Source organism: Ursus americanus, chromosome 7, assembly GCF_024610735.1.
Source record: "Ursus americanus isolate L20-20 chromosome 7, mUrsAme1.1.p, whole genome shotgun sequence".
Taxonomy (NCBI): domain Eukaryota; kingdom Metazoa; phylum Chordata; class Mammalia; order Carnivora; family Ursidae; genus Ursus; species Ursus americanus.
This window is the reverse complement of record NC_142133.1, coordinates 4114288-4258466: the sequence shown is the minus strand read 5'-3', so window position 1 is coordinate 4258466 and position 144179 is coordinate 4114288. Positions and strand designations below refer to the sequence as shown.

Genomic DNA, 144179 nt, shown 5'->3' with positions numbered 1-144179 from the left:
GGTAAGGAGAAGAGGAAGGATGTTGAGAGGTTTAAAACAATAGCAAGAAGGTTGAAGAATCAGCCTAAAGAGAAGCAGAACCAAGAACCAAGCTCACTTCCAAGGGCAGTCTGGCTAGGATGCTGTCCAGGCTCATATCTTAATGATCTCAGAGACCTTGTGACACAAATGCAGGTTCAGAGTCTGGGGTGAGAATGTGCAATTGGTCAAGTGTAGGCCATATGTCCATGCTCCAGGTTACAGGCAGCCAGTGATAGAAGAAGCTTCTGGTGTTTCATCTTCTGTCTGGAGGGAGACAGGAGGGAGGGCTCTGTCTTCCATAAAGACTTGTAAGGTAGCATTCTTTCAAGAATGGAAGAGTCTTTGAATCAGGGTAGCACTCCCCTCACACACGAAAAAAAGTGAAATATTTGCTACAGCCCATCCTTTTGACTATTCAACAGCCATATATACTTTTCTTCTGTCCTTGCACTTTTGAAGTAAGTTGTCCCACTTAAAATAATACAGCCATTCCTTATGTAACTAAAATATGACATTTCCCAGTGGGATAAAATCTAAATTATCATCATTTATTTCAACCACCTCCAAGTTTCTTGGGTTATAGACAGTCTTCTATGTCCACCGCAATGCCCTCTGAATATTCTACAACTTAAGGTCTTAGTTTCAACATTAATATCACCAGAACACCTTATTTACAATGTGGGGGGGAAAGGATAGGAAAGGAGAAGGAGATCATTTAAAAAAATATGAACATAAGCATGACCCAGAAGGGAAGGAAAGATAAGATGAGACCACATCCTCCACAACCTATTCCATGTTCCTTCTGTCTTCAGCCAGGACCTCAGCTATTGTTCACTCGTTGGGATAAATCAACTCTTCATCACCAAGGATCCTCCACCCTTGGTGAACTGGTCTGCATGCAGCTGGAGCATAAGGCATGGTACCATGAGGACCTGGGGGATCATCTGGGTTCCATTCATCCCCCTTCTTCTTCTCATTGTGTAACAGTATCCCCATATTTCCCCCAGCCAACACTACAACTTCTCCTCCCCTGCTGTCTTTCCTGTTTCTGCCAAATGGCATGAGATACACAAATGGCCAAGAACTTAGAGACCTTGCTGTATCTCCTGCCAGAAGCATTCCTTTCTTCGTAAGCTTCTGAACAAGAGGAGCATGACATTGCAGTGGCCAGAAACACAAATATTTCACTGGGACTTTAAGGGAGAGAAAGCCTTACCTCTACCTTCCTAGGGTCTCCAGCTGGGCTTGAAAAGTAAATTGGCATAAGGTAGATTAACAGGAGAAAAGCACACAGATTTTCACACGTCCATGGGAGCCGCCATAGGAAAATGAAGCCCCAAAGGGGTGCTGGGCCTAAGTGTCTCTATACTGTATTGAACAAAGAGAAGCATCTGTGGAAAAGTAACAAAATATATGGGGAGCCTAAAGGAAGATAAGGGGTATTTTAACAAAATCTGTTTGAATAGATTTCTCTGGGCCTCAACTCCCCATCTGGTGATGAGAATGTTTCTTTACTCCTGGCATAGGGAGAACATCGTTCACGTGGGAGCCCATCTCCTGTTTTCAGGAAGAAAATGGATCAGAGCGTTCTTACACCTGCTGTTTTTCAAGTGTCTTTAGCTTAAAATAATCCTTACGCCAAAGTGCCATTTTTGAGTGACCTATTCTGCCACCCTTCAGACATTAGGTCTAATCGTGAGATGTGCCATCCATATTCTTACCTGAAATCTGTGTATTTTGGCCAATGGTGAGAAAGCAGCACATACTGAAAGCTGGTTTAGTACATATATTATACCCACAGGACAGCATCGCAGACTTGCAAAGTGTTTTCTCCCACCTAGGGTCAAAACAAGTCTTTAATATGTATTTTACCAATCTATATAATGTCTATATCTGGATGATAATACGCCTGATAAAACCAGTGAGTTACACAAACATCAATGCATTGTCTTACTGTCTTTTATTTGTAAAATTAATTTATTTGTCAGAAACAATATGAGATGAATCGACATGACAATATATAAGATATTTATAAAGCCCAGGGATGGTGATGCTAAAAGAATCATGAAAGCAAACTGAAACACAAAATTAGTAGTAATACCAATGCAGAAAAATGGCTGTGTTCCATGATGGAAGGTGTTCTGAGTAGTCAGTTTGCCACTGGGAAACTGGCTGTTCCCCAAGGTGTGATAAATATTAGACTCTCAGTTTGGTTAATAATGCCAACTACTTGGGTACTTTGCATGGTGAAACTGTCTTTGAGTCTGTGCATAACCTTCCTTCCTGACACTTGGTTCACTTGCTCGGGTCACATTGAACAAGCAATGGGGTGACTGGAGGATACAGACCAACAGCCATTGAGTAAGACATCTCATCCAGGTGGTGAGCAGCCACATAGTGTATGTGTATTCTGACACTCTTGAACTCTTCTGTAAAGACAATCCACATTCTCTTTTCCAAACTTTTCGTCCCAGTTCTACTGTGCTTCTCCTAAATCCCTGGCTATTTGGCCAATAGACTAATCAATGATGAACCAGTCCATCCTTATCTCTGGCCACTTCTCATTCAGGAAGTATGCAGCCTAAAGGTCTCTTCACTGAGGGGATGCCCCTCCTCCACTGCTGTTGAGCGCCACCATTGAATGGTGCTGCAGCTCTTGGTTAGTGCCATGATTCCATGCAGACCCATCTATTTCCTCCTAGTCAGTTGTCCATCAGGAATTCCCCCTTGGGGATGAAAGTCAAGGTTAAAGAACAGGTAACAAGATGGTAGGACCAGGCCCTCTGGAAGTGGGGCCTCCAGGTTTGCTACATGACGAGGTGTACAACTTACATAAGGTGCATCAGATATTCTGAGGTAATCATAGAAAGCTCAGGCCACATAGCTCCCTAGTGTGTCAGTCAGGAATGTCTCAGAATGCAAATAACAGAGTCCAACAAAAGGTGACCTCAGCCCACAGGACTTTGTTTCTCTGTGGAGAAAGAAGTTCAAGGGGAGGTGGACCCTGGCTTAGTTTGGTGACTCTGTGAATTAAGACCAGTGCCTCTGCAGTTCTTTTGGCTTTTTCCTTTTGGTTTCAGAATGGTTCCTTCATCCAGAATGAAGTGTAGAATGTCTTCACTCAGACACCCACATTCTAGGCAGGAAGAAGCAGAGAAGGAGGAGTGCCAGTTAAGCCTTCCCTTGTATCGGGGGAGGAAAATCTTCACCAGATGCCTTCCGGAGATTTCTGCTTTGGTCTCAGCAGTGAGAGCTGTGACAGAGAGCTGTGACAGAGGCCCACACCCCATCTCCAGTGGTAAAAGTGGCTGGGAATTTGACAATGTAGCTTTTCAGTCTTGGTGATGGCATGGATATGGCAGCAAGAGTTTGAGCATGGGAATTGGCTTGGCAGGCAAGGGTTTAGCGCACTTGGTGATGGCAATCAGGCATTCCATTTCCACAGGGCCTCATAACAAACCGAGAGCTGTTCTTCAGAAGGAAAGTAATTACTGGTGCGGAGGACTCAGAGCCTCTCGTTCTCTACTGGGACTCGCCTCGGGCTTCCGGCAGCCGCCCAATCAGCTGCAGAGACCGTGCCCTCATCTTGGCTCTGCCAGTTTGCAGACGTTGATTGACCCAGCTGCTTGCACTGCAGCTGATCACTTGAAAACTTGTCTTTTCCTCTGGGCACCTCTCAAAAATGGAAGTAATTTGGGAGAACAGTAAATGAGTCAGAGCAGGCCACTCAAAAATTATGGAATATGTTGCTTTCAAAGTTCAAATGTGCCTGTTTTGTGGTGGTGGGGAGGCTAGGTTTGACAGCTCTTGCCCTTCACATGGGAGGCGTATCCCAGCATGCCCAGAACACGAGATGCTAGCGCTTGACCTGGGAAATGCTGTGTCTGTGGCATTTGTCTCCCACCCTTTGGCATAGCTGTTTCCCCAGGTCACTGAGAGCATCTGCTGCTTCCCATTGGCAGGTGCACAATGTGGTTTCATTACCATAACAGGTTCAATGGATCCAGGAGCCAATATACTAATATGGGAATCATTCCAGGTACTAAGGATAACTACTTCAAGGATACATATTCTCCTGAGGAAGTAGGAGAAGAATCATACAAGGGGCTGAGGGACTCATTCTGACAGCTGCCGAGGGAACTCAGATCTACCCCGTTTATTCATCTTCTCCATCATGCCCCACTCTGACCAGCAGATGACAGTGATGCTCCAGGTTCCTGAGAATTAGTGATTTTTTTTCACTTTACTGAGACATATTTTACACATCATATAATTCACCCATTTCAAGTATACTACTCATTGATTTTTAGTAAATGTATCAAGTTGTGCAACCGTCACCGTAAATCAGTTTTAGAACATTTCCATCACCCCTGTAAGGTCTGTCTGGCACACAGGTAAGAGAGATCTTACCAGAGTGACGAAAATATCATCAAATGGAAACTTTGGAAACATTTTAAAATAATTGCATTATATTCCATCTTATTGATGAATGACCATCACTTATTTACCCACATTTAGATTGTTAACATCTTGTGATAACATGCACAATGATATAATGAACATCAAGATCTGCAGATATGTGTGTGCATTTCTTAATATATACACCTAGGATAAATTTCTGAATGTGGAATTCATGGATATTGGTGTTTTTAAGTCATGAGTATCTCCGAATTATAAAAACTATAGAAGCTTGAATAAAGGATAAACACAGTGGAAGGGCTTTTTCTAACTCTGTGGTTGGCAAAAATGTCACGAGAACAATTATTTTTGGAGACGGCCAACACCTACTGTGATAAAGAAGGGGCAGTCTATCGTATAGACCCTAAAGTATACCCCCGGCAGTTCTGGGAGCCTCCCTCTGTGCTGGCTCCTCTGCTGCCAGGAAATCAATTCCTTAGAAACTCCCTGTTAAAATTTAACATCTGACTCTTCCTAAAATGTTAAAGCAAAAAGCCACATAAATGATCTAAGGTCTGGACAAGAATGGGCAGCTGCGTTTCTTTTCCTTACTTTTTGTGTGTATCGGGTATTCTATTTTTAGAAGGCCAGGCTGTAGGGACTCTAACCAGGGTTACTTTGAGAGCAGCCTGGACACACCTGGGCCGACAGAGGCTCTCTGAGATGAGGGTGACACTCGTCCCTCGTTGGAGCCCTCACATTAGCAAAGCTGAGAAAACACACTTCCGTTTCTCACTGGGAGCCAAGGAAACACTTGAAATTCAGACCCTGCAATTCTCTGGGTGTTTCCTAACTACTAATTTGTCATCCTTACTTCACAACATTTTCCCACCACCACCCTCAGGTAGATAGCTTTGATAAGTCTTCAAGGTAAAAGAACCAAACCCAAGCAAAAGAAATTTTAAATGACATTTATTATTTCAATAGGTACTTTTCCTATGCTTTATTATATTCCAGCAAATTCAGAACAAGACAATAAATGGTTTTGCCCTCATGCAATAAATTGCGGTGTTGAATGATCCCATTCAACTTTCACTGTTTGAGTATAAGTGCCTTGGTTTACCTTCTCCTGATATAAGAGGGGAAAGAAGAATCCTTGCTTTTCTAGGCTTTCGGAGGAGTCACATGGGTTTTCTGGGTCATAATAGGTCTGATGTGGTTTTACCCAGGCTACTTCTGATTCCACAGCACCACACCTGATATCACCATATTCTGTAAGCTGACCTCCTTGGACTTCACTGAGGTCCTAGGTTCTAAGGCTCCACTGGCGTCCTATTGCTTGTTAATCAGGGATCAACACAAAAAGCAAATTGAAGGTTAGAATAAATCCTATGGTATCAGAAGGCATCAGACTGAACTCATATAGTTTTTGATGTATATGCTGAGAGATTAAAAAATAAATAAGATGCTAAATTAAATTATTTTATTTTATGTTATTATTAAAAAGAAAGATGTGTGTATATACCTGAATTAATATGTATGCATATATTTCTTAGCTCTGACTGCTAAGAGGGCCTAGAACAATGACACCCCAAAAGCAACAAGCACACGTAATGCCCAGATCTTTGTTTCTAAATGCCATTCTCTAATCAAATAAGACAGGACCCTTGGAGAAGTGGTTGATTCTAAGGCTAGGACAGGGACAATAGAAGAAGAGACTGGAGCTCAGTGCCAGAAAGTAAGGAATTGTTAAAAAGAAAGAAAGAGAGAGACAAAGAGAGGAAGGAAGGAAGGAAGGAAGGAAGGAAGGAAGGAAGGAAGGAAGGAAGGAAGGAGAAGATATGTTAAGAGGACAGAGGAGCTCATCTCCTAGTGGGTAAAACTGGAAAAATTTGACAACAAAATAAAAATAAAAATGATATCATTGAATTCTCATCCAATGAATAAAATAAATACCCATGAGTCCACATTGCAGAAATTACTGAATAATTAGAGAAGAAAGACAAGTCTTCATTATAGAACAACTACAGTTAATACATGTCATAAGAATGAGGGAAAGCGATCATTACCATTAGAACATCACAATAATAAATGCTATAAGCAAGAACCACTGATGGATGCTAAAGGCAATGGTTTTAGAAAGGTTTACACTACTTAGAATTCCTATGGTTACAAAATCCTAGATCAGTTTACAAGAAGGACAGGGTAACACAAGAGCAAGAAGGATAGCTGAGCCTCTAGACCACATGGATGCAGGGACTCAAATGCTATTGTGAGTCCCTTGTCTCTGCTTTTCTCTAGTTCATTCTGCAGATTGGCTATGAAAGGTAGAAACATGAACTCATACATATTTACATAATATATATGCTTTTATGATATGTATCTTTTATAATAGAAAATAAATGATTTATTGATATTACATTGCACCAAAATAATGGCATCTCTGTTTGCAGACTTTATGACCACCCTATATAAGCAGACTGGGTAAATATGACTTACCTGGGTCACATGATTAAGGCAGGGGATGAGTTAGAGCTAATAGGGAAAAGATCTAATGTTTCCTACTTTTATGTATTACAGGCCAGTGACTCCAGCTAGACTGACTTTTTTCTTAGGTCCCTTTCCTTGATTCCTAGGGGAAAATGCCAATTGGCCAGCTTGGCTCAGATGTTTGCTGCCACCTGGACTGGCCAACTTTGGCCACGAGGTCACTGCAGCTCCTGTAACTGTCACCTATTTACGCAGAAGAGCTAGCTTGACAATCTAGTAGCTGCCTACCAGAGCCTGCAGAGAGGACCCTCTCTCATCTAGGACCAGCTATGGGGCAGGTACGGTTACTGTTCTAAGCATTGTACTTGTCTATGTCACTCACAGTCAGGATGATAGCTCCACACCATCTCACTCCAGTTTGCACTCTTAACTGCTAACTTTATGTCCATCTTTTAAAGAACTGTTTGTTTTCTGATTATAATGTTATAGATGTTTATTCTGAATAAACTGAAAATATAGACAACATGAAGAATAAAATAAAACACCTGTAACATTGTCATGCAGAGAAAAAATACTGTTAATCTATTAGAATATTTCCTTATGGTGTTTTCTATGTGTGTATGTGTTTGCAGTTGAATCCATATTATATATGAACCTTGTACCTTGTTTCTTTTGTTTTGTTTTAGATTTGTATTATAAGAACTTTCTTATATCATTAAATAATCTTTAGAAATGTCTTTTTCCAAAGCCTCCTGTATAATGTTCAGTTTTACAGCTTACACTTATTATTGAGTAGATATTTTGTTCCCTCCAATTTTCTATAAATGATTCCATCATAAATATATTTGTGTAAATATTTTCATGTGTCTCCAGTTATTTCATAAGTCAATAAATTTATGTCATGAATTTCTATAAAATTTTAATTTTATGAAATCTGTTCCATGGATTCCTATGTCAAAGGAAGATCTGTAATTTTAAGGGCTTTGAAATTTGTTGCCTGGTTGTCTTCCTGAACAAGTTCTCGACTTATGTTCACACTACACAGAGAGTTTGAGGGGGAGACCTTGGCCCTCTTGTGGAAGATCAAACTTTCTAAACAGAGGACAGATACCCAGTCTTAGGGGAATTAGAATCTTGGAGAAAACTGAAGTTTTGGAGGTATGATCTGAGAATAGGTGCATGCCTTAACATTTTAAATGAAAGCCATGGCTGATTGAAAGAAGAAGAAGGAAGGCAGAATCAGTTAATATTTCTGTGAGGGTAAAAAGTGGATCAGTTGAGGTAGAACTCCTTCAGGAAAAATAGATTTGGGTAGCAGAGAAGGTGTTCAGACATGGAAGATGCAGTTTCTTACTTGGAGTTACTTGGATAAAGATTTAATCTTAGAAGAAAAGATAACAGGGGCGCCTGGGTGGCTCAGTCGTTAAGCGTCTGCCTTCGGCTCAGGGCGTGATCCTGGCGTTCTGGGATCGAGCCCCACATCAGGCTCCTCCGCTGTAAGCCTGTTTCTTCCTCTCCCACTCCCCCTGCTTGTGTTCCCTCTCTCGCTGGCTGTCTCTATCTCTGTCAAATAAATAAATAAAATCTTAAAAAAAAAAAGAAGAAAAGATAACAGGTTTATACTACACACACACGCACATGCACACACACATGCACACACACACACACGAACTAAGAAAACAAATACCAAAGTGATCAATTTTAAGAAAGCAAATGAGAGGCAAAATCCATTAGTGGCACTAATATGAAAAATGGGATATAAAGTAAGGGATATGCTTTTGTTCCATCCACATGGAAAGAAAAGGATTGATTAACTTCAATAGGACAGAACATGTCTGGAAATGGAGACCTAGAGAGAACAAATTGTGTTTGAAACAAGGAGGCAGAGGTGATGCTGAGCCCTGGGTAAGATCAGGCAGCTGCCTCCAGAGTGTATATTGCTAACAGGAGAGGGTGTGGGGACAAACACAGGGAATGTCCCTTAGGAGAGGAGGCCATGCAAGGCTATTTAAAGCATGACGTCAGAGCAGAACTTAGGGATTTTCGTTGAAGTGTAGGCAGAGAACGCAGGGGAGAAAGAACATTAACAAATATCAGACATGAAAGAGCAAATGATAATAACATGAAAAGAATTTAGGGGATAAGTGAAGAAATGAAAGATGTTGCATTCAGTTCCTATGGCTGCTCTAACCTGGTGGCTTAACATAACACAAATCTACAATCTTATATTTCTGGAGTCAAAAGTCCAAAATGGGTCTCCTTGGACTGAAATAGAGATGTCAGTAGGCATATGTTCCTTTGGATGCTCTGGGGAAGGATCATTTCCTTTAATTTTCTGGCTTCTAGAAGCATCCATGCTTGGCTCTGTCTCTGTTCTGTCCTCACATCTCCTCTGCCTCTGACTCTCCTGCCTCCCTCTTACAAGAACCCTTATGATTATATTGGGCTCACCCAGATAATCCAGAATAATCTCCCCATCTCATAACCCTTAAATTAATAATGTCTGCAAAATCCCCTTTGCCATGCAAAGTGACATAATCGCAGGTTCCAGGTATGAGGATGTGGACATCTTTGGGGGACCATCAGTCTGCCTACCATAGACACCAAACATATCTGAGGTTCTTGGACTCCAGCAGTTGGAAATGATTTTACAGGCTATCCTGGCCAGGCTTCCCTTTGGAAGCTTGGAGCCTTCCTCTTTGTCTACAGGTAGAACAAATGATGAAGGATCCATAAATGAAGTGAAAACATGGAGGCCTTAGTTTAAAAAAAAAATTTAAAAATAGAGAAATGAAAATAACAAGAAGTATGGGAATTTAGAAAGAATTTACTTAAGATGAACAGGAAGCAAAGAAAGTGACAGTTTCTTTCCTACATAAAATGTAGCTGGTACCATTTAGAATAAAAATCCCGTGGTTCACATATACAATGGGATATTACTCAGGCCTCAGAAAGGATGACTACCTACCATTTGCATCGACATGGATGGAACTGGAGAGGATTATGCTAAGTGAAATAAGTCAAGCAGAGAAAGACAATTATCGTATGGTTTCACTCACATGTGGAACATAAGGAATAGCACAGAGGACCATAGCGGGAGGGAGGGAAAATTGAATGGGAAGAAATCAGAGAGGGAGACAAACGATGAGAGACTCTGGAAAAACTGAAGGTTACAGAAGGGAGGAGGTTGGGGTTTGGTGTAGCCAGGTGAGGGCACGTGCTGTGATGAGCACTGGGCGTTATACGCAACTAATGAATCGTTGTTCACTACATCAAAAACTAATGATGTTGGCTAACTGAACATAAATAAAAGAATAAAAATCCAGTGCCTGATGGAGGATTTTGTAACAAAGCACTGAGTGAGAAGATATGTGTTCTCTGACTGGTGGCAGCAATGTGTGAGAGAATTTTCAGTGTCATTCTGGAGAAAGAGAAGTGATTACAGGTCTTTCATCCATTTGACAAGTCTTTATTTCTTGGGCTAATGGAAAGGATCACATGTGGATATCAAATATAAAACCACGGGCTCTTGAACACAAGCCCTGCATGGGGAGTGGGTAGGCAGAGTCCTGTTGCTTGTGTCGAACTGAGGATGGCAAAGCCCTCAGTTTCGCCCGGGTTGTCACCAAAGAATCGGAGGGGATTGGATGCAGGAAGCACACCCTCCTTGACCTGAGGGCACCACAGGGGGGCTGCTGGAGGAGCAACAGCTGTGTACAGGTTGTCTTCACTTGCAAAAACCATCATAGGACTGTGGTGAAAGCATTATATGACAGACACATCTGGGTTTTTAAGGTAAAGTAGGGGCCCCTGGATGGCTCAGTCAGTTAAGCGTCTGCCTTCAGCTCGGGTCGTGATCTCGGGGTCCTGGGACCCAGCCCTGTGTCGGGCTCCCTGCTCAGTGGGGATGCTGCTTATTCCTCTCCCTCTGCTTCTCCCTCCTGCTCACGCTTTTTCTTTCTGTCTCTTCTCTCTCAAAAACAAATAAATAAATAAAAATAAGATAAAATAAGCATAATCACATGATTATAAAATAGGACTGACTATGGCCTAAGATTTGGAGAAAATCATGTAAGGCAAAGAACCTAAGAAAATAGGAAAAAAAATTGAGGACAAGTGAATTTATCCCCTGCTTTTTCCCAGGTTTGTTATTGAAAAAAGTGAGAGGAAATGAATTGGCCCTTACGGAAAGGAAAATAATAATTAAATTGATATCATGGAGCTAAGATCTGTCCTTATAGTATACTTAATATAATTCAAAGACCAAGTCTGTCAATGAGGGAAAACTAGAGTCCCCACCAAAAAGAAGGGAGAGGAGGCAGATGAGATAAATAATGGGAAACTTTTTAAATAACTGAAAGAATTTTAAAACTAGAAATAAAATGTCCCTTTATTTTGAGAAGATTCCTTTCTTATTATCTGTGCAAAGTAATAAATATTCCCCTTTGGAAATAAAAAACCATATTCTCAAAATTGTGTGTACTTTTATTGGTGAAATTCAAAAGAGTAATCCCCCTCAAAAGATGCATTTTTACTAAATCTTCAGTGTCAAGATGGCATGTACATCTTTTAGCTGAACCAGGAAATAAGTAAGTGCTGAACGTAACACTCACTGCTCACTGATGAGAAAAGAGGCTGGAGGACTGCCATTTTAATTGAAGAAAATGAAATCTTATTTTGCACTAAATCCTGGAAGACCTTAGCTCTGGCACCAGTAATATCAGACCCAAGGTCGGCTTCCTGGTGGTGTAAAATCTTAATGTCATGCAGGAGAAGACAGATTTTATTTATGAAGAACTCGGAGCGCTCAATTCTTTGGAAGTAAAACTTTAGGATGTGGGGAAATCACTGGTACGAGAGTTAGCAACTCTGCAACTCTGTTCTAAATTGAGCCCTTTGTTGGATTAGAAGTGAAGCATTTTGACATCCATACTCCTCTTAGAGCATCTTTGTCAAGGACTCAGTGGGAATGCTCTGGTAGGTTTGGTGGTGTTATACAAACCTGGACTTCCTTGTGAGCTTTTGCTTGTTTGTACTTGAAATTGACTGGTGGGAGTTACCACTGTGAAAAGACATGTCTACAGGTGCAGGAGAGAGCGGTAGGGAGGGAGGTCAATGACTCTGTGTGCACGCATGCATCATTATTAAATAATGGGCGAGAAGTATGGATGGTCAAACGGCCACCTCACTGGCGTATTCTTCTGAAAAAGTCTAAGAATGTGTCAAACGGCCTTGATGAACTGTCTTAGATGTAATTCTTGACTTCCATCTAATTTACAAATAGGAAAGATAATGTTATTGCAGTGGTCACAACTATCTCTTTGTGAAGGGAGAAGTTTCCAATAAACTGGTTATGATTTGTGTAATAATGGAATCCCTTCTTCGACCTCAGGTCCCTTATTTCATTTGCTATGGTTACTGAACTCCACAGCTCATCCCCCAGGCCCTGCTCCCAACCAAGATGACATCTTGGGAGAAGTGTGGACTCTGGCATCAAAGAAATGCAGTCACTCCTCAGACTTGCCACTGGCCAGCCACACAACCTTGTTGAAGGCACTGAACTGCTTGCTTCCTTCTCTGGAAACTGAGGAGGTAACAGCTGACCATTGGCACTTACATGAGAGTCAAATGAGCATATGGCAGATAAGGGGGAACCAAGAAAGGCAGCTTCCCCATTCTATGCAAGGGGTAGCATCACATGTCCTTTTGGCTGGGGCAGGTACGGCCTACACTAGGATTCCTGTGGTGCTGGGAAGGTGCCCACGGTGTTAGGCAGAGGATTGAAGCTTGAAATGATTTCTTCATTCCATCCTAGCCCTCAGTGCTTCCATCATTTTATATTTTATTTTATTTTATTTTATTTTATTTTATTTTATTTTATATTTTATTTTATTTTATTTTATTTTATTTTATTTTATTTTATTTATTTTATTTTATTTTTCATTTTGCCACCTCCCCTGGCATATCCTGCCCAATTTTCTAAAAACTTTGAATGCCACAGTGGCATATATAACTACCTAAGAGACAGGTTGACCTGAAGTCCTGCAGGAATTCAAATTAATTTGTTCAAAACTGAACTCCAAACCTGAACACCAGCGAGAATATTTCACAATCCTTTTTTTTTCTTTTTCTTAAGTTTGTTATAAACTAGTGAAATTTTCCCAGGAACTGGCTCTGGTCTCACACCTTCCCCCATCACTCCAATCTTCTGGTTTTTAGGTTTTGAGACTACCCTGTGCCTTTCTTAAAAATCTTTTTATTAATATCATATTAACACATGGGACTGAACACATCTCACTTGCTATCAGAGTCAAGTTCCTTGTAAAGGCCTTCCTGTTGAAAACGGCCCTTTGTTATGCGAGTTACCCCCTTTTTTTGTGCGGAGGTGGAGTCCTTGGTCAGGGGCAGGGCTGTGATCTCTCTGAGCAGGGAAAGGAATTGATGGGAATCTACTATGTGATTTTTCAAGCCAGTTTTCTGAAAATCAAAGGTTTTCTTATTGTCACATGCAATTAATATCAAGGTTAAAGTTCACCGACTGGTATTTGAAGCATTGCTCATTGTCCCAGCAATTCACAGTTTGAAGAGTGTTTATCAGCTTCGAGACTGACATTACGAAGCTGTTGCCATCGTTTGAGGACCCAGCGGGTCTTATAATCACAAGGCAGTAAACACACACATCACCCCGACTGATCCTCAGAACTCTTTGAGGAAAACCTTCTAAAACACCGGCAGCAGAACTTGTCTGAGCAGTTAATTATATATCGAGGGACTTGGGTTAAAAGTTTGATTGCGAAGAATTGCAAAATGTTATGCTCGGCACCATTCGCTCTATCTTGACTCAACTGTGGAACACAATTATAAATGAATTAGACATGACAGTTTTAGCCTTCTGTTAACTCCACGGTTGTAAAAGACCAGACGCAAGAAATTCGCAATAGGAGGAGAGACATGTAGATTTTAATTTTAAAATAGAATTTGCTACTCTATTTTGCTTGGCTATAGCCAAACTAGAAGAAGTCCATCCCTTTGGTAGGTTGTAGATAGCTTTTCTCTAGAGAGAGCCAGAATATTCTCTCCTTCACTGCCTAGAAAAACTTTAATAAACCAAGATCTGGCATGAAATCTCCCCCGTGAGAATTCTCATTCTGGTACAGACTGATGGGCATATGAGCCCTGACACACACCAGATCCCCTTTGTAGATCAATAATCCTCAAATCCAGTGTAAACAAATAATGAGGTGTCCCCATTCGTGGTGCATCTTCCTTAACTGTGTTAGGTCCCTTAACCTCGTGGTTCTTCAAATATACTGATCTGCGCATCAATTTGCAAATAGGATAAGCAGCTTTTGATTTTGGAGTCTAAGGTCAAGAACACTTAATAGTTAAATTTTTCTCAATTTATCCCCTCAAATCAATGGAACATGTAACTCTTTTTTTGTTCTTTCTTTCTTTCTTCCTGTGTGGAACTCGCATAGGATAGTAAGAACTAACACTTATTGACTGTTTTCCAAGCACCCGGTACCATTCCAGGAGTCCTGCATCTGTTCACTCAGATACCTGTAACAGCCCTATGGGTTAGGCACACGGAAATCCAAAAGGCATGGGACGTTTTAAAAAACCTATTTCTTGAAAAACAGCTCCCATATGAAAATTGTCAGAAGCCACTAGATATGTACCTTGCACTATATATCACCTCCCTCCCAGCCTTCAGACAAGTAACCAAAATATGGCTGCCATTTTAACCATGAACTGTGCTGTGTCCCATAAGTTCACACAGAATCAGAGCAGACAGTCTCAGGCTTTAATATCCTTCCAACTCACCTTGTGATGCTGTTAAAATGCAGATAATGAATCAGTGGGTCTGAGGTGGGGCCTGGGAATTTGCAGGTAAGGCTGGCGCTGCTCTTCTTCCGAACACGCATTAACCACCAGGGAACCAGACAAGGGGCTCGAGGTGAGTCCTGCCACACAAGGGGCGCCTACTGAGCATTTGCAGGATTACAGGACTAACTGACTAACCTTGAGGACAGGCTAGGGTGGCACGAGGTAAGGGCCAGACAGGTGCAGGATGCAAAACTGAAGAAGGTCCTCATTCCAGGTGCCGACCTACATTTGCATGATGCCATGGGTGAGTGCCTCCCTCAGCTTTCCCCTGGCACCTCGCTTCACCTCCTTCCCTCTTGCCCCTGCTCGGATTTGCTTGTCAGATAAGCCTCACCCAAATGAGAGATCGTACCTTGTACCAAGCTTTACCAGTAATTTCTGGGCTACAGACAATCCAGCATCTCAGATGAAGCAGAGAGAAATCTGGAACATCCCACGTAGCTCCCCGGGGCTTTCTTCCCTTGTCAGACCCACACTGTCTGGTGTAGAATAATAGATGGGCTCCACGTGAAGTTCTGTGGAGATCCACACAGCACGGAGGGTTTCAATGCAAAAACATCCCATGTTATGCCCCAGAGAGTTGAGTTTATGTGACATTCTCTCCAGGAAGCCTGGCTTCATAGATTCTGGGTTTATTTACTGAAAGTTATTCATTAGTCAGGACACCCCACTAATGGGATTCACTAAAGAAAGTCCCTTCCTCCTAGCAGAAACCATTAGGGTTTTTACCCATTTGTTTAGCTGACAAGAAGCTTAGGCCAGGGCATCTCTCAGCAAAGTGAGTGAATGGATCCCAGGCCAGCAGCTTCAACTCCTTCCTCCCTCCCAGTTGCTGAGGAACAATTTTTGGAAATGTTCAATTTTTTTTGGCTCCCTCCGTAATATTATGATTGGCAGTTTACAGAAAGTTTTGCATAACTCACATAACTCATATAAGCAGAGGAGCCAAGATTAGTTGTATGCAGTCCGACTGCAGAACTTGAGTGTTTAACCACACAGTGGACATCACGGTTGGCACTATGGAGCCCTCCTTCCTTGCCTACGAGGCTGGCCTGCATGGATGGCATCACTGGGTTTCCTGACCCTCTACCCCTGTTGATTTGGGCCATTAGGCATCAGCCATAGGAGATGGGATAGGAGACAGAGGAGGTTGGGGCATTTATTCTGACTGGTGTCACCTCTGGCTGGTCTGTGACCCTGGACCCATGCCACAGCTTCTCTCTGGTGGCCCCTGCTATGAGCCATCCTCTCTTTTCTTGCCCCTTCAGTCCCAGAGATTCCGCTGGGTGCTGTTCTATTCCTTGTGATCCTCAATACCGTGCCACGTCTTTACAAATAATCGTTTTATCAAACTTCTTCAATGACACAATTTGAGTGTGGCATCTGTTTCCCGCCAGGACCTGATTGGCTCAAAGGTGGCATACCTGTGGACCCTGAGTGCTCGTTTGTGTGTGTTTTTCATGTACTTCATCCAAACCAAAGCAAATGGCTGAGGGTGAGGCTAAGGTAACGCCAGCCTGTCTCAAAGTCCCCAAAGTGGTATGCTAAACTTCCATGTGTTAAAATTTCTCCCCCTACTTTTTTTTTTCCCCAGAAAGGTCATCCATGCCCTGTATAGCCCATGCACCTCATTGCCTGGGATGTGATAAACAGTGACATGCAGGGTATTTCGATCCTTTCCTCCCTCTCAGCTCTCCTGGAACATAGATTAAAACTGTCATCTTCAATTAGCAAAGAAGCCAGTTACCACAGAAAGAGTGACTTTCTCAAGGTCACTATCAGTTGATGACCAGGACAGCAGTCAAGCTCTGATGCCCTGCATTCCCCATCGCTTTCTGAGACTTCTGCAGTGACTGTGGCGTGGGTCCACTCTGTGACTGCTATGATTAGCATCTGGGATGAGCTGTATGGACAAAGAAAGCAATAACTACACTTCCATTTCCATCACTCTTTATTGAGGAGTTGAAACAGATCAAAGGAGACCTAACTATGCTTATTGGATGTGCCAATGTTGAAAGTCAGTGGGAGCACGAGCAGCCCGCTGAGATATTTCAGGCAGCTCCTCCTGTCTCCCCTGCCCCAGCTTCTCTACTCCCTCCATAATTTTAGAATTTCCATAAACTTAAAATTTCTACTTAAAATTCATAAGTGCCAGTTTTTTTACTTGTAAATTGCTTTGGTTACTAATTGGATCCTAACCTGCATCCATTAGCTTTTGCTAAAAGCTGTTTATCTCTACTCCTTGGGATGGCTTGCTGTTTGTTTTTATTTTTGCAGAGGGGATACAGGACAGAAGTCCCACCGGCTGATCCTTGGGAGATTCAGGCTCACACCTTGCCCCCCACATATGCCTTGGCTGCTACAGTTGAATTGCCACCACGTAGTGACACAGGTCTTCCCTCAGGTCTTCCCATGTGCAGCTTTCTCCTGTCTTGGACTGTTGGTAAATGTTGTTGGGGGTTTGAGAGTGAACTGAGTTGTACTGAAGAGTTTTCACTATAGATTATGGCATCGAGGTCCCAGACTATGAGGGCAATCGATATTGTCTGTGTTTACCATCCAGAGATATTAAGACACTTAGCCAAGTGTTATGAGATTTTTGGCAGCCGTTGTAACTGAAATGCTGCAGCACATTTTCTAATCTCTATCCAGGGAGAAGGGCTGACACACAGCACGTTAATCTATGGACGTCAACCTTCTCTTGGCCTAGGGATTATGGTCTCCTCCTTGAGCAGACTGCTCAGAAGAGTTGTAAACAAGAAACATATTTGTCTGATTTAAACATTTTTTGACATTTTATTATGAAAAAGTGGAAATATACAGCAAAGTTGGAAGAATTTTAGAGTAAACACCCATGTTATGGGCTGAATATGTCTCCATAAAATTCATATGATGAACTTCTAACCCTCAGTAACCACACCATGAGGCTGTATTTGGAGAGAGGTCTTTAAAGAGATAATTAAGTTAAAATGAGGTCATGAGCATGGGCCCTAAACCAGTCTGACTGGTGTCCTTATAAGAAGAGGAAGTTTGGACACGGGCAGGCCTAGAATGAAGACACAGGAGAAGACAGACATATATAAGCTAAGGAGACAGGTCTGGAACTGATCCTTCTTTCCCAGCCCTCAGCAGCAGTGAAACCTGCTGGCATCTTCATCTTGGACTTTGAGTCTCCAGAACTGTGAAAGAACAAATTTCTGTTCTTTTGAAGGCACTTAGTTTATGGTACTTCATATGGCAGCTGTAGGAAATTTCTTCGAGTCATATGCCCATCACCTGGGTTCTGCCATTACCATGTTCCTATTCTTGCTTTATTATGCACCTTCTTAGATGTCCATTGCTCTATCATCATCATTTCAGCCTGATTTAAATTTTATCTCTTATTTGTTTGTAATCCCATGGCCCAAAAGGAATGCTTTCCACTTGAGGAACAATTAGCCCTTCGATAATTGAGCGATGTTTATGGTGGCATGATCAAAAGTATACATGGGCTTTTATAATTGTATTCAGAAAAATAGAACACTTCACGTGTATTTGGCTTCTTGGGTATAAAACAAGTCTTGGAACACTGACCTGAGAATCATCTCTGGTCACCATCTCCATCCTGAGGGTTTCACAATCTAAACTTCTGGTCACTGAAATCATGTAAGGTGGAGCCCCTGATGGGACTTCAGACAAAGTGTAACACTGTAGTGTGTTGCTGATACATATTTCTCCCCAAACATGGATAGGTGAGCTCACCCTGGAACATGAGCTTAGAATGACCAAGTCAATTTTAGATTCCCCTCTGGGTCCAAAGAGGATCTTTCTCAAACTTCAAAGCCAAACGGCTTGCTACAGGCCCTGTTCTCCCCCAGGTAAGATATCTAGTGGGGGAGATTGCTTTCATTTCTCTCTTTTGAAAGAGACTCAGTTTGACAGTCTTGTGATCTTTTTTCTTCAATCTGCACTTTTTTCTTTTCTTCAATCTGCACTTGACATTTAATATGGCACGATGTTGATAGCAATGATAATCACGCATTTCTGCTGCATGGGTAATTGCATGCCTGAGGAAGAAACAGTGAATGTATGAATAAAGAGGATTACATTTCTTTTTCTTCTCGGATAAAGTAGGTGGGTCTCAATTCTAATGATGTGCCTCATGGATCGCTCCTGAAACATTCCTGTGGTGCCCGTACCTCCATCACTTATGTGGGCCTTTCACACCTGTCCAATGTTGCTTTACCTGGAGTTTGACCTCAGCACTTGGTTGCAAGCTCTCATAGGACAGAGGTAGTACAGCACTTTCTAGCTTCTTCCTGCCCACCCAACACCTCTCCCTGTGCTCATAGTAGGTCGTCAATATATGCACTTTGAATGAAGAGCTGAATGGAGGCATTTCTGTCTCCCTTTGTTGTGAACCGATGGCTGATGCTTCCTTTACCCCCTGACAGACCATCTTTCAGAAGGTACACGCTCTGGAGTGTCTGTAAGGGACAGACACAGAGTCCATAGGGAAAGACAGAGTCCGCCGGGCAGGTGGCTGCAGGAGGCTGAGGGCTCCCTCTGTGACCCAAGGCCTTTGCTTTTGAGCTATTGTTGGTTTTCCCTTTCATCACTCTACCCCTTTCACTGTGTCCATCCTTCAATGCTTGCCATTCACACGTAAGGTTCTGCCCGAATACCCAATTCACAGCTCTCCATGGGGCGATGGACAACCAGCTGTCTCTGATAATATAGATAATAGATATGATATAAATATACGTTAACATATATTTTTGATCTTCAGCATTCTTTTAATATTTTGGATTTAAGTGTAGAACAATGTGATTGTTGGTATTGTAACAGAGATGTCCCACTTCATTGGCTTAGGGTACACATTAGATCACATTACTTTTACTCATCAAACTTAACCCCTGAGAGCCCCCACCATGCTAAACCCAAGAGAGCTTTTCTCTTCCTGATCCCCTGGGTGTTAAATGAAACGCAGAGGTCAGCTCTGGTGTTGAGTGTCTTCTAGGGAAAAGTGGAAAATGCACCAAAGCAGAATCTTGGCGAAACACCAAGAGCTTGACTGAAATGCAGGTGGTGTGAGTGAGACCCGAGACTTGGCACATCTGACGGGCTCCCAGGGGCAGCCGTGTGCTGCTCTGCAGACCACACTCAGAGTACAAGCCTAGAAGTTCCTTTATCCTGTGCTAGAGGAGACTTTGCAGGTTCCTGGTGTACTTGGACGTCAGATTTCTTACACCAAGTCATCTCAGTCCATCAGAGGCATGATGACAATATTGAACTTCGAATGTTGGCCCCCCACCAGGAAGCTGTGAACTGAGCTATGAAGGGAATCCTTCCTAAAACCAAAAGGAAGCCTGGTTACTTTTGTTCCCTGGACCATAGCTGTTAACTTATTCTGCAAGTACATGTCACAGGAAACACATGTGCACTTTCTCTCTCTCTCTCTCTCTCTAAAAGCCAGAGGCAGGATTCTTCTAGATTTGTGCTTTATAATTTGATAGCCACTGTCATGTGCCGATGAGCACTTGAAATGTGGCTACTTAGAATTGAGATGAACTGTAACTATAAAATCCATGCTGGTTTAAAGACTTACTAAGATGGTAAAAATAATTTTTAAAACATTGTAGATTATCTTGTTCATAATTTTTATATTGTTTACAATTTGGAAATTTCCTATACTTTGGGTTAAATAAAACATATTATGAAAATTTATTTTCCATGTCTCTATTTTTTTATTTAAAACCACCTTATTGAGGTATGATTGACATATGAAAAGCTGCACATATTTAATGTATACAACTTGTTGAATTTGTAGGTAAGTATACACCAGTGAAACCACTGCCACAATCAATGTCATAAACATACCCTTCACCTCCACAGGTTTACTCCCATCATATTTATTTAACGGTAATAACATTTAGCATAAGAACTACCTTCTTAGCAATTTTTTTTAAGTAGGCTCCAGACCCAGCGTGGAGCCCAACATGGGGCTTGGACTCACAACCCTGAGATTAAGACCTGAGCTGAGATCAAGAACAGTTGGACGCTTGACTGATTAAGCTACCGAGGTGTCCCAGCAATTTTTTGAGTATACAGTAGTCGCCCCTTATTTGGGAAGAATACATTCTAAGACCCCCTGTGGGTGCCTGAAACCATGGATAGTACCAAACCTTATACGTAGTATGTTTTTTCCTAGACACACATACCTATGATAAAGTTTAATTTTTAAATTAGGCACAGTAAGAGATTCACAACAATAACAATAAAATGGAACAATTATAATAACACACTGTAATAAAAGATATGGTCTCTTTCACATAAAATACCGTATTGTGCTGTACTCCCCCTTCTTCTTGTGATGATGGGAGATGATAAGATGCCCTCATGCTGAGATGAAGTGAGGTGAATGATGTTGTGACGCAGACTTAGGCCACTATTGACCTTCTGACAATAAGCCAGAAAGAGGTTCATCTGCTTCTGGATCCCGCTACTTGCAGATAACGTGGAAAGTCAGACAGCAGATAAAGGGGAACTAGTGTAAATACAGGCACTGTACTGAGCAGTGGATTCTAGGACTTGTTCATCCCTCATAACTGTAACTTGGTAGCCTTTGACAGTACCTCCCCATTTCCCCTTCCCTCAGCCCCTGGCATCTGCCTTTTTTACTCTGCTTCAACTCATATTCCTTTCCTCATATAAGTGGGATTATGGAGTATTGATTCTTCCATGTCTGCTTTTCTCACTCAGCACAATGTCCTCCAAGTTCATCCATGTTGTCCCTAACAGCAGAATTTCTCGTTATGTTTTTAATGTGGCTAAGGGAAAATTTAAAATTACAGATGTGGCTCACATTCTGGACTGAGCACTGGACAGAGATACTCTGGGGAAAGCAGTTTCTTGTTAGGCGAATTATTTTGATGACCCTTGGCGGTGAGGAGATAGGTGCCAGGGTTAGGTGAGCAAATAGCAGGGCTGGGAGCAGGAGTCTGATATGGCAGAAAGAGCAGAGGAATTTTTTAAGAGCAGGAATTCATAATATTCAATAGTGCTGTTCGCACGTTAGTGATGCAAACCTTCTCTGTCCCTCCTGACTTTGCTCAGAGGGCTTTCAAGGAAAGTCAAGGGCAAGGAGCTAGTTCCAGCTCTCTGTGGGTGTGAAGTGAAGGTACAAAGTCACAGGTTATGAAGTAGAGATGGGAATGCATCAGAAGCAGGAAGTCCAAGTCAGAGACCACTAAGGACCATGTGAGTCTCCAGAAAAATGCAGAATCCCTGGAGACACAACTGGACTCGGAGAAGTTGTGGAATGGGCTTGTGGGTCTTGCCAGCAGTGCAGTCTTAACAAAGGGGGCCCAGTGAGATGCCATTCCCTGGAGAGTGGAGGCTCTACTAGTGGACACAACACGATTTTGACACTTTTATGAAAATTTGCAAATATTTGGCAAAGTTGAAATAATTTTACAAATGAACACCCACTACCTAGATTCTACCATTAACATTTCACTGTACTTAAAAAAATTGCATATCCATTTGACTATCTAATCCTCCATTTATCCGTCAATCCATCTTATTTTTGATGCATTTCAAAGTAAACTTCTCTTATATGTATACTTCCTTCTAAATGCTTTAGCATGCATATTGAAGCAGATCAGGATATGTCACCCCAAAATATGCCACTTTAGAATAAGGATTATTTTGAGCCGAAGGCAATTGAGAATCAAAAAATGTATGAAGAGTTTTCTTCTCTCCCCTTTTCTGCCTGAAAGCAGGGCACAAATTTCCCTTTCCTAGGGTGGCTCTCCCACCCATACCAGGGAGAAAAGAGCAACGTTTATCGCCAGAGATGAGAAGTCAGCACTAAGATGAGTCTGCATAAACAGACTTTACCAAAATATCCCTTAACTTCCATTAGTTTTTCCCAAATATTTCCTAATTACTTTCTTATAATCTATCATCCCTCAAACCTAAACTCTCTTTTTAAAAAAGGTATATAAGCCCCTGAGTCTAACTGCTTCTTTGAGTTTCATGTATTTTCTCATGTGTAAAATGTTAATAAAATGTGTATTCCCCCCCCCCCCCCGTTAATCTGTCTTTTGTCAGTTTAATTTGCTGGCCTCAATCTGAGAACCTGAGGGTAGAGGAAAAGTATTTCTTGTCTCACAAATATCATTAGCCAGAGTTCAATTTAAGGTGAAATTTACATACAATGAATGCCTAGTTTTGACAAAAATATACACCTGTATAACACATATCCCTATCAATATATGGAAAATTGCATCCCCCAGCATGTCCCACATGCCCTTTCCTTGTCAATCCTCACCCCCATCCTCTAGAAGCAACTACGTTTCAGATTTTTTTTTTAAGATTTTATTTATTTATTTGACAGAGAGACAGCCAGCGAGAGGGGGAACACACGCAGGGGGGAGTGGGAGAGGAAGAAGCAGGCTCACAGCAGAGGAGCCTGATGTGGGGCTCGATCCCAGAACACCGGGATCACGCCCTGAGCCAAAGGCAGACGCTTAACCTCTGTGCCACCCAGGCGCCCCGTTTCAGATTTTTTCTGACCATAAATTAGTTTTGTCCTTTCCAGAACTTGATGTAACTAGAATCACACAGTGCATACTATTTTGATAAGATTACTTTTACCCAGCAAAAATTTTTAAGATTCATCCATGTTTTCACAAATCACAGCATTCTAAGGCGACTTCTGTCACTAAAACAAGCCCAAACGGTTTTATTTCTACCATACTAAGCATGAACTATGGAATTTAACATAAAGATATGGATACCACCATAGTCCTTTGTACCCAACAGTATGTTCCTGACATTGATAATAGTACTTACACCCCCAGATATGCCACTTTGTCATAATACTTACTTTAAGCTGAAGGAAATTAAGAAAAAGCAGTTATAAGGATGGTCTTCTGACTTCTTCCTTTCTACCTAAAAGCAGGGCATACATTTTCCCTGAGAAAGGTGCCCTCCCCAAACCAGGTAAAGGAGAACATCCTTATCACTGGGGACAAGGAGTCAACACGGTGGTGAATCTGTACAAAAACCCTTCTAAAAGTATGGTACTTCTCATTAGTTTCCCTGTACATTTCCTAGTCATTTTCCAACAACTTGCCACCCCTACATCAAACCCCTTTTCCCTTTGTCCTGGCATGTCTGCACAGTTATCATTCTTTGTGAAAAAGGCACACGAACCCTCAAGCCCACCTGCTTCTTTGGATTTCATTCCTTATTTATGGTGGCTTCCATGTTCACGCAAAGCATGTCAGATGTGATCTGTATGCTTTTCTCCTGTTTACCTGTCTGTTGCCACAGTGATTCTCAGGCTAGCCTCAGACTGACCCCAAGAGAAGAGAGGAAAACTCTTTTGCCCTCTACAGTTCTAAGAAATATCTGTGGCCTCCATAATTTCACTTCAAAAGGTATATAAAGCACAAGAATATCCAAACATCATGTGTTCCTTTTGAGGACATTTTATAAATTCCTCAATCATAAGCAGACTGTAAGATTTCTTTATGTATTTTATTGTTATCCTATCTTTACATCATCTCAGAAGTTTGATATACTCTATGCTGAGTAGAACTTTATCAAAAGCTGCCCCTCCATCTAATATTCTAAAACTGGACCTATACTTTGCCCAAACTCTCCCAAGCTATATGAATGGTGTAGACCCATTATCCTCTCTCAACTTCCATCTTTCAGAAAGGATGCATTCCAGCCCTCCATTCCCTTGATTGTTTGATTGCCCCTCTAGAGATTTGCCAGAGTTTTATTATGCCTTTACTCAATATGGCAATCAGTTAATAGATATTTATCATGGGCCTCCTATGATTAACATGCTACGGAAATGGTGAATAAGACAAATATAGTCCCTTAGGGTACCTGGGTGGCTCATTTGGTTAAGCATCTGTCTTTGGCTTAGGTCATGATTTCTAGGTCCTGGGATGGAGCCTTGCGTCGAGCTTCCTACTCAGTGGGGAGTCAGCTCCTCCCTCTCCCTCTGGCTCTGTGCTTGCTCTCTTTTTCTCAAATAAATAAATAAGTAAATATCTTTAAAAAAAAGACAAATATGGTCCCTGCCTACTTAAATCTTGATTGATTGATTGATTGATTGATTGATTTTTAAGTGGGCAAGGTGGTATGAAAGAATAGTTCAGAGGTTATGAAAATGTAAAGCAAGGGCTGTAACTTAGTCTTCCCGAGAAGAGGCATCACACAGGGATGAGGATGATCAAAGTTAGGTAGGCAATGCAAGCATCCATCAAGCTTCAGGATGTTGTCTCCCACAGTTGCAGAACTGGGAAGTGAGCACTTGGCTCACACTTGACCACACCGCATGAAGCAGTCTGCTGAGTTTTGGGCTGCCATGATTCTTTGCCATTTCTGGTATGGTGGTCAAGGATCCTAATTCTCAATATTGCTCCTGGAACATATTAGGCATGGATTTATTAAATGACTTTCAATGCTCTGATAGTTGTAAAAATAAAAAAAAAATGCTACTTTCCGCATCCACGAGGCTCTAATCTGTGAATAAATATGGATGAGCAGTAACGTATGCATATATTGAAAATATGCCTTCTTAGAAATCTATTACTTTTTTCTCATTCTAGAAGTCTCATCAAAGACAATGGGATGCAGTAGATTTTAAGGATATGCATTTTATCAAAGGTATCAAAGTCTTTACTAAATTTCAATCCCTTACTTGAAGAAAGAATGTTGTAAAAAAAAAATCTTGTGAATTGGCTCTTGGAAAGTTTTAAATGATTTCCTTCTTTCTTTTTCTCCTTTGTCCTTACATCAAGTAGCCAAGTGTTATTCCTATAAGCTATAAATTCTAACAGGAAGCAAATCACATACACTTATTAACTTTCCTGGATTCTCAACATGGCTTGCTAATCCCTTAAAAACAGTTCCCTCTTGATCTGAAGGTAATGGCAGTAATAAAAATACACATTATAGCATCATTTGGAATTGTTTGTTTTGTCTTCAGTCCCTCCTGAGGTTCCTCCACTGGATTAAGTAATAATGATAACACTGAAAAACATACATTATGGAGGTGGGAGACAAAAGATTCCTAGGCAAGACATAGATGATGTTCAGTTGGGATTTAAAGTTAGATGGGGAGCCAATGAGCCAGAAAACAGACCGGGGAGACTGCTTGTCAATCAGTCTGCTGCAGTGGCAGGAGTGAGCGTCCACAGAATAGGGGTCTTAACTGGGTGGATGTCTGTGCCAGATAAGTGAGTGACAGAGCAAGACAGGATTGAACAATTTCCACTCTGGGACGTGGGTGTTGCCCTGCTTGGCACTGTCTCCTTTTGAGGGGAGTGATTGCACTTATTTAAGGAAAAAACACTGTAGATAGAGTTAATAAATGCCTAGCAGAGCTCTGCAAAATTTAAGTACAAACTGTGGTGTGGTTTTCTTTGCTGAACTACCATATATTGAAATCCAGGAAAGAAACCACCCAGATGATGTAGCACCAGTGTCCTAAGTCAACTGAAATGCATGTTGCCTGCTGAATTATGAGAGATTTCCAGCATTCTGTACTCAATAAACAAACTTTGACTGAATGCTTATCTTTTGTCAGGTTTGGGACAATTTTTTGTCCAAGTTGTTAAACAGAAGGGAGGCAAGAAAGCAAGCAGGAAGACCAGGTAGAAGGTTCATAAGTATTCCTCAGAAGAGAGGATGATAGAATCTTACAAAGGGAGAACAACACCTACTTATGGATTGGCTATGGGGTGTGAGAAAAAGAGGAGTCAAGGAAGACTTTGTTGTTTTTATGCTGTGCAGTAGAAGAAAGGAGATTGTATTTGTCAAGATGGGGGATCTGTGGAAGGTATTGGGGAAAAGATGGAGAGCTCATGTTGAGCATATTAACTTTGAAAACTCCACTAGACGTCCAAGTAGAGATGTCAAGAAAGCATTTGGATATACAAGTCTAGAATCCAAGTGCTGAAGGATTGCTTTGGGGGTTATTGGTGTTTAGAGAGTATTTCAAGCTGTGAGACTGGGTATGTTACCCAAAAACGTTATTCAGCTTAGTATTTGAAACGCCTGTTAAGTTGGTCCCATTAAAGTGAAAAGACATATTAACTTAGAAAATCATTACCCAAGGAATAATAAAGATAGAATTTATAATTGGGCTCCTGAAAGAGGTGGACAGATTCATAGAAGACTGGAGCTGGGAAATATCTAACCCCAAAGACACATAGCGATCATCTCATTTATGCCTGTACCTCAAAGTATCACGGAGTACCCAAAACATGGTCAATGCCCATCAATATCTGACGAGTGAATGGATGGATGGATGGATGGATGCAGACTTGGTGGAGAGGCAGTCAGGCTTCCCAGAGACAGGGCTGGGCTGCCTGGGTCTTCCTCACACTTCTTTACTGGCTTTTTTCTTAGCTTTTTACAAGAATGTCTTAGGATGTGAACTTATTTTTTTATTCATGGTGTTAAATTAACCCTCCTGTCTCCTTTTCTCTTCTAATGCTTGGATCACCAGGCTGAGAAAGATAAGGGCTGAGTAAGCCAGAGAACCCCTAGAACAGCACCGGGGAAGCAGCACTGCAGGGTCCTATTTCTGTATTTGCCTCTTCTTCTGCAGCCGTAGTTCTAGGCGAGGAATAGCAATGAGCTGAGGCACGCTGCTAATTTGCCAGATCCACACAACCTCTAGGGAGAAAAGCAAAAAAGCATTCCTATTAACTTCAGCATTGGGATAATTTGAATCTCCTTCTAAGATGTCTTGTCTCTTTTTTGGTTAATTACTGTGGCAAACCTTATTTTCTCTTTAAATTAAGCCTTGGAATGCCCTTAATTCAACTGGGCTGCTACTAAAGTGCAGTCTTCATGGGGATGAACTGGGAGTCTTTCATCTGAGAAAAAATAAACCTTCTTGGGGGCTGTAGCTTTGCCACTACTCTCAGAGAGGATGGCTTCGTGTCGGCCAGCCCGCACCTGTGGAGGGCCAGTCCCCCACCCCTTTCTGGCCCTGCTTCCAATTGAAAGGTGAGGATGCTTCTATGTACAGTCATCACTCACTTCTGTTCCTCCCGAAAACCATCATCTTTCCGGTGCAATGTGAAGTGAACACTGTTCAGGACACTTGGCGTAGCCCGACTGCAGAAAAAGGGTGGGGTGCTTATGCAATTTAGCAGCCAACAGGCTGCTAGTGGTGGTGCGGGAGTAGACAAGGCTGCAGGATCCATCAGTAAACTCAGAATCACAGCAGGTTGGTCCTTACATGCTCTCTAACTGCACATTTTATTTGTTTTGTTCTTCAACTGGACTGTCAGCTTCTAGAGGTCAGGGACCCCTTCACGACACTCATTCTAGGGCTGCTAAAGTGGAGCAAGGCAGCTGACTGCTGAGCAGGCCCTGGCCAGGCATCCCACCCTCCGGGCCCCTTTGCATTGCCACGTGTATGGACTGTACTTCCCATGGGAACTCCTACTGCTCTGCAATCCCCACCCTTCTGGAGAACGTGCTCCCTGAGAGCACGACGTACAGCTTTCTGTCTACCAGCCTGCCTCTTCTCCTAACTGCTTCTTCTCCTAACTGCTCTGCAGAATGTTGTGTGTACCGTGTCCTCTTATTTGTCCTGGATTCACTGGAGGGGGTGAGGAAAAGAGAGATGGTGTCCACTGAACAAATTTTTGTTTACACGTATATATATTTCTCCTATAAGATCTCCAAAGAGGAGTAACTTTGTGTTTCTCTTATCAGCTTTATCTATTCTTTATCAGCTAGAATAATAGCTGGTACACACTGCATGCTTAATACTTTTTTTCTTGTATGAACACATCACACAAAAATGCACTTGAAATTTTTTGGTCTGTTCAATGCTAATGATTCTTTTCTTTCTCTTTTCTGGTATGTTCCCTCTCCATGGTGAGATGATGAAAACCAGCGTTCTATTCAAGAATTTTTTTTTTAAAGAGTGTGGGAAGAGTAAAAGGATCAATAATGAATTCAAGAGCAGTGGCCTTAATTGGGGCACATTTCATAAACAACAGTAAATAATACTTGACCAATACTTTAAATATTTTACTACCTTTTGTTATAAATTGTGGCATTTCTTAATAGGTATGCATGTATGCAGTTGGTGCTCTTATGAATGCAAAGCTTGGCCTTATAATTACATATTACTGAGCCATCATGATTAATGAAATGCGTGGAAAGTACATCAAGAACAATGCTACTTCATAATAGAGAATAAAGCTGCTTAACTTTCTCTATAGAACTTCTGATGAATGATGTGAATAGCATTTTACCAAGAAACTAAACTGAGATTCTAGTTTGAGTCTTATTTTAAAATTCAATACACCATAATAAGCCCTCACTGTAGACCTTTTGTGTGCTTGGCACTGGAGATACAGTCAATAACACCGTGAATAAAACCCTCAGGAAGCTTAGACGTTACACTTTCCAACATTATTTACAGATCGCGTTTACATAAAAGAAAAGAGATAACTGTTTAAACATAGATCTTTTGAAACACAACCAGGGCAGAAGTATTGCTATGCAAATAATCAATTTTAATTTCTTTCTGATATGCAGCTTTGTGGGAGCCAGGAGATAATTTTCCAGGTGCAAGGATCTTTTCAATGTCCTTCACCATCACGGAGAAAGAAAATCAACATTTATTGAGCAACTACTAGCTCACAAATGTTAGTGATAGGATCACAGGGAGATTTTTAAACAGTGCAGATTCCTGGGCTCTGCCTCCAGAGGTTGCGATTCAGAAGGTCTAGTGAGTTAGTCTGGGAACCTAATTATGATGTGAGTGGCCTGAAAATATTATGAAAAACACTTTGTCCTCCCATAGCTCTTAACTGAATTGACTCTGGTCTTGCCCCAAGAGATTAGTTCCTGATTCTCTAGGTGCCCTCAGCATAGTTTTCACTTCTCAAACTGGTGCTTCTTCCCCTACTCCTTTAAGACTCTTTTTATTTCAAACCCTAGCATCCTCATTTCCTCCACTGCCAGGTGTTTGCATCGTGAAGCCAAGCTGTCAGGAGTGACCATGGCCTCACTGCTGGCCTGGGCTGTAATGGGATCCCAACGCAGATGCCCTCACCTTGTGGTGACCCTTGGCCCCCTTGGGAGTCACAGGTTCAGCTCCTAGCCTGCTCCTTCACCCAAAGCTCCCCCACCTGCCCAGTCTCTCAGCTAGGGCTAAGCCACTCCACTTAGGCACTGGGATTACACCTTCCTTTCTCCCTTGGAAGGTGTTTGAAGAATTCAGATCAAAAAGATTTTCATATGAACATGGATCTCTTTGAGATAATAATAATATTATAAGACCATAAATATAATACCAACAACATTAATGTGAGCATTTACTGAACACCCACCGTGTCAGGCACTGTGACGTTACCTTGTTCCCTCTTCACATGGCCATGTGAGGTAGCTCTCGTCACTGTCCCCACATTGCAACTGAGGGCTTTGAGGTTCAGAGACTTTCATTGCTTTGTCCAGCGTCAAGGAAGTAGCAAACTGAAGGAAGTGTCTCCAGCAGAGCAGTCTTAGGCACTGGAACACAAGGGGGCTATGCGGAGGCAGAGGAAGCCTTCCAAGTATCAGCAAAATTGTCATTGACAGCTGACTCATAAGTTCAACCTTGATTAGTGGCCTAGGATGTCAGGACAGCATAAAGAGACAATCAGTATATTATTTAAGGTAGTGTTAGCTGGAATTTAAAAATCAACCCCCGAGATACATAATGGCTTACAATAACCTGAATTTGTTTCTTGCTCATGCTCCAGTTCTGAGTGGTTCTGGTCACCAGGGAGCTTGGCTCCATGCAGCCATCAGGGACCCAGGCTGAGCGCAGCTCTGCTCTCTTCAACTTCCAAAATTGCCCTGATAGTCTCTATCCAGTCATAGGAAAAGGACAGAATCGGGACCATCACACAAGCGCAGTGTTGGGCCAGCCCAGGAAGTGGGCCCCATCACTTCCAGTCCTATTCCACTGGCTGGAACTCGGTCACGTGGCCCTACCTAATTGTAAAGGAAACTAGCAAGCCTTGACTGATTGATCAAAAGGCAGGACAGAACAAGTTGGGTGTAAAGCTAGCCATCTTTGCCCCAGTCCCTCCTCCTACTCCCCAGATACGATTCATATCTTGTCCTTCTACAGAACACACCTCTTCCCCTCTCTAATGGAGACATTTTAAGTCCTATCCTGCTGTTGTGTCAGGCTTGAAGTCCAGGTTCTCAGGGTGCATCCAGACTGCTCCAGCAGATCTGAATGTAGTTCCATATGGTTTGACAAACTTACAGACTCTTCTTACCCTTCATCACCCCCACCACACTTACTCCTAATTCTGAAGGAGGGACAAGATAACCACAACAAAAATGTCCCATCTGGAAAAGGGAAAAATCTGACACACACAGAAGTTGATGAAATGATTAAATGAATCCTTTCTGGCAGACGTTACAAGGTCCCTTTGCCCTGGCATGGGGCAAAGTTCCTTGATTCAACGCCATTTATCCTCTCTAGTCTAGAAGGAACTGCCTTGCCCACTGAGTTCTGCGATTCTGCCTCTGGATGGGTTTTCTTGTTCTCTATTTCATGCGTTCACAATGGAAGGGAAGTTCAGGGTAACAGACAGTGGAGGGGAGGAAAACAATACTTTTTCCTCTCCTTTTTTTTTATCTCTCAGTGACTGGGGCCCACAAATTAAACTGACAAGCGATAGATTAAGAGGAGGAAATGTCTATTATGTATGCATACAGATGCTTTCGTAGAAAAGGACATAGACTCAAAGAAACAGTCAGACTCAGGGGCTTATATGTCATTTTAACAAAGAGTGATAAATTCTGGAAAAGTGCTAAGACAAAGGAAAGGGGTTTGGGCTTTAAGGGATGGTACATCGTGGGAACGTGGATACATGGGTGAAACTAATGGAAGATGAGGATTATTTTAGGAAAGTTTGCTATGCAGATCCAACTTGGGGCCAAGTTTCTGTCTCCAGGGATGGTGGTGGTTGTTCGCTTCCTGGTATGGGAGAGGGGACGAAAAACCCCTTCAGAATGGAAATTTATGCCCTACTTTTAAGCAGACAGAGAGACGGCAGAGATCTTTTTCTGCATACATCTGCATGCATCTTTTTCTGCTTCTTACTTGCCTTGAGCTCAAACAATTCTGATGCCACAATGGCATATTTTGGGGCGGCACGTTCTGGTCTCTTTCAATAGGACTGTGAGCTTCCATAGTCCACTTTCTGCAAGTTGGAAGGCCAAGATTTCTTTAAGTTTCAAAGGTTTTTGGTTTGGGAGTTTTGTTATTTTGTCTATTCTTCTGGAAGGGTAATTCTTCCAATCCTTACGATCTGTGTGAGCCCACTTTGTTCCACATGTCAGGAGCCCCAAGACATTTTCTAGATGTAATTCTCAAGACTGCATTTTTTTTTTCTTTCTGCGTTCCATACCTCTTTCAATGTCATGGCTAGGCTATTGAAGCAATTGCTTGGGGCAAGGCCACATCCTTGATCTGATGCTTGCCACAGGGATGACTCACTTTATTTAATAAGGCTTAATGAATTATTATTGCCCAAAGCATTTCTTGGTCTTTCTTCTAAACCTTTGGATTCTAGATGTTATCAGCTATTTTTCACCCTATCGAGACCCTATATTTATTCACATACTCTCCTCTCCTTCATTTTTGCTTGCAAACTGGCCAGACTTTTCTAAAGTAATCTCTTTCTTGCAACACATTATTAAATGCAGTGAGAAACAAACAGCACACATGAGAGTTCTAGCTCTTTGCCACCACTTTCCATAGGGTCACAGACTCTATAAGTCCTCAGCCAACTTTATGAAGTCTTGTTAGGCAATAATTTTACGAAATGTTTTGTCTTGAACTGACAGGATCTATATCATTGTGGAGCTCAGGCTGATGGCAGCTCTGCTGTTTTCACAGGCCTTCTCCAGCTAGTTGTAGAAGGGGAGGTGGAGTGCTTATGGGAGGCTTGTAATGACCAGGCTGGGATGCGGTAGGCATCGCTACTGTTCACATGCCATTGGCTATCCTCAGTCCTGTTACCACACACAAATGCCAGGGACATTGGGAGATGAAGGCTAGCCAAGCGCTGTGTCAGGGCCCCTGGAAAATGACTCATGCCCAGTGACTTCCCACCCAATCCACTAATATCTGAGTCTGACCATCTTTTAGCCTCAGGAGCACATCCTCATCCTGTGGCAGAATTCAGGTCAACCTTGCCCCTCCCTAATGGATGTATGCTCAAGTTGTGGTGGCAGACATGGGAAGCTGCATGCTGGCTCTGACTTCCCCAGCCCTGAGTGCCCAGGCCCCCTGTGCTCCCCTCTGCATGGCAGGGAGTAGAGCTGCTCCTTCCCACCTGACAGATAAAGACTGAAGTTCGTGTTTTAGTCTCAGAGCAAATTTTGTAAATGCCTGGAGAAGAGAAGAATGGGGGTTTTGGAGAACATCTAAGAATGTCCGCTACAACTAGGAAAAGAAGCTTGTTCTCACCCCTTTTGGACAGGCTTCAGGACATCAGAGGTGCAACTTTTGATCTCCCTAGAGCTTTGGGCTATTGTTTTTGTTTTTGGCTTTGTGGGATGAGGGCTGGGGAGAGGAGTTTTTCTATACTAGAGGCTTCTCACATGTACTTAGGTACTCCTCTCTGCACTGCCTGCACCCCAAGTTGGGGGGCCTTCATAAACCAACAACTCTCTCCTTTGGGATGGGAATGATAAACTTGACAAGAATTCTTTAAATCCCAAGGGCTGCCTTTTGGAAACTTCTTGGTCAGTTGGCAGTGTCACTGTCCTGATCTTTCTGGGAGCTCTGGTGTACACTGAACTCTTTAACCTCCTAGAGCTCCCCCTGCACCATTGTGCCAAGCCAGCAAGAGATAAATCAAAATGTCAGGGTCTGATCCTCCATACACATCTCATTAACACCTCCATCATTCTTGATAAGCATTAATTGGGTACAATCAATGTTTTAGCACGGAATCACGGCAGACTATGCACTTGGGGGGTCCTGTGAGACAGCTGGGGAGAGAGGAACATGGATAAGGCATGGGTTGTGGTCATCAGCCTTGAAGGATTTGAAGTTATTTCTCAGTGCCATGCCAGGACCACTGCCAAGACCCTAGTCAAAGGAGAGAACATCAAATCCAAATGCAGATTTGGGTAAATCATCTATGCTTCTTTTGGATAGAAGAGTAATTTTTCAGTAATAAGAATTTAAATTTTGTTCTAGCCTTTAAAAGCAGAATTGCTCTAATCAAAGAAAGGAGGTTGGAAAAATGCATATCTTGGGCCAGTGCATACATTCATATTCCATTGTCTAAGCGAGTCAGGTGACCAAAGCCCGCAAGCAATGAGCTGGAAAGGGGAGCCAGTATTTTGCTTGGTTTATGAAGGGTTCCTTGACCCACCTGTACTAATTATGGGCCAGAGCATATGCCACATTGCTGTTACCTTGCTGATGCTGCTATCTGTAGCCACAGAGAATCCAGTGAAACCAAAGGATTCTGAGTGTAAGCTATCACCGCACTTCCTACACGTGAAATGAGTTACCTGGTCGGAAGCCTTGCCCTGTGAAGTGGTATTGAGACAGAGAAATTAAAAGGACCCCATGAAAAACTGCTTTTTCTTTGCTCTTTTTCCTACTTCTATTGTTGCTAGGACCTACACCCCTGCCTTACACACACCTTATAGAACAGATAATATATGTCCTCCTTCTAAAGTTCAAGGAGTTAATGATTTCTTGGGAGTCTTCCAGTACAATAGGTAACATCTAAGGAGTGAACAGATGGGGTTGTCATGACTATTTTCCAAAACCCCCGACTCATCAGGATCCCTGGTTCCAGGGCACTGAGTGACTTATGGACAGCTAAGCACTCGTCTTTGTTCCCAGAATACTTGGAAGACACGTGTACCAGACCACCAGGCCACGGTCCTCAATAAAAACCCCAGGCCCCAAGCAAAAATGAGACTCACTCTCCTTTCCTTTTGGAGTCTCTCAGATGCTCTGTCTGTACCTGAACCCTCCCTATATCTTTAGTAAACGCTGTTCTTTCTTCCTCTTGCTTGTGTTTGATTTCTATGCTGTGAGAAGCCAAAGATCCTCTTGGCTGTCCCTTGGGACATCACCCTGGGTCCTCCGCCCCAGCCAGCCTGCGTCAGTTACACAGCAGATGAGGTTTTGAAAGGTTCACGGATAGAGGTACTGGCAGACTATTGCAACAAGGAGTGTAAATCCTTACTCGGTGAGGGCGAGAATTCCAACGAAGAATCCTACATCCCTTTCTCCATGATGCTCAGGGGGCAAGTTGAACACCAAGAAGACAGAAACAAGAAAAACAGTTCAAAACCATATTTACCTGTATTTTCTCATTTCATGAAAGAGGATTCCTGAAATTTTGTTTAGATCCCCTTGAAAACAAATCATTACCACAAAGACTTAGCTTTATTCCTACTTTTGAAATTTAAACAGATGAAACCTCTCTGAAAAAGCGACCATCTTCAATATCTAGTGTCCATCAATGTTCTCTTCTATTAATTATTTAGATGTATTAGACTGAAGAGATCAAAATATAATAATAATACCACCACCGCTACTGATTCATATTCACTAGGTGTTAGGCTCTGTGCTAAATAATTTATATGCACCGTCTAAATTAATAACTGCAGTAATTCAATGAGTAGGTACTGTTATCTCTATTTTACACGTGAGGGAACTGAACTTCAGAGAGAGTAAGTAATTTACACAAGCTCACCTAACCAGTGTGGGAGGCAGGGACAGAACCTTGCCTTTCTAATCAATAATGTGATCCAGGTGCTTGCCATGAGGCGTGGTTGTTGTTGCTGGTGACATTGTTGGAGAGCTGGGTGCAGTGCTAGCCTGTATGACTGTGGATATTTGGGGGCTCTAATTTCCATCACACTTGGATTATATCAACGATGAAACAGAAAGCAGGATGTGGGGTTTTCCTTTCTGACAACTCACACTACAGAACCTATGCACTTTCCGCTAGACCACACACACAGAGCATAATAGATAAGCATACATATGTATACACATATACAAGTATATACAGATACATACATAATGCATGTGCAGACTTCTGGATTGAAAATTGAAGCAATTGCTTAGATTCCCTCACCCTTATGTTCTTGTCTTTTGCCTACAATCTTGTGCAGTTTTTTTCAAACTGGGATCACAGACTCGTCAGCCTCCTCAGAGGTATTTTCAGGGTTTTGTGTCTGCTGTAGGTGTATTCCAAGTTGTATGCTTTCATTTCAGTCAGAGTCAAGAAATAGGTGTGTTAGATGGAAGGTGGCTGCAAATTCTTTGCTGTTCCTTCCATTGAGGGTTGGGGTTTGATTTTCCTCCCCTGGAACCTGCTTTAGTGACTTGCTTGAACAATAGAATGTAGCAGAAGTCACATTTTGAGACTTCTGAAGATAAAGCCTAAGAGGCCCTCACCTTCCAACCCTGCCCTCTTGGTGTATTCTCTCTGGGGGCCATGGGTGGCCTTTGATGAAGTCTGCCAACCCTGAGACTACTATGCTGGAGACACCCCATGTAGACCCTCTGGCTGACAGTCCCAGCTGAGCTTAGTCTTCCAACCACCCTTGCAAAGTGCCAGATACGTGAACGAAGTCTCCTTGGAGCCCCTGGAGCAGCCCATCCACAAGCTGAGTACAGACAGCAGAAGGACCATCAGTCCAGTGCTGCATGAATACATGAATGATGAAATTACAAGATTTGATAAAATGGCTACTGTTTAACTCTCTGAAAGTTAATTCTTAAGCAGCTTAATACTAGCCTAGTAGTACACATTTATTCCCAAATCATCTAAATCCAGATTTACAAACATTTTTGGTAAGCAACAGGATACAAATATTTTAGACTTTAAGAGACATAGAGTCTCTGATATAATTATTCAATTCTGTTATTGTATCATTAAAGCAGCCATAGACAATATGTAAATGAATGAGCCTAGCTATGTACCAATAAACCTTTATTTACGAAAACAGACAGCAAGCTGAATTTAGCTGCAGAACATCGTTTGCTGGCCAACCACTGTCATATTTCAGTATTTGCTCCTTTTTTTCTTTTAATATTCAAATTGGCATTATGTGGCACTAAATGAAATGTGGGTTATCAAGATAAGAATGCAAGTTTAATATTAAATGATGTAAAAATACACTGTATAAATAAATTTTACATAGAAGAAAGTGTCAGGAGACTTGGTTTATAATAGGATATAGATACAGGAATTTTAAAGGAATTTGACCTATTGCAGTCCATATCCAATTTGTGTGATTCAGCTTTAACAAAATAAAATTATGTCACATTAATGTTACTAATAGGGACTTGATTCATTTAATAGCTTATTTCTATTTAACTCAAAAATGTTTTTGATGTATAGTCGTATGAAAGCTACAAACATATAGGAATTTGCCTAGTTTTATATTGAAACACATGACAGCATTATTATATTAAGGATAAATTGAGTTGATGGTGGGAATCCAAGAGAATTTTTTTCTTTATGAGTGCTCTGTACCTTCTCCATGTGAAAAATATAAGAAATACTGCCCTTAGACCTCATGTCCCTGGTGTTGGTCATGGTGGCAATCATTCATTGACCTGTGTTTAGCTAGCACATGCTGCTGCATTTTCAATGCCAGTATACACTGTTTCCAGAACCTTCCTTTAATCCAGAACTTTCTATCTGATGCTTATTTCAGTTGGCTTCCATAGTTCTAATAAATCTTTAAATTTCTTTTCTGTCTGGTCTGGTTAGCACTTCTGGTGTAAGTAGTTTGTAAAATTACATTCTCTAAAATACTGATACCAATCTGATTTAACAGCTGTTGAGCCAGAGACATTACAAGGCAGCTGTCTTCCTGGGAGCACACAGCTAGGCTACACCCCCAAAGCCTGCGATCAGGCATGGGGCATGTGATAGATTTAGGGTGTGGGGACTGTGGGCAGAAGTAAGACACACCATGTTGAGGCCCCTAAAATGTCCCATGGCATCCTGCCAGTGCTGTCCTTTCTCATCCCATGAGGGCATGGAGAGAATGTGTGGAGTGCTCCAAAGCCCTCAGGGGGTGGCAGAGCCTCAAGTCAGAGCAGCCTGTGTCCCTTTCACAAGGAGGAAGGATGTCCGCCAAACAGCAATGTTGAACTTTCACCTAAGCAAAATTCGAATCTGATATTAGGAGTTGCTTCCCAATAAATAGAGCAGTCATCCCTAATTTACAGGGGGAAGCAATGGTAACCAGTGCTCTCCTCTAAGTAAAATGCATCATCCAAGTTCTTCTCTTCAATCTTTGGCACCGAGTATTGCTCATCAGCTAATGATGCCAGCAGATGAGCAAACAAATAAACAAGAAGTGAAGGAAGATAGATTGGAAACCTAAGGTGTACATGTTCATTCATAGCTCAGCAATTTGTTTTATTGTTCTTCAGGTATGTCATGGTTATAACTTTGTATTGAACACATATGAGGGACAGATTTTCTGCAGAAAGAAAGCTTTTCTACTATATCAGATGAATGTACATATTGATATTTGAAGGTTTCACAAAAACCTTCAGGTATGATAGAATCATTCAGTTAAAGCACAGTGTAAATAGGGACCAAGTCCCTGAACCATGATTATTTCTGATTTGTGTTTCATTCAGAACTCTCCCTTTCTTGACCTTCACAGCTTCAAAAGGTTGCCCACAGTCTTTGCTTCATGGTTTTCTTCTTTCATCACCAATGACAGAAGAAGCTTGGGGTAGAGGTGGGACATTGTCATCTCTCTGGTTCTCCTTATTCATATCTTCTAATTCTTTCATTAGTTTTAAGATTACATTGGGCCTGCCTTCATCAACCAGAATAATCTCCCTATTTTGAGGCCAGCTGATTATTCCTATCTGCAATCTCACTATCCTTTCCTATATGAGAATTCTTTGATGTTGTTGTTTACTTTTTTTTTTTATTGTAAACTCTATGTCCAACATGGGGTTTGAACTCACAACCCAGAGATCAAGAGTTGCATGTTCTCCTGACTGAGCCAGCCAGGCACCACAATACCCTTTGCCATGTAACATAACATATTCACAGGTTCCAGAGATTAGGGTGGAATTGCTGAGATGTTTGGTCACTGTATTTATAATTTTTTGAGGAACTGCCAAACTGTTTTCCTAAGCAGACACACCATTTTATGTCCCCACCAGCAATGTAAGAGTGTTCCAGTTTCTCCACATTCTCACCAATACTTGTCATGTCTGTTTTTTTCTTTCTTTTAAAGATTTTATTTATTTATTTGACAGAGAGAGACAGTGAGAGAGAGAACACAAGGAAGGGGAGTGTGAGAGGGAGAAGCAGGCTTCCTGTGGAGCAGGGAGACCAGTGTGGGGCTTGATCCCAGGATGCTGGGATCATGACCTGAGCCGAAGGCAGATGCTTAACGGCTGAGCCACCCAGGTGCCCCTCATGTCTGGTTCTTGAATATCGACATCTTTGTGTGTGCCAAGTGGTATCATGTGGTTTTGATTTACATTTCCCTAATAACTCATCATGTTGAGCATTTTTTCAGGGACTTCATGTCCATTTGTACATCTTTTGTATAGAAATATCTCCTCAAATCCCTTTTCCATTTAATTGGATTTCTATGCTTTTTTATTGTGTAGTTGTAGAAGTTCTTTATCTATTCTAGATACTAGATCTTTATCAAATATGTGATTTGCAAATATTTTCTCCCATTTTATGACTTGTCTTTTCACTTTCTTGCTGGTGCCCTTTGAAGCACAAAAGTTTTTATTTTGATGCAGTCCAGTTTTTATACCTTCAAATTTATTAATTATTTCTTCTGCTTGTTAAAATCTGCTTTTAGGCCCCTTTAGCAAAATTTTAATTTCAGGGATCATACTTTTCAACTCTAAAATTTCTATTTCATTATTTTTATAATATCTATAACTTTATTGACATTCTCTGTTTTGTGAACCAGTGTTCTTACACTTTTAAAAAATTATTTTGACATGGTTATCTTTTGTTCTTTGAACATAATTATAATAGCTGATTTAAGTCTTTGTCTAGTAAATCCAACATCTTTCTTCCTTATAGATTTTTTTTTTCCATCTTTGGGCTATACTTTCTTGTTTGTCTTATGTCTTATAATCTTTTGTTAAAAACTGGACGTTTTGAATTACATAATATGGCAATTCTGGAAATCAGATTCTCCTCCCTTCTCCATGGTTATTTATTTTTGCTGTTTGTTTAGTGACTTCTCTGGACTAATTATGTAAATTCTGTATTCCTTGTACGCAGCCATTGAGGTTTCTGCTCAGTTTTAGTATTCAGCTAGTGATTGGACAGTGATTTTCTTCAATACTTTGAACCAAGGTATTTTGCCTTTGCCAAAGGGTCTATACGTGTACTGAAGTATGTCTTCAACACTTGAATCTCGGGATTTTTCTGGGCATGCACACATCCCTGCACATGTGCAGTCTTCCAGATTCACAGGAAGATGTCAGAACTTTTTCAAAGCCTGCTACAGACATCTCATCCTAGTTATTTATTATAAGATGTTGGTCAGCCTCTTGTTAGCCCCAGCTGGTATCACTATCTCAGATAGCTGCGAAGTTAAAGAATTGCTGCTGGTTGTTTTCAACAAACACACTAGTGATAGGGCTGTTAGCCCCGGATGGCTCTGAGTCAGGTAAAAGAACTACAGTCTCTGAGAAAGGTGTTTTGCAGTGAGTTGCAAGAAAGGTCAAATAGTGATGGTTTTCTAGGGCTTTTGGGAAGCTCAAAAGCTGTTCTGACCCTCCAGTGGCTGCTAGCATTCTGGTTTTCACAGCTACCATAGTTGTGAGGCTGTTCAAGACTCTCAGGGAGCTGGAAAGAAAGAGAATAGGGCAAGTTAAAAATGCCACAAAGCTCACTGTTCTTATTGAGATTTAGACATTCTTCTTGAATAAACACTCCTTGGATTGTTGTAAGCCATTAACTAAGGTTAATGTCCTAATTTCTGTAAAATTTGATTCCAACAATTTCTTCCAGTGTTCTTGTGCTTTTATGGAGGGAGTGGATTTCTGGATGGCCTTACACGGACATATCACAAGTGTTCTTCTGCAGTCCAGAATTTAAACACAGCCTTGGGGAAGGAATGGGATTAAATCCAGGGTAGATTAGAAATACAATTTTTCATAACACCAGGATTTTTCCCCCCTCACATTTTAACATCCCAGAAGTTGAAACACAGTTTGCAATCACTATTTGCCGGTCAGTAGTCCTAAGAATTTGTTGTCTCCTTGTGGATATTAAAATTGCAGAATGTATCAGTAGCTCAGAAGAAAATCCTAAAGATGATAGTAGAGCACCTTTTATTTTGTACTTTTTTAAAAAAATTTTTATTTCTTTATTTGACAGAGAGTACAAGCAGGGGGAGCAGCAGGCAGAGGAAGAGGGAGAAGCAAACTCCCCGCCGAGTCCACCTCTCAGAGCACCTCTGGTGAGGCAGCCTCAGTATCATGGCTGCTAATTCTTCTTTACTGCCGCCCAACATGGCTGCCAAGGTGTCTGCGTGTCTCCCCCTAAGTGCTCTGTGCAGGGCTCACTCAAACAGGCTTCATAAATGAGAAGGAGCTCGGGTCAAAAGTGCCCTTCCCAATGGCTTCAGGCCAGCATCGTTTTTAAGATAGCCGAGGGACATGCTGTTGTTCTAATTCTCTTTTTTCTGCCCCCGTGTGAGGATCACAAGTCAGCAATGACAGGAAAGTATTTTTCAAAGTCATTGATTTTTCTTTTCCTTTTCCTTTTGTGATCAGCTTCTCAGCCGGCATCTCATTTTTCAGGTTAAATACTGTTTGGTTCTCCAGCATGATGTAATTTAGTTAGGACAGTGGCCGGGAATAGTCGATGAAATGCCAGTCTTCTAGGCCTGCTTTCTCTACACCACATAAGAGGCACTCTACTCACTGGGTGGGACACACATGGAGACTGGCTTCTAATAACAAAATGAAAGTTGTACTTGACTGACACATGCAGTTCAGATGCATTTTAGTGTTCTGGGAATTTAGAGAACTTGAAAAGCCTGGATCCTCTGTTAATCTCCATAATTTTCATAGCATGATTTCTTAAAATATTCAAACTATAACTGTCCTCCAAAGCTGAGCCCTTGGAGTATTGTGGTATGGGATACTCGAGTATTAAAGCAGTCTCTATAGTATCTAGAGAGACTGCTTTAAAAAGCCTCCCATAATGGTTCCAAGCATGGGCTCTGAAGTCAGACAAGGATTGCAAGCCAGCCTCTGTCATTTCCTGGCTGTGTGATTCAATCTGTGTCAACCTGTGAGACTCAACCTGAGTCTCAACTTTCTGGGGCTAATAAAATATCTACATTAGAAGGTGATTTTGTGAGGCCTAAATGCCACCAGCTACCACAAGGTTTGCTTAAATAGTTCTTGGTAAATTGTACAGTGGTTCCCTGATCCCTAGGGGATATATTCCAAGACCCCAGTGGATGCCTGGAACCAAAGATAGTACTCAACCCTATATATACTATATTTTTTGTACATACCTATGCATACCTATGATATTTAGTTTATAAATTAGGCAGAGTGAGAGATTAACAATAATAAATAATAAAATTGAACGATTATAACAATATACAGCAATACAAGTTATATGAATGTGGTCTAAGTATCTGATTGTGCTGTACTCACCCTTCCTCTTGTGATGATGTGAGATGATGAAACGCCTATGTGATGAGGTGAAGTGAGGTGAAGGACGTAGGTGCTGTGACATAGCGTTATACTACTATTGACCTCCTGGTGATAGGTCAGAAAAAGGATCTTCTGGCTCAGGGCAGTGGCTGACCTTGGGTAACTGAACCACGGAAAGCAAAACCACGGATGAGGCTGGGGACCACTGTATTTATAATGAGAGGTGGGCAAACCTTTTCTGTAAAGGGCCAGATAATTCATGTTTTATGCTTAGCAGGCAGACTGCAAGGTCTCTTTATATGGGGCAGCATAGACAAGACATAAACAAGTGAGCATGGCTGTGTGCCAATAAAACTTTATTTACAAAAATAGGCTGCGGACCACAGTTTACCAATCCCTGCTCCCGGAGGGGCCGGCAGAAGTTGAGTGCAGGAGGGTCTTTGTCCAGCAAAATTCTGTGCTCCAGGGTTTCTTGAACACATTTCAGTTGTAGAGCTCCCTTAACCCTTTGAGCTTTTAGCCAGGAGGCAGTTTTGTTTCTCAATGGGCACCTTTCCTGTGAAAATAGTTTTGAAGGTCCCTGGAGCTTAGATTTGCCTCGCTCTCCCTTTACCCTTCCCTGTTCTTCATCCCCATCTCCTCTGCCTGTTCCTCCTTCATCTCTGTGCCCCTTACCTGAAGTAATTCCTGGTCTTCCCCCCTCAGTCCTCCCAGGAGCATCCAGACACGAGAGGCTGCCAGCCAGCCCCCCCGGGAGGCGTCTCTGAGGTGAGGCTGGCTCCTCCCCGGCTGCCCTCTGAGTGTGGGGGGAGCATCCTTCTAATCAGGACCCTCGGAGCCAGGCCTGCGTTTTAATTATCTGGAAGCAGGTAGTCATCTTGTGGGGAAAGAAAAATGACAGGAACACAAAGGTGGTGGGAGCCCTCTGGACGCAGCACAGCTGTCGGCGGTGATTTATGTCTCCCCAGTTCCCCAGCTGCTCGCATCTGTCCTCACATCAAACACCCCAGCCCCTCCCTTCAAGGCTTCCTTTGCATTGTACCCAGAAGGCACAAAGGCCGGGAGCTTCTTTCGAGGAGCCTAATGAACCATTTCCCTTCACGCGGCCAGCATGAGGATCCCACGGCTAATCTGACCTTGTAGCAGGTTAAGGTGATTTCACCGTCCCTGGGCCTTCCTTTAACAGCTTACGCATATTTTCTAAGACCCGAAGCCCTGTCAAGCTGGGGATGAGTCTCCCAAGGCAATAAATTAACCAGAATGCTGGGCTACTAACTCCGCATCGGGGTATGGTAGCCTAAATATGCCTTTCCTGCTCGTTTCTGCCACTGTGAATCTTCGTATTTGTCCATTAGCCCTCGGGGAAGAAGACCGAGCTGCCTCTGGTCTCAGGCCCAGGCCGTGCCCATACTCACAGTTCGAGGGCCTGCTGCTGCTACCTCGTTTACAATTTTCTAATTAGCTTTCGGCTTTGTGCCATGTTCCCCCAGGGACGGCTCGTTTTTCTGCCGCTCGCTCATTTGTAGCTGCAACTTTTACAAATGAAAAGAGAAACTTCTAGACAAATGAAAACATGTTTTATTTACAAGAGAAAAGTCTGTACACTGTGTATACATAAAAATATACAAAACCAAAATAGAAAATATCAAAGGTGTTAAAATGTATACAAACACTTTTTAAAATGTGACTCCTGGAAAAACCTCAGGCCTTAATTAATTTGAAGAGTACACATTTCAGTTTAAAAATTATCATACAAAAAAATTCCCAAAGCTGTTAAAAAAGTTCACTGGTTCCCACCGGGAAAACTTCCTAAGTATTTAAGTAGCGTAAAACAGGATGCGTGGTATCATAAATGTCAGGTTTTTAGCATTACCAGCACAGTTAACTCGTTTGAAACCTACCTGGTAAGAAGACTGTTTTCCACAGAACCGATATTCAGTTTTTTCCCCCGCTAACCTCGTAAAAGCCGTGAACTATAATAAGTAACCTTCTGATCAACGTTCAGCGTCCCGTTAGGCATCCGACGAGGCTACGATGTTCAGGCCATGGTTCTACCCACATGGTGCCTTTTAATATCTCTGCCGTACTTCTAAACACGCCCAGGGTGTGCAGAATATCAGTGTGTGGGAACACAGAATTTTTTTTTTTAATAGAAGGGCATATAACGTTTGCTTTCTTCTATTAAAACATTGGCATTTGCATAATTAAAATAAAATGTATTGTAAAGGTTTCAGGAATAAAGTTTGATGAAAAAAGACAATATAAAAGCAGCCATGTGTGTAGATACGTATATATACCATTATATAGCTATATCTACATGCACACTTTTATAACAAAAGTAAGAACTACAGCAATGTCCTTAATCGTGTAAACTCTATCGTTCCAAGCTTGTAGAGGAATATGCTGGATTATTATTTCTTACTAAAAGGCTTCATTCATTTAACAAAACACGAATCAGAACTGACATTTTATCCTTGAATTCACAGAGAGATACCTTTCGTTTACTAATTGTGTAAATAATGCCCAAGTGACTAGAACATGCAGAATATTCTCACAATGGAAATGTCCAGAGCGTAAAAAAACAAGTTTGAACTCAGGCATATTTTACCTAAGCAGTAATTTCTAAACAAAGCTGACCTCATCGGCTGTAGCAACCGAGCAAGAGCTCTAAGCTATCAGAAAGTGGGAAGCCTAATCGGACACTATGACAGAATATAGAGACTATTTGGCCTGTCACGGAATTCTCCATAATCCACCCCCCCCCCACCCCGCCCCCGGCCCCGTCTCTTCCTGTCGCTAAGCAGAAATGGGACCAGGTCACTTTGCCCACCAGCCTCAAACACATGCTGTGTGAGAGGCCAGAGAGAGAACTTTCATCATGTCATCTGTGCACAGAAAATACTTCCATCATATGTCATTACTCACATGGGACTGATCCCACTTAATGCAGCCAAACAGGGCCTAATTAATTCAGTGGCTGCAAATGTTCCTGCCCAGAAGGGTCAGCCAGCAACATAAGGTATTAATCTGTTCCACCAGAATGAACTGGCTCATAAACACGTCACGGAGCACCCCCGTGGTAGCTTTCAAGAGTTACTTTTATTTCCCAGTTTTGAAAATGCTAACGATTATTTCAGCATCGCTTTGTCCAGACGCTACAGCTACAATGACAGATGATTACTGGTGACTTCAGGATTGATTAAATGTCTGGCTCAGAGGCCGAGGGCACAAGACACTCGAAGGGCTGTGACTGACGCAGGGCTCCCAGAGCTCTGCATCCAGGCAGAAAGCAAAGACCCAGTCATTGAAACGTGTGCAAAAGTCCCTCACGTGGCTTAATACATGCCCTTGATGTTGCATGATGCAAGTATTCGACTTCTAACTGACCACATCTTGGCCAATGCACAAAGTTCTTGATCAAAGCAGCCCTGCAAGGCCTTAGTGGGGAAGGTCAGGTACACAGGGCCGGCACTGGTATTCCCTGCAGACAGACAGCATTAGACACCTGTCAAACCCCACCCTCATACGTGGTAGAGGGACTGGGGAAACTAGTCAGGGAGAACCTAGATAAAGGCAAGTTCTCATTCTTGGTCAACACTCGTTTGTTTGTGATAACAACAACCGCCACAAAAATGGGGTGATATTATCTTGGGACACCTAATGGCTTCGGTTGCACCTTAAAGATTGTAACAGCGTCCCTTCCAGAAGTGGATGGAGCATTTCGGAGGGGCGGAGCCTGGGAGAAATGCACTAGGACAGCATTTATGGTTAACTACTCCAGGGAAGAGCTGCGGGCTTACTGCAGTTCCGTAAATGTAGCCTAGAAGGACTTAATCAATGCCTGGCCAAACACTGCCACTTAGGACCGATTCCGCTAATACCAGACGCAGTCATCATGTTAACTATAACTGCCTGACATTTTTGGGAGGCTAAACAATTCAAACTTTCAAATAGAAGAATGTCCAGCCACACTATATTAATATGTGTACCACATTTTCTGAATGTTTAACAGACCCTGATTCCCAAGAGTCTTTAAGGCCATAATAAATTCAAAAATTTTAATTAGATTTCCTTATGCTCTTCAGTCTTTCTTGTAACGTCAGTGAGACTGAAAGGACCTTTTAAAAGTACATGCATTACAACAAAATGCTATTTAAAAGTCTTTGAAGTGTTTTCTGGGGTTTTTGAACTTGAATATTTATATTGACCCCCAATGAATTTTCCTCTAACCAAGCTCTTATGTCACCAAAGGGGGCTGTCCTGGGTAATAAGGTCCAAAGGAAATCCACCAAGAAGACTATCAAAAGAACTTCAGTGTCGTGGACGTTTGAAGGCAGAGCTGGAAGGTTCAGATAGTAGCAAGGCCATGGAAGGACTGCTCACCAGGCTCTTAGCTACCTCACAATTGAACTCCTTATTCACTACAACATGGGGACAAGACTAAGCTCTTTCAGGAAACCAGAGAGAAAAGTGGCTTGACTGTGTCAGTCCACACATAAGCTAATGTGTAGGAAAAAATTATTGATTTCTTCTCATAGATCTGGAAAGCAAGCTCTCAAAATGGGCTTCTAGTGGATGCTGTCATGATTGAAACTTTTCTATTACTCCTATACTTCACTATTATAATAAGCCATAGGAGATGCCTATTACCCAACCTGATTTCTGGGGAGTTACACTCACCAAACAGAAGCTGTCAATTTCTGTGAACCATTCTTGCTCAAGAAAGTAGTTTTGAGAGCACTCAGGAAAAAACCAATCCTGGAACAAAAAAACTTTCCCACTAAACTCTGCTGACATTCATGCACTTGCAAGGGAGAACATATTTGATTAAAAAAGATTACATAGAAAGATGGCATGTTTAATGTATTCCAAAATGTTTCTGTTTCACTACATTCATAGCAAAAAAATTGTCTTTCAATGTATCAGTGATAAAAGTTGAGATTAAAAACAAAACAAAACTGATCTGAATATAGCTAATGTATTGGGATGACAACTTCCTCCCCTCTAGCTGCCTTTACCTCTCAAGCATACAGGTATTTTCCTTGTTGTTAAAGAGCAACGTTTTCACACAATTTTATTTAATTATATGGCTTATATGTTGCTGACATAAAACATATCTGTGAAAACAGGGACAGGGTTCCTCAGTATCTGTCTGCAGAGTGAAAATCTAGTACATCGTTGCTGGGGTTCCAGCAGCTGATATTGACCTGAAAGAAATCTCCACGGAAGAGATGGGTGTGCATCCCCAGAAGTGCTGAGTGAAGGCTCCGAGTTCCCTCCTTCTAGACTGGAAGGAGCCCTCCCGCCTGGGGGAGGGGGTCGCAAGTGTCCGTGGGTGTAACTGTGTAAGGGCTGTGGGGAGGACTGGCAGCTGAGGGGTACGATGCAGGAAAGCTGGAGCTGGGAACATGCTGGTCCCGGGCCACCCTGTGTATTTACTTGCCCGAGTAAGAAAATACTGCAGGAAAACCAAAGTGTCCCCTCCGTAGTGCCATCCCAGGGTTGGCTTTTTCTTGGACTGCTCGAGAGGCATGCTTTCTGGTTTTAGAAATCTGTGCTGGCACACAAAGAGCAAAGCTTCCGTGGGCAATGGGAACCAGAGCAGGGGAAGGCAACAGTTTGCAAACATGTGCATCTCTCAACATATATGAGGGATTTAGATGTTAAAACAAACACATCCGAGTGGTAATTCAGATGCTTGTCATACACGCTCGGATCTTTAATAATGAATGAATGAACGAGTGACACATTAGGTGCTCAGATACGGTAGCTCAACGTGGGTGATAAACCATTTCATATCAGGTACATCAGTGAAACCAGCCCTCGTAAGGGGTGCCCATGGCATGAGAAAAGATGAAGATTTCTGGAGGTATAAAACCCATTTGTCATACGTTTGCCTCTTTTTTTTTTTGCATCTTTCTTGAGCATTTTTTCCTTTTAAATTCCATTTCTGTATTCAAAGCAGTAATAAATACTCAATGGCTTAGAAAAAGAAGAATTCTCGTGGCCACCGCTAAGTTCCAGTCTACAGACTGAAAACTACATTGCCTAAAATATCTCTTCAAGTATTCTCCTGTGACTCAGAGTAGACAGTAGTACCTTATTGCACATCGATTCTCAAGAGCCCCTCCTCAAGAGGGCGGACCGGCGGGGTTGGGCGCGGGGCAGCGCACGGCCCGGAGCCCGGGCAGGACCACCTTCCCCTTGCGGTGCAGGTCGCCCTGGGCGCCGGTGTTCAGCCGCTGCACGAGCAGCTTCTCGTAGAGCAGCGGGTGGTAGGCGCCGAGCGTGCACGCCGCGTCGTAGTACAGCTCGTGGTAGTGGCACAGCTCCGTCTGCCGGATGGACGGGATGTATTCATACACGTGCACTTCGCTGCACATGGACATCATGATGAGGATTCCTGCCGAGGAAAGAAAAGTAGAAGCCACTGAACAACTCCAAGCGGGAGGGAGGATGTTTGGGAGCGCGGTGGTGGGAGTGACCGTAGCAATGCACACTTGCTCCGCACTCCGTTCTTGTTACACATTTGCAGCCTTAGCACCTCCAGCAAGCGGCCTGTCTGCTGTTCATGGGGTGCGGGCGCCTACTGGATGTGACACTTACACATTCACGCATCTGGTTATTGGGGGGGGGGCAGCCAGAGAGAAGGAGGCAATGTACTGAACTTAGCAAGAGGACAGTCTAGTGAGTGACAGATTTGCATTCCCCAAATTAGAGTATCGTGCGCCACAGTCCACAGGCAGGCCCTGTTCTCATTTGCAAGAATAGTTTCCAAAGAAACAGGTTAGAAAAAACTGACTATAAAATAGTTGCTTGCTTATAACTGATGATAAGATAGTTGTTTGAATGGAAAGAGATGGAATTGGGGACGCAGAGTTTAAGATTCATATTATCAAAATTATTTATCTCCCTGGAACTGTCAGTATTAAAGTTGCTTTAATTTCTTTCTTTCTTTCTTTCTCTTTCTTTCTTTCTTTCTTTCTTTCTTTCTTTCTTTCTTTCTTTCTTTCTTTCTTTTCTTTCTCTTTCTTTCTTTCTTTTCTTTCTCTTTCTTTCTTTCTTTCTTTCTTTCTTTCTTTCTTTCTTTCTTTCTTTCTTTCTTTCTTTCTTTCTTTTTAATGTTTCAAACAGAAAGCTATCAAACCTTATCCTCCCTGAGCAAATCTACTTCTTGATCTAGAAGGGCTAAGAGGCTTTCTTTTTCCCCAGCACCACCAACATCTTTCTTAATATACTTTAAACTTTAAAAAACATACATGCTTATCCCTTTTATGAAAAAGTGATACTTTCTTATGAAAAAACATAGTCACAACAGTTAGTTCCTGATAAATGGCAACATTTATCTGCAGAGGACAATCATATTTCTAATTAATCAACCATGAAAATCTTCACAAGCAGAAAAAGTCAGGCATAAGGGCCACTGGGAGAGAAGAGAGAAGGGGCCGAATTTTGCCTGGGGGTCCAGAGGAGTTGCTCAAGGAGGTGAGCCCGAACCTCCCAGCCTGCCTGGCACACAGGAGAGGGAAGAGAAGCAGAAGGGGTGCTGGTCCACAGGTGACAATGGCATCCTGTTTAGAAGCCTTTAAAGGTGTGACTTGAGAGCCATGACATAGTATTGTGGTTGAGACTAAAACACACTCCTAACAGAGAGAAGGAGGTGCTTCAGTTCAAATTCTAAGAAGCAAAACTGTCCTCAAGAGCTCTGTCAAAACTTCAAGTTACTGGTCTGTTCCTTTCCTTTTCCTCCCACAACCCATTTCCTCCTCCTCTTCATTGGCTGACTTACTGCCGGGTTGGGCCCCTTCCTTGGGATGGCCGAAGGTGACAGTGATTCAGGGGGAGCCAAGGAACAGCATCTCTGTCCTGAAGTCGCCGAGGAGAGTGGCTGTCAGCACCTGAATGTGTGGCACAGGTGCTAAAGACGTCTCTCTCCTTCTGAGGAGCAGTTACTGCTCTAGGAATATTTTTTCCCTCCTCCTCATAAAATCTTCTATTGATTGACATGGCGAATGAGAAAGCCATGTGCCCAGGAAGCATGAAATTCCCTCTTTGATCTGGGCTACTTTACACCTGCAACAAACAAGAACCCCTCTGCCGTGTATGCTCTTTCCCGATGAGTGTCCCGGGGCCCGTCGGTGGAGCCGAGGAGGGCTTCAGTGTTTTCTAATCAGGAGCTATGGGACACGTTCTTGCACCGCATCACCTTGGGGCTGGCTGCTCTCCCTCCCCTGGGCATGGCGTGTGGCTATATCCGGTGTGTGGAAGGAACCACATCAAAGGATCCTAGACATCCCTCGCGTACCTAGATGCTTTCCATTAATACAATTAATACAACAACTTTCCTACAATGAAGAGGCTTTGAGGGTGTCTTGTACAAAGGGATCTCAAATCTAGCGATAGAACTGTACCTAGAAACCACAGGTCTCTGTTGGCTGGGGTGTGTTGTGAGCCAATGACACAACCTCCTCCCTGAGGGCTGAAGTCAAATGTGGACAAGCTATCACCTTTGCAACTCTGGTCCTTAGAGTGGATGGCCTTCAACAGGTAACCTTATACTTAAGAAATGTATTAGCCACATTACTGGCCCTCCTCCTAAGTTCTCAAACTTTGGCATGAAAAAGAATGACCAGGGAAGCTTGCTAAATGTCCATTCCTGGAACTTGTCCCCATTTCCAGAGATTTGGGTTCCGCTGGTTTATGGTGGGGTCCAGGAACCTGCATTTTTAACAAATGTTCCCAAACTCTTTGTGGTGAATGGCCATTGGGGAAAAAGAAAAGTCTGATCTATTACAGATCATTACTTCTGTAAAATACACTACAATGATTTACTAGAAAAATTATCACGTATTTGGATACCATGCTCTGTCAAGTTACCACAGAAGTTGTAAATACTTTCAATTTCTACAATGATCTACTTGTAGACCAATGACTAATGTTTTTGGACCAATGCTGGTCCACTTCCCATACTTTGAGGATGATCTTTGAGGACCATGTTGGTCTAACACACATATTCTTTGAAAAAGTCTGCTGCAAGGATTCCCATGTTATCTCCTAAGTAGCTAGACATTCCACATGTTAGATTAAATCTAGAGCTGAGCTGCCACCCACACCCAAGTGAGAAGATCCTTCGGTAGTTTCTCTAGTCCTTGATACTGTCTTAGTCTCAAAAAGCATCTACTAAGGGGCGCCCGGGTGGCTCAGCGGGTTAGCGTCCCAACTCTTGATTTTGGCTTAGATCATGATCTCAGGATCGTGAGATCAAGCTCTGCATCGGGCTCTGTGCTAGGCATGGAGCCTGCTTAAGAGATTCTCTCTCTCTCCCTTTCCTTCTGCTCCTCCCTGCTTGTGTTCTCTGGGGAAAGAAAAAGAGAGAGAGAGAGAGAGAGAGAGAGAGAGAAAAGAAAAGGACATCTTTTAAGATGTTTGAATCTGATTTTTTTTTCTAGAAAGTTTCCCAGAGAAAATTTTCACTCTTGCTGCTGGTTAATTATTACATTTTATTTTATTTTATTTTATATTTTATTTTATTATTTGATTTGATTTTTTAAAGATTTTGTTTATTTGAAAGAGAGAGAGAGAAAGCGCAAGCAAGCACAAGTGGGGTGAGGGGCAGAAGGAGAAGCAGACTCCCTGCCGAGCAGGGAGCCCTACTTGGGGCTCAATCCCAGAACTCCAGGATCATGATCTAAGCTGAAGGCAGATGTTTAACCGACTGAGCCACCCAGGCGCCCATACATTTGCTAGATATACAATATAGATTTTGTCAGAAGACTAGGCAAGCAGTTACAGTTTCACTGCAAGTAAATAGGTAAGTTTTAGCATTCTCATATATAAATACCTTGTATTTTAAAATAACTTTTACGGCTTCAGAAATGCAGAAACTTGGGAGTTAGTCCATAGTAGTCCAAAAGGAGGCCAATAGAGGTTAAGAAAGTGTGGGTTCTTGCCTTGAGTTACCTGCACAATTCCTCCTGAGCTTTCCCTATCTGATACAGACTTACAACAGCAGTTTTCCATCCCACTGTGCAGTCATATGCACTTGTGGCTTATGTAACCATGAGCCTAGAGCATCCTGAAACTTCCTAGCAGAATCTGCTCTAACTGTCCAAATGGCAGCCAGCTGTAGTGCTGATATCACAATTGGTAGGCAACCCTTTCAAAGGGAAGGAAAAACGAATTTACAATGTGTTGGGTACCTGTGAAAGGTGGACAAGATTGATGGAATCAAAGCTGGAGAATAATTTTCTTATTTTGAACTTTTTTCAGACAGCATGGTCAATTCATTTGGCATATGCGTATTCTGCTTTTCAATTTACTAAGGCCATTATTACACATCATTTTGAGTTTATTTTTTTTTATTTTATTTTTTTAAAGATTTTATTTATTTATTCGACAGAGACAGAGACAGCCAGCGAGAGAGGGAACACAAGCAGGGGGAGTGGGAGAGGAAGAAGCAGGCTCATAGCGGAGGAGCCTGATGTGGGGCTCGATCCCATAACTCTGGGATCACGCCCTGAGCCGAAGGCAGACGCTTAACCGCTGTGCCACCCAGGTGCCCCCATTTTGAGTTTAGATTCATACTCTGTCATATAACAAATACTGAAAATCACTATTACTAAATGCAGTCAAATCTATACATCAGTTATTCTAAGAGTTAATAGTACTCAGCCACACACAAAATCCTAAAGATGAAATTTCTTCTTGTTTTGCAAAAAGGAACTAGGTAGACATCAATATTTGGAGTTCAATAACAGCGCTGGCATAGTTCACAGGGCGTGTGTTAGGGAACAGGGCGTGTGGGTGTAAACACTGCAGGGAGGCAGGGTTGGGACAGGGCTGGGAAAGATCAAAGCCTTCACGTCCTGCTGGAGGCCTCTTCAATTAAATTCAACACTTATTAAACTGGGCACAGTGCTAATCATTGGGGATTAAGAGAAAGTTTCTTTAAGGAAAGAAAGAAAGTAAATTAAAAAACTAACCATTAAATTTAAAAAGAAGTAGTGAGCCCATAACCTACAATTCTTTGGATGACTTGAAGAAAGTGTTTTACAGAATACACTGGGAAAAAAATGCTTGAGTCCTTCCACCAGCATTGCTTCTGTAGGTGTTGTGTTGCTGAGCTCTATTATCCACAAATGATGGATCAACAACACATGGTCTCAGATGTCCTCTGAATTACTACCAATAGAGTACCATGTTGAGAGTCCCAACCCACCCCCCAGTTTGATGATTCACTAGGAGGACCCATAGTACCTAATATTTAGTGATACTCAGCTATGATTTTTAAAGCAAAAGGATACAAGGCAAAATCAGCCAAAGTTCAGGGGAAACTAAGGCCAAGTTTCTACTCCCAATGGAGTCACACAGGATTTGCTTAATACCCCTAGCAACACATGTGAAATGCTGCCAGTCAGGGAAGCTTTTGAGAGACTCGGTGCTCAAGGTTTTTACTGGGAACTGGCTGTTTAGGCAGTCTCTGCCTGGCACATACAAAAATTTCAGACTTCCAGAATGAAAGCAGGTGTTCAGCACAAACCATACCTTACATAAATAGTCCAGGCACGGTGAACTACTCTTAATCGGTTATGAGGTCGGGAACCTTCCCAAATCAAAGATCCCAGATGCCAGCCAAGGGACAACTTTGTAAGTATGCCTTCCTAAAGATCAGCAGTCAAGCCGCCAGGTTAAATCTTTTCTGCAAAGATACCATATATGGATAAATTCAAAGTATCATGTTACTTCATAACCAATTCTCTATGCCAGACCAATATGGGGGATTCACATCTGGTTTTGCTAAAAATGTTTTTATTCTTTTTTTCATTTCCTCTCTTAGGACTGCTCAGGATTACCTAAAAATCTAAAAGAATACACATAATTTAATACTATGCTGTTTGGTAAAGAATTTCTAAAAAAATTACTTAAACTTCTATGTTAAGTAGTTTTATGGACTACCAAAAAGTAACTGCTTTCATTGCTAATAAAATTTTACTGCTTTCACCCAGCATTCAAAGAAGAATTAATCCCAATCCTTCTCAAACTCTTCTAAAACATTGAGGAGATGGGAACACTTCCAAATTCATTTTACGAGGCCAGCATTACCCTGATACCAAAACTAGACAAGGACATCGCAATAAAAGAAAGTCACAGGCCAATATCCCTGATGAACAGAAGTACAAACATGCTCAACAAAATATCAGCAAACCAAATTCAGCAAGACATTAAAAGGATCATACACCACAATCAAGTTGGATTTGTTCCAGGGATTTAAGGATGATTTGGCACCAATCAATCAATCAATGTGCTAGACCACTTCAATGAAATGAAGGATAAAAATCATATGATCATCACAGTAAATGCAGGAAAGCATTTGAAAAAAATTCAACATCCACTTATGATAAAAGTTCTCAACAAAATGGGTATAGAGGAAATGTACGTCAACATAAGAAAGGCCACATGTAGCTGGCCCAAGGCTACATCTCACCCAATGATGAAAAGCTGAAAGTTTTCCCTCTGAGATCAGGAACAAGACAAAGACAGCCACTTTTGCCATTTTTATCCAACATAGTATGAAGTCTTAGCCAGAATAATTAGGGAAGAAAGAGAAATAAAAGGCATTCGGATTGGAAAGGAAGAAGTAAAACTGTCACCGTTTGCAGATGACATGATACTAGATATACAAACTCCGAAGACTGTATCAAAACCTGTTAGAACTAATAAATGAATTCAGTAAAGTTGCAGGATAAAAAATCAATATACAGGGGTGCCTGGGTGGCACAGCGGTTAAGCGTCTGCCTTCGGCTCAGGGCGTGATCCCGGCGATCTGGGATCGAGCCCCACATCAGGCTCCTCCGCTATGAGCCTGCTTCTCCCTCTCCCACTCCCCCTGCTTGTGTTCCCTCTCTCGCTGGCTGTGTCTCTCTCTGTCAAATAAATAAATAAAATCTAAAAAAAAAAAAATCAATATACAAAAAATTTGTTTTGTCTCTCTACACTAATAACAAGCTATCAGAAAGAAAATTAAGATAATAATCCTATTTACAATTGCATTAAAAATAATAAAATACCTAGGAATAAATTTAAGAACGTGAATGATCTGCACACTGAAAACTGTAAGATACCGATGAAAGAAACTGAAGAAGACACAAATAAATGGAAAGATATTCCATGCTTATGGACTGGAAGAACTAATATTGTTAAAATATCCATTTTGTCCAAAACAATGATATTGTCCCAAAACAATCTACAGATTCAATGCAGTCCATATCCAAATCCCAATAGCATTTTTCCCCACAGAAATAGAACAAACAATTCTAAAAATTTGTATGGAACCACAAAAGACCCCAAGTAGCCAAAATAATTTTGAAAAAGAAGAACAGAGCTGGAGGAACACCCTGCCTGATTTCAAACTATGTTACAAAGTAGTAATCAAAACATTATGGTGCTGGCATAAAAACAGATTCATAGGTCAATGGAGCAGAACAGAGAGCCCAGAAGTAAACTCAAACTTATATGGTCAATTAAATTCCAACAAAAGAGCCAAGAACATACAATGCAGGAAGGACAGTCTCTTTAATAAACGGCATTGCAAGAACTGGACCACCACATGCAAAAGATGAAATTGGAGTGCTATCTTAAACCACACACAAAAATTAACTCAAAATAGATTAAAGACTTGAATGTAAAACCTGAAACCATAAAACTCCAGAAGAAAACACAGGTGTGAGCTCCTTAACATGGGTCTTGGCAATGATTTTTTGGATTTGACACCAAAACCAAAAAGAAATAAGTATGACTACATCAAACTTAAAAAAAACTTCTTCAAAGCAAAGGAAACCATCAATAAAATGAAAAGACAACCTATTGAATAGGAGAAAATATTTGTAAATCATATACCTGACAAGGAGTTAATATCCAAAATATATAAAGAACTCATACAACTTAATAGGGAAAAACCCCAACAACCCAAATAAAAAATGGGCAGAAGACTGAATAGACATTTTTCTAAAGAAAACATACAAGAGGGCCAAGAGGTACATGAAAGGATGTTCGACATCACTCATCACCAGGGAAATGCAAATCAAAATCACAATGAGATATTACATCACACCCGATGTGCAGGAAAAGAAACCCTCGTGCTCTGCTGGTGGGAGTGTAAACTGGTGCGGCCATTGTGGAGAACAGTGTGGAAGTTCTTCACAAAGCCTAAAAACAGAATTACCTTATGATCCAGCGATTCCATTTCTCAGTATTTACCCAAAGAAAATGAAACTGCCTGGAAAAATATCTGCACCCCTATGTTCACTGCAGCATTATTTACAATAGCCAAGATATGGAAACAGCCGAAGTGTCCTTGAAGGCATTGCTAAGTGAAGAAAAGTAGACCTCGAAGGTATTATGCTACGTGAAATAAGTCAGACAGAGAAAGACAAGTGCCACGTGATCTCATTTATATGTGGAATAAAAGAAAACCAAACAAACAAGAAACAGAAAACACCCTCATAGATACAGAGAAGAGACTGGTGGCTGCCAGAGGTGGAGGGTGGGCAAAACAGGTGAAGGGGGTAGAACGGCACAAACTTCCAGTTATACAATAATTATGTCATAGGATATACAGCATCGAGACTATAGTTAAAAACGCTCTATTACACACTGGAAAGTTACTAAGAGAGTAGCAAATTTCTAAAAGTTCTCATCATAAGAGAGAAAATTCTGCAAACCAGGCCTGGTGACAGATGTTAACTAAACTTACTGTGGTGATTATTTTGCAATAGACACAAATATCGAATCATCATGCTCTACACCTGAAACTAATATAACATTGTACATCAATTAAAAAAAAATCTCCTGCGTTTAAAATGAAGCCAGACTCTCAGATAGACAAATTAGTATTTAGACACTTTTTAATGTATTTTTCTAAGCTGATCAGATGGGCATGTCGCCAGCTTTTTAAAATCTTTAAATGTAATTCAATTAACATTCAGTTTCTTTGGCCAGTTTTTACAAATGAGTCCATACTAGGGATTCATTTAAAGAAAAAAAGAGGTGCACATTTTTCCGGAAAATTATGACTCAAGGAGCATTCATTTGCCAAATTACATGTCTTTAAATATGTATAATGCAATGTAATTATCAGAACAATTAAAAAGCATTTCAACTGGTCTTAATAAAATGTCACATTACATGACTCAGCATCTAGTAGCATATACACTTATTTATTTGCTCCAAGATCAGCATAAAAAACAAACTGCAACCCATGTGCAGAGTATCACAAATTCTGAGTGAATGAGGTTTCCCCTATAAAACTCTACTTTGCACATCTAGCTTTGTATTTGATGTGTTTTCAGATTTAGTATAGTATAATCATTTATAGCCTTGACTTTAATCATGATTAAAATTATCTTGCTTTCACCTGGCAAAATATTAAAAGTAACATCCAAAATCATTCAGAATGATAGAATTTTCTCCTTAACGAACATATCCTTTCAGCATATGGCACAGAAGCTATGGATATAAACAGCACTATGCAAGTGACAGACAAAACACTGGCTTACATCCGTTCCGGTTAACATTTGAACATAAGTCATATGTAAGGTAAATTAGGAATTTCTCAGAATGACCAATACAACACTGCAGAACATACTTCCTAAGGAGTGGTAGAGTGGAAGAAAACCTAAGTGTATGGAATACGGCAGTCTAATGGAAATCTAGCAGCTTTGTCAGGTTTCCCCATAAATTCATCATGAAATAGGAAGTCATGAGAACTATACTCAGGATTACTTAAAAGCAAAAGCAACTCTTCAAGGGAGAATTTCAGAAAATATTTGCCATTAAAAGGTGGTTTGCAGATTTAAACTGAGGTAATATAGTAATAGTTTAAGAAGCATCCCCTCATTAAATAAAATCATATAATGCAAGGGTAATAATTGAAGGCCAATTTTTCACTGATTTATATTGTATTATCTGATGGTAATAACATTCAGGGTTCACTATTCATAAGGAAATGCAAAAAGTTTTTCCTAATCAGTGTAATTGTGACATATCCTACACAATCCTAAATATGAATGTTAAGTGGCTGATTATTTTGTGCTAAACATCTGAGTTTGGGTGATATATTGGAAAATTAGAACCCCCAAAAGCAATACAAAATGGAAAAGTTGTGACTAGTTTTTAAGCCTATTATTCTTGTGCATATTTAAATGGCCTGTAATTATAGTGTCTGCATTTACGAATTCCAGAAATATTAGTTATAATATAATCGGTGGTGGCTGCCTTTTAAAAAGTGGCGGTTTCTACAATAGAAAATAATGTCAATTGGTCAACTGTAGATTTCAGCAGAGAGTCTCCTCTCTGTGCTGCTGGTTGGGACCTGTGCTACCAGGCCTCTCTGCCTGCTGGTCCTCAGGCTGTGAGACAGGGATGGTGAAGCTGGTGCCTCCTGGCTTGGCTGGATGCCCTACCGTATGTTAGTGACAAACCAATCCAGCCATGCTTTATGACCCCAGGTGAGTTCACTGACCTTCTATAAAAATATCTGTCTTTATGAGAATGAAATGGAAGCTGTGGGATTCCAAGTAAATTAGTCCTTATCCTCAGTCAGGCTAAGGTACAGTCAAAATGACTTCAAAGTACCAAATAACAAGATAAATCTCTAGTATCCAACTAGGGATGAAAGAGAGAAATGCTACTCATGTGCACGAATAGCTCCCCAGTGGGCTGAGGGTAAGGAACCCATAATTACATGAGAAAGTTGTTCCAAAGAAACAAGTCCTTATGGATCATCGAAATTACCTTGATCCATGTTACTTCCTTTTAATTTAAAAAATGCACGTGCACTCCACCAGGTGCAAGAATCCCCTTACTGCTTCTCTAGAAGAGGATGGTACATGTACCACATTTCCAGTGTTTCTACTAGTGTGCCTCTTTCTGCGAACTGTAAGGACAAAGATGGCTCTGATTAGAAAGTCAAAGAAAAAGCAGTATGGCAACATTTAACCAATAGGCATCAAAATGTCATATATACCCTTTGCTCGGCACTAATACTCCTGGGAATCTATCTTAGGAAATGGTTTAAAGGAAGAAAAGTCTATGTATTCACGTGCAGAATAAACTCTGGTATTTTTCTTACATAGATATAATGATGACTCATCAATATAATTGTCTGAGAATATCAAATACTCTGAAACAACCTAAATACTCAACAACTAAAGAGAGACATAAGTTATGATATTCTTATTTGATTCCTATTTGATATGGTCTCTATAATATCAAAAAGAGCAAGTCAATTTTTTTGATTATGTATCTTAACGAAAGAATAGAATTTTTATATTTGTGAATATGGTCTTATTTGACCGAGCATAAAGTTTTAGATGAGAAACATCACGGTAGCAGTGAACAGTAAACATTAGCTATTGTGCTAAGCACGTGATAATTCACACATGATAATTTAAACATAAAGGCACTACTGGGGTCTTCGTTTTCTCGTTGAAAGAACTGAGGCTTGGAGGTTTGGAGTAACTCGCTCAAGATCACATGTTTAGTTGACTAGTAGAAAACCAAGGTTTGGTTTTGGTCTCTGTAGAGCCCAGGGTCTTCAGCACAGCACACAGCTCACACATATAGTGACAGGGGAGGGGGTGGGCGTCCTTCTACATGTGAGCCCAGCTGAATCAGAGGTGAGAGTCTAGAAAGCAGCATAAATCACAACTTCCCATTCATTTGTTCATCCCTTCACTCATTCAGCAAACATTTATTGTGCACCTGTTGCACGGTGCCATACCGAGAGACGTGCATGCGTTATGACGACGTTGTTGTTGGTTTTTTTCAAAGGTTTATTTATTTGTTTGAGAGAGACAGAGTGTGCACACCAGCGGAGGGAGAAGGAGAGAGAGAATCTCAAGCAGATTCACCGTTGAGTGTGGAGCCTTGATCCCACAACCCTGAGATCATGACCTGAGCCAGAGTCAGAAGCTTAACTGACTGAGCCACCCAGGCGCCCCTCATTACAACAATGTTAAGAAAACAGAACTCTGTGGTTGAGATTTGGAAGAGTATAGACTAAAATACAATCAGACGGCAGTACTGGAGGTGGTGGTGGGGTTATTTGGTGCTTTAAAAAAGTGTTTAAATATTTAGTTATAATGTTATTTTTCCCTTTGTATAAGGCCCAGAAAGGAGACTCTTCAGAAATGTTACAAAGAAAAATCTTACAAAGCAAGACAGTCAGTCTTTTCCCTAAGGTTTGGTGAAAGCTTTGGACCAGTATCTACGTTGGGATAATCTCTAAATCTCCTTAAACTTACATATGTTAATAATGAGATTTCTTAAAAAGTCAAGTTTTCACTGATTTTCACATAATGATCTTGTTAACAAAAGTCAGAATATATTTACACAGTTATATTAAAATATTTTGAAAGATAATTATCACTAATCAATGTCCAACTTTGAGTTAGTTTTCACATTTAATTTCAGTGAATATTCATCTCTTCAGCAGTGACTCTTCAAAATATTTTGTTTGGTAGAGGTTATTTAAAAAAAGCAAAAAACAGTTTATAAATATTCATTTAGAAATTTGAGAGTACTAGCTTCGGTATTTATCATAGATATTAAATCTTTAATAAGTATCTTATTAAATAAAGCTTGTAATGAGCATAGAGTTTAATTCACTTGATCTTAAAATGTATTTACATTGTCTCAGTATTATAAAAATTGTTCACATACGTTCTCTTATTTAGTTTAATTATAAAGAAAGCATATTAAAATTATTAGCTTTGATAAGTCCTTTATGTATGTGAATTAGACATTTCTGGGGGTGCCTGTGTGGCTCAGTCAGTTGAGAGTGTCTGCCTCTTCGTTTCAGTTCAGGTCATGATCTCAGGGTCCTAAGATCGAGCCCCACATTTCAGGCTCCGTTCTCAGTGAGGAGTCTGTTTGAGATTCTCTCTCTCCCTCTCCCTCTGTCCTTCCCTCTACTTGCCCTCTCTCTCTCTAAAATAAATAAATCTTTAAAAAAACAAACAAAAAAAGAAACTTCTGGGATGTTTTTCCAGCAATAAAATGAGTTTCAGTGAAGAAGCTCTCAGAGTTTGTTTTCTTCAGTGCTAGGTCAATGTGTTCGTCAAGTCTTACAACTTATTGCTCTTTCTTTATAATCAGAATAGGCAGTTCCTTGTTATTTGTAGATAAAACAAGAAGAATTTATTTAGGCGCAAGTTAAATATTTGTGCCCAAACCTGTTCTTAGTAGGACATCTCGCCCATAAGAACACTTCCCCATAGGAGCTGATAATACATAGATGCCACAGAACCCAGGAAAAAGTACAATGTATACTCGGGTATTGTGATCAAAGACAATGCTGATGCAGAAATACTTCCAAGTCCACTCTAGGAACATTCAGAATGGTGCAGGGGACAGAAGCAGCTCTTCCTCCCTTCAACACAGTCTCCCCTTATCCTGCAGGTTCGGTTACCCACGGCCACCTGCAGTCTGGAAGCAGATGATCATCAGAGGGTCAGTAAGTGGCCTACCACCAAGTCCCAGTGCCCACGTCATTCCCCTCACGTCATCACATGGGCATTTTACCATCACAATAAGAAAGGTGAGTACAGTAAAATAACAGTTTGATAGACTGTATTCACAAAACTTTTCTTGTGATACATTGTTATAATTGTTCTATTTTATTATCAGTTATTGTTATTCATCTCTTACTGTGCCTAATTTATGAATTAAACTTCTTCATCAGTATGTATATACAGGAAAAAACACAGTCTAGATAGGGTTTGGTAATTATCTGAGGTTTTAGGCATCCACTGGGGCTCTGAGGATAAGGGGAGGAGGACTATGTATTTATTGCTTCTCTTTTCTCCCGCAGAAAACACACATACCCACCATAGCTCCTACCTACCAGGCAAGCCCTCGTGATCTATGTGCCGCCAAGGAGACGGCTGGTTCAGGGTTAGGGGTTCCTAAGGAAGGTCCAAAAAGGATGTCATGCTTCTAGAATGAATATTACTGAGGATGGTTTCCTGCAATCAGTGGGAGTTGGGACCTTGCTTATTGGTGCCCAAACTTATACCCAATCAGTATATCTAAAGAATCTGGGTCCCGGGATGATAGAATCTACCAAACAAACAAAAATCCATTTTTAAGAAGAACATTTACAGCCAGCTATTATATATGACATTTCACAAGGTTTCAAACATGAAAGAAGTCCATCAGTAAAGATAAGAGTATATTTTTTAGCTATGTCTTCAAAGAAACAAAAAGAATAATGTATGGGTCACATCCTGTGTTCTCCTGCTGAGTCAAATGCTTATCACCTTGATGGCACGTCTATCAATACAGGATCTGAAGACGAGATTTCTGAAGTTCCTTCTAACATTAAGATTCTAAAACGCTAGAAGGGTGGTTCTCAAACCAGGGAACAAGGACCAGCAGCATTAACATCACTTAAGAACCTGTTAGAAATGCAAATTCTTGCCCCCTCCACCTCTTCAGAAACTCTAGGGTGGGCCCAGGTGTCTTGTTTGAGAAAGGTGTGGTAGACAGGCTTCAACATGGCACCCAAGATCACTGCCTGGTGTGCGCCTCTTTGGGTAGTTCCATCCCACAACAATGGGACTGACTGATGTCACAAAGAGAATGTAGCCACGGTGATAGTGTATGACACCGTAAAAAGTACTGTGGCCTCCTCCTTGCTCTCTCTCTTGGATCACTTGCTGTAGGGAAGCTGGCTGCCATGTTGTGAGGACTTCCAAGTACACCTATAGAGGTCCCTGTAGTGAGGAATTGAGGCCTCTGGCCAACAGCCATCTTGTGAGTGAGCCATGATCAGCCAACCTACATCCAGACAGCTGGAATGCAACCTCATGAAAGACAGCACACTGAGCCATCCAGCCAATCTGCTCCCACAATACTGACTACAGACACTGTATAAAATAATAAATGCTGATTCCTTCCAGGATGTGAGTTTTGGGGTAATTTGCTTCATGGCCTTAGATAACTAATACACAAACCTCTGGGTGATTCTGACACATGCTGAACTTGAGAACCACTGAGCTAAAACATTCATTGATTCTCCAAATAATTATGTCTTGTACTTCCTATGTGCTGGGCTAAGAGCATGAACACAATGGACAAAACCCAGCCCTCGATGCAGCCTGTTCTTGTCCTTCATTGCACAGTTGGTGATTTTATTTTATTTAGGGAACACACACCTACGTAATGTGGGTCACCCATCGTACCGTGAGTTTGTGGTGAGCAGGACCTTTGCCTGGTTTCCTTCCCGCTACCCCTGGGCCCAGCCAAGTTACCGCTACATGGACGTGCTTAATTAATAGCCACCTAGTGGCTTTTCCCTTCCATCTGCCCCACCTTCCTCCATTATGATGAACTGAGGCCCTAGGAACAGGCCTCTGAAAAGCAACCAAGAACAACACATTTAAGGGGTTGAAGGTGTGTTCCCCTGGGAATCTAACAGCCATTGGCTATAAATTTTGAAAGAAAGAAATGTCTTGTGTGTTCAAAACAGTCAACTTTTAGAGTCCCTCTATTTTACACATGCAGATTCATAAACATATACAAGGAAAATCTGTGCAGTGGGGTTAGAAGTAGAAGAAATTAAATGTGAGACTATTTTCCTATACTGATGAGCACATCAGTAAAGTACAAGGACTCATCTTACTTTACCTGTGCTAATGAGGAAAGCAGGATATCACAAAATTGCTCTTCTCTGATAGAGAACGTCCCGCTGACCCCTACGCTTGCACAGAACCCTCCACTGTGCACCCAGAAACATCCTGACCTCACTGACCAGCTCTATGATGGGTTCTTCTGTTCAGTAAGGGATAGGAGAGGTTAGCATCTGGAAATGATAAGGTGGTGAGATAAGACATCAATAGTTTTCTTCAAAGTGACCTTGGACACGAAGGGGTATTAGGAGAACATTTTTTTTTCTTTAATGTAGGCTCTGGAGCCCAACATGGGGTTTGAACTCACGACCCTGAGATTGAGACCTGAGCTGAGATCAAGAATCAAATGCTTAACCGACTGAGCCACTTGGGTGTCCCTAGAGAACACTTTTTGGTAACAGAAAATAACTTGATTTTTAGAAATTCTTATGGCAGAAAGTTTGAGATGTGAGTGACATCATTTTACCAATACTTAGGAACATCAGAGAAGTTATAAAACAGACTCTGGCTCTCAGCATACTTCTGAGCAAGATCAAAGAGGAGGCAGGCAAATTGCAACATCGGCAGGGTCTTCAGAGGGCGAATGGTGCTCTGTTGGGCACAGCTCACACGGGCTGCCTCTCCTGCCCACCTTCGTGAGGGCTCACGCTGAAATCTGGCCGGGCATGAGAGCAGCAAACGAATGTGATGATGGCAGGCCGTGTCTTCTGCGACATCGGTATCCTCAGTCACAGAGCACAGCCCGCCCAGTGGGAACCTAAGACTTCCATAATTACCCGCTTGCTCTTTCTCATTCTTCTGTGATTAGCAGAACTTCACAGCGCCGTCCTATACAACTTCGTGTGCTGATGGCGATGTTCTCCCTCGGACAGCAGTCACCAGAGCACGTGGCAACTAAGAACTTGAAAGGAAGCCAGAGCTAGAGGAAGTGAAGCTTTCCTCTTATTTAATCCTAATTCAGTTAAATTTAAATACCACATGTGGCTGAGAGCTTCCACTCTGGGCAGGACAGCGGTAGAAAACAGTAATCATTGTAAACGGTGTACCAACTCATCTTTAGGAAGATTTTATCATTCTCATTTCCCCTAAGAGCAGAGAAGCTCACAGGAGTAAGTGACTTGCCCATGATCAAAACGGTAGTAAATGGCAGAGAACAATTCACGCTTCACCTGTCCGACCCAGTCAGCACTCCTGCGATGCCATCAAACCGCATTTCCCCTTCTTCATGGAAAAGTAGCCTCAAAGGCAAGCGTCAACCTCTGAAAACTCCAAATTCTCAGTAAATAGCTATGAAAGGAAGTTAGCCATATGTGGCAGGATTCCTTCCAACAAAAACACATGGGAAAATGTTTCTCTCCAGCTATGAGATCTAACTTGAATCTTTCAAACTACATCGCGGTGAGTGTATCTGGCAGCCCCCACTGTGTGCTAAAATTTTGCTCCAAGAAAGTGGTAGCCCCATAAGTTCATGAGAAGGCAACAATACGAAAAAGATTTTATTAAACTTCTGCCACATCCTATTATGTTGTCAAAGCATTATTCTATTCTACTTAACCTTTGCTGACAAACTAGATTATACTTTCTTTCCTAAATCAACAGGATCCCATGAAATTGCACAAAAGACAAAGTACCTAGCATTTCAGAAGAGATTTGGAAATAGAGTGTCAAAGGCATGACTTTAAAAGGGGGCTTAGCTATGCCTAAGGAAAATAATCTGCAGGGTCATATTGTAAATTCTGTCTTGAATTCTATGTAAAAGATTTCACATTATTGTAATACCAGAAACTCCCTCCAAAATCCACAAGGCTCAATTCAGAGGACCTGAAGGTCCTGTATCCATAACCAAACCTCTCCTATCTCCATAAATCTCTCCTTTATTCACAGGGACCCACTATGCAGCCCAAATTAAGATGCAGGGTTGTAAATTCATTGAAATTAGGGTGGAGAACGTCACAATTTTTTGTGGACAAAACTAATATCCTTCGGTTCTATTACAGCTTTCATATTGCCAAGGGGATCGAAGATATTCCTTAATATCACCCTACTTGGGTAAAATCAAAGAGATAGTGTGATGCTTAGCTGAAACACAGGTAAGGAAATGGGGTAAGACCACAGATTTTGAAGATCAAAGCCTGGCTGCAAAAAGTATATATAATAAGCCAAGTATGATGATCTTGTTAGACAAAACAATCTGTTTTTTAGATCAGAGCTAGTGCACTCTGGTAGCAAGAGCTGTAGAAGGTTCTAGAATTATTCCTATCAAAGCCTGCACCTACTCTCTTGCAGTGCATGACACCACCATACGGTCAAAAATTCAGCTCCTCAATCTGGCATCATGTGAACAATGTGAATGGGTGAGTGGACGGTGGGCCCTAGTGACCTAGGTGGGATCTATGTGTCCTCCCCTTGAATCCTCTGGGGCCTTGACTACTCTGACCCACAGAATACAGTGCAAGTGACACTGTGCAGGCCTCTAGGCCTCAGCCTTTAGAAGCTTGCTGGGAGACCAGAGCGTCAATTTACGAGGCCCAAGATGCCTGTGGAACAGAAGAATCACCCAGCCAAGCCCATTCTGACCCACAAAATCATGACAGAAAAGAAAATAGTTCTTGCTTTACACCTTGAAATTTGGGGGGTACTTTGTTTTGTACCAATAGATAATCAGAGCGGAGTATTTCTAGTATGTTCAGCTATCTTCGGAGGTGCTGCCTCTAAAACCACCTTCTAATTGCTCCGATTAAAAAACATAATTGTACATTTATACATACCAAGTAAGCCTCATCATCCGTTCTTATCCGCACCTACCAATGAAGCCGGAAGATGGCGGGTTGGGCTGAATCTTCTCCTTGGTGTTCTCCTGGATAATGTCCCAAAGCTGCCATATAAATTTTGGATGAAGAATGTAAAATGGCTGATTTGGGTTTCTCTGACGGTGCTGAACATATGGAATGAACAGGTTGTAATCTGGCTTCTTGTACCACTAAGAAAAAAAAAAATCAACACAATCAGGTACAGAGCACCACACTGCGAAAAGGAGGCAGGGCAGCCCCCAGGTGGGGGTGGTGCTACTTCCACGCTGAGGGAACAGGAGGGGGAGTGGGGGGCGTCACGTCTTAGGCTCCGCCTCACTGGGTGACGGACCCAGAACACTGAGAGACAGGGTTCCAGCCCTGGAGGACGGCTGCTTTGTTCTTTAGTGAAATACGGGAAATGAGGCAGGGCGGTGGTGCCGGACTCTTCTGTAAGAGCCCCAACAATAAACACTTCAGGCGTGGTGAGCCACACGGTCTTCTTCAACTAGTCAGTTCTTCCATTGTACTGACAAAGCCACAGCAGATAGAGCACGAATGGGTGTTACTGAGTTCCAATAAAACTTTATTTACAAAACAGGGCCACATTTGGCTGACAGCTGTAGTTTGCTGAACCCTGGGCTCAATCAGTGTAATTCAAAAACATACTTTCCGTATCTAACGTACGGTGACAGAAAGCATACAAGTTATTGTCTAGGTCTGGGGTGGGGTCGGGAAGACTGACAGGTGGGGCACCAGGAACACTTTGGAGTGATGAAAATATTCCATTTCTTCACTGTGGTGGTGGATGCATGACTATATACATTTGCCAATACTCATCAAAATGTATAGTTCGATGGATTATACATATGTTATCATATGAAAAAATGCACAATAAGGTTGATTATTTTTTAAATGTCTTTAGAATGTCTCAGGTGCCATTATGAAATGGGATTTGGAGGTATGTGGGGGAGAGACTTAGCTCATAAGGCTCTGAGGGCCCTATTATCCCTTCGAACAGACGCCTTGGGGAGATAGTAGGCATATATTAAGATCCCAAGTAATATTCCCTGGTTGAATGAATTCTGTGGTTTTAACAATTTTGAGAAGGACGAGGCCCAATCATCTTTAGTAAACTTGGCCCCCAAACCAGGAGGCAGCAGGAAGGAGGCAAGAGGAGTATGGGCCTCAGTTTCCTCACCCCCTCCTCCTCCAGAGCACAGGCCATAGAGAAAGCAGCCCTGTCGCCTGGAATTTGGCACTGTTATGCCCATGTCTGTTGGTTTGGACAGCTCTGTGCCCTGGGCTTGACTGCTTCCAAAGGAGGAAGAAACAAGGTCCAACAGCTAGAGCTCTCAGTCTGTCCACAAACAGCAAGAAATCGGTCAGAACTTAAAGCCAGAGAACTTTAGGCTGGGAAGGAAACTGAAGAATTCCAACATGCATTTCATGCTTGAATCTCGGTAGGCCGTACCTGTGAGAATCAGCTGGAGAGCGTTCTCAAAAAATATACACTCAGGCTGCAGGCTACACGTCTGGAAATGGGGCTCTGACAGATACACCTGGAAAATACTCTCCAGGTGATTCTGGTTCATACTCCTAGTTAAGAATGAGTTAGCAATCGTGCTAGGTAAATGTCCAGCCTTGGTCTCAAGATGAACAGTGACTGAACACCCCCAGAGGGACCCATTTGACCTTGGACAGCTGCTCTCTTAGAAAGTTACCTCTTGGTGGAGCCAAGACCTATTCCCCCACTTTCGTTTTAAGAAGGATGCATTCTCATAGGTCATAGGTCATGGCAGAACAAGTCGAAAGATGCTCTTTGCCACAGCTGACAGCATCTTTCATGAAGCTAACCTGTCATACAGCTTTCCCAGCCCTCTTTAAAAAACAAGTGCTCTGGCTTTTCATCCAAGTTTTTGCCAAAAGTAACTAGCTGCTCCTTTAGACAGGTAATGATTTGCCAGAATGCCATGAATGTAACTTGCTTATATTTTGATGGCTAGTAATAATCTTGTTTACACTATACCACGTAAGGTAAAAAAAGGTTTAGAGGCAGAATCCAGAGAGTGGCACACTCCAGGAAAGCCTGTAACAGGTTCCACTTAAAGAATAATGAGCTGCTGATTCACAAAGTTTAAATTCTCCTGGCAAGCGCTTCGAATTTATTTCAGAAGGTCTTGTAACTACTTGGAAGGTGAAGTAACGCTATCACAATGGAAGCATTCTAAGCTTACCTCGGCCAACCTCTAGTGTAACTAGGAATGTCTGAACACTTAAACGCTGCAATTTGTTTTTGTTTTTAGATCCTCAAGAACAAAAGCCCTTTTGCATTAGATCGGTCATGTTCACCACGTACGCTCTGGGAACCGGGTATCAAAATGCTATGAATATACATGTAGCACCCGTGATTGATTTCATTCTGTGAAAGCTTAATCCCTAACTGGTTCCCATTATTAATCAGTCAAAGGCACTATCTGACTGTTAGGGTACGGACACTTACCCTGAAGAAAACACTTACCAGATTAAGATTTGCAGAATAAGGAGCAGGATCCCAGGCCACTAAAATGACATCTTTATACAACGAACTGTCAATGAAGTGGTGATTGGGGTTGGTCAGAATCTGCAAATACAAACAAAAGTCATTTCAAAACAACTGTTAGTTTCTTCAAAATGATATCTTTAAAAAAGATGAAAATTTAAAAGATGAATCAGAGCAAGAAAAAAAAAGTTGTTCAGACTTTGTCTTTTCCTCTGGGGGATGGAGAGAGGAGAGCATCGCATGTTAATATGGGTAAAGAAATGTCTGGGGAAATGAGGGTTAAAAATAAAATCCACCAGCTCCTACATTTTCCCCAGCACTGTACTCACAGCTGGTGACATCAACTCAGCCCCTGAAAGATGCAGCACCCAATGTCTTCTCCAGTTACCTTCACAGGTGATTGGAGCGGGAGTGCGATTGTGGATGACCCACCTTATGAAGGCCCCTCCTGAGTGTCAGCCTCAGGACAAACCGACACAGACAGCTGGCGGATGGAGGACAGCTCCCACATGACTTCCTCCCTCTGTGGCCCTATCTGTTCCTGGCAGCCTCCTTTGATCTCACCTGCCAATCACCTGTTTTTTAACTACAGTTTTGGAAGGAGAAAAGTATCGGTTTTCATCAGTTTTCAGGGGCCATTTTTCAGTTTTCGAGATAGACTTTCTTTCTTCACATTTGAAGATTTCTCAAGCCAGGGTGTATCTTACAGGGGACACATATTTTAATTTGGTGAGGTTGATAGGCTGAAAAGCTGGGAAGCTGTGATTAGATGAATGGTGGCTCTTATAATCAATGGCATCTACGAAGTAAGGAAATATGGCGATTGTTTCTTCCTTGCTGCAAGCTGCCCGGCTCAGGGTACCATGCAGAAAGCTAATCTTTCCTTCTGCAAGCAACCTGTCATAAATCATCTGTCACCTCATGTTCTTTCTCTATAGTTTGGAACTCTAGAAACTGCTGTGGTTTTGAGAATAAGTTTGCTTTGAACTTGGAAAACATTCTTACAAAGAACACCAGGAAGAGAAATACTTTCATTTTTAACGAAACAATCCATTTTTTTAAAAAATTTTTCAAATGACAGACTAAAGTTTGCAAGCCACCCTACTGACCCGTGGATTTTGTAACCTTTGCTTTTCTCCCCTTCATTGCTGGCCTTTCTCACTACTGTGTAAATGTAACTGTCTTTTCCTCCGTTCATAAAATGCAGCATGCTAAGTCTATGATTATGTACATACACGTGTGTATGGATATACACACATATTTCCATATCTACGCTGATTCTTCCTTTTAATCTTATTCATTTTTTCCTATACATGTCGCACTTAAGTTCCTATTTATTTGCATTTTTTTCTCAATTCTTTTTAATTACAAGCCCCATAGAAATAAGCAAGACCATGATCATGAATAACTGGGTAATTTCTCTTCACTCATCCAGTTAAACTATTTACCTATAAGATGTACATCCATGAGAACACACCATCCGTCTTACCTGGGAATTAATGATGCGGACAGTGGTTTTATTTCCAACATCTTTCTCGTAGCCGCGTGTAGGAGCAGAGTTAAATCTCAAAACTGCATCATGAGAATCTAAGGACACATAAGTGACAAACTTACTGTATATTTTTGCTGTCAAATCAACATAATTTAGAAAAAGCATCAAAGCAAAATTTTCAGACCTGAAGCTAATGAGAAACAACCAATAAAGTTAAGATATGCATATACAGATTTTTCAGCATAGTGTTTATATAGAATGGGATCCTGGCTAGGCGACAAACCAGCACGGGAGCATATGAATCCATTACAAGTGGTCCTATATCATCTACATTTTAAGCTATATTTATTTATTTATTTATTTATTTTTCTTTTTTAAAAGATTTTATTTGTTTATTTGACAGAGATAGACACAGCCAGCGAGAGAGGGAACACAAGCAGGGGGAGTGGGAGAGGAAGAAGCAGGCTCATAGCGGAGGAGCCTGATGTGGGGCTCGATCCCATAACGCCGGGATCACACCCTGAGCCGAAGGCAGACGCTTAACCGCTGTGCCACCCAGGCTCCCTTAAGCTATATTTAGATCCTTGTTATGTGTTCACATTCTTTAAAGGTGACATGCTTTATGCAGCCATTCTCCAAAAGATTCCAGAATATTTCAAAGATGGAATCTGTGGGAGCAGGTTAGGATGCTGCAGACGGGGGCTGCTTGAGTGGCTTCTTAGTGCTCCAAGCGCGGAGGCTCTCACAGTGCCTCTAAGGCCGCTGCCTGTGCCAAGACCAAGGGCGTCTCTCACATAGTAAGAGCCACAGCCTTTAATGGAACTTCTATACCTTGGGGTACTGGTTTGTGCTTAAAAAGAAAACCAGCCCTCCGGCGCCTGGGTGGCTCAGTCGGTGAAGTGTCTGCCTTCGGCTCAGGTCGTGATCCCGGGGCCCTGGGATTGAGTCCCTCTTCCTCTGCCTCTGTCTCTCTCTCTCTCTCTTTCATGAATAAATAAATAAAAATCTTTAAAAAAAAAACCCAAAAACCCAGCCCTATATAACATCGTATGTTAACTATACTGGAATAAAACTGAAAACTTAAAAACAAAACAAAACAAAACAAAAAAACCCAGCCACGATTTCTGTGCTTCCCAGGCTGCTGCTGATGCCCAGAAGACCCACGAGAGAGCAATCGCGAGCATTCTGCGTTCCCAGAAGTGGTATGCCTTCCTGCGGCAGCCCCAAAGGATGGGAAGCACCATCAATGGTACCGGCTGCCAAAGTACTTTGTATTCTGTATGGGCACACCTGGGATCACTGAGCCTCAAGTACAACATAAATCTATGTCTCTCTTCATTCAGCTTGACAGACTTTTTCAAGTTCTCGGAGGTCCTGGGTGAAAACCAAGCTCCCATATCCCGGAGGCCGACAAGGACGCAAAGAGCTAGAGGTAGAGGACAGCGGGCTCACCTGATTAAGGCATGGGAATGGGGATATGTTCCCTTCCCACAAAGCAGTCTATATGCATACATATGTCTGGAAATTTCCTGAGCCAGCTACTGTGCTGTCCAGAAACCAGAGTTAATCAACAATAAGGGAATTTCTATGGGCTATCTTTAGGGTCAAAGATTCCCCACACATTTCAAGTTTAACTTGGTTGGAGCAGCAGCAATGCTTGTGTATGCGAGACAGAGGTAAGATGACGCATTTCTGATTTGCCGAAGACCTGTGGATGTACCCTGCGTTTACTGTGACCACACACCCCGCGCAAGTCCCTAAGGCGGCCCGTCTTCTTGACTTGAGTCCTGCTACCCCCTCCTGAGTAGTCTCCTTGGGAGAGGGCTTCCCATTCCCTAAGTAGCAGACACTCGGTACACATGCCACCATTAAAACAATATTATGTTAGGTACCTTTCTTGAGTTTCTGAGCTCTAAGCTCAGAAGAATTTGTATTCCAGTTTCGAGCATCGAGATTAAACAGAACACAAAGAATGCATAAAGGATTCCTGGCAATGTCATTTAAAAATTCTACAGTGTTGGGGCGCCTGGGTGGCTCAGTCAGTTAAACATCTGCCTTCGGCTCAGGTCGTGATCCTGGGGTCCTGGGATCGAGTCCCGAGGTGGGCTCCCTGCTTACCGGGGAGCCTGCCCTCTCCTTCTGCCTGCTGCTCCCTCTGCTTGAGCTCTCTCTCCCTCTCTCTGTCAAATAAATAAGTAAAATATAAAAAAAAAATTCTACAGTGTTCTTTTAGGGGAAATGTCCCGGGGGTCAGCGACTGTGACCTGCCACCCGTTTTAGTAAATAAAGCTGTACCACGACACAGACACGCTCATTTGTTTATCTATTGTCTGCAATGGCAGAAGGGAGTTGTGGCCGTGACTCCATGACTCACAAAGCCTAAAATATTTACTATTTGGCTCCTAAAAAAAAAGGAAAAGAGGTTTGCCAATCTTTGCATTCTAGGTGATCCAGGCTGTCGCATAAATGATGCCAAAAAAAACATGAATACTTTCTATTTTCTTTACAATATAAACACCTGTTCGCACATTTTTGGTAATGAATTGTTTTATTATTTATTCTTATTGACTAGTACTTTGTCATAAAAATTCAAATGCTGTTTGAGCTAGAAAAATTAGATTACCCAAAGCAGTGGTTCTCACTTTTGGGTCTTAGAACACTTTTACACTCCTGAAAATTATCAAAAACCCAAAGTTCTTTTGCTAATTGGATTATATTTTTCAATGTATGCCACCTTAGAGAACAAAATTAAAAGATGTTTATTTTAAAACAAAATATTTTTATGAAAATAACCATATTTTCAAAAAATAGTGAGAAGACTGGCACTGGTTTAAATGTTTGCAAATCTCTCTAATGCCTGGCTTCTCAGAAGACAGTTGGTTTTTCTTATCTGCTTCTGAATTCTATCTGCTGCAATATATTGATTTAGTTGAATTATGTCAAGAGTCTGATATATTGTTGAAAATGTAAGAAGTACTTAGAGTCTTTCCAGATTACTGGGAATATTCTTCTTTGATATTTCATCAAAACTTGACAAGTGCTTAAAGTTCTTAAAAAAAGAAAAAAAAAGGAAACTTTTGTAATATGGAATGTGAAACAATATAAATGAACTTTCCATGCTCTGTTCCATTGAAATCCATCCAAATATTTCATCTTGCTCTTAAAATGGAGTATCCACCCAGGCACGATTTTGTAGCATTGCACAATGATCACTTGGAGCTATCAATTCAATCAGTTATGCAGCTCTTCCAAATATTGATGCATTTCATTATAAATTGTCCCCCAAAATCACATCAGTTAAATTACCATGCATCTCATCAGTTTTAAGCATGGGAAGGGAAACCTTTCCAAGTTTGAAACCATGTGTCCTAGGATTGATGAGATTGAAACTAGCAGAGAGTTTAAAGCTTGTTTTTCCCCCTATTCAGCTATTGTGTCTTTCCAGACCCCACTGACAAGACCACTGGCTGTGTCTGCAGAAGCCTGGACTCAAGGTCAACTGCTATGGTTCCACCTACAAACAGACAAGGCCCCACATTCCTTACTCAAGATAACAGGCCCAAGACCCCATCCAGTTTAAAATGGCTCTTGGAACAAACCCATAGCCCCTTCTCCTTGTCTGAAGATAACCTCCTGACATCAGGGGCTGAACGCTGCCTCGTTCTGATGTTAAGTCTCCACCCAGAGTGAACACGGGATGTATGTTTCATATATGTTTGCTCAATGCACATGTTCCATCTTTCCTCATGAGCTGTCATAAGTTTCCCTGCCCTTTTCATCAACATACATGCAATTTCAACCCCTGTGATTATAAAAATCTCATTCTCTCTCCCTTCGGGGAAGCAGATTTGAGGCTTGTCCTCTCGTCTCCTGGTTTGGCTGAGTAAATAAACCCTTCCCCTGCTCCACACCTGATGTCTCAGTGACCAGCTTTGCTGCATGTTGGGCAGACGAACTTGGGTTCTGTTCCAAGTTCATGGTCGAAAGCTTGAATTTTATCAGGCAAAAAATACTGTCAGCTATTTTCCTAAAAGTGACAGGCTCACTCAATTCCTTTTTGAGAAACTATCTACCAAATATCCAGGTCTGAATAAAGTATGTCTATCAGTCACTTGTTTCAAGTAAAAATTCTGTTCCATGATGCAAGTGGCCACTGTTGCTCACGACTCAAACCACACAGGGGCTCTTCCATTGTGCCCTGGTATGCAGAAGTGTGTTTTCACTTTATTGCCCACTTTGTCTTAAAAACATATGCAGTCAAAGATTGATATTTAATAAACCCAACATTTCTTTCATTTTTTCCTGCTTCATCAAGGACATCCGTAAGTGAAACTGGCACTCTATTCTCTCTCCGCTGAGCTTGGCTGCAAAACCCAGCACAACTAGCACTGCTGGGTACGACTGCCTTAATTTGCACTAACTAGCAGTTTTACCTACCTCTGCCTCTGCATCACCACTGTAAATGTCCAAAAGTTCAAAAGACCCCTGCGCATTATTGTAAGAAACAGTTTTCACCTCATGAGCCCCTGAAAGGGCCTTGGGGACCCCACATGTGAACCACACACATCATGTGAACTGCTGATCTGGGGCAACCTTCTCCTGAGGCAATCTGACGAGATGCTCCAGACAGTGAGGTGACCTTCAGGGACTGAGATAATCAGGACAATATGAGGTCCAGAAGCGTGAGGCCAACACGCCTGAACCGGAGTCCTCCCGCTAAACCATGCTGCCCTTGGACACGGCCTCTGTCTAAAGCAAAGGTGAACAAGCCAAGGCTCCAGGCAGTGGGTGCATTTCAGATTAATTAGGTAGAAAATCCAAATCAACTGTATCGCCCCTGAAAATGTCGCAGCTTTGAAATGCCAGTCTTCTACACTGAAGTGTGTGTCAAGCCTTCCAGCAACTGCACAGGGCACAGGGCACAGAAGCAGAATCTGGCTTAACTCCTTTGGAGGTGGTGGGACTCTAAAGAGTTAAAAGGTCTATTTGCAGGGAGGAGGAGGGGAGGTAGAGACAGAGGGAGGCTGCTATGAGTGGGGAGTGAACCTCCTTAGAGCTGCCAGTAGGATCAGGATGGGAGGGGGGAGCAGGTGGAGGAGGACAAGCCCAGCGTGTCTATCCTACAGACATGGTTTGTAAATGTCTGCCTGGCCGTGCATCTCCTTGATAATGCACCTGAGAAACTAAGCTGTCCATTCATATTTACAAAAGGAGGAACGGATCAGACAGCAAGCATGTGGGGAATAAAGTAAAGCCTCATTTCTGGAGAAGGCATTTCCAGGGTAGAGCCATTCTGTGTTGACCTTGAGGACCAAGCCGGCCACATGCATTCACTGAAGGAAGATTAAAAATACCCTTTAAGGAGCAGCCAGCTGGGAGGGGCACGAGCACTAAGTCGCTGCCCTGCCTTGAGCACTGGGCCCCCACATTCCCTCCTCCTTTCCAGCACTCCTCCAGAACACAAAATCGGAACCGGCAAGGGAGCAAAAGCCTCCAGTCTTTAGGGAAGGGCCTGCCAAAGATGATTCATCCCTCTAGAGACTCAGCCGCCCTGGCCTGTCTCACTTCTCCCTGGGATGGCTGCAATGTGACTGACTTCCTTTGTGCCCTCAGATCCAGGCTCTGGAACGCTCTCTCTCAAATGAAAAGCTGACCCATCACTTCCCTGCTTCAAAGATCGCAATGCCTCTCTCTGCACCAGGGGGTCAGAGTTGGAGTTTCTGGAGAGGGAGAGTGGGGTTTAATGGAGTCCAGGCTCCACTCCCTGTGCCTTTAGAGCCTCCATAAAACAGGAATCATTGTACCCTTGGCTTGCAGCAGTGAACACAAGAGCATTTAGAACAGGACCTTGCTGCAGCAGATGCCCTGTAAGTGGCACGTTTTATTACAATTATTACGTGGAGTCTAATTTCTGGAGAATGATGTGTGAGAACATCGTGAGCTGCCCGCCTGCCTGCTTATCAGCTTAGGTCTCTCCCCACTCCCGGCCCCTGGTGCTCCCTGCAGCTCTCATAACCCCGCTCTTCTCCCCTATCCCTGTGCCCTTCCCTGTACCCCCACCACCCCCACCACTCCTTGTGCTGTCTCACCTCCTTGTTACCCTGCCCTTTGGCCTGGATTTCCGTCTTCTGGGCAGTCCTTGCTAACCTGCTCTCCGTACCGGCCGTCAGCCCTTGTGGTGGGTAAGGGTTCTGTTGTCTTTTCTTCCCTGTCAGCCTGCATATCTCTCTGTCCTTCTAACCGTGGGACTGGAATTGCCTGTTACAGTCAGTCTCCCCCACTAGACTGCGGAGGATTTGAAGTCTAGCTCTGTGCCTGATTCATCTTTGTGTCACTAGTGCCTAACATTGTATCAGGCCTCGGTGATTTGGGGATGGATAAATAATCGATGCCTGTTAAATGGCTAAATGATCTGCATTCTCACTTTTTAAGGTATCAGTATATGCCAAACCCCAAGCTCTTATCACCAAGCACTATATGCCCTGCTTCCTACACACAGCCCTCCCACCCTCCCATTCCTCTCACACACTTCCCAGAATTTGAGTTTCAAGCACACGGATCCTAATTTCCCACACAAAGGCCACTACTGTTAGACATTTCTCCTCTGTCGTGTGTTTGCCCAGGACTGCTGATAGCTGATCTCACTACCCAATTATTATTGTTTATATGTATGGCTGAAAAGAAAAGCATCTCTCAGTTCTAGGAAAGATTGTTCCATGTTTCCAAAACAGTTCAGTTTGCTTTTCAATAGCATATTCAAAGTGGAGGTGTTTACAACTGCTGCAGCATTCTGAAAAACAATTACACGGTGTGACTCAAGCCTAACAGAGCAGGGAAACAGGCCTGCACTGCTCGCGGAGCAACCAGCAGGGGGAGCTAGAGGGCAGCCCAGAAGCAAACCTGAGGCACAACCTGGTCTCCCTCTCAGAGACCACCCTGAATGGCGGAGTATCTATGAACAATACAGCCTGGAGGGGCCTCCTGGCAGGGCTGACATGGAGCTAGCCTCGGGTACTTCCCCAGCTTCTTCCTCAGATTTTCATGAGACCATGACCTTTTTAAGTCCTTTGATCTTCACTTAGCTAATTTCACAAGTAGAGATCTAGGGGCCACGAGGATTTCAGCTAACTAGCAGAGCACACCCCAATATTCCAAGTTGCCTGAAGGAACCTGATGCATGAATTTGTTTTTATCAGGAGAGCCATTAACAACTCTGTGTTAATAAGCACATATATGTCAGGGGAGTAGGAAGGAATTAATGTCAGCACCTGGCAGGCACAAGTGCTGAGACTAAGAGACACACTAGCTTATAAAAAAGACTTTTTGTTTTTACACATTGAACTATGCTCTGAATATGTATTCTTTTTTTTAAAAAAATCTTTATTTTAGAGAGAGCATGCACATGAGTGGGGGAAGGGCAGAGGGAGAAAGAGAGAATCCTGAAGCCTACTCCCCATTAAGCAGGGAGCCGGAGTGGGGCTAGATCCCAGGACCCTGAGATAATGACCTGAGCTGAAATCAAGAGTTGACTGCTTAACCAACTGAGCCACCTCACCCTGATTACATATTCTTAAAATGGTAGTACAAAATTGGATTCAAAGGAACCTAGGCAAAACAATAAAGAGAATTTCTTAAAATTTCTGAGTGTGTTCTTCAATTATGAGTCTATAATTCTAATCATAAAGCTTCACGTAAGTGCAGACAATAGAAATTAAATTTGGATGTTAGAAACTAACAAAGATAGAAGTGACATTTCCTGTTCCCCGGGATGTGTAAATTCCTGGTGTCTTTCACGCTCTCTTCCAAATTCTGACTCAAGTTTTCAAGACCCTGGTTAGGGATATTTATGCCAGAATAAAGAGCAAGAGAAATCTCTGACACACAAGAGCAATCCAAATATGCAACTACTATGCAGAGGTGTTTAAAATAAAGCAAAACAAAACCAGAAGCAAGTTACCGCCTGCTTTAAAGCATAATACTTAAATTCCTTCTTACATTATTAATAATGGTCCTCGGGAACGGGGAAGAACTTCACCCCAGGGAGCTTTAAACTACTGCTCTTCCCTAATCAATTGCAGACTGCTCTGCTCCAGCTTTGGCGGCATGTGATGCGTGGACACTGTTATTATGAGCTGGCTGTAATGTCAGCACAGGGACACTGGGACCCTAGACCTCAAGCCCGTACTCGTGCCTACTTTTTTTTTTTTTTTTTTTAACTTTTTAAAAATTTCACGTTCAGCTTCATTCCCGAGAATGTCTGAGAGGAGGTCTGGGTTGTGGAGCCTGATTACAATGGCATCACCCCATTTCAAGACGGCTCTGGCGTATCAGCTGTTCCTCAGCAAGAAGAACACTAATGGACTCAAGAACCACTGGTTATTCCTTTCTGACAAGTAGGCCATCCCCCTTGACTGTCACTTCAGGCAAGTTCTGAGCTCTAACTACACCGTCTACTGTGAGAGTGTAGTAGACATAGTTGTTTTACACTGGGGCTTGAGGCGAAGGCTGTGTCTGATTCACATTTTTTGTCTTGCACCTGGTACAGAAGCCTGCACACGGTAGGGACTAAACACATGTTTATTAAATGAGAGCGTGAGTCCGAAGGGTCAAACTGCTCCCTCGCTGGTGTGGCAATGGAATGAGCCTGGGCACAGACGGCAGTCTAAGGCCTTACAGCAAAGACTCAGGTTTCCTGAGGAAGAAGGAATTCTGCTTCCAGATGCAACAAAGAAACCCTGCCTCAATTTCCCACCTGCTGGCCTTCCCTACAGACTTCAGGCTCCAGACGGCAATCTCAGCCCTTATCTGAGTTTGCAGCCTGCCCTACAAATCTTGGACTTGCCAGTCCTCACACTTGCAGGAGCAAGTCCTTAAAATAAATCCCTTTCTCTCTCTACATTCCATCCGTCTCTTTCTCTGGTAAGGTCTAATACAGGAACTGTGACCCAGACGTGCTCCTGGGCTCCTGACATGGCTTTGAAGGCACAGTTCAGAGGGAAAGATTGCCCGCGGAGGTGTGGTCGTGTGACTTACCCCTTGGAGAAGGGCCCTGCTAGGTGCACTGGCCATCACCCAAAGGCTGGATGTGTGCCAACCGCTGTGAGGTCAGAACTCCTAGTTCCGACCGGAAGGGCTCTCCTCTGAGCCCAAGACATCCATTTAGTCCCTGGGTTAATTAAAATTACCATCATTTCTACTTCTTTTTGGAGGTGACACCCCTAACTGTCACTGCCCCGTGGGAGTTCCGCTTTCCTCTCTGGTCCTGTCGCTCGTCTCCCATGATTCTACCACGTACGGGTTCATCAGGCCTCTGTGGGCGAGGCTGGGAGCCTGTCCATGTAGAACATAGGTTCTGCAGGAGACGAATTCCGAGCGGCTGCAAGGGGCAGGGCGCCGGCTTCCCACTTCCCTGACACCACCTTGCGGGGGACACCTCTGCTCTAAAATCGCCCCCCAAAAGACCTCTGCTGGCACCTCCAACAGGCCCACTCTGCCCCAGCAAGGGAGAAACACCGGACACTCTCCGTCTGGCGTCGGACACCTCGGGCGCCGAGCCCGCGCTGCAGCCAGCAGGCGAGATGCGAAGAGCCAGCCCACGGGCGCACGGAGGCGGGACCCACCTATCTCCTCGCCCAGGGAGGAGTTGAGGATGGCGCCGGCCGACATGACCACGGCGCAGCTCCGGAGGCCGCGCGGGTGCAGCTGGCTCAGCGGCACGGCGGGGACCAGCTTCTGCCAGCCGAGCGCCGAGAAGGGCGCCTCCTTGCCGTCCAGCGTGCGAACCCGCACCCGGCTCCGCAGCGCGCACAGCAGCTCGGTGCGGCTCAGCCCGGCCACCCGCCGGCCGCGGAAGCGCACGCCGTGCTTGTTGGCGCTCAGGTAGTCCTGCATGGCCTTCTGCAGCCGCGGGTTGAGCATCTTGGACGACACGTTTCCCTTCCAGAGCCGGTGCAGGAAGGCCCTGGACATGGACGAGTACAGCCTGTCCCCGTCGTCGCCGTCCTCCAGGACCAGGCTCCCTCCGTGTTTCCTCTGCCTCTTCCTCGCCCGCCTTCTAGGCGCCTGGTGGGCCAGGGCAGCCCCGTCCCGCCGGCCTTGGTCCCCGGGGGAGGGGGCCCCCGGCGTGCCCTGAGTGTGGCTGTGCAACCCTGGCTGACCGGCGGCAAAAAAGTAGTCGTCGTCCTCCGGGTAGAAAGCACTTTGCGATTTTCTCCCGATCTGGGATGAAAAGAACTCTTCATCATTTTCAAACCCGTCCCGCACCTGAGCCCACTGTGGCAGGTCGCCGGGCCCCTTCTGGAAGGGGCCCGACGGGCGTCCGTCCAGCAGCCCCTTGTGTGCACCCGCACTCTCGGGCAAGGAGGGCTCCTGCATGGCACCCATGATGGCCCTCTGCTTCCCCTGCATGGGCAGGAGCCTCCTGGTCTCCAGGAAGGAGAAGGAGCTGGGCGCAGGTTCGGCTGGGTTGCTGTCGGTGAAGTAAACGAAAATCACCACGAAGAGGAGCCCCCAGGCGAATATCCCGCAAAGCATTCTTTGTCTCCATTGCTTCAAGTGTGGTTTCATGGCAGGTGTCTGGGGTCAGCACCTTGTGTCCTAAAGCGGTGGGAGGCCGAATGAACCTGAAAAACAGCCAGGTCTATAGTTAGTTAGCCACCTGAAGACACCGGCTCCGGCGGCGCTGGCGCTGCGGACAGTCTGGCCTGAGCAGCGTTTCTGCCCAGGACAGTTAAAAGGGGTATCAGAAACCAGGATCTCCTCTGGGAATTTTGACTAAATTCAAGTGTCACATCCTCGCCCCCCTGCTTCCCAGACCCGACCTCTGCAAGACAAGAGGTCCCACTGAGAGTCTTGGGAGAGAGGTGGAGGAGCGGCTGTATATTGGGAACACCTCTGGAGGTATAGCCACTTCCCCACCCTGACAGCAACTTACTTGGGGCCCATCCCAACAACCTCTCCCTGCAACTGCCTTTACGGGATTGCATTTGGTAAACCAAAGCAGCTGAATGAAGACGTAGAGTCGGTCCTCTCTTCCCTGCTTTATCAGAACACTAAAAGCTCAGTTTCTAAGGGGTGACAACCATATCAGATTCTTCATGGTCTCCCCCAGGCCCTAGAAGCTGCCTGAAACATACCGGAAGTCCACCTATGGTCCCGAATAAGCAATGCTTCAGACCCTGTGGCTGTGGGCCAATGTTATACCAGAGTGCCTGTGGACTTCAAAAATGCACTCAAATAAATGCCCTCCTACTTCATCCCCATCATGAGTCTCTGATGGAATAGGAGGGAAGTATGTTAACATTTCAAATAAGGGAGGAGATGATGAGAGAGCTTGTTGTTTCTAGATGAGCCTCCAACAGGGAGAGGGTGACAAAGGAGGCGGAGATGAAAAGCGTACGATAAAATGTAAGACAGAAGGAACTTCTCCTTCATTCAGTCCTGCAACCCATGTTTATTGCTACATTGCTGTGTGGGATGAGACAGTAATAAGAAATACATCTAACCTTCAGGAATGTAAGCAAAGCCCCCCCAAAGGGAAAAATATAAGGCACGTGTAATAATACTGGAGCTTATTGGAGCCTAACAATAAGCACAACGCCCAACACAGGCAGACACTGAATAAATACAGGCTAAAAGAACGACATGAGCCTGCGTGTGTGTGTGTGTGTTCAGGGGTGGGGGCTGTGTGTTTGGGTGATGGGGTTAGAAGTAGGGAAAACTGAACTGAATAGTGATGCCCATCCAGCCATGGGAGACCTTGAAGACCCATCTGGATGTCTGAGCCACAGGCTCTGTGAGAAATGGGGAGGAATGAAGTTTTCTGAGCAAGGGGTACCGTTGCTGGTTGCATGGGCTTTCAGATTTCTCTGTAGCAGGGAGGAGTGCAGGGAGACAACACAGGTTCAAGCGGGTCATTCGTAGAAATCAGACACTCAAAGTAGAGTGGGAGGAACTCAGAAGGGGAACTCCTTCCCTAGCATAGGCTGATGGATGCTACTAAAACTCAAAGGCATGTGAGGTGTGACCAAAATGCAACAGCGGGGTTTGTACTCAGATAACTCCTATCAATGTGAGTGATACCTACAGAAACGTAGTTACTATGGAAGCCACACACTGTTTGTCTTGGTGGTTAAAAAGATATGCCAGGGGCGCCTGGGTGGCTCAGTCGTTAAGCGTCTGCCTTCGGCTCAGGGCGTGATCCGGGTATTCTGGGACCGAGCCCCGCATCAGGCTCCCTCCTTCGCTGGGAGCCTGCTTCTTCCTCTCCCACTCCCCCTGCTTGTGTTCCCTCTCTCGCTGGCTGTCTCTCTGTCAAATAAATAAATAAAATCTTAAAAAAAAAAAAAAAAAAGATACCCCAATGTAAGAAAGCCACGTTTGCTTTGCGGCTCTGTAGCTGATTAAATATGGACGCAGATTCATTGACCCTCTTCCCAGTGAGAGGTGGGGTCTATGGCTCCTGTCCTTGCCCTTTGGGGAGGGCTCTATAACTGCTCTGCTCAGTTCCTGGGCTCAGGTCCAGCTGTTTCCAGTCCCTGCTTCTTAAGCTGCTCATTCGGGGGGAAAGCTAGCCACCAACAAAGAACATTTCTCTGACCTGAGTCCACCATGCAGCCAGGAAACCCAAGCTAGCCATGTGGAAAGGCCACACAGACTGAGAGATGCCCAGACACCCCCGAGAGGTTCCAGCTGTCTAGCCCCTGCACCAAACATGAAGAGTGAAGACGCCCTGTTGCATGTCCAGGCCAGTCAAGCTTTCAGATGATTCAGCCCTGGCCAGCCTCCGACTGCAACGGCAGGGAAGACCCCACATGAGAACCCGGCCAAGCCCAGTCTACCCACAGAACCAGAATGATAGTGATAGACTGTGGTTCTAAGCCACTAGGTTTTGAGGCGATTTGTTACATCAGAATAGATCACCGGGGGGCGCCTGGGTGGCTCAGTCATTAAGCATCTGCCTTCAGCTCAGGGTGTGATCCCACTGTTCTGGGATCGAGCCCTGCATCAGGCTCCTCCACTGGGAGCCTGCTTCTTCCTCTCCCACTCCCCCTGCTTGTGTTCCCTCTCTCGCTGGCTGTCTCCCTCTCTGTCAGATAAATAAATAAAATCTTAAAAAAAAAAAAAAAAAAAAGAATAGATCACCGGGACAGGCGCTAACAGAAATGTGAAAAGAGAAATGCCCTGAATGCTTCCAACATTGGGGCATCCTTGAAATGAGAGTCTAGCCTCTCGGAGATTATTTGACAAGCAATATTCATTTACATGTATAAGTTGCGGCTTTTAAAAAGTGTTTGCTTTACCTTGTAGTCACATAAAGGCAAGGCTGTCGGTTTCATTTATGGTCAAAAATCAAACACACATATACAGAACATGCTTTCACCAAGCCAGGCACAGTGATGCCAAGACGTTTACACAGAAGAAAAATGCCAGCGGTTAACCTATGTGCCACAGCCCGTGCTTACCTCTCTTCCTGCATTACCTTATTTCCTCTTCCCAGCACCTAGTGCGGTAGGAAATACTGCTATCTCCATTTTATAAATGAGGAAACTAAAGCTCAGAGAGACGGAGTAACTTGCCCAAAGCCACAGAGAAAGCAAGCAGCAGAGACTGGTACCAACCCACCTGCTCGACTCCAGGCCTCACCCTTTTGACACTAAGTTCTGACTCCATTTGATCATACCAACCATGACTATATATCTAAATAAGGCTCCTTAAACTATCTGTGGGGAAGGATCATTTTTTCCCTCCAAACCGTCACAATCTGATACTTTTATATTTCCAATCCTGAATGTCTTGGCAAGGCCTGGTTGCGGTAAAAGATTCTAAATGCTTACTACCAAGTTCCATACATATCTCATCGGGAGCTGGAAATGAGCAGTCTGCAGACGTGCACAGTCTGGGGACCACACTTTGAGTAAGAATCCACTGAACGATCTTTCTAAATCTGTCCCACCCCGGAGCGAGGGCTTCAAACTGTGATGCCCAACCTGGAGATCTAGAGGCTAGTTCCAGGATTTCGACATTTCTATTAGAAATCAGAAAATCACCCTCAATGACAGTTGTTCTGTCTTCACCCCAACTGAGCACACTGAACGCAAGTCTGACGCTGACCTCTGGAGTTAGCACCGGGCCCACAAGTTAAGGATTCAGCCCCAAAAGCCTGCCTCTGCTTCAGACAGCAGCCTTAAGTGGGAACCCCAGGCCACCTGCATTTATGAGTGTTTGGCTGGTCATCTGGGAGGTTCCCATGATTAGCCGGAATGAACTCAGAAAAGCCCTACACTAATGATTACAGGGTTTTTTGGTAAGGCATACACATAATTTGAGGTCTTGGGGGGTGGGTCCCAAACAGAGATTTTCTGCCCTCTGTCTGTGGTGTCCGAGAACATCACCGTCTCCAGACAGCCCTGTGTTCATTAACCATGAAGTTCCACCGAGCCTTTCCTGGCGTTCCGTTTGTTAGGCATGACTGATTGAATCACGGATTTAAGCGTGTGACGGAATTCAGTTGCCCATCTCCTTTCTCCCCCAGAGGTCAGGCTGGCCCAAGGTCTTTCTGATAGCTCCCATCCTGAAGCTGTGCAGGGACTCACCAAGAGTCACCTCACAAATATAACAGGCACGCCCGTCACTCAGGAAATTACCAGGGTTTTAGAAGCCCGTGCCAGGAACTGAGGACAAAGACCCGACAAATTGTTACAGCACCGAGGCTGTAGTTGCTAATTTAAAAGGCAGTCTTTTTGCCTCTGGCTGGAATCCTCATTACTTGGTTGCCTCACACTGAGCAACAGCGCTGGGCCCTCACTTGGTGGATTATTAAAGAATGGGGAGTGGAGGTTCTTTGTTCAGCACTTGCTTGAGAGACTATTTTTAAAACGCAGAGTCAGAAGGGGAGGGGTATGCACAGGGTTGCTGTGGGTAAAACAATGAAGAGGAAGCCTTGGTCCTTTGGGGAAGACCTAGAAACCTCTGGCCTCGGGGCTCACAGCTGAGGGTCCTGACCCCCAGGGTGCTTGGGTGCAGCAGAGTAGGCCTGTCAGACAAGCAGACGTCATTATACAGGAACACCTAGCTCCCAGCTGAGATGACAGACATGGAAGGGAGGGAGAGCAGGTCTGCAGCAAAGGAAAACCTGAAAGGGAAAAGCAGGAGAAGGAGCTGCCATGGGGCCAAGAGCCTGGGGCAGGTTTTGTTCTCTCTGCGCACTTTTCTGGGGAGTAGAAGGGTGGGATTTGTGAGGCCCTCTCTGAGCACCACGAAAGCATGAGGGATCCCAGTGCAATAATGAGGGTTTTTCATTAGGTAAGATTTTGTGGCTTTTGAAGCACAGTAATAATAGAAAGGAGTGGGATCACTGTCTCAACTCATGATTAGGCTGAACTTTTAATAATCCAAAAGCCTTCCCCGCCACCTCTGTCGCTGCAAACCTTCTGCCGCCAATTAAGGGAACATTCTCCAAAATGATGAAACCGCAAGGCAAGGGCAAACCCTCTGCCAGCAAAATGCTACAGAAATCGTTTTATGTATCAAGGGTCCCGTCGTCAGCACCTTCATAAAAATCCAGGTTAGAGAGACATGGAGGATATGGTCCATGGTATATCCATTGGTCATTCTTGTCCTTAAAAGGACCACACAGCCTAATAGGAAGAAATGTTCAGCTAAGCAACAGAAAAAGAAAAAAAAAATGCATTTTCCCCCTCTACTGTGGTATATCTGAAATATTATAATGATAGAGCTTAAACAACGTAACGCACACTCATTGCTCTCTCCCATCATTAGCCGGTGGGATATAAATTGCATCAGGGAGACATAAGAGGTACATCGGGTGAATCATCTGTCCCCAGGTGCCAATGACAAAGTGCTCCCTGATCACTGGTTCACGTGTGCTTTGTCGGGGCTAGTTTAAGTGACTGAGGCAGTCAAGTTCTTGCCAGTGTTCCCCTGGGAAGAAAACTGGCACGATTATAAGCAGTCTGTGTGGTGTGGCCTTCTCTTCTCTCCATAGCAAGGCTAACATTATTACCTGGCCGCGCTAAGGTTTGCATTCCAAGCAGATGAATGTTTGCTGCCCACTTGAACAACTGTTGGTCCATTCCCACTCTTCTTCCGTTTTCTGTGGCCCTTCTAGCCATGCCTCTGGGAAACCTGTATGGGAACACTGAGGCGATGATCCCAGACACAATGAAAAAATGACCTACAGCCAGAAATTATTTTGATCGTCCCACTTGCTCAGGGATTTAGGTGCCTCTTAGGTACTAATTCTCAAAGAAATGAGTCACTTTTCTGCATGGATGTCCAAAATAATACCAAAGAGTGTTAATTCTCCTTGAAATCGTTCAGAGAGACATCACATTGTCCAAAAGGTTCCATTCATTACCAGTAGTCGGATGAAATTAGGGAAGTGCAAGCCACAGATGACCCTGACAGCAATGCAGTGAAGGGTTAATTCGGTCAGTGTCTCATTTTGTTCAAGGGTAAAGAGAAGTTAATTCTGGCCTTTGCCACTTGAACGACGTCCCTCTTATGCCTGGAGGTTGACAGGTTGGCTCACCGGTTTTCCTGAATGGAGACTATTTTTTTAACCCACTTTGATGGATGTGTGCATTACAGCTGCCATCTGGCCGGGTTTTCTGTTGGTCTGAGAAACTCTCGTGTCTCTTTTTTGGGTAGAAGTTGTCTAAAGGATCTTAAAATCTAAGTATTTACGTTAACATTGATATAATAAAGAAGATTTAGTCTGTGAGCTATAGTGAGACACTCATGTGTCTTAATAGCCTTCAGGAGTCATTTTCTTCCAAGATTCATTTTTCTAAAATCAGCTCTTGTCACACACCCAAGAAAACACTCAAGTCTGTAGAAGAGGGAGGTGCCACCCCCAGCTGGAATGCCTCTATCTCTTCACAACCCCATCGGTTCCTTTCACAACTAATCCCTTTTCTTTCCTTTTCTCATTTTCTGTAAATGTGAGCAGGCCTCCAGACTGCCGCATGCAGGACGCCAAGGGCCCCCCTCTCTCCTTTCCCGCTCCGGTCTCAGCCCATTCTTAAGCTAATGTCCACAAGAACAGAAAAAAGAAGGTCAGCCCGGTCAGTAGGGTTGGGTGGTGGGAGGGCTGCCTGCCTTCTAATGGGTCCTGGCGGACCGGCGGCTTCATTGTCCTACAAGGGCAGCCCCACTGGCACGTACTGAGCCCCAAGGGCGAGACGGCTGGGCTCAGGCCACTGAGTGCCATCTCCTCCCCTCGTGACCAGGAGCTGCCGGGCTCCAGAACGGAGGGAGCCATCGCCCGTGTGAGGAAGGACACTGTTATGTGAGGGCTGGCCAACTCAAATGAGCTCACTTGGCAAAAACACCGGTGCCCCAGCTTCTGGTTGATTTAAAATTGGGACACTTGAATAATCTCAGTGGGGAACAGTTGGGGCTACTTTAGGGTGGGACCACAACCCAGTCATTCTTGTATTCCCAGCAAACAGTGTAGGTGGTCCCATGGAAGGTTCCTGATTGATACTTTAACTAGAGGAAACGAATGACTACAATTCATAAAACAGAATAAGAGAGACTGTCCGGATGGGGCTCCTGGCTGGGTGCAAAGGGAGGGGACGCACTGCTTGCCATCCTTCCCAGGCCAGCAGGGAGTGTGTGGGCGGCGCCCTGCAAATGTAACCAGTTGCCATGTGGTCAGGTTAAGCACAATGAACAGCAGTCAGGAGTGGTCGGGGAGATGGAACAAAGCAGCAGCAGAGTGGTATCAGACACAGCCATTCCTCAGATGCCTACCATGTGCCAGACACTGTACCAAGCACCTCATCGGGACTGTCTCCTTCTAATTCTTCATTCCCAGTGTAATCTTGACATCAAACCCCGTAGTAAACATTATTCTTCTCATTCGGTATATGGAGAACCTGAAACTCTAAGTGGTACGCTTCCTGCACATTGTTCCAAAACCTCTTTCTTTTGGCCCTAACTAGATCATGAAACCAGGGATGCTGCACCGTCCTCGAAATTTTCATGGGATTTTTTTCTCTCTGCCATAAAGTACTACGCCAAATTTCGGGCTAGCTCCCTACACTGACTGGGTTGCGCGATCCGATCCCCTACCATCCCAGCTTCCCGAACACGTTTTTGTCTGCTGGAGAAGCTGATCTCCCAGTTAGGCTTGGAATCCACACCTCCCCAGAATCCAGCTGCACAGCAATCAGCAGAGACAGCTTAGCCTTGGTGTGCCAACCGACTGGATTTTGCCCTGTCGGAATGGGATGCTGACTTGCTAACATTTCCAGTGAGGCTACAGGTGTGAAGGTCCAAGATCTCAAGGAATTTGTTACCTAGGTGGGAAGACCTCAATTCTGAGTGCTTGGTTCTCTGTCCAAGGGCAGGTGGATGTACGGAGGAGTGATGCAGATTCAAGTAATCAAGGGGAGGGGGACGAGGGCTGAACATTGAGGCCCACATTGGAATGGAAGGGAGTCGGTCATTTCCAGCCAGTGGAACAACTGGGCTCAGTGTGCCTGGGATGAGAATTTGCGTGGTGCAAAGACAGGTGACCAGGAATGGTGGGCTCAGACTGGACAAGAAGGGCCAATCTTATGTAGACAATCGTATTCTCTTTCTGGGTGGATAATTTCAGCAACAGAGATTTTTCTCAAGTGGCAGGGCAGATGGGAAATAGTTTAAAAGGCAAGGACTCACATATGTGAGCCACTCTGGGCAGCTTTTAGCTTTCAGAACTTTCTGCAATGAGGTGGCAGGTGCTGCTGGGGCAGAGGGAGGTGGAAATGATTCCAGACGTCTATTACTGGTTGTACAGAGACAACACAAGCTGCCTACTAGCTAGGGTCTGCTGGCTTCCTGAAACAGCATTCATCTGCTTTGGACACAGTGGTCTGTTTGTTTTACGATAATTAGCATTCAAATATTTACACTTTACACCAATAATATGCCAAGGCTCATGATTGAAGCTGTGAATTAGCTTCAGCAGTGATGTTTAATAGTCAAGAAGATGAAATATTGCCTACCTGCCACGGAGATTTGAAAGTTCTACTCTGTTCCCGCCAATCTAAGGGGCTTCTGGGTAAAAGTGTAGGCAGTCAGCAGGTGGCTCTTACAGGGAGGCCTCTGACCAGCCGGAGCCACTCAGTCCCAGCGCAAGAGGGGTCCAGAGCATCGGTGTGGGCTGGCAAGGGGGCACCAGCACCACTCAGGGCACAAGTCAGGGCCACCACCTCTGGCCCCCTCAGTGTTGCAGGGTGATACTGACGACTCTACCTATGAGGAGGAAAGGTGATATATGGTTGACCGGGAAGCCCTGTGGTCAGACAGCCTGCTCAGATGCTTGCCCGCTGTGTTATTCTGGATAAATCCTTTGAGCCTCAGTTTCTTCATCCGATGTGAGTCATAACGCTGCTGAGATCCTCACGGCTCTGTGAAATGAATGAGTAAGGCACCGCGTGAGACGGGACTGGCCCAGTGCCTGGCCCAAAGTGAAAGCTACATAAACACGACTTTTTCAATCCCTGTTTCGAGAGTCTATAAAAGTAAAAAAGTGGTATAATCAGCATGGATTTCACTGTATGAGTATTGGCCCCATGTGTATACACTTGAAGGTTCACCAGTAGGCACCCCTCTCTTTACATGGTCCTAAATGGATGTGATGTGCCCTTGTTTAGATAAACACTAGCACCTGACTTAAGCTAACGTGCGTGAAATAAACCCTGCCTCGATAAAGACCTCTCTCTGGTGTCTCGGTCACAAAAAGCAGAACCTGTCAGGGACTGGATGCCTGAGACCTATCTTCTAATGGTTTATCATGTTACCTTATTTTAATATATATTGCCATAATTCAACAAATATTTATTTGGGCTAATGTCAGGCTGAATATATATCCTATGACACTTTGCCCTCGGGGGAACAGAATGACATTCTGGAGGAAATTAAGATTTAAATTCTTGAACACCAAGAGTGAACGATTGAAAAGCATGGGGTAGATTCAAATTCCAACATGTCTCTTCAGTCCAGACAATGGGGCTCTCACAAGAGCCCAGGAAGAAAGAGCGCTTAGAAGAACCCCCTTTCAGGAAACTTCAAAGGCCCCGCGGGGCACTTGTTTTGCCCATCAGGGGAAAGAAAGTGTTTTCTACGGCAAGAGCCACATCTTCACAAATCACAAAAATAAAAACGGCTAACTGCTTGAGATCCATCTCCACGGATCGGCACCAGCAGAGCTCAAGTGTGAAGCGGGGGGAAAAAACAGAAGCTGCAGAGGCAAACTCGCGAAAGTTGTACCATTTATGTAAGAGTTTAAAATGCCAGTACGAACCTCAGCTAGTAACTACCTCTGAGGAGGAAGGACCGAGATTTGGATGAGGGGGAGGGACAGAGGACACTTGCATCATTGCTCAAAAATGTCCTTTCTTATAAAGAAAAGATCCAAAGTAGTAAGGCAAAATATTAATAGATACTAAATCTGAGTATATAAACTCACTTCTCATGTATTCTCTGTGCTTTTAAAAGATTTTATTTATTTGGGAGAGAGAGATCAAGAGCGAGCCCACACGGGGGCAGGAGGGGGCAGATAGAGAGGGAGAGGCTGAGAATCTCCAGTAGACTCCACACCCAGTAGAGTCCAACACGGGGCTCGATCTCACGACCCTAAGATCATGACCTGAACTGAAACCAGAGTCCGATGCTTAACCAACTGAGCCACCCAGGTGCCCCTGTATTCTCTCTGTTTTGAACAGATTTAAACATAATAATTTTACACATAACGGAAGTTGAAAAATAAAAGTTGTTATAAGACTTGTAAAACTAAGAAAGAGAAATCATTAACTGTGTTTGTATTTACATCCCTAATTCCTAATCTCTTTGGCTAGTAATTCCTGCTTACTCTCTTAGCACAAAATACAAATCTAACATTTAGATTCTGCACTGGATTCCAGCTTGGTTAAGACTCTCATGTGACACAATCATCAATCCAGAAAAGAATAACTTACAGCTATGCGGATTTATGAAAGCACAGAAAAGCACTGAGATTCATGCCCTCACTCTTTCTGGGTATGCAATTTGGGGCAAGTTACTTTACCTTCTGGAGCCTCAGCTTCATCATATGAAGATGAAAATCATCCCAACTTTAACTAGTTGATACAGAATAACATATTTATGGAGAAAATGCAAATTAAGTTTCTATTGTTGCTACTGTAAGTAGTATCTAAAAATAGCTATTCCATGTGGCCCCAGGCTCTGTGTTAAACTCTGATGGGCGCCATCTTGCTTACTCCTAACTACCTGGGAAGATGGAATTTCTCTGAGTCCTATGTTGGCTAAACTGAGGGATGTCTCCAGAGCAACATCTTTGGTCTCTGCTCCAACTCTTAATTCTCCCACATACTAGGAGTTCCCAGTCCACTGAGAAATAAAGATCATGGTATGACTCTCTATAGAACCAAACTGAGTTGGCCCTAAGTCTAGATTTGGTAGTTGTGGGAAGAAAGGTGGGGGATTGGTAATCCAATGTACTCCCCACACCCAGGTCACAAATGATGCATGACTATCAGTAATGCACATAATAATTTAACTTCCATCTGTCTGACATTCGTTGTATCTTCTAAAGCACTGAACAGTTATTATTTCAGTGTCTCTCAAAACCTGTGATCTGGGAACTATGGTGAAGCCCATTATATGGATGAGACATATGAATCACAGTGAAGTTACTTAAAAGTGCCACCGTTAGCATGTGTTGGAGCTAGGACAGTACCTGGTAAAACTGTAGGCAGAAAAATGAGGACAGGGGCGCCTGGGTGGCACAGCGGTTAGGCGTCTGCCTTCGGCTCAGGGCGTGATCCCGGCGTTATGGGATTGAGCCCCACGTCAGGCTGCTCTGCTGGGAGCCTGCTTCTTCCTCTCCCACTCCCCCTGCTTGTGTTCCCTCTCTTGCTAGCTGTCTCTATCTCTGTCAAATAAATAAATAAAATCTTTAAAAAAAAGAAAAGAAAAGAAAAATGAGGACAATGATAATGTTTGCTCTCCTTACCTCCCAGGTTGTTGAAAACACCCAAGAAAAATGCGTCAGTAGGAACACTTCAAATTAGATGTCCTACAAATTCACTCAGTTTTCGTGATATAAGGAATTATAAATATTTAGATTCCATTATTATATCAAAGTTATCTAAGTTGATTTTTTGTCTCATAAAATATGTGTAAATAAAAAAGGTGACCACATTATATATATATAAATCATCTTGGCAAGGTAGAGGAGCCAGGGAAAATTGTAGGTGGTGAATATTTCTCTGAGCAAGTAAAAATGGCAATAGTTTGCTTTGTAAGGCTATTTAGTGGCTTTAGTAATGCAGCCTTAACACTCCTGAAGTTTGGTTTTAAGAATGGAACTTTTAAAACATTATTAAGGGAAAGTGCTAAGTTGTTAATGCCCTAACATCAAGTTCCTTACGATAGGACACATTTTCCACCCAAGTAACAGGATAAGGCAGTCATGTCTTCAAAATGCATTAACTTTTATGTTAAAACACATACACACACATTATGGAGTCAAATATAAAATCAACTTGAAGATTTAATGTAAAACGTGAGACTTCAAGGAAATTTCCAAGTGCAGAACTTTCAACTCTGCCCTCTGAACTTCCAAAGCTGAATGTCCTTTGTCCCAATGCAAAAGTCTGAGCAGCTGGGATGAGACTGAAGTGTAAGGGCCCCAGCACACTGAAGACTAACCTAGGAAAAATTCAAATGTTTCCTCTCTAGTACGCTTCTCTAGTTTGCATTTTTCAAAGTCCTTAGAAAAATTCCAGATTATGAAATTATTTCTGAGGTTTCTAATTCTGAGGATTAGCTCACCCTTAGAATATCTTCGAAGTGCCAGCACACCGCCGTCACAACCACGGAGTTGCGGTTCCCCTGCGAACAGCAGCACAGATGCTTTGTGTATCTGTGTGCACGTGTACATGTGAGCACAGTGCCGGTCTTCCGTCACTTCACTCATGCATACGTTCTGTAGATAACTGGGCACCTACTACATACCTCTGTGTCTACCATGCTGAGCTAGTCAAGTATTACCTGTCCCCCCATCGAGCTTACTGTATGGGAAAGACAAATCAGGTACACTAATCTTGCAGGATGTTGTGCAGTCTTCACTGACTTTTTTTTTTTTTTTTTTACTACATTCCCTTTTACCCCATGACCTTCCTCCAGTCACCGAGAGGAACAGAAGACCTCCCATGCCCAAAGGAAAACTGTCACAATGGAACCAGAAGGCGGTGATGTCAATTCTTGCCTTCAAAGTTCAAAAGCTGGGGCACCCGGGTGGCTCAGTGGGTTAAGCCTGTGACTGTTGGTTTAGGCTTAGGTCGTGCTCTCAGGGTCATGACGTCGAACCCTCCATTGGGCTCCGCACTGGGCATGGAGCCTACTTAAGATTCTCTCTCTTTGCCCCTCGCCTGCTCTCTCTCTGAAATAAATAAATCATAATAAATAAGTAAATAAATAAAAATAAAGTTCCAAAGCTGTATTTCAAGGGGTGGGGAAGGGCAGAAACTGGGAAGAATATTTTGCTGAGCCAGCTTTCTCTTCCCAAAGGGAGACTGAAAAAATCTCCCAGCTGATGAAAAAGGAGAGTGGGAACTTAAACAGAAAAACTGGCCACTGGCGAGGGCCCCTAATGATGGTTCTAATGCCAATGCTAAGAGGAAGAGGACAACAGAACCCTGGGTAAGTCTGTAGAAGAAATCTTGCCATACTCTGTACCTCAAACCTCAGGCTGTGGAAGCAGCACAGGGATGACTGTGTGAACCCGAGGTTTTTCTACCCAGAATGGCAGGGAAGAACCACCAACTGTGGCCTCCAATGTACAGAGAATCCACAGACAGAGGGTGCATGCAGTATGGGGCAGGGGGACAAAGGGGAACAGTAGAGAGCGCTGTCCTGTGATGTACCGTAAGACAGAAGGCCAGGCAGCTAATTCAGTGCCCACTCCAAAATGCACACACCTGGATGCTAAGGACTAGACACTTTCCAAGTCAGAGGAGGAAAAAAAGAACCTAAATTAAGAATACACGTTAATGTCAACTTTGGTTAATTTAATCAACTAGAAAAGCTTAGCTGAATTGGCAGTTAGATTTTCCCAACGCTGAGTGGAATAGGATCTCAAAATACAGCTTAAGTTGACTTGAGATAAGCTGCATTTCTTGAGCAGTTCTGGACTGAGAATATACACCTGCTATGTGTGTCTGGTTAGAGGCACGTTATGTTCTCTACCTCCCGATGCTGCCCCAAGTTCCAACTGTAGCGTTGGCTTCTCTGCACCACAAGCCCATATCACCAACTACCTGTATGACAGTTCCTCTTAAGTATTTCCTACAGTCTCAAAATTCCCATGTCCAAACCAAACACTTGTCACTCTCTTCCTGAGTGGCGCGGCCATTCACCCAGGTGCCTGGGTCAAAGACTTTGGTGTTATTCTTGCTTCTTCTTTCCGCTTGAACCCACATCCAGTCCCAACCACCAGACCTAATCTGACATAGACAGCCCTAACGCTAAAACACGCGCTGGACTCGCACAAGCGGTTGCCTCCTCACTGCCCCAAGTGGTCCAAGCCCCTCTCACCCGCACCTGTGCGATGACCCTGGGCCCATCTCCCTGCTCCCTGCTCCCATTCTGCCTGTCCTCTGCGGCAGAATGAAACTCTTCAAGTGGGAATTTAATGTCGCTGCGTCCCTGCCGTCAATTCTCCCTTCCCTCTCCCTCACGTACATGGCGTGTCCCCACTTGTCTCGCTGACCTCATTGCCCACCACTGGTCCCTCACCCTCCTCCCTCCTCCCAGTGCCTGCGGCCTCCTGCATACTCAGCTCGCACCAGCTGCAGGGCCGGTGCCCAGGCCCTTCCCACTGCCTGGGGCCCTCCTGGAGAGCCTGACCCACCGTCCTCCTGGCTTATTAAAGTCTCTGCTCTATTCAGAAGGGCTTTCCCTGCAACACTCATCCTCTTGACCTCTCTCAGCAGCGGTTGTCTTCACTTTTGGTACCGCTCACCGCTTGATATGTTGTATGTTTAATGCTTTTCTTCTCCAACAGGCCCTAAGCTCCAGGAGGGGGACCCGTCTTTCCTCAGTCCCTAGATAGTGGTTGGCACACAGTCAGGGCTTGGCCACTCCGGGAACGAGGTGGGGAAGGAACTGAGAGACTGTAAGACAAAAAGACTTTGGGGCATAATTTAGGCTGGGGAGCCTGGGCAGGTCATGTGGAGACAGTGAAATTTAAGCTGAGAAGAAGCGGATGGTGAGAAGTTAGGTACTGGGGGGCCGGGTGCATTTCAAGTGGAGGAATAGGGGCTGGGAGCGATAGGGCAGGTGGCATGTGCACGCCTGTACTGTAATTTGGCTGAGTGCAGAAGTACACAAGAGATCGTCTCTACGAAGATCAAACCACTTGTTACTTAATTTGCAAACACACCGTGAGACAGAAACACTGGCTTCTATGAAATATACTATCAAGAACTTGTGATAAACACTATAATTTTAATGTCTTTATCACATGTAATGACATAAATAAAAAGCAGTGGGTTTCAGCCTCCCCATCAGAGCTCAGTAAAAACCTTCTCTCACAGTTTTAGCTAAAACTCAACCACATGCAGTTCTGGAAGTTTATTTTGTGGTGGATGGAACTAGGAAGAAGAGAGAAATGTGAAAATAATAATACATCCACATCCACTCAACCTTGATGGATTGCACAAAACTTTCGCTGGGTCTCAGCAGGACCCCTGATGAGGAACCACCGCCAACGCTGGAAACTCAGACCTGCCCTGGAGAGGGGCCAGCCCCATTCCTGAAATGTCAGGGACAGAAAAGGAAGGAGGGATGGAAGGGCGAGTCCAGAGTCATGGCGAAATCAACAGAAAATGAACTTAAAGCGACCAGGATGATGCAGGAAAACAGTGTGTCAAAGCAGATGAAAGCTGCTGTCTGAAGACTGTGTCTCTGGGATGGCACCAAGAATCATAAATCGTTCTGATGAATTCTGGTCCAATATCTACGCTACACAAGTCCTCTGGTATCTAACCCCCCATCCTCCGCAGCCCCTTTTCCTTCCAGCTGTAATTTTGCTCTGGTCTGCAAAAAGCTCTTTTATCTAATTTGTAAATAAGCCATGCATATTAGCTGCCCACCTACCCTTGATGGGGACACACACACACACACACACACTGCATGCTTTAAGCCTTTCTTCTATGTTCAGGCACTGTGCTACATGGTGGGGATTAAAAGAACAATGCAACTTAGTCTTATCCTTCACGATTCTATAATTTAATGGAAATAACTACTCAAGTTGTCTTCATGGTACCTGTGTCAGCCAAGAACATTTCACTATTAAAGAGAATTTATGTTCGTTTATTTTTATTTCTTACTCTTATGAAAATATACAAATAGTACTACACTTAGGGTATCTGTATCTAATTTCCATGCTGAGGAAACGAAAGTTCCGTAACAGGAAAAAAAAATGAATGATCCAACATTTATTCACTCAACAAACATCTCTTGTAAGGCACACACTCAGATGGAAAATTATTAGCGATTGTACTGCATATTCCATGCGGCTTAGATGAGATGCTAACATGGGACACCAGAGTAATCAAACCGTAGGGATCTTTCCATTTTCTCTCACTCCACTGTGCATTTGCTCATTTTATTTCTGCTGTTGGCAAGATTTAAATAAAGGCTTTCTTTCCTTTGCTCTACAAATGTTTGCAGCAACTACATTCCACTGACTTAACACAGCATTAACTACAGTACAAATATACGCTCCTCAGATTGCTTTTGGAAAAAGGAAAATGTTTATGATCTCTGTCAAAGAAACACTGAATTCATCAGTCTAAAATTTATTTAAAATGTCAGATGTGTTTGATAAAAATCTGTAGCAGGAATTCATTCCTGACAATGGAGCGATTACTTTGAATTAAAAAGAAAAGAATATACCTTAAAGTATGATCTGGGTCTCTCAGAATATGAAGTTCAGGTCAAGCCATGTGGGCGACTGTGGGTCTGTACCGCATCATGGGCTAGAAAAATCCTTCTGACTTGGTTGCCCCTCTCATTTTAGTAAAAATTGTAGTCCCGATTCTATAAGCAAACAAAATATTAGTTCTCCGTAGAAACAACTGAGAGGCATGAGCGAGAGGAGTGCAATTTCTTACATGTCCTGCTTTACAGCAGCAGGCTCTAAAAAGAAGCAGGACATGTAAGAAAACCACATTTCTAGACGGAGGCAGTGCCATCGAGAAAAGTGACTCTACATTAGAGAAAACAAATAATTGCACTATTTTAAGTCTAATTAATGCAATGCATAAAATACATTTCTGTTTTCCCCCAATCCCGCGATGAGTGAAGACAATAATAGAATCATGAGTTCAGGGCTCACAATATCAATGTTATTTGTCTTGGAAAAGCCAAAGAACATGAAATCAGTGGTGACATTTTCTCGTTCCATGCTGGAGACTCAAGAGCTTTCATAAGAGCTGGGACAGACCCTACAAGGATGCCAACTTTCTCCTTTTACCAGCGAGGAACCCGCGGTGTGGGGAAATGAAGTGCATGACTCGTGTTGCCAAGCTGGCTGGAGGCAGATGACTCGCAGTACCTTCCTTGTCATCTAACGATACAGAATAGATTGGATCACGGATTTTACTTCTAGAGTATTTTAAAGTTCTGGAGCTGAGCAGAGCGCAGCAGAAATTGAGAAAGAGGAATGTGAAGAATAACAGGCCTACATTGTAGTAGTGTCTGTAGAAGTGTTCCGATGGAGTCCAGAATATTCTGGAGTGCACAGGCAGTCCCCTAGCAAAGGTGCGTTTCGGAGGCTGATTGCAGAGCAGATCACAAGGTGGCATCCCGGGCACCAGGCCAGGGCCCCCTCCAGGCACTGTGCACCCCAGGAAAATGCACTGGCGAGTACCGAGAAGTCTGGGTCCTCCATTTGCTGACGGTGGGGGCCTGGCGGTGCTTGATGACCCTCTGCCATTCTCAGCTCTCTCAGCCATAGAATGAGAAGAGCACTGAACTGCTCTGAACACCTCACAGGGTAAATGTGGGGATAGACAGAGACTGGGTATAAAAGCAGTGGGAAGCTAGGAAGAGCTGTTATCATTATTACGTGAGTGAGCTTTCTCCTTGCTGGTGGAGGCAGCACGGAAGCCACAGGACAAATGCTTGGTGCAGGCCCGGAGTCTGTAGGGCTGCATGTTAAAAAGGACACTTCCCAGGTTCCACTGGCAACTTGCTGAACCAAAAGCAGCGGGGCAGGGCCCTGGAGCCTGCACTGTAGATGCTTCCCCTGGGGCACCTCGCCTTTGCCCTTGGCCTTGCCAGGGCTGTGGTGAGTGAGCAGTGAGCAGTGAGTGAACAGAAGCCAAGGAGACTGGGAAGAATTGGTGGCTGCATTCCAAGTGCCCTGCATGAGGCAGCTTGTTAGGAATTCCCCAGGGGCTCCCCCCATGCTGATCTGACCACAGTCTCCTAATCTTGTCACCAATAACAAAACCAACCTGCACCACAACACCTTAAACCCAGGGGCCACATACACACATCTGCATGCCTTTGAAGAGTGGCACCTTTTCAGAGACAGCTTTGGCATCCACCTCTGACATTCCCTCCTCATTTCCTGTGCTGCCCCAGGACTTCGTACATAGCTATTCCTCTCTCGGCAAAACCTCTGCATGACCAATGGGTGGCACGTACCTGACTTTCAATGCTTGATGTGCACACAAATGAATAAAGGAAAAAACACAGTATTCATTACAGTTACAAAAATCTTACTACAGCATTAGTAACACTATTTCCTCTTTACAAAAGACACTGGAATTTCTGTTCTATAGGGAAAAGATACTGAGTTGAATTACAAACACCTGCAAATACTTCTCTAATGTAAGTTTCTTCCATTATTAACCATATCAACGTGGGTAAGTTATTAAACCCCTGACCGGTTTCTTCAATTGCAAGACTGACGTAACATCACACAGCTTAGCCAGCCTTTAAGAGGATTTTAACTGACCTCTATATGAAAGTCAATTAATGTACTGCCGAGCACAGATGCTTCAAGAATGTTCATTCCCTTCCCTTTTTCCTTTTGCATACTTTCTAACTGGTTCTGTAGTGGTCTACAGTAGCCCACAGAGCTTGTAACAAATCTTCCAAAAGAAACTTCCATGCCAATTTCATTCCTACTTAGTAACGTGTTGATAAATGTTTGACAATAGGCTCTTGGGGAAGAGAAGGGGGAAGTGGAGAGCTGATTTTTGGCATCTGCCCATTTCCTTGGTGTACATACTTCTGCCATGGCCAGTTTTAAACTATAAGGTGACGTCGCTGAACACAGAGCTGGGAAGAGACGCACAGAAGCTCATCATGGGTTAGTATTTGCACCATACAGACACAGCAGATGTAACCAACTTCAAGAGCATAGGTGATAGTAAAATTGAAATCATTAGGAAATGATGAGTGTTGAGAATTGACTACCTTTGTTTTTAAGTAGTTTAACAACTGGCTCACAAAATTCCTGAATATTCACGAGCCAGCTCTCAAACACCACTCTATCTTACCTCATCAAGAAAAAGTTGACTACAGGGATAACTAATTCCAGGGCATTAGGTTTTTCAGACTATAGAAAGGGTTTTATTTGATTGATTGATTTTTAAAGATTTACTTACTTATTTGAGAGAGAGAGAGAGCACGCGCGCGAGCACACATAGGGGGAGGGGCGGGGGGAGAGAGAATCTCAAGCAGACTCCCCGCTGAGTGGGGAGCCAGCAGCAGGACTCAATCTCAGGACCCTGAGATCATGACCTGAGCCAAAATCAAGGGTCGGTTTCTTAATTGACTGGGCCACCCAGGCACCCCTAGAAGGCTTTAATTATGCAGGAGCCTTCAAAGAGATGGGGCAGGTACATGCTGAGACTTTCTACAAGGGTGAAATACGGCTATAAAACAGTCTGCATCTATATGGTGCTGACACAGTGCCCTGTGCATGAGTCCTGCCAGACAAGGCTGTCGCGAAGGAAACTCAACAGTGCCCTGCACACGGCCAGAGCCGTGTGTATTATCACTCTTCTTTCCATCATGTCCTTATTACATACATTTCCAAGTCTTCGTTTCTGTCTTCCATCCTTTCCATTGGGGGGACACTATGCCACAATGTAACACATTGCAGTATCCATGTCGGACGGCTGACACTCGCTTTACATGGGAGAAAATGAAGGCACAGACGAAAGAAGCAAGTTGCCCATGGGGAAAGAGGTGTGGAACCGGAAGCCGTGTTTCATAGTTTTATAAAACCACTTTGCTCTTCAGAGCCCTCAAGGCACATTTTATTTTCCTAGGCATCTGTACAGACACTGAATCATTTCAACAGAGATAATAAAATGTATTTGTGACTTTTTTTTTTTCCTGCCTGCTCACTTCTAGAAGTGGCATTTCATGACTGCTGCTTGCCTCCACACGAGCTTATCTTTCCGACAATAGAACTGTCTTGTTTGGGGACTTGTGCGGTAGTTCGAAGCTGATGAAGAATGAACTTTTAGTAAAGGCATCGTATGTATCAAGTGTGGTACTTCATAAACCACAAGCAGGGCCTCATTTAAACATAAATACAACCTGTGAGTTAGGTCATTCTGTTGCTTGATTTTATCATGAGGAAACAGTTTCCTGGAGGTTAAAAATCCATTCTATTGGGACGCCTGGGTGGCTCAGTTGGTTAAGCATCTGCCTTTGGCTCAGGTCATGATCCCAGGGTCCTGGGATCGAGCCCCCCCCCCCCCCCCGGCCCTTTACCCCGCTTGTGCTCTCTCAAATAAATAAATAAAAATCTAAAAAAAAAAAGAGAGAGAGAGAGAGAGAGAGACTCCATTCGATGTCAGCCAGCAGGGCCAGCCTCCCGGGCGTGTGACTTGTGGAGTGCGATAGGCTCCCAGAAGCACCAGGTTTGTATTCATGTTCTCCTGCCGCAACTTAAAGTTCTTAATAATAACTTTGTCTTTGAGTCTGTGTTTTCCAAGTAAAATCTGATGGGGACATGGGACAACAGGACAACAGAAGCATGCGTGTGAGCAGAGCAGGCATCCGTGCAATAGGTGTGTCCACCCTTCCTTGCACACACAGCGTGTGTGATGCCCCGTGAGCCCACAATGCACAGGAGTTTAGCACGACTCAAAGTGAGAACACAGTAAGCATGTTAGCTGTGACTAAGTAGGGGGATCCAGCAGCCCCGAGTGGCTGTGCTTTGTTAGAGCCAGTACTGGCCTCAAAAGCAAAAATAAGAAACACAGTGGACACCAAAGTGTCCTTTCTTATTTCCCTGGATAAGCCATCCGCATGTGCTAGAAGTGATGAGGTAGAGAAAAGCCTTTCCTTCCTTCTTGGAAAGCTGAAGTTGGTAGCATGGGCATATGTCACCAGGCGAAATAAAAACAGCTCAGTTCCTTCGGAGCAGCGTTTCCACTGTTCTGGTAAGAACAAAACATGTAGGCATGTGCCAGCCATGAAGCGCCTGTTGTGTAATCTCGGTGATTCTGCACAGGCGTTGAACGCTCTTACACTGACATTTAAAACTGGCATTACACAACAGAAGGATGGACGGTAAAATTCATGCTAATCGTTACATTTTAATTTTTCTTTACTTAGAACATTAAAAACACCATGACAAGACAGAGGAAAAAAGGGAAGGGAAGGAAAAGTGTTTTGTTTTGGTGCCGTGAAGGGCATGTTCTCCCCCTGCTTTTGAATAAGGGGCCCCGCATTTGAATTCTGCGTGGAGTCCATCAGCCAGCCCTGGACGTCAGGTAGCGTGTAAGTGGCAGAGACAGGATCCGAACCCAGGCTGGCTCCCGAGCTCCGCTGCTTTGACACTGTCTTAGTCGCCTCTCATTAACAGCAACAGGGTTCCCACCGCTTCAGAACATTTTTATCATTATTCCACTGGTAGCAATCTGGACATCTGACAATTAACTGTTTATTCCCTTTGGCTTTTCTTTTTTCCTTCTTGTTTTCTCCGAATCGTTTAGGCTGTATTTTCTCTATTCACTGAGCAAGTATTCACTCTGAGCCAGGAACATATAACTGTTATCCAACAGAGTCTCAGCAAAGCGTACAATTTTAGAGATGAAGAGGGCGAAGTCATTTCTAAGAACCTTAATAAAAACAAATAAATGAGGAGTTTATGTAACTTCAAAGTCTTTCTGCTTCTTTTCCCCAATACTTAATTACCTCCATAACCAGAGGCTGCGTTTTATGGCAGGTGTAATCCTTCAGGGGACTGGTTAGGACGGAGGAGGGACTGAAATGAGCCCTGGGCTGCTACACAGGCATTCTGTGCAGAGACGGCATGTTGGGTTGGGCACCAAGCGCAGACGAGAAGCTGCAGATTAACATTTTGTGTCCTTGAATCCCACTGCCAACTCAATGTCAGGGAATTTCCACCCCAGGAGCTTTCTGCATCCTTAAGACCCCCCAAACCACTTACTGGGTTAAGTTACTTTTGCCAAAACTCACTCAAAGAATAAGGTATTATATAAGAAGGAAATGCAATAGCAAAACCACCACCACCACAACAAAAAGCCCCAAACCTTTATGAGGGCTGATTAAACAAAGGCCAAAAAATCTTGCTGGACCTGGAGCAAGTCCATTGCCTTTGACTATGATGTTGTGGTTCTAATAATAGCCACAGGTGACCCCCTTGAGCCCAGGATAGATGTGCTGGTCGGATACTTAAGCATACTGTTTGTTAAAAAAGACCCAGGTGATTTACTCTCATTTTACAAGGGAAGAGCCTTAAGAACAAAAAGCAGAAGAAATCACAGACCTAAACCCAAAATGCAAATCTATAAAATACCTAAAAGATAACACAGGAGAAAATGGTGATGACCTTGGGTATGGCAGGGACTTGTTAAATCCAACACCGAGGGCACGGTCTATGAAAGGAAGAGCTGATAAGCCGAGCTTCATTAAAATAAGCAGCTGCTGCTCTCTGAAAGCCCATCGCAAGAGGATGAGACGAGCCACAGACTGGGAGAAAATATTTGCAAAAGACACACCTGATGAAGGACTGTGATCAAAATTATACAAAGAATTCTTAAAACTCAACAGTAAGAAAATAAACAACCTGATTAAAAGATGAGGCAACGACCTTCACAGACAACTCATCAAAGAAGATATACGGATGGCAACTAAGCGTATCCAAAGATGTCCCCCTTCATAAGTCCTCACGGAAATGCAGATAAAAACAACCACGAGATACCCACATTCACCCATCAGAACGGCCGGAATCCAGACCCCTGACACCACCAAGGATGTGGAGCAAAGAACTCCCATTCATCGCTGGTGGGAATGCAAAAGTGGGACAGCCACTTTGGAAGACAGTTTGTCGGTTTCTTAGGAAACTAAACATACTCTTCCCATATGCTCTGATAGTCACGTTCCTTGGTATTTATTGGAAGGAACTGAAAACTCACGTCCACACGAAAACCTGCCCATGGATGCTTACAGCAGCTTCATTCACAATTGCCCAAACTCGGAAGCCACCAAGGTGTCCCTCAGTTGGCTAAATGGACAAATAATCCATCGGATAATAGGAACAGACAAACTGTGGTAACCAGACAACGGAATGTCATTCCGCTCTAAAAAGAAAGGAGCTCTCAAGCCATAGAAAGACAGGGAGGAATCTTAAATGCACTAACTGCTAACGAAAGCAGCCAGTCTGAAAAGGTTACAAACTGTATGATTCCAATTATATGACATTCTGGAAAAGGCAAAACTATAGAAACAGTAGATCGGTGGTTGTGGGAGTTGGGGGAGGATGTTTAGGGCAGTACAAATACTCTGTGTGGTCCTTCAATGGTGGGTACACATGGACACACATTTGTCCAAACCCCCAGCAGCTACAACCCCAAGAGTGCACCCCCATGTGAACTACAGACTCGGGGTGACAGCCACGTGTCAGTGTAGGGTCATCTACGGTGGGGGCTGTCGTGGGGGAGACGGTGCACCCGCAGGAGTAGGGGGCAGGTGGGAAATCTCTGTGTGTGCTGCTTAATTTTGCTGTGAACCTGAAACTGCTCTGAAAGTCTTAACGTAAAAAATGTAGAAATAAGCGGAAAGAAGAAGAAGAACTCACCGCCCCCCGCCCCCCCAAGTAGAGGCCCTGGAATCTGAGGCTCGGTCTGTTGAGTCCAGGCCCATCTCTCTCCTCAGGCTGCCTTCTACGGTTTACAAAGCACTTTCACACACTGCGCCATATGGATTTTGAATTAAATGTCCAATTCTGACCTCAGTTACACTGAAAATAAACTTTTCACAGGTCATAAATTTTTAGAACCTGCCATAATAAACGAAATATCTGTGTACAAGTCCCAAAGCAATGATAACTGTCCTGAAAACCTCCAGCCGTGGTTCAATAGTGCTTGCTGTTCACACGCAAGTCCTGACATCATGCGTCACACAAAGAGATGGCAGACCAGAAGCTGAAGAGAGGTGGGGAGAGAATCCGACATGCAAAAAATTGTCATCAATCTATCATCAGTGTAGAGGTGGGGGCTTAAGAGACAGTTACAATAAGCCAACGTGTTCCCCTTTTTAAGAAGGAAATTTCTAATCTCAGGATGTACCTTTCTTCTATAAATTTCTGTCCCCACTTGTGTTCATTATGGCTGAAGAGCATGAATTAGGGAGTGCAAAAGAAAAAAAATTAGGGGCGCCTGGGTGGCACAGCGGTTAAGCGTCTGCCTTCGGCTCAGGGCGTGATCCCGGCGTTGGGGATCGAGCCCCACATCAGGCTCTTCCGCTATGAGCCTGCTTCTTCCTCTCCCACTCCCCCTGCTTGTGTTCCCTCTCTCGCTGGCTGTCTCCATCTCTGTCAAATAAATAAATAAAATCTTTAAAAAAAAAAAAAAGAAAAAAAGAAAAAAATTAAATACACTGTTGGTGGAAGAAATGCCATCACATTCTATGCGGGGTTAGCAGTGAGATAACAGGTGGATGGGTGGGTGTCTGCAGCAAGGCCCTGTCTACCCTGAAGGAAGCTTCTTGTATTCAACAACCATCTACACAAGGAACTTGTTAGCCCCTGGAGACACAAAGGTCACTGAGAAAAGGCCCCATATTTAAGAATTTCCGGGGTGGGGGCGAGTGAAGATGTGTAGGTGGTAACCAGACAGGACAGCCACTCCGGGAGATATAAACTGAGGAAGTCCCGGGGAAGGAGTCATGCCTCGGTGGAATCAGGGACTACAAGGACTCCTCTCAGGCAGGTGCAGTCCCTGAGCCAGGGGAATGGCATCTGGCTCTCTGGCAGCCTCCCTTGTGCACAGAACTTATCTCTTCCACTCAGATATTCCAGGAAATACCAAACCCAGACTACTTTGTTAATTTCCTTCAGCAAACAGAAAGCATATTTCATCTCATCTTTTCACCTTGTCCTCTAGAAGCCCCAAAATAACAGCTGCCCTTTGAACTCAAGGATAACCGTTGCTGTCCTCAGAAGCCTGCCCGAGATGGGGGCCTGGGGGACCCCTTTCCTGCCTGTTTCATAGGTCATGGAGGGGGGAGGCTGACTGGTTATACTGTGCAGAAGCCCCCTCCCGCTGTCTCAGCTCTGTGGGCAGGCAGTGGGGCCTTCAAAGCTGTCAGTCAGACCCTTCCAGAACACTCAAGAACCCTGAGGAGGGAAGAAAGGATTTGTTTGCTTTTAAGCCCTTCTCATTAACTTGACCGATAGCTGAGGCCTCCCTTGGAGCCCAGCCAGGCAGGGGTCTAGCCAGGCAGGGGTCCAGCCAGGCAGGGGTCCAGCCATGCAGGGATCCAAGGCTGAACCCTCCTCCCCCAGCTCCGTGGGGGTCCCAGCTCCCCCTCACACCTGTGCCTTACACCTTCCTGACTCATGGCAGGACTGAACAGTGGGCTCAGCTATCTGTAAAGACTATAATCGGGCTGACCTCTGTGTCGAGTCACGTTCCACTTCACCTGGTGAGCCCATGTGATGTGCCTGTGGTGACTGCTAGGGAGCCCATCTGCAAAATGGCCAGCGAGGGGAGCACGGGGAGAGCCAGGTCTGTATGGCAGTCACCTGGGGGATCCCTGCATTCAGCCACTGTTTGGACAAGGAATTCTCCCGATCACTGCATGGACACATCTCCACCTTTCCGTTGGCAGAGGGAGCTGGAAGCATTAATCTATCACCCTGCAGGAGGCTAGTCTTTCTTCTCTTCCTGGGAGAAGGCTATGCTCCCCCCCGCCCCAAAAAAGAATAAAGAATAAAGACCATTATTTTGGTGTGCAAACTGAATGTTTAATAGCAATTCACTAAGAGGGCCTGAAAAGTTGAAATTTTGAATTACTTCAGAGATGCTTGAAATGGAAACAAGGTAAATGCAGTACTTCTTATTAGATCCATATTATTCATCACCAGTTTCTAGGAAGCCAACAAAACTGTGTTTACTTTGAGGCTTTCTGCCTGAGAGTAAACCTTATCAAGGAGTCTAAAACAGTTGGGGAAAGAATAGAAAGCCAAACCAATAAAGAAGCAAAACACCAAACTCATCGCCGAAGGCACAGGCCAAGTTCACTGCCTCCCCCAAAAGCCTGGGATCCATTTGAAAAGAGTTCCAATATCCAATGATTATGAGTTTCCTGGAGGGTTCAACGAAAGATGGTGGGTTGGTTTTCCTGCAGGGGTAGGTCTTCCTGGCTGGCACCAGATTTCCAGAACACAGTAATAGAATTTTCTAACCACATCCAGTTATCAAAAACCATGTCCGGGACAACAACATAATTAAAAAGTGCAGAGAAACCCACTGGCACAGCAGCCTTATTAAACTGGCATAGCATGACTCATAAGGAAAATTAAAAGGGCTTGGGGGTGTGTAAAGATCTAAGGTCATTAAGAAAAATGAAATAATTTAAACAGATATTCAAATCTGAATACATTACTTTAAATAACAGCAATGCCCTGATGCTCTGGGACCTAAGCCAGACTTCTACCAGGAGCTTGAGTCTTCTTACTTAAGGAGCTTCCTTTGCCTGGTGTGTGAACGCAGGGACCGATGTGAGTCTGTGCGGATGATGTGGAGATTTACCCGCAGCCCAGGGCGGCGATGGGGTCTCCAAAATGAACTGCCTGACTGCTGCAGTCAGCAGCACCAACAACTGCTAATAGCCAACACACATGAAGTCATTAAAATCCACTTAACTTGACGATGAAAGCGATTTAAAGCTATTTCCGTGGGTGAGAGGAAATCCACACTTAGGTTCTTCTTTCTTTAACTCCCAAGTGGTCCCTTGTATCTTAAGCATATGTAAATGGAGCAAGGAAATAGTTTATTCAAATGCTCCATGCATTTTTTTTTAATTCCCTGTGCTTTTGTTAAATGCCTACAATGTTCTACTTACCACTGAGAAGCTCCAAAGATCCCTAAATTCAACCATTGGTAACATTTTTTATTTTAATCCTAGTATGGGTTCAGAGTAAGGGAAAGAATCCCCTTTAATTAAATGACTCATCCCAGGCATGCCCTAGCTCTAACTCAACCTTTTGGGAGACTGCAAACTTTAAAACAAAACTCTCTTACATAGTGGGGAGAGAAATGCACAGCGCCTGGCACAAGAGGACGTGCATCTGGGAAGAGACTGAAAATACACTACAATCCACATAAACATTAATGACCTCGGCCGCACACTGACCCTCTGTCCGGGAAGGCACCCCTGAGCCCTGGGGCTGCCTCCCGCAGGGAGCGCTCACAGAACGAGGTCAGGGCCATGCATCTGACAGATGTAGGAAGAAGGTACAGCACAGTGCCTTCCCCAGGCTTTCAACTAAAGCTGTGCGTTACCTTTCCACTTGCACCTGGTTGGACTTATCTCAGGATAAGGGATTGCATTTATAATTCCTAAAGGACGGGTGATATTTTATACTGTCCCCAGTCTAGCAGTACCTTTCCAAGTTTTAATACCTATTCATAGATGATTCGTGGGCAGCCAGAAAATAATGCAGTGCAACAACACAGTGCTGCTGAGCCCATTCTCTCCAAAGCAGCCTTTATTATCACACCAGGTGCTGATAATGTATGTAGCTCTAATTGTTAGAATTTGATGCAACATTTATGAATCCTAGACAAAGTGCTTTTATAAAACCTCCTGGGCAGATCCTACCCAATTTATTTACTAATCACTTACCAATTACTTGTGTCCCATACTTCTGAATGCTTTGTTAAGGAGGGGAACAAAGATGCCCAACCCCATTTGTAATACTTATGAAAAGGAATGTGAATTTCCAGTTTTCTCTGTGAGATTCACAAGAGGCGTAAAAATTATAAGGGTGAATGGTTTAACTCTGATTTCCTAACACTGCAAGTAGATGTATTTTTCCAGAGTGAGTAACAGTAACTCTAAAGATAATGTACGTACAGGACAGTCCACCTGGTGCGTGGTCCCTGGTCTTCAGAATGTCCTGTTTATAAATGGATGGCGAGAATTGGGGGAGCTATATACATGGGGACTCAGCTTGAAGAAAAAAGGCAGAAAAGATCCCACTGTCTCCCCTTCATTTTTAGAAATCATGTTTACAGAGCGGTCAGTAATCCTTTCAAATCTAGCAATACTTTTAGCTCCATTCATTCAGCGGACATCGATCAAGCACCTACTGAGCTCAGTACCCTGAGATGTGCTAAGGAGCCAGGGGCAGCGCCCCACAGGGCTGCCTGCAAGGACCTTACAGGTAAGCAGGGGAGAGAGGAGGAAAAGATTACTTACAATACAGAGTAATAAGTACAACAAAGAGAGATGGTGCTGCAGCACGGGGTTGAGGGGGGAGCACGCACCGTCTGTGTGCACGTGTGCGACACAGAGATGTAGAGACAGAAAGAGAAAGAAGCAGGTCCATCCTTAGACTCAACCCGATACGGTCAGAGAGACACTAATGGTAGGAAAGTGGAGACCAAAACACTGGGGCCCAATTCAGAAGCACATAACGTTCTAAAACTCCCAGGCTGTGTCCTGTAAGCCACGGGGGGGAAAGGAGGGGTGGGAGGCAGCACTGGAGCATCGAAGGAGAGGAGAGGGTCACATGATCAAGGTTAGGGTTAGGAAAGATGACTCTTTGCCAATATGCACAATGGGCTAGGGTTCAGGAGGTGAGCAAGAGCGAAGGGAGCCATCTGTAAAATGAGTTTGTCCTATAAAATGTGCCTTCTGCTAATAGGACAGGGCTTGCCTTCATTTTTTTCTGTGAGGAACACGATAAACAATAGAAGCTGAAGCCCCCAAAAAACACTTTGCCTTCCAGAAACGGTAAACGTCAGGAAAGAGACTGGGCAGTCACAGGAAGTATCATTACAGATTTCTGAGCCACGCAAGTAGCACGTGCCCGAGGGCAGGCTGAACGAAAGCCAGAATTTTCAGAGGCAGGTAAGGGATACAGCTTCCTCTTCAGGAGACAGAAACCAAATCACGCTGTGTGAGCGTGGCTGCCAAATACCCAGCTCTCTACCAACCGGTTCCATCGGCAGCGGGCTTTGGGTTTAAGCCAATCTCTTTGGCTCTGGGCAAATCCTGAATTTATACAACATAATCTGAGTACATCGGACCATTATGAAGCAATCTGCCTGTTAACCTTTTTACTTTTTAAAGCACATTTCCAATTTTTATTCTTTTCCTTTCTGGTAAACTTTGAGATACCATTCTACCTTTTCTTTCTATCCCTTTGAACATTAGTTGCTTGGTAGAGTGGAAACCTCTCCCCAAGCTGGTCAGTGCCCACTCCATGTATAGGCCAGGCAACGGAGAGCCTGCACCTGAGTTTTTTGATTTTTCAGGTTTGTTTTTTTTTTTTTAAGATTTCATTTATTTATTTGAGAGATAGAGAGACAGGGAGAGAGAGAGAGAACACATGAGCAAAGTGAGGGGTAGAGAGAGAAGCAGACTCCCCGCTGAGTGGGGACCCCGACACAGGGCTTGATCCTGGGACTCCAGGATCATGACCTGAGCCAAAGGCAGACACTTAACAACTGAGCCATCCAGGCACCCTTAGATTTTTTAGTTTTTTTTTTTTTTTAATTTATGGATTTTTATCTTTTATTTCCAAATTGCGATGCAGAATATCTCTATGAAGACAAAACCTTAGAATATTTGAATCTATGTGACTTTAATCTTCCGTGTCCTGCTGAATTCTTCTGAGCTAGTTCCTCAAAAAACAAATCCTAACAAGTCTAACTGTATTATGCAAAATATCTCATAGAGCTATCCATTTTTCAGTGTCCACTTGCAGTATTAAAGTATGCCAAAACTGCAAGCCAGAGGCTAAGAGTTGCCAAATGAAATTAAATTCAGTTAGTAAAGAAAGTTTCATTTTGAAGTTTTTTTCCATAGAACTGTCATATGTTCAGTTTTATGTTAATAAACCGAATTATATTAAAATGTATCTTTGAGATTTAGAACATAATGTTACTAGCCTTTAATACAGTTTAAAATTTATTTCTGATCCTGTCATGTAGCGAACGGAAGGGAAGATCTATAGCATCCAACAAATAGCAGAACTAGGCTCTTATGTCATTAACTGGTTGTTAATAACAAAATGCACTTTACGCAGCACGGAAGTTTCAATGACTGCAACAAACATTAAATTTCTCTAGTTTAAAGAACAACCTATATTTCATTGCTGGTTAATGCTACTTTAACCCTTAAAAAATGTACTGAATTGTTAAAATGTTGTTTTGTTTAAAATTGAACATAAGCAGGTGACACAAAACTAACCTGTCCTGTAAGAAATCAGTATAGTGATTACCTTCCACAGGACAGTGACCAGAAGGGGACAAGGGAAGCGTCAGGATGCTGGTAATACTTGATTCTTGATCTAGCTGGTTACATGGGTGTATTCGGTTTATGAAAATTCATCAAACTCTTCACTTACAACCTGTACACAGTTGACACTGGCTAAAGATTCAATAATTAACTTGTCTATGCAGCAATTCTCTGGTTAGGAATACAGCTGAAGAACACAAGACAGGTCAAGTAGTGGCCCCAAAGTCAGAGTAAAACTGAACTTGGAGAAGTGACACCGCTTCCCTCCCACATCCTACAGACACCAGCAGCACATGACGCAAACAGATACACGTTTAGAGAATGAAGAAGAACATAAGAGATCGGAACTGTCTGGAGGAATAACTAAGTGGCATGGGGGGGCGGGGGATGGAAATGACAGGCTCCTATGTACCTCTTTTCTCCTCCCAGATTCCGTCGGATGCCACCCATTTCTGGTCTCGAGACCAGCATGACAAGAGCCAGTTCTTGCTGATTAGTGTCTACCAGCCCTGGATGTTTTAGCCAAATCTCCGATGGCCTATTTGATTTGCAAGGGAGTAACTCAGTTTGCTCCTGAGACCCCGGAAGGTGGTTTGGGGGCACTGCCCCACCTCTATTGTATTTGAGGTCGATGAGATCTGATTTGTGGGCATGACGGTAGCTGACAAGGATAACGTCACATGAAAGCAAAAGTAGTCCTGAGAATTGAAAACAAAAACAAAAACAAAAGCAAAAAACATACTCCAGACCTGTTTGGTTCAGTGACGTCACTCTTCCAAGCTCCCGGAGTTGAACAAATGTTTACGGCATTAGCTTCTTTGAGTAAAACATAAGTGTGTATCTCCCATTCTGCCAGTGCAAGCATGGAGCCCCTGACTCAGCCACTGCTTTTCCTCCCTCTACAAACTGTCAGCACCCACTGAAGGGAAGTGCATTTTGAAGCACACACGTGAGCGAACAGTCCAAGGGACTTCCCTTATCTCTGAAAAAAGATTCGCTTAGCAGCTACACAGAACAAACAAGGGGAATGTTTCAACACCTAATTGCAATCATCAATCCTTGTTTTCTACCCACAACTAAAATTAAAAACAAACAAACAAACAAAACCCACACAATATAAAGCAAACAAAAACGTACATGACCTTCCTCCTACAATTCTGTTCTCTGTCTACCTTTCCTCACATATAGAACTTGAATTTTTTCCCGAGAGAAAACACTATGTGGGTTCATAGAAAATATGTACCCTGGAAAGCCAATGAATTGATCTATGGCTGTCTTTCAGTTCAACAAGGAATGATTCTAAGGAATGGCCCTCCTACCAGGCTGCAGCCCTCTAGGTTGAACAGGGACCTGGAAGAAGGCAGCCCCAGGCCCCTGGCTGCCAACTCCACCAATGCACTAAGCATTTAGGGGTGCTGGTATGCACCCCGTGGATACCGTAATTCCCAGACCGCATGTGTGGGCCATAATGCTCGGTAACTTTGTATATTATAAACTCACCTTTCATTTCCAATACAATATCATGAGTCCAAGATAGATCTGATTTGGGCAACTGAGAGGCAGGGACCCACTGGGGGCGCTCTGGGGTCAGTGGGGTTTAGTTTTGCCAGTGAAACCTGCCCATCAACAATCTGATTATACTCACAGAGTTCCATGCTATCATTGGGTTATATTTGTTGTTCCTATATATAGGAAAAAGGGTTCCCTTTTCCAGGAGTTTTTGACTACCCCTCATGAAGCACATTATTTAATACTATTTAAAGCTTTTCTTTTACTCACTTCTGGTTTTACATCTAATACTATGCTTACCAGTCATGAAAATAGTGAAAACCCCCCAAACCAAAAATTAATTCTGCTCTTTCTGTGTATGTATTGTACAGTAATATGTGGGGTATTACTAGGGTATGATTATAATACATTAATGATACATTTTAATTACGTGAAAATTACAGAGTGTGGCCAGTAGAGACATGTTTGGGTTTAACTTACAGAAGCACTTCCATTATTTTCAAGTCACATTATAGACATTTTCTTACTGCTATCAAGTCAGTTTCTGAAACTCTCGCCTCTCAAATAGTTAATGAAGCAATCTATTTAATGGCACTCTCTGAATGTTACTATAAAGTATCAAGCATTTAGTTGGGCAAATTACTTAATTGGCTCGACTCTCCCAGCTACTAATTTTGAACATAGGGCAGAGGACTATAGTTTGTCACTATACTGTGATTCTAAGGAAGAAAACTGCCCTTTGAAAAATGTAAATCAGGTGCCTACGTCCATATTATATACATACAGATACACAGATACTAATATAAAGTAAACCATGTTGCACTGGTCAGCTTCCCCTTATTCATAAATTGCTCCAGAAAAATACCTTGAGCACCAGAGGGTATCAAATGATTTTTAAAAAAATTAAACACTTGAGCTTGCTATTGTCTGAAGTATTTTACCTAAAGTTTAAAGATCAGAGGGCATTACAATTCAGGGTAATTTCAAAGAGTTATCTGTTCTCTGAGGGGGGAGACGAAGTCACACACAGTTTGGCCAGCTTCAGGTTAACCTGAAACACCTGACGTGGCTCCGCTTCTTTCATTTGGCAAATAGCGAACTAATGTATAGGGCCCCACATCGGTTCTCCTGGCTGCCCAGCCTGAGAGGCCTCCCTTCATTCTGCAAACCACTAAAGGTACCTTGAAGATGCTGTTGTTGTGAATACTTACAGATGTACACACTCACACACATAAATGTGTTTTCCCATATCAGTCCTATTAATAATAAATCAAAAGTAAAGTTTAAACCCTAAATGTTTTGATAACCTTCAAGCAAGCCACTGATAATTTGGAACATGCAATTCTCTCAGAGATATGAATACAGGAAAAAGAATGTTCTTCTCTCAGAAGGAAGGTCAGGGCTCTAAATACTGATTTTGTTACTCGACAGTTGTGAATCCCAACAATTAATGCGTAAGTCTCCTAATTCATTTAACGCAGGGACATATTCCTCCTGTATATGCACATGTATGTGTGTACAGGTGTGTGCGTGTGTGTGTATGTGTGCAACACAATGACAGCCTCTTTTCTGCACGGGGGATTTAGTTTTCCTAATTTTAAAATATAATTTACACAGCAAGATCTCTCTTCCCATAGTACAACCAAATCCATCCATTCGGTCATGCACTTATAGTTCTATAGCTTAACTGAGTTAACTCTATCATTTAAGAAGCAAATCCAGTATTAACTGTATCTTCTTCTACTGGCTTGTGGTCAGAGGCACAAATACAGGTTTTTAGCACATAATAATATACTTATCTTTCAGAAAAGTCATGACTACACTTTCGAGGAAGCTACTTTTCAAATTTATCTCTGAATAATGAAAGCTCTCAGATCATCTAAGAGATTTTACCCTTTTCCAAATTTAATTTCAAGCTAAGTCATTTTAGAAACCACAATTACCAACATGCAAGAACCTCTACTTGAAAAATTTGTATAATTTGAACATGGAAAACCAATTGTTTAAATTTAATAATGCATTTCCCTCTCAGGCTCAAATACTAGGAGCAACCTAGAGTAGAACTTAATGTGTGAATTATAAACTTCTGAAAACAGCAGCTTATAATCAAGATATCGCAGGATTTTTGTATTCTCGCATGCTTTAGCCAATATATTTCTAAATGTCCTGAGAGATTTCTTTCTGAGCTTGCTCTCTTCACTGACCTAATAACTCAGAGCATTGGGGTAATTTTCTCAAATCTTAGCTTAAAATTTTCCTTGGAAATTTCACTTGCTAAGACAGCCTTCATATGAGCCTGATTTTCATTCTCATACTGACAGCCCAGATATTCTCACCTGTGGGGGCCACTTTTAGGTTGCACTTCATGCCCCTTTCTGCAGGGCTGGGAAATGAAGCCATATGCAGATTTAATCCAAGGTGGCTTCTCTTGCTGGGATCCCATGCAATTGAGAATTGTATATTCCCGCCTACTTAACAGCGAATCCCCATGCTCAGAGGTGAATTCCCCTTTAGTTAACATGCTGGACATCCTGTCCAGCCCTGGAACCTGAGCCCTGGTAAGGCTCAGACTTGCTCCAGTGACCTGCTCTGCAGGGAGAGCACTCCCTAGGGCTCAGGTTTGAGGGGACTGGCCAAGAGATTTCTTTGCTGCTTCTTCCTCTCTGAGAAAGTCCAGCGCAAAACTAAAAACCCAACCCACACACCCTTCCAATGAGCTTGTAGGAGCCCTTGTCTACTTCCAATTCAGAATTCTTTCCTAGGGAAGACCACAGGGGGCAGCAGAACCCAGAAGGGACACAGAGCAGTTCTGCGCAGATGAATCCTGCAGGCAGGGGTATGCTTTCTCTCATGTCATTTCCATCCAGACAGCAATTCCTCCCCAAATCAGAAGGGACACGGCACTGTGGGATGGCCCGGGATCTGCAAGTAGCCAACTGAAGACAGTGGCCAGGCAACTGCTGGTAACCTGCTTTTTTACGCAGCAGCAGGTCTAGGATCCACGCTAGTGCTGGACCAAACCACTGCTGTCTGGAAGGCCTTAGCACTGCCAGTTCACACCTCACACCCTCAAAAGGCATGGCCGTCACATCACCCACAGGTTGGGTGGGTTCCAAGCATTGCACCTGTTCCCCATCAATTCAGCGTGGGGGGAGGACTTGGAATTTCAGATCAGGCTGGGATTTGGTAACAAATCCATATTTCTCTGATACTTCTGTCTGTGCCCTATGTACTTAATAGTGTTTACAGACAAATCTCTCCAAAATAGGAAGGAGGGCTTTCAGAAAAATGGCAGATACATTAAACTGAAAGTCTGAAGTTTATCCACTAATAGTAGCTGGTCAAATTCCACAGCATACTCAGTCCTTGACCTTCACCTCAACCTGTTGAGGACATTGAAAATTGCTATGTAAATGTACACCTGCACTTTCCTGATTCCAAAATTAGCATCTGATTCTATGTAATTATTTCTCTTACAGTCAGTGGTGAACTTCATCCCACAGTTCTTTTTTGAGGAGGAGCTTTCAATGCTGAAAAACGTAAAACATAACAAACACCTATCACAGGGTACTACTTTATGCTTAGACATTTAAGCAAGTCGAATGAAGTATTTCATTTAACTTAATCAACCAAAATTTAAGATCATTTAACTTAATCAACCAAAATTTAAGTATAACAGAAGATCCAGAAGGGGGAAAAACACATTACAATTAAAGAGAGGGTGAATATTTAAGACTGTCCCTGTTACCAACACATAAGATATTTTTATTCAGAAGTAATGTGAATGAGGAATTAACTCTGAAAATCAACTCAGTTTTCTAAAAGGGTAAATATTTCCAAGTTTGTGGAAAGAACTCATCCTTTATTTGATCTAAGCAGTAGACGCAGAAACCTCAGGATGAGTTTGTCATTCTAAGAAAGACTTAAGCAGCACTTGGCAAACACACGCTTGGGTACATTCTGGACCTACGGTGTACGACTGCAGATAGTATAAGCATAGATCAGAGACACACTTGAATCATCCCACAAAGAGGAGACGCTCAGGGAAAAAGCTCTGGAAACAAGCACCTCCAGGACTTTCTCAGCAACCGCTTCATTATTTAAACTGTATCTTGCTGGCTGACCACAAATCCTCCCCCAGCCCCAACTTAAGTCTTTACCCCCAGAGTAAATAAACCCTTCTTTTCCTTCTTAACTGTCCTCACCAGAAAGTGAGCATAGTTGATTGATCGCCCTTCTCTGCCTAATAAATCCATTCATATATATATAAAATAAAGATTTATTTTTTTCAGAGGGAGAGAAAGAGAGAGAGCGTGCATGAGTGAGTGGGTGGAGGAGCAGAGAGAGAGGGACAAGCAGACTCCTCAGTGAGCACAGCTTGATCCCAGGACCCTGAGATCATGACCTGAGCCAAAGTCAAGTGGACCCTTAACCCACTGTGCTACCCAGGTGCCCCCATTAACTTAATTTTTAACATTAAATTATCTCAACCTTGAACCCTCCAGTCTGCATATCCTTATTTCATTATCTTTACTTCCTAAATAGACGGCACCACCCAAGAAACCCTCCAAATGCTGCCCTCTGCTCTGACCACTCTCCAACAGTCTCCACCTTCTGTCTAAATTGTGGCGCTCAGAATTCCACTAAGAGCTGAAACCCACATCACAATTTTGCCAAGAGATTTCACTTAAAACTCCAGAAGCTCTAACTGCACGAAGCAAAAAGGTAAAATGCTAAAATTTACATCAATCTCAATAAAAACTGGATCAAGATTGCAACATGTTTGAGTGGCCCTGTTTTTAACATAGTTGTAAAATTCAAGGCAATTCACATATTATTTTAGGTTGTTCTCCATTTTGATCATACTATTCATTCACCATTGCCAACAGTTTTTCTCAAGCTTTAGTAGGAATGCAAGCCTTGGAGTGCTGCAAAAATTCTGGCTGTCAGTTTCAGAAAAATAATGGGAGAAGGAAGGTGGGTAAAAATAAGTTCAAGGCCACACATCATTTTTTTTCTTTTAAAGGAAGTGTTAACCCTAAGTTTGCAACAACAGGATCACATACAGCATTTCAATTTTTGAAATTCTTCATTACTCACAATTTTTTCAAAATGGCAAAATATATTAAGCAAAATTCCAAAAAACGTAAATATCAAGCAACCCAAATGAAGCTTTTTATATATGCACAAGGCACTTAACACAAAATCTGTTGCAAGGGCTCCAACAATACCCTCACCGAAGCAGCCAGTGCCCCACGCAGAGAATCACCAAGCCCTTTCACTGTTAGAACGCAAAAGGCACAGAAAACAAAGATTTCAACCAAATATGGTTTGCTTCTAATCAAATTTTCAGCATGACCCTGTAAAAATAAGTTCACAAAAAACCAGCCAAGCATTACTTTTCTCCCGAAGTGCTTCTCGGATTATAAAACAGCTTTGAAAGTTCAGCCTGACAAAACAAATATGGTACTAGGAGGAGAGACCTGGAAGGCAACCACAAAAAGTCTCATTTAAATTCCTGGAAAGCAGGGCTTCTCCAAACACAGCTATTCAGCTCTCTTTGAAAGGCATCACTTGCTGCGAGCCACAAGTTTAACTTCACTCCGTGCCCCAGCACCGTCAAATCCGAAAGAAATGGGTGTTAACGTTGCTTACCCAAAAGAATGCATCAAATATCTTCTCTATACACGGTGAAAAGTACAACTTAAAAGTAAGAGTTTCTCCCGTGCAAGTGCATAAGAATTAACACCCGGGTATTTGGGATTCTAAGGATCCCTTCTGTCCCTAAACATTATAGCTACAGCAAACTAGAGATCAAGAGAACATACTTTAAGCTTTAAGAAGTGCAGTTTTGCATGGGGGTGGGGTCGAGGAAGGCAATTAAAAATCTCGATTCCCTCCCAGAGCCAAATTAAATAAAAGATCGCCGTTTTATTGACTGAACCGCAGGAGCACAACTGTGTCCGCCCGTCCCTAAAGCTCAAGTCCTCCCGTTTGCTTACCCTCTCGAAGAATGTCTTGCTTCTTCCCCCAAACCCTAAACGTCCACCCCCTACAAAGGTCTGGCTCCTGGTCGCCAAGCCCAACTCCCTACAGAGCAGCGCCCAGGCTTCGGCGACACTGAGGCAGACGTCGCCCCACCGCCCGATCCCCTGCCCTCCCAGACCAACCTTCTCCGGACGCCGCGCCTCCCAGCGTCCGACCCCGCGGTGCTCGGCGCTCCCCGGCCGCGCGGCGCTAGAGTCGGAGACGTGCGTGTCACATTTTATTCCCCGGCAGCCTCTCGGGCGCGCGCGCCACGCGCTCCCACACTCACTCGGCCGCCCGCGAGAGCCGGGACTTGGGGCCGGGGGCGCCCGACGCGCGCCGCGGAACTTGGGGTCTGCGGCCGCCGAGCGCGCGGCTCAGATCCTCCTGCTGGTGGCTGCCCCCTCCTCCGCGGAGCCACCTCCCCGCGCCACCTCGGGAGCCCAGAGCGACCCGCGTCCCGGGAGGCCTCGGGATCACCTCCCCCGGGCCAGAGCCGCTCGGCGCCGGGCGGCAGCTGCAGGCGCGGCGGGGGCTCGGCCTCGGGGCAGGCGAGGCGCTGCGCTCAGCCCCGCGCCGCGCGCCTCATTGTTCCCGGCAGCGCGGCGGCGGCGGCGGCGGCGGCGGCAGCGCGGGCGGCGGGAGGGACCGCGGCCCGGAGCCCCGGGGCTAGGCGGTGGCTCCCGGCCCCCGCGCTGAGCTTGCGCCGCGCCCCGCCCCTGGGCTCCGCGCCTCCCCTCCGCCCGCCTCGGGCCCCCCTCCCTCCGCCAGCGCCTCCGTCCTCCCCCTTCCCGGCCTCGGCTTACCTAGCGGCCGGGCGCCGGGCGCTGGGAAGTTGCACGGTCCGCTCCCTGCGCCTCCGGCCCGCCAGGCTGGGTGCACGGCTGGGCGCTCCCCGGCTTCGCACGGAAGCCTGCCTCTGGCAGAGAGCGACTGCAGACTTGGGCTGCGTGGGGCGGCGCGGGCGGCGCGGCTGCCTAAAAAGGCATGCCTCTCCCCGGCCGCCGCCTGCAGCCAGCCCTACTTCCTCCGAGGGTTACCTGCACCGGCCCCGCGCGGGCAGCCGGCGGGCACGCAGGTCCCGCGGGCGGCAGGGATGCAAGAACGTGAACAGGCTGTGAGTGGCGGGCTGGGGAGTCTGGGCGCCTGGCCCCGCGGAAGTGAGTCTTTGTGTACCCCGCTTGAACACACCCTCCCGCCGCGCCGCAAGCCGGGCTACCTGCGCAGGAGGCAGCGCCCGCGAGTCGGCCGGGTGGGGCGCCGGGGAGCGCAGCATCGTCTCCGTCCCGCTGGCTCCCTTTGTTCCTCCCGCGCGGTTCTCGCTCCCGGGAGCTTCTCCGGGGCGCCCTAGGGTCGGGGTTGGACTTGGGGACCAGACACCTTCCACTTGCGAAGGGCCGCCCACCAAGTCCGGGGAAGGAATTTCGTAGAGGCCCCCACCTACCCGCCCCTCCCCACCGCCCGCCCCTATCCCCGAGGGATGGGAAAGTTCTCGGGACGGTAGCGCCCGAGGCTGCTCGCTGAGCGCGTGGAGAACGGGCCGCGAGAGCGGGCGGCGACTGTGGGCCCAGCTGCTGGAGCCGGTGGGTGGGGACGCCGGGAGCCGCAGATCGGGTGTCCGTCTGCTCGCGTGCGGAATGTCCATTTGTCACCGCGGCCCTCTTACCCTTCCCGGGCGGCCGCAGCTGGTCCCGGGACCCGAGACCGCGCCGCCCTTTGTTTGCTGATAAACACGCTCCTTTGAACTTCAACGTGGCTCACCGAGTGCGTGCGGGTGGCGCTGGGTCTCCGCTCCCCCCTGGGTACTCTCCCTGACCGTGAGCGGCACAGGTGTGGGGGAGCCCCCAAGTAGAACTAGGTTGAGGTGGGTGATATTACCACATAGTGCCCACTAATCCCAAAAGGACAAGTTACCCGCTGTCCTCTCCATCCCATGTCCCTGCAAGAGCTAATAACATTTTGAAGACACAAAGCCTTCTAAATATACCATTTTAAAATTTGTATTACCTTCATTTAACTAATTAAGGCTTTTTAGAAAAAAACAATTACCCAAATACCCAATTCATGCAGTATTATCGAGTGCCTACTGTGTGCTGGGGACTCCCGGTTCAGCATCAGATATGTCAAGGTGAATAAAATCTCTTTCCAACCCTCAAAAGGCTTGCAGAAATTTACAGCATCACGGGGGTTCAACTAAAACTGACTGGGCAAAATGCATTGTACTCAATCAAAAGCATGGGTCAAAAAAAGCTTACTCAGTATTTCCCCAGTTATACTAATGGTTTCTGACACCTGGAATTGTCTAGAACTGCATGAAGGGATAATGTGTCACAGGATTTCACAACAACGACGACTATATTCCACTAATGTGAAATATTATAGTGAGGCTAAAAGTAAGTTAAAAAAAGGGGGGGGGACGATAGAGTCCAGGGGCTCGTGGGGGTGGGGGAAGGAAGTAATGTAAGGGGGAAAGTAGCCCCCTTATCAACTGAGAGGCCTTGAGCAGGTCACCAGCTGTGGACCTTGGTTTTCTCTTCTGTGTAAGGCATATCATAGTACCTACCTTCAAGGTTCCTTGTAGGAAGTAGAGATCAAGAGGTTAAAAGTGTCTCCCTTAGTGCCTGGAATCTGATGCTTAATAAATTGTAGTAATTAATAAATAATAGTGTTAAAACAATTCAATGGTGAAGTAAAAAAATAATTTGTATACACTTGTTGTAGCGTTTTTGTATTTTATATACTTCTTGTTTCTTTGCATGAATGCTGCAAAAATTGACATGTTGACTCCCTTAAAGAAATCTTAATGAGAAGTTAAATAAGAGTGGCCAAATAACAATTAACTTGATGCTTGTAGAAAAATTACCACCTGAAGGCAACTACGCAAATTACTGTTGTAAAATTTTAAGTGGATTGAGTTTATTATTTATGATTGGGGTGGTAAATGAAGTGGTACTGAAGTGGCTTAATCTATTGCTTCCTGAAGAAATCAGAAAGCCAGCTGATGTACATAAAGCTATCAATTGATGATTATTTCTGTCGAAGTGTAGTGATAAATAAAATATTTTGACATCCTTTAGTTTAATTGCTCAGAAGAACGCCAAATAGGAGCAGATTATTAATGTTTTTTATGAGTCTACCAATTTGTAAGACATTCCTGGACTGTTCTGGCACTTTAATACCCCTTTCCTTAAACAAAACAAACCATGACAAAAAAACCAAAATAGACTGACTCCTCCAAATAAGAAAATTCTTGCATCAGCAACCTGCTTGCTCTTATCCATTTGCTCATAATAACTTCAATTTCCTTTTCTGTTTTTAAACTCAGGTCTCCCCCACTGACCTATCCACTGTTGACCCATGATGGGCTATGTTTCACAGGAAACATTCCTTCTGTTTTCTGGAACTTGTTACTGGTTAGCAGTCAAATCAGGAGGCTCAGTGAATCTCCCAGCTGAGAAGCAGTTGACATGGGGTAGGAACTGAAAAGTAAATATTTCCTAACTGTACCATTGCTGAATCTGGGGTATTTGTTTTCGCTTAAGTACTGTTCATAGAAAATATTTCTCTCCTATTTATTTTGCCATTCAGTGGTAACAGTAAACCCACAGATCCTTTTACAGGTAGAGAAACTGAGGAGATATATATATACAATTTTTTTTTTTTTTTTGGACTCTAAGCGTTTTCTCTTCTGGTTCTGATTTACCTGTGATTGCCTTTCTGTACAATGCACTTAGTACCTCAGGGAGGAAAATCACCTATATATGTGTTCTTCATATTTAATCAGTGAAGCAAATCTGTATGTGGTCAGTGTAAAAAAATGAATTTCAGATATTCATTCGTTTGGAGCCCATTATACAATGCTAAGATCAGGAAGAAACATTTGTTTTCTAGCAAACCTATAGATTTTTTTTTAATTTAATTAATTTACTTTTTAGAAATGCTAATAAGGAAACAGAGGAGTATGAAGGAGAAACAACCTGGGTATTTGGAGGCATGTAGAGGTTAGAATCCTGGGCATGCAGGATACCCCCCCCCACACACACACACACACAACATTCCTTCAATATTTGCAGGTAGAGAGAAAAAAAAAATCTTTGCTAGCCTAAGAAAGATGTCTTTTCAGCATCAGATATAGAAGGGAGGACACAGATGCAATTGGTTGCCCATAGGCTTGCCCCATCCACAGTGCACACCACTTCCAGCCCATCCTTGGACTCCAGGCAAGGTGACTGAGCCGGCCTCAGGGCAGGGTCAAGGGGTCACAATCTGACCTCTCATAGCCATTCGGTGCCTTTCAGACAGAGCAGGATGAAAAATGTCAGGGTGGGAAAGTTTTCTTTTTCTAAACTTTTCCTTGCTATCTGTAGGACAGAACTGAAAGCCAGGGCTTGACTTCTGACCTTGTCACCTCAGTGAAGTTGGTTGAGCTTTCGGTACCTCAATTACCTCACCAACAAGACTGATTAACTCATTTCCCAGTTATCCACAAGAATCGGAGCTCACCTCACAAGCTTAGAAACATTCGCAATGGTACAGCACTTCACAGTTTATGTAAAGGATTTCCTGTCAGTTGTCTCATTGGATTTTCCACAACTGTGAATGATGAACGAGGGTATGAAGGCACACAGAGAGGTGGTCCTGTCACTTCATGATTCTGCGGTAATAAGAATACATAGTCACTAAAATTTTGGAGCTTATGTTCGAAGTTCTTTATAAGTATTAACTCATGTAATCCTTATAGCAAGGGTTTGAAAATCTTTCATTTTTAACCTTTTATTTTGAGAGAATTTCAGACTTACAGGAAAATTGTCTAAATAATACCTGCCCCCACCTTTCCCCACACAGTGCACTTTCCTGTGTTTGCTTCACCATCCCTTTACCTTCTGTTTGTTTCCCCTGAGCTGTTGATAAGTACATTGCATATATCATGGCTCTTTGACACCTAAATACTTCCCTTTATTTCTCTAACAACAGGGGCATTCTCTTACATAACCAGAGTGTAGCTATCATAATTAGGACAATAATATTGGTTATGCTGTTGTCTAATCTCAGACTTCACCCACATTTTGCCAGTTGTCCGCATAGGTCCTTTATAGCAGGTGAAGGGGTTCAGGACAGGCCCCCCACAAGAATGTGCTGCTTTGGCAAGTGGATTACTTTGAGCTGAAGACAATGGAGATCCTGCCCGCTTCAGAGAAACTTTGGCCCCTCCCTTAACTACACAGAAGAATCTAAATTGGAGGATGTTATCAGAATAAGAGTTATAGCAAAGGTAAGTTTTATCTGAGGGACCCATCTGTATGGCAGGGCGAATATGTAATTACCAAACATCTGTCCTTCTTATTGCCCTGTGAGGTACATTCCTTTCCTCTGAAGTCCCAGGCCCCTGCCCCCTCCTCCTGAGTTCAGAGGACATATATCCCTCATTTTGTTGCACTCTGTTTGGAACTTCTGTGTCTATGTGGATTCCCCATGCATACATCTATTAAATTTGATTTTCTCCTGTTAATCTGTTTCCCATCGATTTGATTTTTAGTCCAGCTAGAAGGACCTTGAAAGGAACAGGAAATTCTTACTCCCTGTGAAGGAGGTGAGGTATTCTTGCTCCCTGACACAGGGCATTAATGAATGGATGATGATGATGATGATGATGATGATGATGATGATAGTGCCCAGAATTCAATCCAGGATCATCTGTTATACTTAGTTATTATGTCTCTTTAGTCTCTTTAATCTGGAACTTTTCCTTAGAGTTTCTTTAACCTTAACATTTGCAGAGTTCGGACTGTTTATTTCCATAAATGTCCTCAATTTAGGCTTGTCTATTGTTTCCTCACAATTAAATTCAGATTAGATTCAGGGTATGTTTTTTTTTTTTTTTTTCCTTTTTGGCCAGGAGTACCAGAGTGTTACGTCTCTCTCAGAGCATCATTTCAAAGTTATGCATTCTGTGCCTTTGTTCCAATAGCGGTGGGCTTAACTTTCATTACTTGGCTAAGGTGATGCCTGCCACCTTTCTTTAGGAATGGTAACTTCATTCCTTCCTTTATAATTACACAGTAATTTGTGTGGAAATACTATGAGGCCATGTACATATTCTGTTTCTCTTCAAACTTGTATTCGCTAGCTTTAGCCACCATTCACGACTTTTACATGCAACGATGCGCCATTTTTTCTTTGCACTTAGTGGTTGGCATGCTGCCACAGGAAGAGCTTTCCTTTCCCCCATTTATTGATTTTATAACAAGCTTTTGATGTGAATATGTATGTCCCCCTTTTTCTAAAGAAAAGTAAATGACAAGTCACAGAGGGGAAGCTGATTGTCCTGGATCACACATCTAGTAATTGTCACTCAGGCAAGATAGCGTTTCTGAATCTCTTTCCTCATCTGTAAAATTAAAGCAATAATCCATGTTATAGGGTTGTGCAGAGAACTAAATGAGATGGTTACCTCAAAGTGCCTACCCCAACTGAACATATAGTAATTGTTTGATAAACAATAACTGTCACTAAAATGACGGGAGGACGCCCATTTTGTAGATAAGAAAATCTGGTTATAGAGGGCAAGAGAGGTGCGTGAATATTTGTTACCGATGAACATTCTGACCCTGAATCCATTTCTTCAGCAACTATTTTTTGAGCGCTAGCTATCCGCCAAGTTCGGTTCTAGGAGCTGCAGCTATAGAAGTCAACGACAGAACAGGTGGTTGTTCTCACTGTCTTCGGTTTTTTCCAGGGGAGAGTAAACATACAAACCAACAACAGCCAGATCATATATGACAACGAAACTCGGACTCAGTCAGCAGCAACCAAACCAGGAAGCCAACTTTGTACAACCCACCCCAAATAGTCAGTGTGTAGTAAACTGACAGCTTCTCCAAATTTTGTCCCCACTTACAATTTAAGACCATCTGTAGAAAGCCATCTATGCTTCCCTAACCGATCACATGGGATGTCCCATGTCTAGTTACCCCATGGTGACGGGCTGAATTATGTCCCCCCAAAATTCATATGTTGAAGCCCTAACACCCCGTACCTCAGTATTTAGGGTTAGAGCCTTTCAGGGGTGATAAAATTGAAACAAAGTCATTAGGGTGCCTCCTAATCCAATCCGACTGGTGTCGTTATAAGAAGAAGAGGTTTGGAGACACAGAGAGACACTGGGGTATCCTCACGGAGAAAAGACCATATGACAACACAGCCGGAAGCCAGCCACCTGCAGGCCAGGCAGAGAGGCCTCAAAGGAATCGCTACAACACCTTCATCTGGGACCCCCAGCCTCCAGAACTGTGAGAGAATTAACTTCTGTTGTTTCAACCACCCACTCTGTGGTATCTGGTTGTGGCAGCCCTAGCAGGCTAACACACTGCCTGCAGCTTCCCCACGCCAACAGTCGTGCTCAGGGCACACCTGAGACCATCCCTTTTTTTCTGTTATAAACCTTTCCCCCTCCTCTGCCTGCCTTTGAGTCTCTGCCAAGTGCATATGATGGTGGTTGACTCCCTTGCTAGAGCCAGCTCTGAATAAATAGCCTTGTGGGTTCTCATTTGGGTGGTCTTCATTGATTTCCACACAGGGAGAGGGAAGACCCATCAGCAAGTTGCCAGAAGGACACCTAATCCCACCCCCAGCCCTTGGCAGGATATGGAGGTGGACTAAGGCTAGTCAAAAAATTTCCTTTTTAAGCATAGTGATACAGGAACAAACCGCCCATATGTGATGTTTCTTTGATTACCTGTTCAAAGCCCTCTCTTCTAACAAACTAGCAATATAATTAATTAAAACCTACCTCAACTACTGGGTAATTTCCCCATTGATTAGCCTTGCAATTTGTTACACATCTCTCACAAAACATGAATCATTTTAGGGTGAAGCAGCCTGTCCTGACATACAATTACAACATAGGTGAAAACACCATTCCATTTCAGAGCCTAAATCCTACAGCAATTTACATTTTTTCCAGTCAATGCTAGAAATGGTACAAAATAGCTTCAGCTATAGAAACTAATGGATAATAATGGCACTAATTTAAGAGGCATCAGAAGCATGAATACAAAGTAGAAACTTTGGACCAAATTCTTCTTTTAAAAAACCTACCTGTTAGTTTTTCAAAAGAAGTGCTAAGTCGCCTGATATTTCTCGTTTGGTTCAAGTTATTCTCTCCAACATATTTCTCATCTAAATGCAATTTAAAAATCAATCCATGTTTCCCAAAGGAATTCTCACATGACCGGGATTGATTGTCAGTTATATATTAAATAGCACAATTTTAGATAGTCCTACATTTCTCAATTCAAAAATCAACAAAAGTAAAAAAGAATCACCAAAGCAAACTGTATCCTCTTACATGCAGGAAATAATTAAAAAAAAAAAAGATTTTTGACTGACTTGGCTAAAGGGAACCGATTATCCCATGATGTGTAAAAATATTAGAGGGACACAATCAAACTCCTTTGCCCTATTCGTTCAGTTGGAACTTATGGTGGCAGTATTGATGTGATAAACTTCTGAAAATGTTAGCACTTTTGAAATCTTAACTTCCTTCCTTCCTTCCTTCCTTCCTTCCTTCCTTCCTTCCTTCCTTCCTTCCTCCCTTTCTCTTCCTTTCCTTTCCTTCTTTTTTTCTCTCTCCCTTTCTTTCTTTCTTTCTTTCTTTCTTTCTTTCTTTCTTTCTTTCTTTCTTTCTTTCTTTCTTTCTTCTTTCGTTTACATGGGTTCTGGATGATACTCCTATCTATGGAATCAGTGAGATATGGTAAAAGCAAAAAAAATACACATTCATCATTTTACCTTTTTTCCCCTTGAGAATAACTTAAGAACAGTCTTGAAGGAAGAGTTCCCAAGACTTCAGCAGGGGTTGTCCTGGGGGAAGATGGGTTGCCTTCTACAGTCTTCTTCCTGAGTGAGGGAGCAGCCCCCCTCTAAGTGTGGCCAGGAGTCTGGGAACCTCAAGACCCTCTCAGAAAGGGCTCTTGAAGTCAAAACTATTTTCCTGATAGTATTGGATATTATTTTCCTTTTTCATTCTCATTCTGTCATGAGTGTGCAGTGGAGTTTTCTAGAGGCTGTGTGACATGGGATATTGCAACAGACTGATTGCAGAAGCAGCTCTGAGAATTCACCTGTATTTTCGGTCAGACATGAAAGCAGTTTGCAAAAGTGTGAAGCAATATGATTCTTCTTCCTAGGTTTTGTTCTGTTTTGTTTTGAGAAGTACAGTTTATTTTTCACAAAAGGTGATTTATATTAATATCTAATAGCTTTGTATTATTGCTATTTTTTAACTTTAAAAAATTCCAGTGTAAACGTACAGTGTTATATTAGTTTCAGAGATACAATAGAGTGATCAGCATTTCCATACACGGCTCAGTGCGCCTCATGATAAGTGTAGTCTTAATCTCCATCATCTACTTAACCCATCCCCCCCTCAGTGCTCCTCATGATAAGTGCAGTCTTAATCTTCATCATCTACTTAACCCATCCTCCCCCCCCCTTTTGGTAACTCTCAGCTTGTTCTCTATAGTTCTGAGAAACAAACTGAGGCTTCAGAGGGGAGGGGGTGGGGGAATGGGATAGGCTGGTGATAGGTAGTAAGGAGGGCACGTATTGCATGGTGCACTGGGTGTTATACGCAACTAATGAATCATCGAACTTTACATCAAAAAAAATAAAAATAAATAATTTTAAAAAAAGAGTCTGTTTTTTGGTTTGCCTCTTTTTTTCTTTGCTTGTTTTAGTTCTTAAATTCCACATATGAGTGAAAGCATATGATATTTGTCTTTTTCTGACTGATTTATTTTGCTTAGCATTATACTCTCTAGACCCATCCATGTTGTTACAAATGGCAAGATTTCCTTCTTTTTATGGCTGAGTAACATTCCTGTGTGTGTGTGTGTGTGTGTGTGTGTGTCTTCCTAATCTTCTCACCCACTCATCTATCCATGGGCACTTGTGCGGCTTCTACAATTTGGCTATTGTAAATAATGCTGCAATAAACATAGGGGTGCAGATACTTTTTCAAATTAGTATTTTCTTTGGGTAAATACCTAGTAGTGCAATAGCTGGGTGGTAGGGCAGTTCTATATTTTAACTCTTTGAGAAGCTCCAAACTGTCTTTCAGAGTGGCTGTACCAGTTTGCATTCTCATCAACAGCGTAAAAGGGTTCTTTTCCTCCACATGCTCGCCAACACTTGTTTCTTGGGTTTTTTTTTTTTTAATCATCTTAGTTATATTATTGTTACTTTTAAATCAATTCAATATTTTAAAATTTTGTTTTAATTTTGGTAAATCTGCAATAGCTGTAGCCCACATAAAGAAAAGGTCTTTGGGGTCTTCAGTCATTTTTAAGAATGGAAAGAATTCCTGAGATGAAAGAGTTGGAGAACCTCTAAGCTAGAGCGTTGGAGCACATTTGACCTTGAAAATGCTCTGACATGTGGCGAGGCCCAGCCTAGTAAACTTTGGGCTGGTCCCTCAGCACTTGCACGACGCAGTTCTCCAGCTACATCCCTCTTCCTAGCACGGCCCTTCCCTGGCCCCCTCCCCTCCGGGGTCTTCTGGCCCCTGGCCCTTTGCTCGCTTACATCCTAACCTATACATCTCAGTTTCAACCTCATTTTCTCAGGAAAAACTTACTGATAAAATAGAACTTCATGGCACAGAGTACTTTAATTCTGTTGCATGTATCAAAACTATAATCACATTCAAATACGACAAGCTTTTATCGAATGTCTTCTATACACCGGGGCCTGTTCTAGGTGCTGACACACATCAGTGAAAGACGTAAAAAAGAGTCCCAGGGCTTGAGGAGCTTATGTTCTGGTGCAGGATGGTAGGAGACAGGCAATAAGCAAATAAACACATCAATTCTATAGTATGCCAGATAACAGGAGCTCTAGAGAAAAATAAAACAGGGAAGGAATATGGAGGAACCTGGGAGTATGAGGGTTGCTATTTTTTTTTTTTTTAAAGATTTTATTTATTTATTCGACAGAGATAGAGACAGCCAGCGAGAGAGGGAACACAAGCAGGGGGAGTGGGAGAGGAAGAAGCAGGCTCATAGCAGAAGAGCCTGATGTGGGGCTTGATCCCAGATCGCCAGGATCACGCCCTGAGCCGAAGGCAGACGCTTAACCGCTGTGCCACCCAGGCGCCCCGAGGGTTGCTATTTTTAAAAGGCTGATCAGGAAAAGCCTCCCAGAGAAAGGTAAGGAGCAAACCTAACTGGAGAAGGCCCCAGAAGAGTAGAAGAGGAAAAAAACAAGTAGCTATGATAGTAGATGTTATTCACTTATTAAATATTATAAAGAAGTATACAGTTTTAAAATACAATTATCTAATTTCTGTGGAGTCTTTTTTCCCTGTTTGAATAAATAACAGCACGGATGTCATCTGTTGTGTTCAGTGCTCTGCAAATATCTGATAGGTTTAAGTTAATCAACAGAACAAAACTCTGCCTCGCCCTCACCCCAGTCCACCCTTCAGCCCCTCCCACTGTGGTTCCCCCTAACACAAGGCTGTCCCCTTGTTCCTGAAATCTGTTGCTCTTCCTGGAACCTCTGTGGGTCCTTCTCTTAATCCTTGCTATTTAACATTGACAGAAAAATGAAACAGTGACGGAGACCAGCAGTAGTGTTCAAGATTACTGGCATATGGACTAAACCTGAGTTTTAATTCATCCTTCTCATCTAACACTGGGGAAAAGAATTCCAAACTCAAGTCCGAATATAGCTTGGTGAATGGCCTCATCCTCCACCCAGTTACCCGAGCTAGGAAGCTGAAAGTTAAACAACATACACACCCCTTGATTGCTAATAAATAGTTAGCCTCTTCAACTCCTGAATTTGCAGCACCACTTAAAATGTTCCTTTCCTTTTCTGTTGCTTTGGGTCAGATTCTTATACTTTGGGTCAGATTCTTATGGTCTTGCACTGAAAAAGGTTTATAGTCTGGTCTTCCCACCTCTAATTTCTCCCCAATTCAATCCATCCTTCATAGCCACCATATTGTGGTCATATATGTATTTATATATATTTATTACATATAAATATACCTATTCATTTATAATATAATAGTTATAATTACATATTATATAAATAATGGTTTATTCATTTATTTATATCATATAGATTTTATATAATTTTATAATTTAGATTTATTTGCATACATAATATATACTTTCATATATATGTTTTTAAAATTGTATTTATTTATTTAAGAAAGAGAGAGTGAGTGGAGGTGGGGGGTGGGCAGAGACAGAGGGAGAGAGAGTCTCAAGGAGACTCCCTGCTGAGTGAGGAACCTCACACGGTACTCCATCCCACAACCATGAGCATGACCTGAGCTGAAACCAGGAGTCGGATGCTTAGCCAACTCAGCCTCCCAGGCACCCCCATATCTTCCTATAAATTAAATATGTATAATATATATGTGAGGGATTCCTGGGTGGCTCAGCTTGTTGGGCAACCGACCCTTGATTTTGGCCCAGGTCATGATCTCAGGGTTGTGAGATGAAGTCCCGTGTGGGGCTCCGTGCTGAGTGTGGAGTCTGCTTGAGATTTTTCTTTCTTCCTCTCCCTCCGTCCCTGCCCCTCCCTCCCTCCACTCACACACACACTCTCTCTTTCTTTGATATACATATATATATATATATATATATATATATATATATATATATATGCACACACACATGAATTCATCTGTCTCTATGCATAGCTATAGCTACATATCATTTAAACGTATCTATATACAGATTTGCCAATCTGCCCTCCCCTCTTTAACATCTTCTTTGGCTCTCTAATGCTTTGAGAATAACAGCTGAAGAGCTTAAAGTGGTGTTCATCGTCTTCCTCTGCTAGTTCAAATCTCATTTTCCAGCCTCATTTTCTATCATTTCTCATAAGTATGCAATTTTTATACACACTGGAAAAATAACCAAATTGGTTATTCCTGAAAAAAATACTCAATTTCACTGTGTCTTTAGTCTTTCTTTAATTAGACCCATGGTTCTCAAAATGTGTGCAGAGGTGCTCAGGATGCCACAGCAAACTCACTGAGATGCTGCAGACAATTTTAGCTTTTCAAGGGAAACACAGTGATACTTGATACCTGTAGGATAATGTGGTTTGGCAGTCTCGACATTAGATTGTGCTACATTGTTGTTGATGATATCACATCTCTTTGAAATTGTGTTTCCAGCACTTGTTGTGATTAAAAGTAAGTATCATGTAAAAACGAAGGTGGAACCAGAAACCAAAGCAGCAGGGTTCAATCTGATTCCAAGTTTGAGAAGTCGTGCAGTGCTCGGCAGGAACACACACTATTAAATAATTTTGGATATTTCAGAATGAAGTAAAAGTATATTTTTTCTTCCATTTATATGAATTGCTTTTCAAATAGCTATAGTGGATTCTTGTTATTTGTGGTAGTTATGTTCCAGAATGTTCCCGCAAACAGTGACTTTGCAAATAAGGAATCATTGCTCCAAGAAGAAATACAGGGTTGGTTGCTGCGAGCTCCTGACCACAACATGTTCATCAACTGATCAATTCATAGCCATGTTTACTAGAGTTTTTGTTTAAAGGCATCTTATGTAATACACATTGTTGAGTCCTTAACATTGAACTCACAGCTGGCAGCATTACAACACAGGCCTGAAGGGAGTTTATCTAACACACGTCATCTTGTCTCCATGACGTACCTCAGAACCTTCCTGTGCTGAGGAGCATTAGTGCTCTGCTTGGGCTGTTTTAAACAGCAATATCAGCAGCAAAAAGGCACAGAACTGTGAGAAATATGGCATGTAATAGACCACAATAAGGACCCTGTTTACAGTATGAGAGCTGAAACAAGAAGGCAGAGCGTCACTGGGAACATACTCACCAAATTTTGACTCAAAATTTTCAGTGCTCTGTGTATGTCTGCAAATGACCATGACAGGGCCATGAGCATCGATTTGGGGGTTGCAATTACATTTGAGCAAGCAGGCGAATTTGCAGATATGGAAGCCACAAGTTATGAGGATTGGATGTATTAAGATGTCAGACTGTATATACTTTGAAAGTCGTTTGTACCCAATTAATGAATACATGAATCGAAACTGTTGGACACTTCTTTTGGCCGAGAGGCATCTTGGGAAATTTCTGAGAGGCACCTGCGTGGATGAGTCGGTTGAACTGCTGGCTCGTGTTCCGGCTCTGGTCTTGATGCCAGGGTCCTGGGATGGAGCCCCATGTTGGGCTCTGTGCTCAGTGCAGTCTGCTTATTCCTCTCCCTCCCCCTCTGTTCCTCTCCCTGCATGGGTGCTCTTTCTCTCAAATAAATAAATAAAATCTTAAAAAATAAAAGAAAAAAATGAAAAATTTCTGAGACACTGTGGGCACTGTAAACTAAGAAAAAGAACCTTTGGTTTTTGTTTTTCTTTTCCCTCCTCAGGCTATTGACACTTGGTCTTCTTTCCCATGCCAACTTGGTGCTCCCTTCTTACCTGACTCCTCCCTGCCTGTAATTAGCATCAGTCACTTTCTCTTTTGGCTCTGATATCACAAGTGATAAGTGGCACCATGATGCCACTTATCACAGTACAAAGGATCCAGCTCTATCACAAGACTGGTAACTCTGAAATCTAGGAAAATATTTCATTCTTTGCCCACCTTTTTTCCACCTCAGGCTATAAAGTCCTGGTTCTGCCAACAGTAACAAATAGAATTTTGCAAGGTCTTTTTCTAGTTCTCCATTGCTAGACACTGTGAATTGTCTCACAGTCTTTCCCATTTTATTTTCAGTTTCCCTAGGTTTGAAGGAATGGAGGAAGGAAGGAGTAGTATCTTATTTGTGCTCAAAAATAAATCTTTTCTGTGTTTCAACCCTTGCCGAGCACTAGCTACTCAAGCAGCTGGTGCCAACACAGCACCATGGCAGCACCCTTCCTTGTCTTGGGGACTTCACCCTTCTTCTCCGCAAACGATGCCATTGTCATGGGAACAAGAGAGTATATTGGCCTCTCTCTAACCTTGGGATAGGAAATTTCTCTGTTTTAAAAAAGGTTCATCAAAAGATATTATTAAGAGAATGAAAGGGAAATTCACGAATTGGGAGAAGACACTTGCAACACTTGCTAATCAGCAAGAAATAGATAGGCACCTTGTAGAAAATAAAAGAGAGACTTGAACAGGTGCTTCTTCAAACAGGACATATAAATGGGCAGTAAATCTGAAAATGTGTTCAACTTCCACAGTAATCCGAGAAATGCAGCTTAAATCTGTAATTATTCCCAGAATAACTAACATTAGTAAAAGACCGACAATACCAATAATAAAAAGAGAATTTGTGTTGCAGTATCATTCCTATTACCCCAATTTGAAAGCACTCCAAAGTCCTTCAAGCATAAAACATACATGAATTATGGTCTATTCACTGTGGAGTATTATACAGTAATGAAATCGAACAAACTGTGGCAACGTGCAGCAACATGGCCGAGTCTCACAAACACAGTGTTGAGTGGAATTGTTCAGAAACAAAAGCATACGTGGTATTTGAGGATGGCTCTACCATTTTCCATTCCCACCAGCAATGTGTGAGGGACCCAGTTGATCCAGATTTTCTACATCCTTTCCAGCATTTGGGATTGTCACCATTTTTTAATTTTTAATTTTAGTTGTTCTAATACACGTGTGGGGATATCACACCCTGGCCTTAATTTGCATTTTCCTGATGGTTAATGATCTTGGACACCTCTTTGCGTGCCTGTTTGCCATCTGTCTTCCTCTTCATGTCTTTATCCATGTTCTACTCAGATTGTTTATGTTTTCAGTGTTGATTTTTGAGAGTTCTTTGCACAGTCTGGATGAGTCCTTTGTCATGCACGTGATGCAGATACTACCTTATCTTTCTGTCATCTTCACAGGGCCCATTGCAGAGCAAAAGTTTGAAATTTTGATTTACTTAAATGTATCATTTTTATCTTCGATAGATCATGTTTTTAGTGTCACACATTAGAACTTTTCACTGAGCCCTAGGTCCTGAAAGTTTTTACCTACATTTCTTCTAAAAGTTTAATAATCTTATGGTTTACACTTAAATCTATTTTAATTTTTGTATAAAGCATGAGGTGGGTCTACGTTCATGTTTTTGCCCATATATACCCAATTACTCCAGCACCATTTGTGGAAAGACTACTCCCCTCTCCTATCGAATTTTTTTCACATCTTTGTCAAATATTCATTGGTCGTAATTGTATAGAGCTATTTCTGGGCTATCAGATCTGAACTATGGACCTATGTGTCTTTATCAACTGCAATACCACTTTATTCTGATTACTGTATTACGTAATAAGTCTTGACCTTGGGTTGAGTGATTCCTCCAAAGGAATTTTTCACCTTCAGAATTATTTTAGCTAATCTAGTTACTTTACCCTCCCACATAAATTTTAGAATAATCTTGCTTATATAGTAAAAATTCTTCCTGAAATTTTGACGGGAATTTTGTTAAAATGGTGTATCAATTTGGGAGGAATTGACTTCTTTAATATGTCGAGACATCCATGAATCGATGAATCTGATATGTCTCTCCATTTATTTATATCTTCTTTTGATTTCCTTAATAAACATTTTGTAGTTTTAAGTAAAAACGTTGCTAGATTTATTCTTCAGAAATTCATTTTTTAAATATCAGTTTCCATGTGTTCATTGCTAGGATATAGAAATATAACAGAGTTTTGAATGTTGATCTTGTCTATGCTAGTGTATATATTCAGGGTTATAAATTTCACTCTTGCCACTGCTTTAGCTGCATGCCATGAATTTTGATATGCTGTGGATTCATTTTCATTCAGTTCAGCATATTTTTTATTTGAGATTTCCTCTTTGACTAATGGATTATTTAGAAATATGTTGTTTAGTTTCTATGTTTTGGTGATCTCTCTGTTATCCTCCTATTATTGATTTCTGGTTTGATCCCATTGCAATCAGAGAACCTGGTCTTCATGATTTTAATTCTTTTAGGTTTGTTGCCATTGGTTTTATATTCTAGGATACGGTATAACTTGGTATATGTTCCTTGGATGTTTGAAAATAATGTTTTCTGTTATTTTAGGTAAAGTGTTCTAGAATATCAATTAGGTTCGGTTGGTTGATGAAGTAGTTGAGTTCTGCAGTGTCCTTGCTGACTTTCTCTTTAGCTGTTCTGTCAATTCGAGGGAGAGGTGTTGAAGTTTCCAACTATTATTGTAGATTTCTCTGTTTCTCCTTTCAGTTACATTCACACATGTTGTATAGCTCTGTTGTTTGGTTCACATGCCTTTAGGATTGTTCTGTCTTCTTGATGGATTGAACTTGTTATTATTATGTGATGTCCCTCTCAGTCTCTGATAATTTTCTTTGCTTTGAAAGCCATCTTATCTGATATTAATATAGCCACCTTTCCTTTCTTTTGATTAATATTTGTATAGTATTTAATATTTCATCCTTTTACTTTTAAACTGTGTATGTCATTATATTTGAAGTGAATTTCTTGAAGAAAACATATTCTTGGGTAATGTTTTAATCCACTCTGCCAATCTCTGATTTTTAAAAGTCATTTACATTTAATGAAATTACTACATGTTAAAACCTAAGTCTGACATTTTATATTTTGTTTTCTATTGGCTATCTCTGTTTTTCACTTCTGGTTCTCTTTTCTTACTTCCTGTGAGCTACCAACACTTTTTTAGATTTCTATTTTCATTTGTGTATAGTGTTTTTGAGTGTATCTCATTTATAACTTATTTAGTAGTTGCTTTAGATGTTATATTACAGTTACACACATCAAATTCTACTGATATCAGTATTTTATTAGTGTAAGTGAAGTGTAGAAACAACTTCCCTTTACATCCATATATTCCCCCATTTATAATTGTCTTAAATATTTCCTCTACATCTATTGCAAACCACACTAGGCAGTGTTATAATTTTTGCCTCTCCTATCAAACATAATTTAGAAACCTCAAGAGGAGAGAGAAATTCTATTGTAGTTACCCAAATTTACTCTTACTGTTTTCTTTTATCTGTCCTGATGGTCAAGATTCTTTCATTCATTTGTTTGTTTAAATAATTTCCTTTCCATTTGGAGAACTTTAGTTAGCATTTTTTTTTTTTCAGGGTAAGTATGCTGGTGACACATTTTCTTAACCTTCATTTATTTGAGAATGTCTGGGTATCCCCTTCATTCCTGAAGAATAGTTTCACTAGATATAGAATTATGGGCTGACAGTTCCTTTTTTAAAAGCATTCGAAAAATTGTTGTGTCATGTCCTCTGACCTCCATGGTTTCTGATCAGAAATTCTGTCATCTGAAAAAAAAAAAAAAAAAGAAAAGAAATTCTGTCATTTGAATTGTTTGCCCCCTGTTGGTAATGTCATTTCTCTCTGACTGCTTATAAGGTTTCTTTTTTTTTTTCTTCTTTTTGAGTTTTCAAAAGTTTGCCTATATATCTTAGCATGGATTTCTTTGGTTTTATTCTGTTTGGAGATTGCTCACTTCTTAAATTGTAGGTTTGTACTTTTGCCAAATTTAGCAAGTTTTCAGTCATTATTTCTTTGAATATTTTTCCATTCCCATCCCTTTTCTGATCTCCTTCTGGGATTTTAATGACATAAATGTTTGATCTTTTGTTATAATACCACCTGTGCCTGAGACTGTTCAATCTTTTTTTGGGGGGGGGAGGGGTGTTTTTTCTCTGTGTTGCAGATTTGATAATCTTTACTGTTCTATCTTAAATTCACTTATTCTTTCTTCTTTCCTCTCCATTTTATTATTGAGCCCATGACTGAGCTTTTCATTTTGACTTATAGTTTTTAGTTCTAAACTTTTTATTTGGTTCTTCTCATATCCTCCAGTTATTTTCCAAGATTTTCTGTTTTAACTCTGTTTCAAGTTTTCATATTTGATCATTGAAGCATTTTTATGATGGCTACTTTAAACACTTGTCAGGTAATTTGAACATCTGTGTCATCTTGCTGTTGCTGTCTATTGATTTTCTTTTCTCATTTAGTTTAAGATAATCCTAATGTTTTATATGACAAATGATTTTTCTCTTGAAACCTAGATATTTTGAATATTATAGGAGTCAGCATCTTACTTAACTCTTGCATTTTAGAAAGGCTCTTCTGACACTACTTCTGTGGGGGAAAGGGGGTGCCACCTTGTTACTCTCAGGTGGCAATAAAAATCTCAGTTCTCCACTTGACCTCTGTAGGGACAGGTGGGACTCCTTGGTATTGCTGGGTTGGGGGTAGGTGCCCCCTAGGCCTCTGCTGATACCACCTTGGCACCTGGCATACTTTCTTTTCTTCACATAGTAACAATGATAGATCTAAAAGTAGTCTCTGTCAACAATCAAATCATAAGCCATAAAGGAAACTATGTATTTAGATTTGATAACTGTTCTGGCTGGTTCGTTTCGAGAGGATACGATAGCACTCTTGGCAGGAAAGGCCTTTGTGAATGCAAAACCAGCAGTCATTTAGGCAGAGGAAAGTTCTAGTTGTAGCTAACTTTGTCAATTGTTTTAGTTTGGTTTTCCCAGAAGCAGACTTTGAGATAAGTGCAAGTTTGTTTGAAGGTGCTCCCAGGAAACATCAGTAGGAGGAAGAGTGGGGGAAAGAAGGACTGTAAGTGGAGGCAGCCAATAAAGTCTACCTTGTGAAGCAAATAACCAGCGTGGGCACTCAGAGCTCAGTCCTGCTGGGGTGCTGTGGGCACCAGCATAATATGCCTAACTCAGAGTATGATGGAGCTGGGCTTGTATACGTTAGTTCCTGTCAGTCTCCGCTCAAGAGCTGCCTGGAGTGTGGGAGGGGGTGGCAGGGGGTGTTCATTTTTTGATGCTGGCTAAAAGGACTCCAGCTGTCACAGAAAGTCCCCAGGCACAGAGATTAAATGATGGCAGTTGGAAGTCAGCCTGGTGCACTAGTGTGACAAGGCTTGATGGAGAATGGCAGAGCACCAACAGTATCAGCAACACTAACTAAGCAGTTAACTAGAAGTTACCTGTAATTCTCCACTAGCACATTTTGGTACCTGGATGAAAAACAACAACAACAATAACAACAACAAAAAAATGGGTCCTTTAGCTGGAGACTTCTCTCCATGCTTTTTTCTTTATAGGTTGCAGGAATACTGTTTAGGAGGGGAGCTTATCGTCCTTGTACTTGTTTCATCAACTTCACTGTTTTTTTTAAAGAACTGTCTGTATTCCAGCCTTCTTGAAAAGCAGTCGTCAGTGTTCTCTAGTGACTGTTAGTCTCATCTCGCTAAGATAGTTTTGGGCAAATCCAGGATGAGAGGTTAGCAATTGAATGTGGTACCACTGCAGCTTGAGTTACATTAACAGGGGAATGAATGAGCTTCTGATGGGCAATTCTGGCATCTGAGCCATAGAGGCTGCCTATGGTAGAGTGGAAGGGGAATGCCAGCTGCCCTTTTCTCAGGCCTTGCTAAGACACAACAGCAACTACACTTGGGTTGCTACCTACAGCTCTTCTGGAAACATTTCACCTCTGGCTTCAGCCTAAGGACAAGGAGCACCTCTCTGAAGGTTTGATTTGGCAAGGGAGCCATGTGAATGAGTAAATTAACATGAGGCCTGGTATTCTAATGCAGATGCCTGGGAGGAAGAGGTCTGCCATTTCCTGAGCCACTAAATGTTTTTTCGGGAAAATAATTTACTACTTTGGTTCTTCATCTGTTAGGAAATTAGAAATAATATTGAACTATCTCAGTGGGGCATTGTAAGATTCAGTTGAAAATATAATAGTTTAATTTTCCCTATAATCACATAGGAAGCTTTCCTTGCTGGGACCCTAAGATGCTTTCTAAGAAGGAAGTGTCACTTCTGCTCTCTGGCTGCTTGGAGCCTTAGAGAAATGTAAAAATATGAAGAAAGCAATTTAAATGTATGGAGGAGACCATATCCCTTATTTCCTGAAGGATAATGGCAATTTTATCCTTTCTTCATGTTTTTATCTAGACTCAAAATGTAAGAATATGGAATCAAACAATGAAAACCCTCTTAAATGCCTTAAATGTACCTGTCAAAATACTCACACAGTTAGAAACATCCCACCCCACATAAGAAATATGAAATTTATTTGAAGATAAAGATTCCCTTTTGAATGATTTTTCTCTGCCACATCTAGTGGCAGTCAAAAATGACATTGCTTTTGACTTAAGAAATAGGATTCAAAGCTGGTCTGTGAAATCATGCCAGAACTTTCCCCAAGTTTGGCTTAGCTTGAAAGAAAATATTTTTGGATGAACCCCAAAGCATTTTGTTTAATATTCTTTTAATGTCAGACCAAGAATTAACATGAACAAGAAATTGGTTTTAGGTGTATACCTCTTATAGCCAAAGTTTTGAATGAGTCAGCACACTATGTTTTTTATTTAGCATTTGTATTAATTTCTTAGGTCTCCTGTAGCAAATTACCATAAACATGGTGGGTTACAACAAAAGAAATGTATTCTTGCACAGTTTTGGAGGCCGGAAGCCAAGAACTGAGGTTTTGGTAGGGTTGTCTTCCTGCTGAAGGTTCTAGGGGAGAATCCTTCCTCACGTCTCCCAGCTTCTGGTGGCTCTAGGCTTTCTTTGTTTGTGGCTGCATCACCTCAATCTCTGCCTCCACCTACACATGGCCTTATCCCCTGTGTGTCTCCTGTATGACGCTGGTCATTGGATTTAGGTCCCACCCAGAGAATCCAGGATGATCTTCTCTGAAGATCCTTAACTTAATTACATCTGCAAAGACCTTTTTTCCACTTTAAGTCACATTTGTAATTTGGGGGGCTTAGGACTTGGACACATCCTTTTAGGAACTACTAAATAATCCATTACGGTATCTCTTTTTTAATTTTTAATTTTTTTTACATAAACTCTACGGCCAACATGGGGCTCGAACTCATGATGAGCCTGAGATCAAGAGTCACACGGTCTACCGACTGAGCCAGCAGGTACCTTAGTATCTCTTTGTTTAAAAATGTTTTTCATGGGATTAAAATTGTAGTAAAATTAGGACTATCTCAGGAAAGCAAATACATTTCATTCTTTATTCATAGTTTCCTTTCTAGCATTTCAGCTCTTTGAGAAGACAAAATTACTTAAAGGTTTACAAATCCACTTAAAGGTTTACAAATCCCTCTAAAGGTCTCAAAATGCCTGCCATTCTCTGTTAGTACAAGAAAGATTCTCTACAAGGTGACAGGGCTTCAAGAATTGAACCACTTCACTTTCAGTCAGCTCCATGATCTCAGAGGTCAGAGACCTTTGGTCACCTCCCTCAGACCAGTCAGGAGGAAGGACTCTGATTAGCATGGCTGGGGTCATGTGACTACCACCCCCCCCCAACCTCTGCAAGGGAGTAGGAAGTGAGCAAGGCCACTAAACAAGGAAAAGCATGACATTTCCGCAATTTCTGAAAACAGTTCTCGGTTAGAGATTCTAGTGGAAGGGGATGGTTACTAGAGAAAGAGTGAGAGAATATTTCTTTAGCTGATCCAAAACCAACTTTCAAAATTGATCTGCTCCCCATTTCCACATATTTCCTTGGTATGTCTAGACAGCCTGACAAGTAATTTCTTTTTATGACCGTAGACACCCCAGGCCACCTGGGGTTGCTATCACTTCATGCTCAAATGGGTTAACGCTGATGCCATGCACACAAACAAACTTTTGATGATTGGGCTTCCCATGTAGCTTGCCTACTGGGAGAGAATTCAACAGCAGGGCTGAAATAATTTTATGGTCTGCTTGACTGTAAATGTAAGAACTGGCCTTCTGGTTGCATACTTCTGTATCTTGTGAGCTTTCCAAGGGAGAACCAACATTTCCAGTTCTGGTCAAATTTCAGGAGTCATGCTTTTCACTTCCATTTACAATTCTTGAGGATTAATTTAATTTGAGTGCTTCCTGGTTCTATCAAAGATGGCTAAGAGTTTAGAGTCAGACTTTATAGACACAGCTGCTCTGGGTCAACTCCTGTACCCATTAACAGTGATGGTGGGGGGTAGTTTATTGTGGGGTCGGAAAATATCTTAAAAGGGGTCTCTTTTACCCCCATATCCCTATTTTCTATGCTTATGAACATTCCTTTTTCAAAAGAAGTATATGAAAGTACTGTTTTAATACCTAAAGGGGAAAATGGCCTGAAGTATTTTTTTTATTATGGTCAGTTAGCCAACATATAGTACATCATTAATTTTTGATGTTGTGTCCAATGATTCGTCAGTTGCTTATAACACCCAGTGCTCATCACAACATGTGCCCTCCTTAATATCCATCACCCAGCTACCCCATCCCCCCATCCCCCTCCCTTCTGTAACCTCAGTTTGTTTCCCGGAATCCAGAGTCTCTCAGGGCCTGAAATATCTTAAAAAGTGGATTGTTAAAAAATTCGGTGGCTCCTGATACATTTTACCTCTGAAAAATTTGTGCAATGAATATGTTATGATTGTTAATATAACATTTTATCATCATTATGTATTCATATACAATGTTTCTTCCGCTTCACAGTAAATTTTGTGAGGATTGTGAGGGTTGTGTCTTAATAATATCTGTTTTTAGTTTCTGGCACACACAAAACTCAGCTAAGTTTGCTAAGTTTGTTACTCCAGATAATTGGTAAGTGGTGCCCAGCAGAACTTTCTGTGAAGATGGAATTATCCTCTATGTGTGCGGCCTGACATGCTGGAGACCAGACATTGGTGGCTACTGAATATTAGGGAAATGGCCAGTGTGATTATGGAAGTAAACTTTTCCTTTTATTTATTCTTAATTAATATAAATTGAAATTGAAATGACCACATACTGGGGTGCCTGGGTGGCTCAGTTGGTTAAGTGTCTGACTCTTGAGTTTGGCTCAGCTTGTGATCTCAGGGTCATGAGATTGAGCCCCACGTTGGACTCTGCACTCAACATGGAGTCTGCTTGAGATTCTCTCTCGCTATCAAATAAATAAATTAATTATTTAAAAAATATTTAAAAAAAGAATAGTCACATATAAAATAAGAAGGAAAGAGGATATTAATGAATAATAAAAGCAATTAGAAAAATAATTCATTTTTATACTTTGTGGCAGAGATGATAGGCTCTTAATCCCAAACTAGTTGCTCTAATATCCCACGTGCTTATTTCTTGCTAACTCTAATTTTGTTCAGCTGTCGAGAGGTCCTGTGCTTCCAGGACTCTTCTCTAGCCCCAGGAATATAGATCTTAATTGATCTAATCCAGAGGTTCTTAACTTTGATAGCACAATAGAATCTCTTGGGGGACTTTATGCAAAGCCAATGAAACTAGAATCACTGGGGATGAGACTCAGACATCAGTATTTTGTAAAGTTCCCCAGGTATATGCCAATTTTATGTGTCAACTCAGAGGGTGTTTTTCAATAAGATTAACATTTACACTGATAAACTTCAAATAAGCAGATTGCTCTCCATTATGTGGGTGGGCCTCACCAATTGGTTGAAGGGCCAAAAAAACAAAAACAAAAACCAATAACAACAAAAAACTGGCTTCCCAAGCAAGAGAAAATTCTCCAGAAGACTGCCTTCAAATAAGAGCTGCACCATTCGTCTTTCTAGGTTTCTAGTCTGCCAGCCCACACTGCAGAGTTTGAATTTCCAGCCTGCAAAATCTCATGAGTCAGTTGCAATTTCATGCAAATCACATCCTTTTGGTGCTGTATCTCTGGAGAACACTGACTAATACAGATTTTGGTATTGAGAGGTTTTAGAGGAACAGAT

The 144179-nt window shown here is 43.0% G+C and overlaps 1 protein-coding gene and 1 pseudogene across 7 annotated transcripts; one reads left to right on the top strand and one right to left on the bottom strand.

Annotated features, from left to right (window-relative positions):
• Nucleotides 1-44084: 44084 nt before the first annotated feature.
• Nucleotides 44085-120825, bottom strand: ST6GAL2 (ST6 beta-galactoside alpha-2,6-sialyltransferase 2). Of its 7 annotated transcripts, none has more exons than XM_045771610.2 (8): nt 119548-119992; nt 98012-98155; nt 87060-90456; nt 80656-81657; nt 71033-71130; nt 69523-69624; nt 67018-67192; nt 44085-48926 (listed from the first exon to the last, which is right to left on the bottom strand). In XM_045771610.2, the coding sequence occupies exons 4-8, from the start codon at nt 81599-81601 to the stop codon at nt 48655-48657; spliced, it is 1593 nt and encodes a 530-aa protein (XP_045627566.1). In that variant the 5' UTR covers nt 81602-81657; nt 87060-90456; nt 98012-98155; nt 119548-119992; the 3' UTR covers nt 44085-48654. The 7 variants fall into 7 exon arrangements, with proteins under 7 accessions (XP_045627566.1, XP_045627567.1, XP_045627568.1 ...); XM_045771611.2 differs by lacking the exon at nt 119548-119992 and having other exon boundaries at nt 87060-87181; nt 90052-90456; nt 98012-100747; XM_045771612.2 differs by lacking the exon at nt 119548-119992 and having other exon boundaries at nt 90052-90456; nt 98012-100747.
• Nucleotides 119041-120077, top strand: LOC148109617 (uncharacterized; annotated as a pseudogene).
• Nucleotides 120826-144179: the final 23354 nt, after the last annotated feature.

Coding starts and splice junctions, on each gene's coding strand:
- ST6GAL2 (XM_045771617.2), bottom strand. CDS start 81,601: ATGAAACCACACTTGAAGCAATGGAGACAAAGAATGCTTTGCGGGATA. Junction 71,131..80,655: donor CTCCCTGGGCGAGGAGATAG/GTGGGTCCCGCC, acceptor ATGTGTCCTTAG/ATTCTCATGATGCAGTTTTG. Junction 67,193..69,522: donor ATTCTGCAAATCTTAATCTG/GTAAGTGTTTTC, acceptor TTTTTTTCTTAG/TGGTACAAGAAGCCAGATTA.